The 116,082-nt window shown below is 40.1% G+C and overlaps 11 protein-coding genes across 16 annotated transcripts; 8 read left to right on the top strand and 3 right to left on the bottom strand.

The window, feature by feature from the left end:
- Positions 1-7,806: 7,806 nt before the first annotated feature.
- si:ch1073-15f19.2 (nectin-2) lies at positions 7,807-13,045 on the top strand. Its single transcript, XM_054626196.1, has 7 exons — positions 7,807-7,943; positions 8,183-8,521; positions 8,991-9,100; positions 9,258-9,414; positions 10,974-11,279; positions 11,959-12,067; positions 12,268-13,045. Exons 1-7 carry the CDS (start codon positions 7,883-7,885, stop codon positions 12,419-12,421), a joined length of 1,236 nt encoding a protein of 411 aa, XP_054482171.1. The 5' UTR covers positions 7,807-7,882; the 3' UTR covers positions 12,422-13,045.
- Positions 13,046-14,188: 1,143 nt separating this feature from the next.
- Positions 14,189-19,051, top strand: LOC129113848 (uncharacterized). 3 transcript variants are annotated; one of them, XM_054626324.1, is made up of 6 exons: positions 14,189-14,288; positions 14,996-15,097; positions 15,213-15,255; positions 15,441-15,565; positions 15,962-16,014; positions 16,943-19,051. In XM_054626324.1, exons 1-6 carry the CDS (start codon positions 14,279-14,281, stop codon positions 17,447-17,449), a joined length of 840 nt encoding a protein of 279 aa, XP_054482299.1. In that variant the 5' UTR covers positions 14,189-14,278; the 3' UTR covers positions 17,450-19,051. The 3 variants fall into 3 exon arrangements, with proteins under 3 accessions (XP_054482299.1, XP_054482300.1, XP_054482298.1); XM_054626325.1 differs by having other exon boundaries at positions 14,993-15,097; positions 16,946-19,051; XM_054626323.1 differs by having other exon boundaries at positions 14,993-15,097.
- Positions 19,052-21,653: 2,602 nt separating this feature from the next.
- On the top strand, positions 21,654-24,447 carry timm10b (translocase of inner mitochondrial membrane 10 homolog B (yeast)). Its single transcript, XM_054626322.1, has 3 exons — positions 21,654-21,922; positions 22,021-22,116; positions 23,043-24,447. Exons 1-3 carry the CDS (start codon positions 21,893-21,895, stop codon positions 23,691-23,693), a joined length of 777 nt encoding a protein of 258 aa, XP_054482297.1. The 5' UTR covers positions 21,654-21,892; the 3' UTR covers positions 23,694-24,447.
- A 1,464-nt stretch (positions 24,448-25,911) lies between these two features.
- On the top strand, positions 25,912-33,263 carry ilk (integrin-linked kinase). The gene is made up of 13 exons (XM_054625719.1): positions 25,912-26,042; positions 26,673-26,831; positions 29,047-29,212; positions 29,326-29,421; positions 29,685-29,781; positions 29,914-29,997; positions 30,082-30,167; positions 30,258-30,367; positions 31,615-31,742; positions 31,882-32,003; positions 32,128-32,227; positions 32,471-32,601; positions 32,744-33,263. Exons 2-13 carry the CDS (start codon positions 26,743-26,745, stop codon positions 32,891-32,893), a joined length of 1,359 nt encoding a protein of 452 aa, XP_054481694.1. The 5' UTR covers positions 25,912-26,042; positions 26,673-26,742; the 3' UTR covers positions 32,894-33,263.
- A 917-nt stretch (positions 33,264-34,180) lies between these two features.
- Positions 34,181-40,964, top strand: smpd1 (sphingomyelin phosphodiesterase 1). Its single transcript, XM_054625445.1, has 9 exons — positions 34,181-34,392; positions 34,575-34,831; positions 35,545-35,865; positions 36,217-36,497; positions 37,629-37,802; positions 38,101-38,272; positions 38,557-38,633; positions 39,231-39,376; positions 39,463-40,964. Exons 2-9 carry the CDS (start codon positions 34,610-34,612, stop codon positions 39,879-39,881), a joined length of 1,812 nt encoding a protein of 603 aa, XP_054481420.1. The 5' UTR covers positions 34,181-34,392; positions 34,575-34,609; the 3' UTR covers positions 39,882-40,964.
- A 1,805-nt stretch (positions 40,965-42,769) lies between these two features.
- On the bottom strand, positions 42,770-48,993 carry tpte (transmembrane phosphatase with tensin homology). 3 transcript variants are annotated; one of them, XM_054625827.1, is made up of 19 exons: positions 48,850-48,993; positions 48,224-48,316; positions 48,028-48,108; positions 47,883-47,930; positions 47,614-47,775; positions 47,056-47,175; positions 45,937-46,036; positions 45,711-45,774; positions 45,515-45,579; positions 45,257-45,317; positions 45,086-45,167; positions 44,695-44,783; positions 44,508-44,569; positions 44,327-44,407; positions 43,810-43,915; positions 43,618-43,715; positions 43,437-43,532; positions 43,269-43,339; positions 42,770-43,158 (listed from the first exon to the last, which is right to left on the bottom strand). In XM_054625827.1, exons 2-19 carry the CDS (start codon positions 48,268-48,270, stop codon positions 43,056-43,058), a joined length of 1,536 nt encoding a protein of 511 aa, XP_054481802.1. In that variant the 5' UTR covers positions 48,271-48,316; positions 48,850-48,993; the 3' UTR covers positions 42,770-43,055. The 3 variants fall into 3 exon arrangements, with proteins under 3 accessions (XP_054481802.1, XP_054481804.1, XP_054481803.1); XM_054625829.1 differs by lacking the exon at positions 48,850-48,993 and adding an exon at positions 48,730-48,828; XM_054625828.1 differs by lacking the exon at positions 48,850-48,993 and adding an exon at positions 48,684-48,809.
- Positions 48,994-50,300: 1,307 nt separating this feature from the next.
- On the top strand, positions 50,301-52,590 carry fgl1b (fibrinogen like 1B). The gene is made up of 9 exons (XM_054626536.1): positions 50,301-50,321; positions 50,404-50,502; positions 50,762-51,029; positions 51,234-51,393; positions 51,549-51,646; positions 51,784-51,872; positions 51,961-52,086; positions 52,182-52,246; positions 52,410-52,590. The coding sequence occupies exons 1-9, from the start codon at positions 50,316-50,318 to the stop codon at positions 52,588-52,590; spliced, it is 1,092 nt and encodes a 363-aa protein (XP_054482511.1). The 5' UTR covers positions 50,301-50,315.
- Positions 52,591-52,655: 65 nt separating this feature from the next.
- LOC129113593 (thrombospondin type-1 domain-containing protein 1) lies at positions 52,656-59,842 on the bottom strand. The gene is made up of 8 exons (XM_054625983.1): positions 59,671-59,842; positions 58,728-58,844; positions 57,476-57,870; positions 56,715-57,375; positions 55,351-55,512; positions 54,835-55,255; positions 54,198-54,732; positions 52,656-54,088 (listed from the first exon to the last, which is right to left on the bottom strand). The coding sequence occupies exons 2-8, from the start codon at positions 58,777-58,779 to the stop codon at positions 53,456-53,458; spliced, it is 2,859 nt and encodes a 952-aa protein (XP_054481958.1). The 5' UTR covers positions 58,780-58,844; positions 59,671-59,842; the 3' UTR covers positions 52,656-53,455.
- Positions 59,843-61,304: 1,462 nt separating this feature from the next.
- vps36 (vacuolar protein sorting 36 homolog) lies at positions 61,305-66,717 on the bottom strand. The gene is made up of 14 exons (XM_054625971.1): positions 66,556-66,717; positions 66,289-66,357; positions 66,106-66,176; positions 65,836-65,950; positions 65,625-65,714; positions 65,025-65,111; positions 64,501-64,533; positions 64,214-64,291; positions 63,839-63,973; positions 63,652-63,717; positions 63,412-63,476; positions 62,951-63,035; positions 62,701-62,777; positions 61,305-62,585 (listed from the first exon to the last, which is right to left on the bottom strand). The coding sequence occupies exons 1-14, from the start codon at positions 66,649-66,651 to the stop codon at positions 62,504-62,506; spliced, it is 1,149 nt and encodes a 382-aa protein (XP_054481946.1). The 5' UTR covers positions 66,652-66,717; the 3' UTR covers positions 61,305-62,503.
- Positions 66,718-66,990: 273 nt separating this feature from the next.
- proser1 (proline and serine rich 1) lies at positions 66,991-77,071 on the top strand. 2 transcript variants are annotated; one of them, XM_054625737.1, is made up of 12 exons: positions 66,991-67,622; positions 67,714-67,779; positions 67,971-68,039; positions 68,222-68,316; positions 68,443-68,536; positions 68,873-68,983; positions 69,667-69,768; positions 70,332-70,410; positions 70,743-70,835; positions 71,776-73,126; positions 74,848-74,992; positions 75,814-77,071. In XM_054625737.1, the coding sequence occupies exons 1-12, from the start codon at positions 67,578-67,580 to the stop codon at positions 75,937-75,939; spliced, it is 2,376 nt and encodes a 791-aa protein (XP_054481712.1). In that variant the 5' UTR covers positions 66,991-67,577; the 3' UTR covers positions 75,940-77,071. The 2 variants fall into 2 exon arrangements, with proteins under 2 accessions (XP_054481712.1, XP_054481713.1); XM_054625738.1 differs by lacking the exon at positions 70,743-70,835.
- Positions 77,072-78,047: 976 nt separating this feature from the next.
- On the top strand, positions 78,048-81,768 carry stoml3b (stomatin (EPB72)-like 3b). Its single transcript, XM_054625798.1, has 7 exons — positions 78,048-78,190; positions 80,053-80,156; positions 80,249-80,321; positions 80,480-80,562; positions 80,651-80,854; positions 80,995-81,129; positions 81,220-81,768. The coding sequence occupies exons 1-7, from the start codon at positions 78,127-78,129 to the stop codon at positions 81,406-81,408; spliced, it is 852 nt and encodes a 283-aa protein (XP_054481773.1). The 5' UTR covers positions 78,048-78,126; the 3' UTR covers positions 81,409-81,768.
- The last annotated feature ends 34,314 nt before the right edge of the window (positions 81,769-116,082 follow it).

The raw sequence follows: 116,082 nt of genomic DNA, 5'->3' as shown, positions 1-116,082 counted from the left end.
CAGTCACACTATGAATCTAACTTCTTTGAAATCTCTTGAACTTTTCTATTTGTGAAAGCTTTTGTAAATGTTTCATTTCTTTTTTTATTTATGCTGTTGTCATTCCTATTCATCTAATATTTATTTTATTGTATTTACTTAATGAATTATCATGTCCTTTGGCCTTATTCTCATTGTATCTGCCTTGTGTGGTTTTATTTCCTTTTGTAAAACACTTTGTAACATTGTTAAGAAAAGATCTAGGTAGATACGTTTATCTTCTTCATCATCATCATTACTATTGTTATTATTATTATTGTTATTATTATTATTGTGAATATAATTTGCACGTTTGCAGAGATTTAACCAGCCACAAATTATTACATTTTTCTTTCTTCACTATTATAATTTTCAGCCACCTCTTAACATTAAAACCGACATCTTGATATTTTATGTCCATCTTAATAGAATCCGAGCTCATCAGGGAATATAAATTGGTACTCTTAAAGCTGCTCAAGGGTTGTGAAGAAATATATAACAAGGGTCGATCTGTCAGTCAGAGGCAGCTGGAGTGGAGATAATCATGATGATTAATAGGGAGGGGGTAGTTGAAGTGAAATTAGCCACAAGGATAATGAATCATGTCTCAATGTGACTCTGTCACGCCGTGCAAGTACAGCAGCACCTTATGTCACTCCAAACACTGCTGCCTGGTTGGCTCTCTGCTGACTTCCCATAAGAGTGGACCACAGAAAACCTCAAAGTGCTTTGTTTGCAGTTTTTCTTATAACAAGGAAAGTATGAGTTGTCTTTTGTATTCATATTAACAGATCTCCATTACTGTCAGGAAGTCGACATGGATTCTACTATGCTTTTCTGACACTGAAAACATCCTACAATTATTTTGATGATGATGAGTGGTATAAGCTTGAAACACAGCTGCTAACCTACTGTCATGTGAACCATGTGATCTGAACCAAATCTGGTAACATTGTATTTTATCGTACAAGATTTACATTGTAGCCCAATTTCGTGGTATGATTCAGGTACCGATGGTAGGTAAAAACAAATTAGAATTTAACAATTTTTGTAAATACTGATTACTTACGGGGTTCATCACTGGAAAACAAAAGTTAATAATAAATAAAGGATCATTTATTTTCCCTTTCCTCTAAAAGGGTAACATTGTTTTGTATTTGTCTTGTTTTCTTCTCTGTACCTTCATTTAAGTACGAGTAGAAACCGGAAAGAATTGGTATGATTTAAATAATTTATCATAAGACAAGACAGTTTTTAAATGTCTATAATATTAATATTGAAGGATAACCTGCTTTATAAAACATCTTACTTTGGTAGAATATATACTGAAATGGACAGGGGCCGTAATGTGACAAATACTTATGTCGACAAACAACACTGTTTTCTGTGCTTACATTACTCACAGTGTTTACAAGAGTGTGTCACATGTCTGTGTGCTTATGTGCATGTATAGTAGCAAAGAAATGGCTTAAAAGAAGAATTCCATCACAGAGTACTCTTCTCTGCCCAAAAGGAGAAAGTGTTATTACAGAAAGGTTTGTAAATAACAGAGTTTTGTTATGTTGCTGTTATTTTCTCTGGATAAGAAGTGCCACCATTCTCCTCCCCTCAATTATGCAGTGCTTCACTAAAACACTTGCTGCTGCTAATGATACTACACACTGAATACCAACGGGAGCACATCAAGAGACAATAAAACTAGACCACAGTGGGAGCCAACTTGGTCGCACAAAACTGCCTCTATGATTGCTTTGAATTGGACTTCACTGGAAGGAATAAGCTGGAGGGGAGCTGTTTACTTGTCCCCTGCCCCAAAAACCCATGGAGGTATCCAGATACACACATAAGCCCACAAACGTGCCGATTACACACATTTCTCAGATAGATTAGAATAAAATTTCTTTGTCACCATTCCAGGGAAATGATGAGCATAAATGTACCGTCCTCCGCAAATCTTGTCCCACAGTGCACCGTCTAAGGGTCTCTAGACACCTTGTCAAAATCCTAAATCCTCTCAAATGTAAACTGTCAGACACAAGCTGTGTGTGTGTGTGTGTGTGTATTGAATCCATGCGGAATCAGGCTTGGTATTAGCTTGATAGACTGAGCTGGGGGATTTTTTACAAGACGTTATCTGTAACTTTGCTGAGGAAACCTCTTGTTACATGAGTCCCTGCGTTCCATGATAAAGGTCCTGTTTTTTTTTTGGACATATTTCCTCACAGAAAAAGGGCAGATGTTTGAACATCTGCACATACTGTTGCGATGAATTTGTGACACTGATCCACATTGCATCAAAAATGTGGAACTACCTGACAGACAGAGCTACCTTTATACAGAGCATGTTTATACCTACCAGTCATTGATTCTGACAGGTGTCAACTATAAACTAACTTATGTTTAAAGTTATTAAGGCTAACATTTAGAGAAGGAAGTTACTTTTTACACATCCATCAGACACAGTGTGACATAAACATTCCTTTGGAGTTGTTATTCTGAGCATTATGATGTAAGACCAATAGTCACTCTCCTTTTAGCTCAAAAATCACCAGGGGTATCTACCATTGTATATATCGTAGGACAAAATGTTAAAATCTCTTAAGCTTGTGTTAACCACAGATATTTGCCCATCTGTTGTCTTGTGCTAGACAGGTAGCAAACAGCGTGTTCTTAGAGTTTCTTGTTAGTTGAAAACAGCTGCCTTTTGCTGTTGGAAATGAGGTTGATAAGAATGTGGCAATTAAACTGTACATTTTCTGAGCGTAAAACAGAAACAATGAGCTAAAAGAGGCTAGCTCCGTAGAGTTTCAGAGTGGGTCAATGAGTCTCTGTGGATGTGACACTTAGAGTCTCTCATTTAACATAACACATATTAATCCGTTTGATCCAATCTCACTAGATTACTTTACCTAAAAGTAGTTGTATTCCACTGCTAGCTCCTTCTGATGGAGCAAGCTCAAAGGGTCAGAACGTAGGCTTAGGTTTAATGTCGTTGAATTACGGCAACTAAGGAATTCCAAGTGTGTGAACACTTTCTCATGAGAATTAAGGTAGAATCAGTGAATGTTGAGCGATAGCAAGACTGCTGATGGGAAAGAACACGATGAGGGGGTTGAACACAGGATGGAGCTGCGTTTATCACTATAGGAACGAGCTAACAGTTGGAGCCTAAGGTTCTCATCTGTTGGGTTAGTTCTTCCTCAATGCACTGACTTCCCACAGGACTTACATTGAAGAAAGAAGCCTTAGGATATCACAGTAATGGTTCTGTACAACAGCAAAAATGAACAAACTCCAGTACTTTGAGTTTTCTGGCTTATTACTTGCCCGATTGTTGAGGCACTGTAAAATAAATTGTAGACTATTAATAACTAAAAGTACAAGTCAACAACAAATTTGTGAAAACTATTTATGCTGTCAGACAGATCAGTGTAAATGCATGAGACAGTAAAAAGAGCAGCATGTCTTTCCCACCGGAAGGAGTGAACGGAAAAAAAGGGATTTAAGATAAACAAGAGAATTTAACGGTTTCAAAAGGAGGAAATCTGACTTGAAGCTCTTATTTGTTTAGCTTCAAAAGATCAAAAAACAATTTTAGATATACCACAAATAAACTCCTCTTCACCACTTGGGGAAAAGTGGCTGGATGCCATTCCTTTTGTTGTGCAGAATAGCAAGGGGGAACGGGGGAACATTTCTGCATTTAAAATCCTTCATTGCCAACACATTCACTTTTATTCACCCTCTGTGCTTTGTTTTATAGATATATTATATTCATGTCCAGGGGATAATTGAGGATTATTCTTCTCTAAGCTGACATTTTGATGGCTTTTAAAGAACACCAATTTTCTCTGAGACAACCAATAGTGCGTTTCTAAGTATAGTTTTGACATGAGCGGATCTGTAAGAGAGGGAGCCGTTGTGAAAACGGAGAAGTAAAAAGGAAGTAACATCAAACTAAAATGAAGTTCCCCACATAATTAAATCCATCTCTTTCTGTTGTGTAAACTATTTAATTAGGCATTGTCTTAAAGTTGCATGAGATATTGCTGCATTTTTGGCAGTTTTAGTTTGTCTATTGTGAATGAAAGGTCTAGAGGGGACTTACTACATGTATAGTTACTCATCCTGAAGGGGGCAGAGGAGCTCATATGATTGGCACTAATTGGTTACATTCTGGAACAATCCCACTGATGATGTTTTATAATGTATAATAATGTATTCCCTTTTATCTCACCCTGCTTTTATGTGTGGTGCACACTGGGTTCTCAGCGACAATTCATGCACACTGTATATTACATGTCTACACTTCATCTGTTCACTGTTCAGTTCACGACATTTTCTGATGTTGCTTCTCGTTGTCATTTCCTTCTTTTTTTCTACAAGGTGGGAGAGTGATGAATAAATTGTTACATTTCTGTTTTTTCTATCCCACCTTACACCCCCAAACACTATTCACCATCCTAAACCAATAATTCAGTGGCCCATTGTGTACAGTCCTGACAAGTTATAAAACATTCTTTTTATCAAGCACAATGGGTCTCTCTCCTTTTTTTCCTCTCCCTCATTCACTCTTGCTCCCACTTCTGACGGTCTCCAGAAATGTAGCATTTTCAGAAAGTTTGATGTTGTTCACAGTTATGGGTTTCACTGCTGTGCTTGTTGTTTGTACCCATCTATTTATTCTTCAAAAGAAACACTGAACTTTTTCCCAAATACCTGGGGTGAGGACGAAAAAAGGAGACGCACTTAAAAGGAACAATTGGTGAAAAAAGGTGAAAGTAAACACAATCATTGTAAATGTGTGCTTTTCTGGATGGGTTAAGCCTTCCCCCAAAATAAGGGAGGTATTAAAAGACTGTGTGTGTCCCCACACCATCATATGCCCTCTTGTTGGCATATGTTGGTTTTACTGGCTCTTTATCACATTGGTTCTAGATACTAGCTAAACATTCAGGCCTACGGAAGGTGGTATGGGTATTATGGTTTCCACAACATGACTTTGCTAACGTCTAACGAATGTTAGCATGCTAACTTGTTAAATTGAGGTGGTGAACCTTTACCTGCTAAAAATCATCATATTAGCATTGTCATTATAAGAATGTTAGCATAATTATATTAGCATTTAACTCAAAGCACGTTGTGCCAAGCTGTTCTACAGCCACAAAAAGCCTCTAGCAAGGCGGTATTAAAAAGTGTTGTTCAATAATGGCCTGACAATGAATGACACAATTACAATATCCTACATACCATCATTTTTACAAACTTATTCCGAGTCTAACGTTGATTTACATGCATGATATAAATAGCAGATATTCAAACTATTAAGTCATTGTAGTGTGCCTGCTCCTCGTAGTGTTTGTTTATCAGTGGATATATACTAATAGGCGACAGGGGCAGTCATGGTTAAAAAACAAATAGAAACTAAAAAATACGCTGTGAGGAACAATCTTGGTAGAAAAAAGGATTGAAGAAAAGATTTGTGCTGTGTTGGAAATGGTTCAAGGTCATCCACCCCATTAGAATTTACCATCCGGCATTAAAACTTACACAGGTGCCTATAATTACACAGTTTTCCTAGTAAGAACCATATATCAACTTGCTCACTCAGCCATAAGTCCAGATTCAGATCGAGATCACTTGTGCACCATAATCAATACTCTGATGTGATCGTTAAAATAGATTAAATGCATGCACTTCCTGTAAGTCGCTTTGGATAAAAGCGTCTGCTAAATGACTGTAATGTAATGTTCATTATCTTTTGGCAGAAGGTTTAGAATGTGAAAGTAGTATAAGTTACACTCTTTTTTTTTATATTTTGCACCAGTAGTCTCTCAGGGAGCTGACTGGTTTGTAGTCAGACAATCTGTCCAACATGCCCGGATTTGAATAATTCATTGCCTCTAAAAATCACACTCATTCAGAGAGATACCACTGTGCTCGTGGCAAAACAGAGCAGTGAATGTGGATAAATGAGCAGAGCAGAATATGTGAATGTGTGGTCACACACTCCCTTAAGGTCAGCGAACACCAAAACGTTCACATCACACACACAAACACACATGAAAATATCTACACACAGAATTGACAATTCTTTTTTGTGTGTGTTCTGGTGCAATATGCTGCAAAAAGTGCAATTCGGTGCAGGTCACAGGGTAGGAGCCCTCAAGCCCTCAGTTTGGATCTATTAGTGTGTGCAGGAGGTGCAGGGTGCACCAGCAGGTCACCGCACTCTTTCCTTTTCACAATACCAGAGAAAGCAGAAAGCAGAGTCTACCTGGAGCAGCAATTCATTTTGTTCATTATTATTTAATTGTGAATGAGAATAGTTCCCATTTACAAGCTGAAATATACTTATCGTCCTAATTGCCTTACATTTTGCTCCCAACATTATTTGTGGGCCACTGAATGAAGTAGTCACAGCGATGTTACATCCTGTCAGAAATCCTTGAGATTTCCACAACTCCCCGGGGAAGTGATGTTGCCCTTTTCAAATGGAGCAACACTGCAAGGTCCCATTACACTTTGATAAAACACTGACAGAATATTGATTGAAATCTCCCTTTGGAAAGCAGTCACCCATCTAAGCCCTAATATAAGTTGTAAAAGTCATACACAGAATATTACTGTAAAGTTATCAATCATCTAAATGCATAGTGGGGTCTACAGGGAATATTCATAATATATGATGGGGAGAGCTCATAATATGTGAATAAGATATAAGGAATGAAAGATGGACAAGCTGATTGGATAAAAGAATTCTGTGATACTAATACCAGTTAATATAGCTTTATTTTCGATTGATTGATTAATGAAATCATGTATCCCTAAAGAACATTTATACAAAAAATGTTTTGTATAAATAATTATAAGCATTTTCTGTGCTAATTTGATAAAGTTATATGAAGCCATCTCTTTTCCAAGCTGCAGACAAATAAGTCCATTCTCTAAGAATTAATTCATGCATTAGAAGTTCAGTGTTGAGACCTGTCTTACAGGAACAATTTTGCTTATCTCTAAATAATAATGTGAAGAGATTTGTAAACGTTCTGCTCTGAGACATCAATCATGAACGAGCACAGAGGACAAAACAAGGCTGAAGGCCAGATGATATCAAGCAATCAATGTATCACATTATTCAAATATATCATCTTTATTATTATTTTATGCAAGTTAGTGGTTCACCTTAAAAAGAAGATAAACCAAATGAGGGGAGGAGGAGATGAGAGGATAACCAGATTTAATTGTCTCATGAGCATGTATTGACCAACAGATGGAGCTAAAAGAAAGAGACATGTGCATCATTGATACAAAACTGCAGGTGTGTACTGTTTGTCTCTTTGTATTACATTTCTTTAACATTTTATCATGAAGACATTGTACTAAATCAAACTTTGAGTTAAATACAAAAATACAGTTCAAATAATGAAATAAATTAAAAACTCTTATTTAATTTTCAACCTGCACATGTTGAAAATAAAATGAATTCAATAAAGCATTCATCTTCCAGTCATGCCTGTGTAAGTGTGTTCCCTCGGTATCTTTCTTCATGGATGTTTTAGATCGTCAGTGATGTAATGTAACTTAAAATGAGTCAATTATCTGCATCCTGTTGGTTAGTCTCAAATAAAAGAGCAAACATTGACAAGCACTGCGGAGATTTACTTCTATTGCAAGTATTTGCTTTGCACAGGAGGTTTTCACCGCAACGCTATACATATGGCTTCCTGTGAAGATAGGTCACCCTGCTTTCAGTCTCTGCCTCACTCTTTAACCTCAGTTGACAGTTTACTCTTTTCTGTCTTTTCTAAATCCGTCGATGGCTTCAGCCTGATTGGTCGTATAAGTCTGGGGAGCTCAGAACATGGCTGGAGAAGTCCTGGGAACGGCCTTCTCTCTCTTGCTTCTTGCCTCAATTATACAAGGTAATCCTGGACCACATGTGCAGTTCTAATGTCATGTAATACACCAGCAACGATGGGATATTCACAATGGGTTGGCAATGTGTATTGGCTTATGGTGTGACATTCTGCCTCGGTATAATGCTATGATTGTATCTGCCTGCATCCCAGCGGACTGCAGTCTGTAATACCAACTTCAAAGTGTAAGTGATTTTGTATCCTCACTTTTTCTTGCTTACAATGCTATCTGATGTGCTCAACAGGGCTCCAGGATGTTGAGGTGTTCCAAAATAAAAGGATGGAAGCAGTAGTGGGCCAGAATGTTACCTTACCCTGCACTGTAAAAAAGAGTCCTGGTCTGCATATTAGCAGTATTGAATGGAGCAAGAACAATCCTGAAAACACAAAGCTGGCTGTGTACGTCCCGACCATGGGACTCAATATGGTTTGGCCTAACATCACCATGCAGATTGAGAACGTGTCGATGGGCTACAATCTTCAACTTTACCGGGTGACAACACAGGACAGTGGTCTCTATACTTGTTCCATTACAAGTTTTCCTCTGGGCATACTCAGGAGAGAAATACTGCTAGAGATCAAAGGTAAGATGAAGTGAAGTACATGCAAAGCCATACCTACATATCACAACCGCAGGATAAAGATGTGCAGTAACTTTCTATCCTAATGTCCAATGCATATATTTCATGTTACTCCTGATTGCATCAGAGCTCCGTTCCTCTGCCAATCTCAGCACTTATTTGCTTCTGAGCAAATGTATGTAATAATTGCAAGAACACATCTAAAGGATTTGTTTGCCGTGCATTTTCATCCCACTTTTTTATTTGCCTGATCACTCATTTAGTTGTCCAATGATGTAGGCACAATACACCCTCACCTTCTATTGAGCTGTAACGGAACTAAAGGGGTGTTATGAACAAAATAGGTATTGTGTATTGAATCTGACTAATCTTTTGCCAATTGTCATTTGCTGTATACTATTTACAGCAGATGTTTTACATAAGAATTATTGTGTTGTCATTCCAAATTAATCTTACATTTTCTCTCTATTAGATGATATTAATATAATATGTGATGTGGAAAGCGCAGTCAAGGTCCATTCCAGAGAAAATGTGACCATTAAATGCAGACTGTTCCCTGATGCAAAGTACAAGTGGACCAAGGTAAACTGTTAATCAGCCCATTTCTGCCCTTACATGAATTTCATTTCATTCATTACACGTCAAGATGATTTGATTACCTCTGACATCAAAACCAACAACACACAAAAAACCTTTGCATGAAAAAGGTATTTATATACATAATCTTGTTTTGCCCCAGAACAAGACGCTGGTGTCAGAGAATGAATCTCTGGAGCTCTCGTGTGTGTCTGATGCTCACACAGGGGTTTATACACTGACTGTCAACACAGGGAACAAAAGTCTGCATAAAGAGTTCATCATCACGGTGCTAACAGCAACCACCAGTTTAAGGACAGGTGAGACTCTCCATTTCTTTGCCTTTATTTCTCTCTTTGTGTCAAACTCAATCTCAGCATTTCCTCAGGGCTGGATTAACAATCTAGAGGGCCCAAGAGACTGAATGACTTAATAAACTGCACTGGACCAAAGAGCTGATACTTGACTTTTGTTATTATACTGGAACTCACTCAATTAAAATTTTTAACTAGCTGAAAGGAAGGAGAGAGAATTCAAAGGATTTAGAAGCTGCAAGCCATGTTATGAGGATGCACCAGTTACTGTGATTAAATTGGGAGTAACAAAATTTTAAGAGTGAAATCAATTGCCTCGTGGGATCCGATGAATACAGAACCAAGCAGTATTCACAGTTTTAAATTGTAAAACAACCAAGCTGCATGTCGTCTGCCCCCACTTGTGATTTAGTTTGGTCTAGTGCTGGCAGGTGGCTATGCTTAAGCAGAAAAAAGAATCCTCCGGTGTCTTCTTTCTCTTCCTGTGTTCATGTTTCTCATGAGAATTTCAAACTGTAACAAAAGAAAAAAACATAAGCCACATAGAAGTCAGAAGTCACTTCCTGCTTTCAAACCACAATAACAAACACAGCAGAGTCTCAACACAGTCTCTGAATTATGACATGGGGTGAGAGCACATTCTGTTGGACATATAGGAGAAGTACATCCCCAATGAAGGCATGAAAATATTGAATTTACATGCTTGAACCACATATTAGATCACAATGCATCGCATCATTGGATTGTATTTAATGCTTTTCTAGGTTACATCTCATGGGATATGTGAGCTGAAATTAAGGATGGATTTCTCCTGATTAAATTTGGGGGTATGCAGGGGAAAAAAATTACTGACACACTACAAATTATTTAATGTACTCATTAAGAATACATTTACACCATAATGTTGAATTTGCAATTCATGCCCACACCTTTGCCTCTCCAATCTGTGCCCATTGTTTAAAAGATGTACAACTGTGCACTGGGTGTTTTAAAGTTTTTGTAGTGCATCACTTAAAGTTCCGACTCCACATTAAACTTTCCAATGTGAAGCTTGTTAAAGGAATCAACGTTCAACATTTCGGAAAACATGTACAACAACCAAGATCACATTTTACTGGAGGTTAAGTGTAAAGTTATTTATTAGGTAGCAGTTCCCAGGCATCCAGCATAGACTCCAGAAAGTTGCTGCACCTGCTGAAGAAATAGTTCCAGCAGATGATTTGACTCCTTTTTAACTTCACCTTTAGAGGTGCTGGTAGGCAGATTATCAATAAACAGTTTCCAGTCATTATGCTTCAGCTAAGCAGCTACATTTTTAATTGGCTTTTAACTCTTGGCAAGAAAGCTATCCCTAATACGCCAATTACTTGAATGCCGCTAACATGTACAGTTTCTTGGCTACAGTTTGTGAATCCGTGTGCAGTTTTCCATTTCAGGTATTTCTTTTTTAACAAGTAAGAACTGTGGAGCTTCAAGGAAGTAGGTATTGGATTCAGGGCCAACATCAAAACAGTGCAGTATGATGTTGCTGACAGCATATTTAATCCATGTTTTGCTTCTTTCAGATCTTGCGACTATGCCACCACAGTCTAATGTAACTGAGGAGGGTTTGATCGAACCAGAAGACAGCGGATTTACCACATCACCAACTACTGGGCCTTCAACAACTGACTCCAGTGTAACTTGGACCACGAATATGAGCACTGATGTAACAGATGATAATCTGAACTCCAGAAATGTCACAGTTGAAGAGCATGGTAGTAAGACTTCCAGAACAACATATGAGACGAGGAATGAGTCCACAGGAGGCCATACTGGGACAGCCCCAACTCTGAGCCCTGCAAACACAACAGTAGTCATTGAGGATGAAGGTAATAATTACTTAATATTTCATTATTTGATTCAGGCTGGTAAATTTGTAACATTTCCCTCCCATGAATGAAAAATTCCAAGGATAGAATCTGTGACTATTATCAACCATACCACGACCCGGTCTTTGTCTGAGAATCATAAATCCTTGTTCGCCTGAAATGGCTTTTTATTGAAGCGCTCAGATTGTTTTGGGAATATTATTTGCTCTGGGGTCTGCGAGCAGCAGCAGTGCCGGAAAGAAAACAATAAAAAAACATTTCAAAGCAGTAAATAACAACAGACAACAGCGCTAAATGCTCAAAGGCAAGACCCTCTTAAGACAAATACAAATTATTATCAGCCGAAGTTTCTTTGATTTCACAATCCGTGTCTTCATCACATATGAAGGCTTTGCAGATTCCAGTTCTATAAGCCTCAGGCTAGATGCATTTTAAATTGTAGGAATCTTGTTAAAAAGTGTGTCAACTTCTGAGTGCGACCTACTGAGGGGGAGGACGGCGAGACACAGTTTTCTGCCTCAAGGCAAAAAGGTTTTATGGCTTAACACTTATTATCAATATTTGTTGGAGGCTGCAGAGATTCATCAGAGGTAGCTGATCGATATCTTAGAAACATATCTTTTGCTGTTGCCGTCCCCTGAAATTACACTATTTCCCCTTCACTGAATTTGCTTCTCAGGTACTGGTGGTGCACAGAGTCATCTGTTGTTGTTGCCAATCACCGTCCTGATCCTGGTATTGATCGCTGCGGCTGGCTTTCTCTACTTCAGAAAAATAATGAAGGAGAGGTAAAACTCTCAATAACTATCCATGGAACTATTCTTTATACCTGCTTGCATTTATTCAGGGTCATGCACTGGGTGAACCTCATATCTTTCTTTTTTACTGATAGAAACACATGATCTATAAAACTGCATACTTTTTGGATACAACTAACTTTCTAGCAATGGCAAGAGTCAATATTTATGCTCTCTCTCTCTCTCTGCAGGATGGATCTACCGCCTACGTTCAAACCCCCTCCTCCTCCAGTCAAGTATACAGCTGCAAGACACCATGAGATTTCAACACAGCCTTTCCCCACTGCAAGATGTAACTCTGTGACAGAACTTAAAGATATGAAACAAATGTTTATTAATGTATAATGCCTAATGTATTGCATTAATTACATTTAATTACATTGCAAGTCATTGTGGGGACATAGTGTTTGCGCTGTATCCTATTTTGGTTACATTCAGAGTCACAAAGTGTATCACTTGCAGTTATGGTCAGTTAAAACTGCAGTTACAACACAGACAATTGTACAAATACCGGCTTTTTGTAGAACCCGGGTGGGCTCTATGCTTTTGTATATAAAAGTTGTGTAAAAATTCCCCTTCATGTTTCTATCATTTGAAAATGAGAGCTGGTTTAATTTGACTCTGGGCCACTGTGGCTCAGAGGTATAGCGGGCGTCTTTAAATCAGAAGATTGGCAGCAGGACATTCCCGAAGGCTGTGCCTACGGAGAATGAATGGGTGTGAATGGTTTGTTAAACCTGATGGGCAGCTGGCACATTGCATGGTAGCCCCTGCCATCAGTGTTTAAATGGATGTGAAGAGGTGAAGTCCACTTACCATTTAAATTGACCTTGAGCATTTACACTGCAGGTGCTTGTGTTATTGTCTTTTATGGTATTCTTGCAATATTATATATTCACTGTGTCTTTCTTATAAAGTCCAAGCCATTGTATCCTATGCAGCAATGAATAAACATTGTCATACAAACAACCCTGTTTGAACTATATGGCTGATTTACTTCACAATTCTGTCTTTCATCGCTTATAGCTGCGATTGAGATTTTCTTGCCCAGATGTCCAATGACTTGCTCTAACTTTTTGCAGTTGTTTAAGGCTCATGCAGCAAATTGACCGACATATTTATATAAAACACCACTGATGTCCACATGTACCAATAAGTGCCACTGGAGACTTAAACCACAAACCACATGAGAAATGAAATGTCTAGCACATAACAACCACCACATAACTACCTTCGCACATAGAGGAAGTGGGTGTTGGAAATGTTAAAATAGCTTTTCATATTTTTTTGTATTTACAGGTTTTATTTATTTTTTATACTTGTGGGTTGATTATTTTTATGAGACTGAAATTTTTGTTTGTAGACCACACTGAGTAGACCGTGCTTAATTTGGTCTCAGTAGATGTTTGTTTTTTTCCCCCACACACACACTATACACACACACATTCACAAACACTTTTGCATTTAGCCGTCCTGAGAAACTTTTCAAAATGGCATTTTTCCTCTTCTGATTTTATGACCACAGTAGCAAAACCACAATGCACTCTGTGTAAGGCAATATACATTCTTGATATACATAGCTCTGAAGCCACAGACAACCCGTATAATACATAAAGCTCAATTGTACTGTATTCAAACCAAGTTCACATGTGTGCACAAGATTCGCTCGCCTTAAGAGAACTGATAAAGAAGGTCACTAAAAGTGTTACTATTTATTTGAGGTTTAAGTTCAGAATTAGGTTCAGTAAATAAGGGCTACATCTAGCAGTTGAATCTCCATTTCCAAAACATTTTAAAATTCTTAGCTCACAATTAAATATAATGAAAAGGTTTTGTTTGTAGGGTGCAAAGTCATTTTTGCTTGTTTGTTTATGTGCTGACATTTTTTTACAGCAATAAATACTATTTAACTTGCTATCGAGATATTTATAATACCATTGTCATATTCAGATAGTCATCTATTTGAGATTGTATTGTACTGCACAATGGAATTGAGACTGGGTGCCTCAAAATGAGGTTACATTGCTTCCTGTTTGTAACTGAAGAGCAGCAAGTTTTCAAAGCACTGTGACGAGAGAGACTAAGGCAAAGTAAAAATAGACTACAGTGTAGTTCACCTCACGGACTAAACACGGTGATGCCCTTTAGTCTGAGAGCAATCGTGGCAGGCAGACAACCAGTTTTGTTCAAGACAGCTGGAACATGACGCTAGGTAAGATCTTCTAAAATAAGATTTAGATGTACAAACTTGTATATGATATTGCTACATTGCATTGGTCTTAATGTTGTATCCCTTAGTATACTGCTTATACCACAAAAACAGGAAAAGCTAAATACTTTCAGAAGCCTATGTCACAGAATATGGCAGAACAAACTGTGAAACAACGCAATGAGATAATAATCATAATGCTCTTTTTACTGAAGTATAGTATCCACACGTTACCTTATTCTGTCGATGTCACAGTGGGCCCTACGTAGTGTTATCATACCATGTGGCAAACATCTGACGCTTTATCATCAAATTACTTTTTTAACTTATATATAAAAAAGGATAAAAGTGTCTGCTAAATGACTGTAATGTAATGTAATGTAACTTAAAAATTAAGATAGATTTACAATAAAACTGCTTGGAGTTTAAATCATTTACAATAAAACTGTGGCTTCAGTTGACATAATGAAATTTGTCAGTATTGTTTAGCTAAAATTGGTACAGTGCACATTTCTATAACAGTGCGTAGAATGAATAACATTCTATAATGGCTACTTTCTTTGTTTTCCTCCAGTTTCTCATCTTAAAAGTCAGGGATTGGAATTGTCCAGAATTGTAGAAGCTTTTACCTTCATCTTTGTTTGTCATAAAAAAGAACAAAAAAACAATAATAATAATAATAATAGCCGTCTGTGTTTGTCTTTCAGAAGACCTTAAAGTCATAGGTCTGGTGGTATTATCTCTGGCCTTGTTCATCTCTTTGTGTATCAATATCATCATATGCATCAGACGAAGCAAACAATTGTGCAGAGGTACTGTATGGTTACACGTAAAGTCATTGTTTTTTTAAATTTGGTCACCATTGATTCTAAACCTCTCCGCTTTTACAAGTTATTCTACAAATTGTTAAATATTTTGTTCATACAGACACAGACGTGTGCTGCTTAATACACATTTGTACAGCAAAAAGGTATGCTTTTTATCTATTTATTTAATGAAGCTTAAACATGTGTGCATGTCTGTCATTTATTTAGTCCTATTCATCTTAATTTGTAATAATTAATAACAAAATTCAGTGTTTTTTTCTTTGTAGTGTGCAAATTATATCTTGTTATCGAAAAATATTTAGAAATTGTTTTCCATATCTTGTTGAAGCCCGTCACAAGATGAAGGGCATTATTTTCATAACATCAATGATGATGAGCAGCAGGAAAATCCTCTAAATCATCATGAGCAACAGGAAAATCCAATCTACGGCAACATCAGCTCAGACAGAAGTGGTGAGCACGGCACGCATTCTGTCAGATTTACAAGAAATCAATTAGTTTTTCTTAGAATGCCAGTCAAACACAAATGTATTTTTTGTACAATTTGTCTACTCAGTTATTTTTTTAATAATAATTAAAATATGATTGTTTTCTTTTTTGTGTTTGAAGACATTATATTATTGCAAATGCCGTGTGGCCAAGTTAACACGGATCAATTCCATGCAGAAATAAATGCATTTGGATAAAAGCTGTATTTCATTTTGAGCCACTGTTTAAAGTCACTTTCAAAGTTAAGCTGTGTTGTTTAGCTAGATAGATATTTCTATTTTCTCATTCTTGATGTATATGTGTGCCTATTGTGATTAGTAGAATGTCAAACATGACCAATCCTGTGTTTTACTTGTTCAGACTTTGTAGAAATTTGCTATGAATCCATGGAACACTCGAGAGAACAAATGAAGGTAACGGCTTTGACTATATGTTCAGACTACTGTCTTAAATGATATTATGTACTTTATTATAACCTTTATGATGTATCATTCTATCATACATTAGATAGCCTGTGAAGGGACTGACCGCATTATTGCAGAGTGGAAAAAGGAAATACATTTCGCATGCTTCTGTGCGCTGGGTTTCATTTTAACCTGCCCGATGTTATTCATTTTCACTGATTATACTTACACAATGATAATTCAATTTTTAAACCCATGCTCTGCTAGTCCATGTCGATGTGTCCTTGGACAAGTCACTTAACCCTGAATTGCTGTATGAATGGGTATGAATGATTAGTTGGAGTCCTGATGGGCAGGTGGCACCTTGCATGGTAGCCCCTGCCATCAGTGTATGAATGTGTGCGAGTGGATGAATGATGACATGTAGTGTAAAAGTGTTTTGAGTGCTCAGAAGAATAGAAAAGCGCAAAACATGTACAAATCCATTTACCATCTCCAATATGGAAGATGAAATGTAGTTAATATGATATGCACTAAACAAACAGCTGGTTTTTAGTGTTGTTTACAAAGTGTAATCATGTTTTAGAAAAGTAATTTGACTAAAGTTTGTAAATGCTGGTAATAGTGCATTTGTTTTTATATTCACACTGAAACTACAATATAATGGGTTGTATTTGGTGTATAAATACACATGCAGAGTGCAGACCAGTTTATACCCATGCTGACAGATTTGCTTCAATACGGAAGGCAGCAACACAAACATTGTGGTTAATGAAACGGAACAATGAACAAAATTAAGCACATATGTACCAAAAATAGACTAGGGCTTACAGAAATACATGAGAACCTACAGCCACAAGACTAGAATATATCATTTAAAGTGCTGCAGCTTTTTTTTGTTTCTTAATGTAAACATTTTGTCTCCATTGTTTGACAGAAGTCTTTGCAGCCTGACCTGAATTATGCCTCGCTGGATCTAAAGATGGCAAAGAAACGCATGAAAAAGAATCGCCACCAGCAAGGCCAGGCTCAGGGACGGAACAAACTTCAAGACGAGCTGCCGGTCCACCTCACACCCCCTCTGAATGCTTTCTTGGAGGTGGAAGCAGACATGGATGCTCACCTCCCCTCCAGAGACACAAGCACCATGGTTTCGCACAGTAGCATCTACCTGAACAGTCAACAGATAGCCCAAGAGGCAGAGGAGACAGAAAGAGAAAGGGGCATAAACATGGAGTGGGAGGATGGGGGTTGGGAAGGAATAAGAAGGAAGGATGATGGGCGAAGTACAAAGTGGAAAAGAGAGCAAAGAAGTGAGGAAAGAAAAGATAGACAAGACAATAATGGCAGTGTATGCACACAGCTTACAGAGGTAGGGGCTATTCAGAGTGGAATGGATTGTTTTACCAGAAGCTTTAGCCATGACAGTGAGCCACAAGATTAGAAAGACATCTTATTAAGATGTTCAGAAGTGAATTAGACACCTGAAAAAGCAAAAGTAACTTTCCATGACCGTGTCTGTCACCTTCAATAATCAACGAGCTTTGCGCAATTTCCTTTCTGATTCGAACAAACCACCCCTTGAACTCTTCACACAGAGCATTTACAGAACAAAAGGTGTACCTTTCTGTGCCGAACGAAGGAATACATGTAGAGGATATGAAGAGAATAGGAAACTGGGTGACATTTAGAGGTCAAGGGCCACATGGAAATGTTCTGTTTATCAACAAAAACATCAGGACAGAAAGATCTTTCATTGTTTTGATGTCTCATTATCGTACATCAACAGATGTCTCAGAAAGGCGTGAAGAGGGGGAAAAAATCACACATTTGTTTTCCATGCTGTAGGCGATAGCCAAGCTTTGACTTTCTTAAATATATGTTAAATAAATGTTGCCTAAGCATATGTAAAAAAAAATGTAAGTGGGATATATTAGTTATCATTTTATTTTTCCTGTGGTCATATTGTCATGTAAATGTCACCCACAGAAAATGTTCCAAGTCAAAGTTACGATAATGTTCATTAGTTCCATGATCAATTGCACATGCGAGCTACAGCGCCGTCTGTCAAAATGGTTATTTCCTCTCTGTGATCCCCACTTGGGGGGGGATAATTTACTGCCTTGTTGTCTGCTGAGGGAGCTGAGCTCTGAAGTGAACTCAGCAGTCAGAGGTCTGCAGTACACCAACTGGTTGATTTGTTTTTATTAGCCAACCATGGCCTCCTTCCCCTCTATGGGTTACACAAATAACCAGGCAGTATTAGTAACTGTCATCTTGGTATGAAAAAATACTATAAATATATCCCTTGTCTTCCATAGCAAAGCACTTCATCTTTGCACATTTAAGTTGTAATAAGTAACATTTTGTCCTATGTAAATTATTATCAGCTAGATTTTAATGAATACATTTTAACTAACAATAATTGATTGGGATGAAAGACAATCAAATATTGCTAAGACTTTTCTAATAAATGTGGTTTGAATATGATATGCATTTTGTTTAAAACAGTGTGTGTAATCAGCTATCACTCATTATAAATTACACAAATACAACTCCCATATTTTTCCCCCTTTGTTTTAGATGCGATCTAGAAGAGGGAACTTTTTTACGTTCCACTTGGCAGTGCCCTAAACTAAAGAGATTTTGTCAGGGAGTGAGCAACACCCTATCCAGTATTCATGGTGTTGAGTTTCTATTGGACCCAGAGATTTGTTTATTGGGTAACTTTTCCAAATCCATCATCAAAAATAGCCATGCGATAAAACTCACAGAGATCTTGCTGGCCATTGCTAAAAATTGTATTTCCCATTAAGCCAAATAGATAGTGTCTTTTGTTAATCTTGTATTGGGGTTGTGATTGAATACCTGATCCGTGGTACGAGATGCTGCCCTGTGTCTCTCAATGTTTGTTTAGTTATATAATTTTATTGTCATTTTTGTTGTTTTTTTACCTTAAGTTTGAGTTGTTCGTTGTCTTGTTGGCTTTGTACTGTAATTTATTATTTAATGGCTACGTGCCATGTGTCAATGGGTTTGTCCTTGAAAAAGCAAAATAAAATATATTTTAAAAAAAGAAAAAAGGTGTGTGTTTACATTTAGACAGCCTAATCGGGCATTCATCATTAGTGCGTACACATTATTTAAGCTGAATTCAAAATTTGTTCACAGAATAAAGGTAAATTCAGATAAAATATTGATGGTTAAATGTTTGTACGCACGGTTTGTGACCTCTGCATTACACGTCATAGGGACTTTAATAATAATCCCACGGAAAGATGGAGACTCTACAGTTGATATTGGCAGCATCTTCCCCACCACGTAACCAGCTACAAGCTTGTTCATTTTTAACAAAAGACCATTATTCATATAATCACTCTTTCTCAATGTGCCAGCACCCATCAGGGCTGTGGAGCTGTGAGTATGCGGATGTTTTTTCAAAATGTGAACAGTTCTTTACAGCTGACAGACAGTAATCTCCCAGGCCCCATTGCATTTCACTTTGATGCTCTTGTACCGGATTGCATATTTGAAAACGTAACTAAAATAACCAAAATACAATCTTGATACTCTAAATAAAGTGGAGATGAACTAAGAGCTATCACAGAGTTGGGGCAACCAAAAAGAACAGAGAGGTACCACATACTGGTTACTAATTTAGTTAGAAAGAGGACAACCAGATATATGTAGCCTATATCTGTCCACTAAATATTGGGCCACTTGCCAATGTATCCTACCACTCAATTATGGCAAGTGGATCTGTAAAGTCAATTTTTTTCCTGTTACATTCGATATCATTGTTGGTGAAGTTATGGGCCTGCTGTGCCTTTCCCTCATTTCTAGTGTTTTCTGCTTTAGCCCTGTGTTTTTGTGTGGTCCCCTGTTTGTTCTCTCTCTGACTATGTGTACGTTTGTCTATGCATGTCACTCAATCCCACTCCTGCTATCGATCAACCTGCACACCTGTGAACTATCCACTAATCAAGCTCCTGCAGTATATATTTTCCCCGGCCCTACGTTCCCATTTTCGCCACATCATTCATGTTGCCAATATGGTACAAAAGCTACAGCCAGTTTCAAGTTTTTCAGTTTCATCCTCCTGTTTGTCTGTACCCTGTATAATCCTGTGTATCCATGTGCTTCAAGTCCTTTCTCTGCCTGTTTCGTCCATCACCTTGCCAGTCTGCTTTCCAGCCTTAAGTTGAGCTCACTCTGTCTGCCCCGCTCCACCGTTATCACCGGATCCACTCTCACCACCCATTTCCTCAAATAAAGCTGTGTGTGATCTTTCTCAAACATCTGTAAAGCTTTGGGGCCAGTTATTTCCCTTGTATAGCATTACAAACTATTGCACTCTCCCGTCATTTCATTGTCAAACTGCATGTGCACACTTTGGTATGTCATTTACAAACTGTAAAAGTGTCTACACCTTTGAAGTAATTTGCAAAGAACTTTATCACAATCTAATAAATGTGAAAGTTGTGAGAGTTTGCATGAGAGGGGGTTTATATTCAGAAATGAGCAATCTATTGAAATTACAACCTTGACATGAGCATTTTTATGGCAATAGGTCAACTGTGGCTCAGAAAGTAGAGCCGGTAGTCTAATGATCAGCAGTTGGATCCCAGGCTGCTTTAGTCCGCTATGAAGTGTCCTTGGGCAAGAAACTGAACCTGACATTTCTCCTGAAGGCTGTGCCATCGGTGTGTGGATGAATGATTATATTTAAATGTGATGAGCAGGTGTTACCTTGCGTGGCAGACCTTGCCATCAGTGTATGAATGGGTTAATGTTTGCATGCAGAGGAGAGCGCTTTGGGTGGTCTGAAGATTGGAAAGGATATGCAGGTCCACTTACCACTATCAAATGTAAATGATGATAAAGGATTTTCTAAGGGCTATTTTACAAACTAGCTATTGTGATGAACAGGTGGTTATGTTGATATATTCATAAATGAGCAAACTATGAAAATACTAAATTTAGGCAATAGGTGATAAGATGTCAAAGACACATGAGTAGTGTTTTGATGTCAACATATTCAGAACCGAGCAAGCTAATTTTCCTGAAAGTATTAAAGTCATTTGAACTATTGGTGCAACTGCAGAACATAAGAAAAATAGGAAAATATATAAAATATCAAATAGTCATTAGAACATGGGAATATCTAAGGTCGGATTCTAATTGTATAATACTTTACAGGCAATGCATGCCATTACAGTTTGTATTGCCCTTTTGTTGGTTCAGCCTTTAGTGGATTGTATGTACTGCTAAAAATAACCAATAATCAATATAATTATGATGTGGAAATGACCAAACTTTATCCGAGAGGATTTATTATGATATGTAATAAGATAAGTCTCTGTGACAACTTCACATTGAAACAGAGAGCAACCAGTTCTGTTATTATTCACACAGGATGTTGTGAAACATTGTTTCCACAAAGGGTTTCTACAGTATTAACCAAAGAAACATCCGCTTTAAAAAAAAAAAAAAAAAAAAAAAAAAAAAGTCGTAGAACAGTTAGGACCATTCCGGTACATCAAACAAGTATCACTTGTGAAACGCTAGGGTTCGAAGTGGAAATGCTTTCTGTTGCCACTTTAATTATGACCGAGTGAAGCATCTTCTGGTTCGTAGACGATCTTTGTTAACAAAATGGCAGCGCGCATGTGAATGTCATGCGATTTTAAACTATTCCCTGAAGCTCAGTTCGTGTTTAGGTGCTGTTAGTGATACGTTAAAGCTGATATATAAATCAAACCTTGCAGAATTGTGTTGTCATTCAGCTAAAGCTCAGGGAATCCATAACCTGCTCGAGTCAAGCTTTAGACGTTAGCATTTTAGCTAACTAACTACAACACTACGGTAGTCCACTTAAGACGGAATCATGATGGAGCCTGACCAGCAGCTAAGAAATGTAAGTGTCATTCAGATACAGTGGCGGATACATTGGGTTTATATGTAAATGAACAGTCTGATAGTGAGTGTGTTTTTGTGTGTGTGTGTCTCTTACAGCTGAGGGATTTCCTTCTGGTTTACAACCGCATGACTGAAATCTGCTTCCAGCGATGCAGCAGCAACTTCAACTACAGAAACCTCACCATGGACGAGGTGCGAGAGCTTGAAATCATAGGACATACCTCAACACACCTCATTTTACACTACCTGCCATTTGTGTGCATTTAACCTTACAAAACATGGCCAAAAGTATATAGATAGACAAACGTTACACACCCATATATCCCAAAACCATGGGCATTATTAATAAGCTGCTGTAGTACACTCAGCTCTATGGCCTTGCTTTTAGTCTATTCATCCCCAAAAAAAGGTTATGATGTTGAGGTCAGGGCTCTGAGCAAGTGACCTTGCTTTGTGCATAGGGGTCATTAATGATGACATGTTTAAAAGGGAAAGGGACATCACTACACCGCTGCTGTAAAGGTGAAGGCATTCTGTTGTCTAGAGCAGTGGTTCTCAACCTTTTTTCAGTGATGTACCCCCTGTGAAATACTTTTTTAGCCAAGTACCCCCTAACCAGCGCAAAGCATTTTTGGTTGAAAAAAAAGATGTAATACACAGCGCTGTGCCATCAGTGTCTGATTTATTAAACTGTCAACACTGAAGATTGCATTGTTGCATTGAATTCAGTTTATGAACTTACACTTATATTTTATTGAATATTTATTAAATAACAATTTTTAAAGGATTTTTGAATGGATGCTAATTTTAAATATATTTTAAAAAAATCTCACGTACCCCCTGGAGTGCCTTCACGTACCCCCAGGGGTACACGTACCCCCATTTGAGAACCACTGGTCTAGAGTATTACAGTATGCTCTATTTTTAAGATTCTCATGTATTGAAGAAAGGGAACCTAATACAAACCATGAGATACAGAGTCTGAGGACTCTGTTCACATACGTTTGGCCATATAGTGTACTATGAACACGTTAGGCTTTATGTATACAGCCCTTTTATAAACCTGTGCTTACTTAAAGTCATCCATTCATCATCACTTATTGTTGTTGTCCGTCCAGGAGCGCTGTGTGGACAGCTGTGCGGGGAAGCTGATTCGCTCCAACCACCGCCTGATGAGCACCTACGTGCAGCTGATGCCTCGGATGGTACAGCGCAGGATGGACGAGATGGAGGCCAAGGCAGCAGAAAACGCCAAGGCAGCAGAGGCTGCGGCATCTGCATACGTGGAGCCTCCTGCCACAGAGGCCTCACCAGCATCTCAAACCCCCATCACCTCATCTCAACCCCCACAAGTGTTGGATCAAACTTTTGCTTCAATGACGATTGATGATGCTGGACCAGATGCCCATGTCTCAGTCTTTAAGCCAGTAGAATTAAATGTTCCAGTTGAGCTTGACGCTGCCAGGTCCACTTCCACGACCGCATCAGAAGTCAAATTATCAGCTGCCTCAACTCTCACACCTGTGATTGAAACAGCAAATTTCTCTGTGCTTAGAGAACCTGGAAATGGACCATCTTATACTGCAGGCTTACCTCCGCCGCCCATAGCTGGTGCCCAAATTGAGTCTGCGTTCTCAGCGCCTGTGTTTACGCCATCTAAACCAGATGTGCCGGTGTCAACAGTAGCTGCACCTACAATTTCTAAATCCATTGAGAGCTTGTCAGGCCAACAGAGAGCCCCAGAGGTTACGCCGCCGTCAGGCGAGTAATGATGGACGGACTGGGTGTCTCCAGTGGTTAAACTGTAGTGATATGGCCAATACTCCCTCCACAAACAACCCAAATGTGACATTTTCTGTATTGTTGAAAATAATTGCTGATTAACAGATTGATATGAATTATAAAATAAGATATCAACTTTGCAACAACTATTATTATCTCTTCATGTCATATAATATCTGAGCTTATTATTTCAAATGTGAACATTTGATGCTTTTCTGTTTTCATATTTCAATTTAAAAAATCTTAAAAAATGTATAGACTGTTGACTAATGAAAATAATCTAAGATTACAGCATTAGTGCCCTGTGATCAGACAGAAAGATAAAAATGAACCTTTATGGTGACCAATCATAGTCAAGCCTGTCTCTCTTAATAAGAATATATAGTTATTTCTGACAATATTGCAAAGTGCCAGAAATGTTAACAAAAACAAATATGCAGACATTACAATTGTAGGTGTAAATGTTTTGTAATAAGAGGCAAAACAAAAAGGAAGTTCTTGTAACAGTATGTGAGTGTATGTTTGTGTAATGTCAGTTGAAATATGATGATTTAGTGATGGCAGTGTTATTGCCCTCAAAGCTCCACAAGGATCATCCCGGAGCTGCCTCCTTGATTGTGGCCGCTTGACCACATTTGGACTTCAGTCTGGATTTACAGCAGGGGCTCAATCTGTTGACACCCTGAGAACACTCATTCCTGATAACTGTTTGAGAGGTGATCATCTTCAATAATAAATATTAGAGTGTCTATTGCTTTTGTCATGTATTTTATTTAAATGTTCCATTGGTATCCTCTTGTAAGGTCCTATTTCAGCTGGATGTCCTAACGCGGAAGTGGTCGGGGCGTATCGTGCCACACTCACTGTTGTGGGTGTGAGTCCAGTTAATGACCTCAGTCACATATCATCACCTCCCTCTCCTCCCATAATTTCCTGTCTTTGCACTAAACATGTTATGTCCCCTTCAAAACTATAAAATGCGATTTTTGACTGTGACTGATGGCTGGATTTCCTCTACTGGATGGTAGAAGAAATGCTTAGAATTAGGATAAGAATGAAAATAGTTCAAGACACAGATGTTCGAGTTTGAATTTTATTGTCATGCCATAATGGAACTAACTGTAATACAAACATAAATGCTATATTTTTTATTAGCATATTGTTGATACAACAAAGAGGCCAACCACCATCATCTTTTACCTGTAAAAAGTCCCGATGAGTAGGCTCCATATCTTCGTCCTATTTATTTAATAACCAAATTAAAGGTGTTCTTATCTGAGTCAAATACAGATACATCCTTTTTGGATTTGTAAACTCTCAAACTTGAGCCTCAAAAGTCCACGATCTGTCGGGCCCCAACACAACATGAGCTGGCCTTTATCACAGCAGATATTCTTCTCCTACTAAGAAAAGTACAGGTGTCGCTTATAACATTAACAACGGCTGTTCTATTCAAAAGTCCCAATAAGTTATGACAAGCGTTTCAGTCAGTCAGTATGCACAGTACCAGCTCCCTGAGATGAGCTTTTCTTTCTAGCGTGTTACAATGGCTTCTATCTTGTTTTAATCAACATTTATTAGTAATAAAAACATAAACCCAACAATAAATCATCCATGCTGATATATAGGACCTATTAGCTCAGACAGATAGGCTGCATGTTGGATAATTAGCAGCAAGAAACACCAAACATTTTTTTTTTTCACCATTATATAGTTTAGCCACCAGGGAGAACTCAAAAGATCATTTTTCAACCCTAAAATACCATAATCAGCACAGTTAGGCCTTTTTAAAGTCATTTTCCCCAGGTGTAAATGTTACAATTAATGATGACTGAGCGCTTGAATTGAACAATTTCTTTTTTTTACAAGTGACACCTGTAGTTTTGCCAAAATATTATAGAAAGAAAATGATTAAATTAGCCTTTTTTTTTTTTTTTTTTTCATGTCCATGCATTTGGAACACAAACATGTAGTTCGTGTAGGAAATTGACAAATGACAGATGAAAGATGAGATGACGACATACACATCCGTCCGCCACCACCACACACCTGAGCTCGGTATTTTCGGCCCCTTGCAGTTGCGCCTGCCTCTGCATGCACTCGTGACTGCCTTTCCCCTCCCCAGCAGGGGGCGCTGTTGCGGCGCTGTTAGTTGTCAGTGTCCCGGGACGTGCGCTGCCAGTAGCAGAGCTCCTCCAACTTCTCACCAGTAGCCAACATCAACTCGTAGGAGCGGGGCGTGGACTCCGACCGACTATTCCCTGCTCTTACATTTTCAGGAGACGACCGACTTTCGGGATATACAACAAAAAAAGAAACCGATCTATCCGCAGCTGGTAAGAGTTTTGAGAACGTTTTTGTATGTGAACTAGTTTTCTTTTCCTATTGCGGCTGCTTGAAGTGTTGTTATGGGTGTCCGAATTGACTTTGACTTTTTTAACAATAGATTTTCAAAGTGATCTCAAAAGGCCAGCCCACCCTGTTTTAAACGGGGGTGGATAGAGCCAAGGGGAAATGTGGCAATGTACAGCTTTTTTTTTTCTTCCTCATAATTTCATTTCTATGGACTCTGTCTGGCTTTTTATGCGTCTTTGCGCATCAGATGGTGTAAATGTTGCATTTAACAACCATGAGGCTATGACTTAAAGTTTGGTTTACTGTTAATGATTTTTAAGGAATGTGCTGTTACCATATGACTAAAAGACAAAACATAAAGTACAGACGTGAGACATATGTCAACACCTTGGGGAATGAATACGTTCATTTGATATTATGGACAATGACTTAATATAATAAGTGACATTAGACATCAATCACTGTCTCTGTTTGCCTGCCAAAAAGCAGCCCTGGAAGATGTACAGTGCATAAGAAAATCATTTGAACATATGTATTTGCCATAGTTATTCAGGAGGGGAAAACACAAACTCTCTTATTCAAGGAGTCTTTGTTTTTACCAACTTTTGCAGGCTACATGTTCCTGATCTCAAAAGAGATTGAAAGAGCAAACGTTCCAGAGAGGCAACCCACAGCATAAGCATGGATGACATCTTCACTCAGTGTCGAGAAGGGAATTCTGTTGCTGTCCGTCTGTGGTTGGACAACACAGAGAATGACCTCAACTTGGGGTAAGCGGATTATTATCTGCACACACTTCAGTCATATTCACGAAGCTTTGAAGACGACCGACTTTATCATCTCGATCTCGCTGTGAAGTCTGCGCAATAACAAATTGAGTACAGTCCTCTAATGAATGGGGCTGACTTAATAGCAAACGTACCACATTTGGTATGGCTGGTAAGTGAGTCTGTGCTTGTGTGTGTGTGTGTGTGTGTGTGTGTGTGTGTGTGTGTGTGTGTGTGTGTGTGTGTGTGTGTGTGTGTGTGTGTGTGTGTGTGTGTGTGTGTGTGTGCATACAAAGCAGTCCTTGGCACATTAGAGGTGGTCAAATAGTTTCCATATTGTGCTCTCCCTGCACTGCTGAACATCACTCAGCTTTGGTAATTCCAGTCCAGTCGTTTTTCCCTCTTCTCCTTGGATTTCTCTCCTTATGATGTCATCCCCAAAAACTGTGAGCGTCTAAAAGCAGTGGGTGATTTGTGGAGGTTGTGCAATGACGTAATTTCGTGATTCAGGCAGCAGAATATAACCCTAAAAACTCATCTGGAAAATCACACAGACACTTTTGATTATAGTGCTGAAATGACTTAGTAGAACTTTAGGAGTTTGGAGTTTTATACTGTTGGAGAGGCAAAACAACCAGTTTGAAGATGTCTGACTGTTGTCTAGGAACAAGTTAGGGCTTTTTTTCTATTTCAATTCGATTTAATTTATTATGTATAGCCCAAAATCACAAATCACAAGTTGGCCTCAGAGGGCTTTATCATCTGTACACATACAACATCCTCCGTCCCGGACACTCACATTGGCACAGGAAAAACTTCCCTACAAAAACCCTTTAATAGGGGAGAAAAAAAATGTAATAATAATTAATTAATTAGTGATACTTGAACTTATAATGGACATGAGTTGCAGCCTTTTTAAAGCAATGTTTAGACTAATCAGAGCACTTCTGCCTGTTAACACAATTTCCTTGCCAGAAGGGAGCTACAAGATCTCATTGCTAAAGACCTCATTCTTAGGCCAGGCCATATATGTGCAGTTTGTTGACGTTGACTTTGAGGGCTGCAGAGCTGCTAGCCAACCACGCAACAGCCAAGGCCATTTCCTCTGTTCAGCTCCATACAGGGCCAGGCCCTCGCTGACAGAGCTTCTCAGGCAGCTAGCTGCAGTCCCACATAAACATCTGAGAGACCAGTCATTATGCTGGAGGCCTGCTTTAGCTGTTGAGACTAAACTGTGTCCGTGTCTTTCTTTTCTTCAGGGTATCCAATAATTTGTACTTAGTGTTGTGTTGGTGAGAAAATGTGCTTTTTCTCCCATTTTTGATGCTGATAGTAGGAACTGGAAAAGGAATCCAGTGGGACAATTATTAAATACCATTCAGATCTCCCCTGGGAGCTGTTTGTGCGTGGGTGTGTGGGTGTGTGTGTGTGTGTGTGCTGGAGTGAGTTACACAGGAAGACACAGTGAAGAAGAGAGAAGGAGACTCTCAGAGAATGTGTTGCAGAGAATTCCACTGTGTATTTTCCGCTCTGTTGTTCCTGAGTTTTTTTCCCCCCATGGTACTTTTTATAGCACACAGGGTTGGTCCGACTATTAACTGTCTGTCCACAGAGCTGGATCAGAATTGACAGAGAATGTGACTAACTGCTATTTCACTTCAGTGCGAGCTAGTAGTGCAGCTATTTCCTATTAAACAAAGTGTAGAGCTTGTGGCTTTGCAGGGACTTGTGAGAAGCCCTAAGCAGCTGCTCCGGGGTCAGCTAATGCAAAAAGGAGTCACTTGGGTGAAGGCTTCAGTAACACAGAGGTGATAGCTTGGCTCCTTGTAGACTGCAGCAGTGCTATGTACGCTGTCTGCGTCTTTGCATTTGTTAGCAGGCATTCCGGCTTGCACGGACATATTTATCACCAGGCCCGTCGTCAGATGGGTAAAGGCTGCCGGCAGCACGAGGAAATGTGCTAAATAAAGATTAGTAGGTAGTGGTTGTGAGAACCTGTGAGAACATGTGTGGCTGTGTGGCGAAGAGCAAACCACACAGTTTTGTATTGCGACAGCTTGTATATGCTCAGAGTTGTTAAAAGAGCACCCTATGCATTTTTCCCAAGTATTGTCATTTTATAAAAAACATTCTTATTAGACCTTAAAGTGTTTATAAAGCAGGTTCATCATAGCGTCCTCCTTTGCTCTTCATTCTCACCGTGTGTCTTGTGTTCTAGTGATGACCATGGCTTCAGCCCCCTCCACTGGGCTTGCAGGGAAGGGAGGAGCGGAGTTGTCGACATGCTCATCATGCGAGGTGCTCGTATTAATGTGATGAACCGGGGAGATGATACTCCATTACATTTGGCTGCCAGTCACGGACATAGAGACATTGTGGCAAAGGTAAATCCACGATATGGTTACAACTGGACCGTTCAATATTTGTTTACATTGTCTGAGGGGAGAAAACTTGCTTTGTTACTTATTTTTCTCACTCTGTGACCTGTGAATGCCAGCTGATTCAGTGCAAAGCCGACCCCAATACAGTCAACGAGCATGGAAACACGCCACTTCACTACGCCTGCTTCTGGGGCCAAGACGAAGTGGCAGAGGTGCAGTACAACACACACACACACACACACACACACACACACACACACACACACACACACACACACACACACACACACACACACACACACACACACACACACACACACACACACACACACACAGACACTCCTGTTCTTTAAGCAGAATCTGTTGTGCTGAAAATGCCCTCTTCTGGGGAGGAACTGACACTACAGTGCACTTTTTTGTCAGTGTCTTTGCTTTTAATCCAAAACCTAACCTACCCATAACCCCTCTTTATTAGGACTTGGTGACCAGTGGTGCCCAGGTGTGTGTATGTAACAGGTATGGACAGACACCTCTGGACAAGGGCAAGCCTCACCTGAGACAGCTGCTTCAAGGTCAGAGGTCATTTATGGGCTTTTAACATCCCTACAGGTTTATTCCTTAGGAAAAGTAAATAATTATACTGGAAAAATAATATTATATATATATATAAAAAATATTTTTGTATCGTTATTTCTTTTATGTAGAAAAGGCAGAGAAAATGGGCCAGAGTATGATCAAAGTACCCTATAAGGAAACGTTCTGGAAGGGAACCATGCGAACACGACCTCGTGAGTAAAAAATTCACTCCATGAAAGGTACAAATCATCAAATCCACTCAGGATGTTTGATTATTCCCGTTTTGGCTCTTCCAGGTAATGGTACCCTCAACAAGCAGGCTGGTATTGATTATAAGCAGCTTTCGCTCCTGGCAAAGATCAATGAAAATCAATCTGGAGAGGTCAGTTGCACTCCTTTACTGCTGTTGCAGTCTTTTTCAATTTATTTTTAGTTCCCCAGTTGTTTACCCGCCCATGTGTTCTGTCTGCAGTTATGGCAGGGTCGGTGGCAAGGGGATGAGATTATAGTGAAGGTGCTTCAGGTGAGAGACTGGACCACCAGGAAGAGCAGAGACTTCAACGAGGAGCATCCGAAACTCAGGTAATTTACACATCGTTTTTTTTTAACAATGTAAAGGTAAAGGTGGTGGTTTTGGTTGACCCTTAAGGGTATTTCTTGAGATGTCTGGACTTCATGTGATCACGTGCCGTCAATCTGTTTTTCTTGTATAAACTAAGGCTAATGCATTTGGTTCTGCTGTCTGGTTCTTCAGAGCCTGTTTGTATGAACCATACGCAGTCTATGAGCATTTGGAATGACTATCACATCCTGGTAAACAAAGTCCTAATGTGAGGAAGGATGTGATCGAGTGTCTGTGGTCAAAGATAATTTATGATCTGGTGCCGGATTCTTGTGCAACAAGGAGAAGGTTTTTCATATTGTTAGAGGTCAAGGAGTGGGTTATGGATGGTTTTGTGATATTACAGTTCTTGGCAGCTGTCTAATGTGGGATGTGCTCTACTCTACAATGTGAAAAACAAATTCCACAAACCTCCATCCATCACAGCAAACATTAAGTTTCAGTGTGCCCCCACACAGACCTCTGAATTTAGTGAATCATTATTGACACATTTATGGCTGTGTTTTGTTGCTCATTTTAAAGAAGCAACTCACAAGCAAGTGTGACGTGTATTCACACAGAAATAGCCTAATTCATCAAAACAAATCACAACATAAAATGATGTTATATCTAACAGTGTAAATCAAACACAACATAAAGGGAAGCATTTTAACATATACCTAAATTGGCCCGTGTTTAATCACTCCAACCAACTTCAGACCAACTTTTAAGTGACAGAAAATAAAACTCTCAACAAAACCTTAATAGGACAAAAATGAAGAATCCTTTGAGCAGGACAATTCAAAGAATGACCCCGCAGCAGGAAGGCTGAGTGTGGAATTGGGAGAACTTGGCAGTGTGCTTTCATGTTGGCTTCAGTTCTCTTAAGAATTGTAGCACACATGAAAGTACTTGGGGTGAGTATGTGCTGAAAAATTCAAAGGATACATATAATCTGACATGTACTGCAAACATAAAAGAGCTTCAGTTTAACGTTAAAGGGCAAAAAGATGATACAATTGTGGTGCATGGGTTCTTGAAGACTTTTCTTCATTCAGTTCAACTTTTTATGACATTTCTTGTCTTAATTGGTTTTCTCTAATGCGGTTTCCTCCCCACAGCACAGTTGTTTATTCTTAATCATCTGAGAAAGGCCTCCATGTTTTAAGAATATATGACTGTGTACTTTTTAACATTTACATTCTCTGTTTCTATCATGTCTCCATAGGATTTTTTCTCATCCAAACATTCTGCCTGTCCTTGGGGCCTGTCAGTCACCTCCATCCCCTCACCCCATCATCATTACCCACTACATGCCATACGGATCCCTCTTCAACATACTGCACCAGGGCACTAGTAAGTACTTTGCATTTATATACAAAGTGGAAAACACTATTGCTGAGGATTGCTACTGTAGATGGATGGCACCACACACCCATCCTCACCCCATCATACTTTTAACTTTTCTCCCCTCCTCCTGCGTCTTCCTCCTCAGCTCTGGTGGTCGACCAAAGCCAAGCGGTGAAGTTTGCATTGGACATTGCCAGTGGCATGGCTTTCCTTCACACCTTAGAGCCAATGGTTTCACGGCTTTACCTCAACAGTAAGCATGTCATGGTAAGACACTACTTTACTGTCCACAAATACTAGCAATAAGATTTTAGTTTATTACTGCCTCTACGCCAACTCACAATAAAGGTGATCCCGTGACTCGTTGACTAGCCGGGCATTTGATTTGCAGATTGATGAGGACATGACAGCCAGAGTAAGCATGGCAGATGCTAAGTTCTCCTTCCAGTGTCCTGGTCGTATGTACTCCCCAGCATGGATGGCCCCTGAAGGTATATATATTCCTTCTTTTTTTCCTTCTTTGTTCTCCTGCCATCCGCCTACTTCCACCTCTCATAAAGCCTTCTTCTCAGACTTTATGAGTCATGTAGTAAGGAACATGCTGTACTGTATAATTTAGTTCCCAGTTAAGTGGTAGTCATCTGGTGTGTTGCTGTGTTACAGAATGAAAACAAACCAAGAAATAAGTTATCCTATCGTGTTTGTAAATGTGTCTTTGTCTTTCTTGTTTGCAGCCCTGCAAAAGAGGCCTGAAGACATCAACAGAAGATCTGCTGACATGTGGAGTTTTGCTGTGTTACTGTGGGAGCTGGTTACCAGAGAGGTCCCCTTTGCGGACCTCTCACAAATGGAGATAGGCATGAAGGTGAGTGGGTGTGGTATTTATCGACCCACTGGCTTGTTTGTATTCTCAGGTGTCTGTATCCCTCATAAATACAGCTCCATACCTTCAACATATAGAGTTTATTACAGGTTTTTAACTTTGTATCCCCCTCCCCATTCCTCAGGTGGCTCTCGAAGGTCTTCGGCCAACCATTCCACCAGGGATTTCCCCTCATATCTGTAAGCTGATGAGGCTCTGCATGAACGAAGACCCAGCCAAGAGACCCAAGTTCGACATGATCGTCCCCATTCTGGAGAAGATGCAAGACAAGTGAAAGCCTTCACAGAAACCTGTACACTCTTGTTACAATGTTTGTTTTATCATCAAACCACTTCACTTCAATAATGTATCTGCTAAGCCACTGTAAATAATGTCTGAGACCACTTTCGCTACACAACTTAAACAAAAGTATTATTTTGCTGTTTTTTGTATAAATTAAATTTGAGGTATACATGTTCTTTAGCCTATGTGCTCATTTATTATGGCTGAAATATGTTCACTGATATATTGGCAAACTTTTGAATCCAATGTGGATTATATGAGTGAGTCAGACAGAAACAGATCCAAAGAAAAGTGTATAGAAACAATGCTTTTATACACGTAAGCTAATACCAATACAATAAATGTTTTATATTTATGACAAATCCTTGTTCTTTATTTTTTATTTTTTTTATTATGCGCCAATCAGTTTATACAAAAATAATTCATAGCACAAGGTCCGATTGCTGGAAAGTTTTCAGCCAAATCTTGTTGCTTTCTTCAGTGGATAGAGTTTGATATTGAGATGATTTATTTTGTAGTTCAGTTGTTCATTGAGCATACTCACTCCACCAATGAAGGCCACAAGATGGGGCTGAAAGCTTCAAGGACACTTACAGTTAGTGGATCATGTGGTTAAAATTGACTGTCAAATCACTTGTTCTAATGTCAATAATTAACCTTCAAACTCAGCTCACAGGCTGTGGATGCAGATTTCTCAAAGAAAACAATAATATAATTGAATAGCTTTGTATGATCCGTTAGTGACATATTCAAATCAAATAAATAATAATAATAATAATAATACATTTTTATTTTATTTATAGAGCGCTTTTCAGAGTACTCAAAGACGCTTTACAGACATTTAAAATCAGCATTAAAAGCTACACACTTAAAAACTTAAAACTTAAAACACACAGCATTAGTCAGACATTAAAGGTGAGTTTCTGATTTCTGATTTGAACATTGAAAGATCATTGCAGTCTCGGATGTGTTTGGGGAGAGAGTTCCAGCTATGGAGAAGGCTCTGTTGGTTATGTTGAGATGGTTATGTTGAGATGATGTATATTGGTATGGGTATGTGGTATAATCTGGGTTCATAGTTAGATAAACTGTCTTCAGATCAAGCAACTGTGTATCTGGTGCACCAACCAAACTAATGACTGCAGCTGTGAAAGCTTGTAAAGCTCAATGCATTCTCTCCTGAAGTGATCTACCAGCTGCAGCGTGTTACAATCTGCTCTGCATGAAAGGAGGTGAAAAAAAAAAAAAAAAAAAAAAAAAAAAAAAAGTGTGGCACGTGATAAATCAGCTGACTTTCCGTGACTTATACAAGAGCGAGCAGAGAGCTTCTCACGTTCAAAACAAGCAGCGTGGAAGTCGATTGACAGTTTTCGGAAGTGGGAACAACGGGACTGTGTTCAATCTCCTGACCGTGTTTGTGCCCCCTCACTCGGGTCAGACGACGAGGACCGTCCGGGGTCCGGTCCGGTCCGGTCTGCACTTTATTCGCAGGTAACGTGACGCGTCAGCTGCAAAAAAAAAAAGACTCGCTAACTTGTTTTAAAAATGTGTTTGAGTCATCTCTTCTCACATTTGAAGTGTGAAACTGCACCTCTGGGTGTTACTTCCTTGACGCTTTGTCGCCCTTTTGTCTGCTTTGTCCCCCTTTTGTCTGCTTTGTCCCCCTCACACAGGCTGCTCACACACATTTCTCGGAGGACTCAGCACGATGAAGCTGCTGCCGCTGCTGCTGCCTTGCTTTGGGCTGATCACCTGCACTGTGCTTGTACTGCTGCCGGGTTTGGGCTCTTGTCATCCTGCACCGACCTCAGACCAGCCCAAGCTGGTGTTCATGGAGCAGCTAAGCCGTCGAAGTGTGGGCTTTAACTGGAGGAATGTCTCCTGTCAGCTGTGCAAAGGAATCTTCACCATCCTCGACGTCGCCCTCCTGGTAGTGTTTTGAGCATTTGTCTCTTTACTCGGGTTAATAAAGAGGATGTTGAGAATGTGTATTTATAAACGCAGTTACACTTCACTTCACTTGCAAGGTGGTTTTGATACATCTTGTTCTCTTCATGTAGTCTAAGTTGCTGGTTAAGTAGGTACAAATAATGTAGTTTAATAAAAAACAACCTTGCTATCTTTAAAAAGGGTATATTGTTTAATTTGAAATGCAACTGCTAAAAAAAAAAAAAAGGTGTTTATTTAACTTTAAGGATCACTCTGTATTTTTGTTGGATTGTATTGATTTATCATGTCTACCACTGAATTTTTGGGCCAAATGTGGATGTGACACTCACCCACATATGGGGAAAGTCCAGTTCTGTGTGTGTGTGTCTGTCTGTCTGTCAATGGCTTACAGAGGTTGACCTAAAAAATATGCCTTGTTAATGAACAGATTTTTTTTTTTTATATTCAAATAAAAAGTGAAAGAACTATAATTGAGTGCTGCACTTATCCAACATTGTTAATTGTATATAATGTCAAGCATTACACTGTGGTCTGGTAAATTGAAACTGTAGGTGCAAACTGATTTCAGCGTGACTTGTTTTTCAGGAAGTTTGTAAGCATCATGTCTAAGGACTTTTTTTAACGTAATCTTATTTAATTGTATTTGCACACCTTCTCTCATCCTGCTCTGCCTTTTTGTTACCTCTCTCCTAGAGTGACATAAATGAAGAGCGAGTGGCACGCGCCGTAAGGGCGGCATGTATCCTTCTCCATCTGGCCGAAGAGCAGGTGTGTCGAGACATAACGGAGTTGTTCAGGGATGACTTCATCCGGGCTCTGCAGGAGTCCTTGCTGTGGCCCACAGAAGCGTGCGCCCTGCTTGTTGGCTCTTCCTGTGGCAAATTTGACATCTATGCCCCATGGAACATCACCCTGCCAAAGGCCCCAAAGCCCCCTGTTACGCCACCCTCCCTTCCCAAACCTGGCTCTCCACAGAGCAGGGTCCTGTTCCTAACTGACATCCACTGGGACCAGGTGAGTGTCACTGAGAGATTAACCAAAGCAGAATTTAAAGGAAATAAGTGCTGGTTATCTGTTTGATACTGGCAAATTTGGTTAAACCCCCCCTTCTTTACTTGTGTGATTTTAATAATATGCAATTTTATTTGTAGTGCCTCAATGTTAATCTATCACAACATGTGTGCATTAAATGCAGTTTCAGGGACCACAATCTACCCTCCGAAAACAAAAGGGGAAGTTACTGATTTAACTTGAAAGTAAAGTTGTTTTCCCAGGGAATTTGGAATGACTAACAAGAAATCGATTGGAGTTTTTTTGGTCACCTGACTTTGCTTTGGATCAAGCCCTGCTTTTCTCCACTGACAGGAGTATTCAGCCGGCAGCGCTGGAGACTGCAAGGACCCTCTGTGTTGTCGTAACGACTCGGGCTCTCCCAGCTGGCGAAAGATGGAGGCTGGGTACTGGGGTACCTACAGTAAGTGTGACCTGCCTCTACGGACAGTGGAGAACCTCATGGAAAATGCAGCCAGAGACGGACCCTGGGACTGGGTCTACTGGACCGGAGACATACCAGCGCACAACGTTTGGTCTCAGACCAGGAATCAGCAGCTGTCAGAGCTTACAGGCATCTCCAGGCTCATCCACAAGTAATTTTCCTAACATTCCTTGACATAAGATAAATGTAATTGCTCCTTTTACACATAACATAGTGGATGTGTACTCTAGCCATTACTGCTGATGACTGTACCACTGAGCTAGTATTTAATAGAATATCCATGTTATTGGTAATGCTATTGGAATTTCTGGATAAAGCAGTTGTGTGAATTGAATCTGGGGGGGGGGCCTTGTACTCTGACTAAAAACACACTGATTACATATGGGCTGGTATTTGCTGCTGCGTTATGTCTGGTGTTTGTCATGTGTTACTTGAGGGCTGTACTACGAAGCAAGTTTACATACCTAGGATATCTCTTTGATAAATCTGGCTTCACCAACGGTAACAACCGCTGTGGAGTTAAGCGGTTGATAACCAACTGTGGTTATCAACCCTGTAAGTCAACCCAGGTTTCAAAATGTTGCCCTGAACTTATTCACATAACATGGGCGGTGTTTGCAGTGTATGATCATTCAAAAACATAAACAAGACTACTATCAGCAGAGCAACACATTTTTCAAACTAAGGGCAAACAAAAATCCTAGACCAGTACAAAGAAGTTAAACGCATAATTCAGGCTAAAAGACCGGGTTAGGGCTAACCCTATTCTGACGCACAGTCCTCTGCACAGCAGGTATATGAGCACGAGGGTTGAAGTTCAGGGTGCAATGTAAAGCCAAAGTAGGATGTCCCAATTGAATGCATACTGCATGCAACAGTACTTGATTTGTAAGAGCAGCTGCAGTACGTAATAAGAAGTGTGATATTTGTGTAGAACTCTCGCATAAAAATAGTGGCTTGGGAAAGCCAAAAAGCACACTCTTGTCCTCCCAAGACCCTCTGATGATCCCTGCACAGAGCTTTGATTGGTCAGTAAGTGGTGCTTTTATACACTTTGATCTGTTATCTTGAACATAACCTACTTTTGAAGCAGGTCAGGTGTGCAGCATAAGTTACCACGGCGATGTACCCTGGTAAGAAGTGAACAAACCAGCGCGGTAACCCTAAAACCCAGTGTTGAACCATAAGTTGCCTCGCTGACCCTGAATCATGCTTCATAGTACAGGCCTCTAGAATAGATCCAAACAGCTATTGACTCTCTTTCCCACTATCTTCTGTCCAGACACCTGGGGCCTAAGGTGATAGTTTACCCTGCTATAGGGAACCATGAGAGTACACCAGTGAACAGCTTCCCCCCACCATTCGTTCATGGCAACAGATCCTGCGCCTGGCTCTACAATACAATGGCGGAGGAATGGGCACCATGGTTACCAGAGCAGGCTTTGAAGACTTTAAGGTGCATATTTTTATCATAACAAATGTATTGTGTGACAGTGCTTTGCAGGTCATGCCACCCTGTAGATCAGGTGTAGGTAACAAAGCAAAGGGTTTATTTTAGATCAGGAAGTTGTTTTTGTCAGATGTTTGTTTTACCTTTTGTTATAGTTTTCATACACATTTTTTTTTTGCAATCAGAATTAGTCACATTTCTCAGAATATTGTTCCCTATAAAGAGGATTTTCAATTTTGATGGGCCATCCAATGCTGAAATTATCTTTGAGTCCTTCAACTAAGTCTCCTGATTTGAATTTCAGATATGGAGGATTCTACACGGTGGAGATTCAGCCTGGCCTGAGGGTGGTCTCTCTCAACATGAACTTTTGTGCTCGAGAAAACTTCTGGCTGATGGTGAACTCCACTGATCCTGCTAACCAGCTGCAGTGGCTGGTCCACATTCTCCAGGAGAGTGAGGACAAGGGAGAGAAGGTGAGTAGAGAAGCAAAAGGATGACTGGAGACATTGGGCCTGTTTGGTCACTTAACAATGTGAAGCCAATCCAACTCTTAATGTGGTCCATGTTCCACCGAAGTTACGTGCTGCATTCTAGATGTGGGTAAAGTCTCTATGGCTTTTCTATTTCACTTCCCTATAGTTGCTGGTATTGAGCATGAGATTGCAATAAAACATTTCTTTTTGTTTTTATTGGTGCAATACATGTCTTCTATGTGCTGTCATATGCTTTTTTTTAATTTTTATTTTTTTATTTTTAGGTGCATATAATTGGTCACATTCCACCTGGCCTGTGTCTTGGCAGCTGGAGCTGGAACTACTATCACATTGTCAACAGGTAGCTACATTGATCATTTAAACTTGAAGATGCCTCAGAACAGTGTGACATTGCTGTAGTGCAGTAAAGACAATTGGAGGAGCAGTGCATCTTTTTTGTGCCTTGTTTACTTGCTGTTGTCACTGAGGACTTGAAGTTCTGAGCACTCAGCAGTGGTATCCTGTTAATATACGATGTGAGTGTCCAATAGATGTTTCAAACCGTTGAATGTAATGTGGAACATTCATTTCCCCACTGTCGGTTTCATAACTTCTGCATCAATATTCTAGCTGCCATCTACTTTCAGTATAATGCCAGTATATTATATATCAATCCATAGTGTTAATAGTCTGGGGCTCTTTGGATAATTTGCACAGGTTTTAGTCAAATAAAAATGTGACTTATTACTAGCAACGCTTATGTCACTTCCTCATCGTTTGCATGGCTAGATCTGATTTCTTTTTTTGTGGTTATGTGTGTCAGCTTTAGTTTATTTTTATTTATTTTCAAAGTTCAGTGACCTACTGTGGTTGAAGTTGCTGAATGTGACAGAAGGGAGAAGTTGTGAAGGTGTCACTTGTTTAACATCCTCTTTTTTTTTTTTCTTTTTTTCCCCAGATATGAAAGCACAGTGACTGCACAGTTTTTTGGCCATACACACATGGATGAGTTCCAAATGTTTTATGACGAGGCGACCATGACCCGCCCATTGGGAGTGGCATTCATCGCGCCCAGTGTCACTACCTACATTAATCTTAACCCAGGTGACTTCATAAACTGGTTCAATGACCTCCCAACATTTCAGAAGCAACACACAGCTAAATAATGTCATTATTTTTTCTCTTTCCAGGTTTCCGTGTCTACTACGTGGATGGGAATTACAAAGGCAGTTCCAGGCTGGTGCTTGACCATGAAACTTACATCCTCAACCTCACAGAGGTCAACCACGGTCCAGGAGCGGCAGGTAGCCCCAAACAGAACCCCAAATGGACACTGCTGTACCGCGCCACCGAGGCATACGGTCTGAAAAGTCTGTTCCCTTCTGACTGGGACGGGTTGTTGCGGGCCTTTATCAATGACGACCGGGTTTTTCAGAAGTTCTGGTACTTAAGACATAAAGGACATGTGTCGGCGCCCTGCAAGGAGACATGCAAAACCACAATGCTCTGCTTTCTGCAAAGCGGGCGATACGATGAGCTGGAGCAATGCGACTACATCAATGGTTATGGAGGAAACTTGGCACGGGCTGCTAGAAAAACCCTCTGTTGACCAGAGGAAGTTTGGAATGATTGTCTGGGTGACACAAAAAGTATGACCAAATCTGAAAATTGTGCCGAAAAGTGTATTATTTCCTTCTGCTATTTGTTCAACAAGGATTGTATTTGTTTAATAGCAAAGTCACAAGAGTTACTGATCATCTCTGAAAGTTTATGGATTTTGTGAGCCTGACATGTCTGAAGAACTCTTAGTTATGCCTTGTGTTATCAGTAATGTTTTTACAAAGACATCTAACTGATTGTGATTGTAACAGGCCTTGGGTTTGTCAACTGCTGTTTTGCAAATGCCAATTTGGTAATGGCTGCTCGAAATTGTCCTGAAAGGTGGTGTGCTTACTTGAAATGCACAGAATTGCAGGAGTCATGATTTTTGCAATTTCATTGTATTTTGTGCCTTGTATCAGGAAAAATGATGTTAAACATATCTATCCTTAAAAAAATCTTGTGACTCTAAAATGATCTACTAGAGAATAGCTTGAACTAAATCTCAAAATGATTCGTCCTTTAGGATTATCAAGATGAGCTTTATAACATCCTAAAGCAGAATTCAAACTAGAATGAGAATTTCTTGTAAATTGTGACGGTACTTTCTGTTCCACAATGCGTTGTAAAGCCTATCAGTATGTCACTTGGTTTATTGAATGTGGTGGATTAATCACTTCTCAGGTTTGAGCTTTGCGGAGTTTATTAAGCAGCAAAGGTATCTTTGCACAGTCATTTTGACTTCATCAGTTTTTTTTTTTTTTTTTTTTTTTTTGTGTAGATTTTTTTCCAGTAAAGTATTTGCTTTAAATCGGAGCACCATCTGCCTCAGAAGAGACTTCTTTAAAGCTAAATTCAAACAGTTTTTTGGTTGGTTTTTTTCATTGCGGTTTAATGCTGTCTGCACTTTTATTGTTCGGCTTGTTAACTTTCAGGTTTGATAGAATCCAAAGTGTGACAAGCATGGGAAGGTTATCAGCTCTTAGTCAAGGTGACCTGTGGTGTAACATGAGCATGACAAGGAATGCAACTTGTAAAATGAGCAACAATTTATGAGATTGTATAAATTATGAATAAAAGATGTTATCTGATACCGTTTGTCTACTTGTTTTTTTTTTTGCTTTGAGGTTACAAACATTGAATACAAATTAAAAAGTACTATACATTTGTTTAATTTTTCCTGCCTCTTTCTTGTGTCTCACACAGGACACTAATGTGCTGAAATGTTAAGATTAATGTTATCCATTAATATATTATGCATATAGGTACATGTATATCTACATAGCTCTGTCTGTGTCATGATAACAATGTCTGTCTATGTTGTGTAATTGTTTAATTAATTCTGTCTTTAATTGATCAGGTTTTAGGACAGCTCTGTCCATCTGCAGGCTCAAAGGCCTTTGTGAGCAGAGACCTCTCCACAGGCTGAGAGGACCTCAAGCCGATATGAGATGCAAGAACCTGAAGAAGTGCCTTCCTCCACCTGGTTTCTGAAATACTACAAATATGATTGATTGACTTTGAATCCTGCACACCAGATCTTCCTTGTGGTTCTGCCTCTTCTCTGGTATTCCGTTCCTGGTCCAACTACAGCCCTCCTGTGTCATCCAATGTGCCATGCAGCTCCGACCTGCGATGCACCAACGTGCTGAAGATTGATTCCAGCAAATATTGAGAGCAACCGACTCTTAAACTGGCCAAGATGCCCTAATGACCCCTGCTGCTACAAAGGGGGGTGAAGAGACGACTCATCCTCGTGCCCAGAGAGAGAGATGAAGACGAGGAAGAACGGTTCAAGCCGAACCTCAACGAAGAAGACGACCAGGTTACGAAGATATCAGAAAAAGACGAATTAACTGCCACGGAGCGAGAGATGAAAGAGTAAATTTAAAATGAATAAAAATAATCTTAGATATAAATATCTTAGACCAAAAGATCTAAATTAGTTTTAAATTAAACTAATATAAAGATGCTTCACAATCTTCCCTTCCCTTCTCAAACTCTCAGCTGCTGAAAGGTTCCTAAATCATTTGAACAAAATGTTATGTAACACGTCAATCGACAAAGTTGATTAATCAGTCAATGATATGAGTCACTGATTCTACCTGGTCACATTCAATCCTTTTCATTAGTTGTGGTTCATTATTCTGTTTACTCTTCATTCTATTTGTTATTCTTTCCCTTTATTCTGTGTATTTTATGTTTAGTAGTTTAGAAACATAGTTTGTCTCATAAATATTTCATTTATAAAGAACTTGATCATTTGATTGTGTGTATATGAAATAATAGGTCAATGTACGCCTCGAGAAGACCTCCGTAGCAACCCTGAGATTAAGATTAGATTGATTAATATCACATTTTGAAGATTTCACTATTTTTCCAAAATAGGGTGGCGTCCAACTTTAGTCCAGAGATACTCATTTAAGGGTTTCTAAATCCTAATTGAGCTATTTAAACTAGTTACATATCCTGATATTAATTACTTAATATATATTAAAACTGCTACCAGCAAAAACGCTACATGTAAAATGAATTAACAGTTTATCTGCTTCCTAGCCTTTTTCTGAAATGGCAAATACAAGTCACATACAGATAACCGACGTACCTTTCTTGAGGAAACTGAAAGTGTTGTAAACTGGTATGTGGTTTGCACTGTTGCCTCAGTGAGCACACTTCCGTCTGATTCTCTTTGCTAAGAAGCCACTGTGCATTTAGTAGACATGGTGCATTAGAAAAATATTTTTGAATCTACTAAATAATTCAGAGGGGATTAATAACACTGGGGAGTAGTTCAAGACTCAAACAGCCCAGCCTCTTAGCATTATGATTTCATCAGTTGCAAATACATTTTAGATTTTTGGACACCCAGAATAGTCACAACACACACATATCAACTGATTCTCTGGAAAACATAACATTTAATGGTAGTTCTTCCACATATCCTTTCATCATACATTTCAGTTTAAGTGCCACGATTCATCAGAACAACGCTGCAGTCTACAAGATTTGATTTAGTGGAGGACTCTGCAACCCTCAAGATCAAACAACATTTGAACATAACTAAGTTTAGGCCTCTCATTCATTCCTTTAGTGTTCAATCTACCACTTTATGCTCACCATCCATTATTTAAATTGCAACAGTAACAAGCCATTTAATCCTTTTCATCTTTCTAAAGGGCTTTTATTATGGTTCTGAGAAGAACATAGTTACACCAAAGTCCTCTTTGTACAGGTCCCACATCTTCGGTTTGTGTGGGTTGTCCAGCTCTTCCCTGGGAAGAAACAGCCTGTGGAGAGTTTGGAGGGAATGAAGAGTTCACAGTCAGCACTAATGTCAAAAAAGTTTTGAAAAACTATCGAGTCAAGAGCTAAATAAATCATTGCATCATTGACATACCTGTTGTCCTCTATGAAAGACGTATTGAACCAGAAGTAGAACGGAACATCTTCGTATCCTTTTGGGAGACCCTAATGGGGATGATGAACACAAAAGGAGAATCATAAGACACTTAAGCTAAACACCTACTTACATATGTAGTTTGTCGATGTAAATGAAAGCACTCACAGCACTGGATTCAAACATGACCTTCACATCCCCTTCAACCACAGGCCCATTCTGTAGGCTGATGACTGCTGCATTACTGCCCACATCAGGAAATACCTAAAAAAAAAAAAAACATTCACACATTCAACAAATAATTGGTCAGTATGACCTGATGAATGCATGTGCTGAGTGAGTGACTTACTTTGCAGTTTTCCTGTTTGGCACAAACACATTGAAATACCAGCTCTTTCTTCACAATTATCTTAACCTTGAGATCACTGCCATCACCTTTACCCACACCTGGTTAAAAGCAAAAAAAAAAAAAAAAAAAAGATATTAGCAGAGGAACAAAGAGATATGTTAAGGATAAAGTTAGGTGGTTTGCAGGGTTTACCTGCTATCGAGTGGATGCGGATGCTCTTGATCATGAGGCTTTTAGGTGGAGGCAGCTGTCTGTTGAACTTGGTCTTCATGATCTCGTAGTACCCGACGTACCGGCTCTGTGGTTCACACAGACACAACACAGAAAACACATCTTTAAACAGAGTGGTTTTATGACAAAAACTAATTAATTTGCTCTTCTGACAGTCCATTCAAACTGTCTTAAACTGTCAAGATTGATGAGCTTATAGCTAAATGTATGATTCATACTGTATGTACATTATACAAATACATATTATACACAGTATGTAATGTAAATTATGTTACTGCTAGGGATTGTAGTATCTTTCAAACTATTTTGATGGCAAAAGTAATTTCTATTTGTTGCTTTCACCCCTTCTGTCAGCCACAGTTGAATAGTACTGGGAGGCACCAGTGGCGCCTTTTTTTTTTTTTCTTTTTTTAAATTCTACACAAAGACCTTAAGAAGTTCTAGATAAATGCTTCCATACTATGTATCTCGCTCTAACCTGAGAGGGCGTCTCCACTCCCTGAAATTTGGAGCTCTGACTCTTGTCCGTCCTCCTCTCCCCAAAATAGTCCAGACTGTCCTGGTGGACAAACAGAAATGAATATCAGGAAGGGTGAGAAAAAACATTTGCTGATTCATTTACCCTTGCTCGAATAAATCTCAAACTACAAGAGACGTACCTTTGCACTCTCAAACTGGTCACTGTCAATAAACCAGGTGCACACCATAGTACCTGTGCGACCTGTGAAAGAGAGCAGTAGCGGGTAAACTAAGAGTGAAATGTGCACATTTAAAGCACCGGTATCCAAAATTAAAGTATTTTATTCACAAAATGATATTGAAACAAGTCGGGATCTTTGGCATCACCTTTCCCTCCTTTACAGTGAATAGCGATGATGTTTTGGGGATCAGCAGACATCCACTCCCTCACATTCGCCGTGTATTTCAACATGTCCCTGAGACAGATACAGTAGCAGACAACAAATTAAGAAATTGAGATAAGATGGCAAACTATTGTGCAACATTTAATGGCAGGTTATTGATACATCCTGTTTCTGTATGTATTCAGTCTACTAAGGCAGTAAACATGCCTATAATAGGATGAGATAAGCTTTATTGTCACCACCAGCCATAGTGGTCAATAATGTCACATCAATATCTTAACTTTAATCCGCTGAATTGCAGATCTGTAATCTAAATTACTTCAGTATAATTACAAACAAAAGGGACAGGAATCACAACAGAAAATGTTACTCACTCCAATGAGGGGACGTTGTGGTCATCAATGAACACCCGTTCAACCTTGTAGTGGAAGAACTGGGGGTCATAGCCTTTCTCACCTGGAAACAAAGTATGAGAATAACACGTTTGTTGTAGTTCTACACTAAGGGGAATGCAGTACATGTGATTGGAGGAGGTGCCAACTTACTGCATAGGTTGTAAACTTTATAGTGGCCTTCATGTTTAGTGTCTAGGAACCTCGCCACCTCCTACATAGAAAGAGAGCAGGAATAGGTTAAGACTCTTGTGGAGGTGTGCGTGTGAATACTTAGATGTCTATGGGTCAACTTTATGTTGGAAGGGTTAACTTTGTAACAATGTTGCATATGAATTAATACATTTTTAAATTGCTGAGTGTTACTAGATTGAAGCTATCTAAAGTGTACACTGGCTGTGTCAGATTTACCTTGATTGGATTCCTGTAGAATGACTGCTTCCCAGAGGAGGGGAAAGACATGGCAATGACGCGGTCTGAAGAAGTGGGTAAAGATGCAAACAGATGTTCCATTTCTTTAAGGCTGAAATTTTTTGACATCTATATGTATTTTCTGACATGCATTTATGTTTGTTTTTTTCGGCATTACACAGCATTTAACATCTACCTGTGACATAGGTAAGGTCAAGGTCAAATCCATCCTTTTGATAACGTCGCTTGTTCTCAGAAACCTGAGAAAAATAACAAGGCAATGATCAGGAAGTAGTAGACATCTTTCTTCTCTTTTCATGCAAACTCTAATTGTACACAGCTGGGATCCTCCTGAAGACTCCATTTAACTTTACTACTTTAGGGAATCACAGTTTTCAATGCATCAATGGTGACGATCTTACCATCCTCCTGGTGACCTTCTCCAGCTCTTTCCTCTGAGCGGCCAGTCTGAAAACCCTCACCAGGATTAATATTCTCAGGAAACGGAGAAAATTCACCACCCTGATAAAGAATGAAAAAATATATATACTTATGAATCATTAAAACAAACATTAAAGTTTTAATGGCAGTGAGTATAATGTACGCTACATTATTTTAAGGTATTTAAAAAAACGAATTAAAAAAATATGGTCAATTATATTTGTAAGTACTGTAGTGTGATGTTGGAGTTAGGTAATCTGGTGAAAAAAATATTACATTCCTATTTTAAGATATCGGTATAATCAAAATGCTAAATATATTTTTTTATGATTTGAGAGTAAACCAAATTTTGAGAATTGTGTTTCACAATCTCATAAAATCATTTTAAATAAAAAAGAATCCACTGAAGCATAGCATTATTATAGCTTTTACCCTTGCATTAATTTACAGTAAACAGGTAAAGGATTTTTTTTAATTATTATTATTGTTCCGAAAGGGTCCCCACAATTTGGTAGTACTACTGTACAGCAGGATGCTCCATATAGGCTTTTTTAAATTAAATAATAGTCCTGCAAACCCACACCGGTGTTTTCTATTAACCTGGCTGTCAGATGGAATCTGGGAATTACGTGATGTCCAAAACTCTTTGGACAAAGGCGTAAATGGTCACACACTACCTTGTGCAACAAAACCATCAGGAGACTGAGGGAGATGTTGAGTGAGCACAGTTTGCACACAGTTCTGAGAAGAGGTCTAATCAAACAGCATAAGTGACACCTGTGTGGATGGACTATGCTTGTGCGGGGGCTTTAAATCAGCAGAACATCAATCTGAGGATCATTATCAATGAATCTCCAGGTACTAAACCTAAACCTTTATACCCAAATCCAAGTATTCTTCCAGACCACACAGAGCTTCCAAATTCTTTTCGAATTTTATAATTCTTTATCCACAACAAATGCACCGAAGTCTAACACACACACACACACACACACACACACACACACACACACACACACACACACACACACACACACACACACACACACACACACACACACGTGTGGGCCATTTCTAGTAATAGCTGGGAATGCAGGTACCTGGGGATGAGGTGGGTTCCTGACATGTCAGTGAAGGTGTAGATCATGGTGACCACCAGCGTGATGACCACAACACAAGCATCTATGATGTTCAGTTTGAAGCTGAAGTAAACTTTGAACCTATAAAGACACAACATGAGTCAATTAACACGCTACTTATAGTATGTGTGTGAAACTAAAATGACTGTAGTAGAAAGTATTTAGTAAGAGATACTCAATACGTCCCCCAAGGAACAGCCCCAGTACATGCTACACATTTCCTGTCCAGCTTCCTCTTCAGAACTTCCTGTTTAACAGCTAATCACACTGGATTTCTGCTGACAGGGGACTCCGGGAATGTTTGAGTCACTTTTTTAAAAACATTTCTTGAACTCACATTCACTAGCAAGCAACTGTGCAGAGATAACTGAAGGCATGGATAAACTAAATGTGAATATTCTAATACAGCCACACCACGAACTAGTGACTGAATTATCCCCCTTCTAACAAGGTGTCAAAAAAATAATTAACATAATCTTCACAAAAAGGTAAGATTTAGAAGTGGCTATACTCACTCACCCCTCCACATAGACCCGCAGGAGAACGTCAGCGAGAAAGAAGAAGGAGATGGTGAGGGACACGGCCTCTAAGGCATTTCCAACCTCTCTGCTCTTGGCTGGCAGGGATATGTCCACAATCACCAGCACAAAGTCCACTAGGATCAGGATCACGCCAAATATACTGGACGAATAGACGGAAAAACTTAATGATCATCAAACACTACCAGGCAAGGAAATAATCATCATTGGCTAAATATAATCCCAAAAGTGTTCCAAAAACAGACTTACCGAAATCCAAAGGACGTAACAAACGGTGCTATCTTCTTCCGGATATTGCTGCAAAGGATAAAAGAAAGTTTGCCACTAAATGTTCTCCTTCTGAATATAAGTGTTAATTAAAAAACTGTCCGCAGTCCAAGCCGTATACACTTACTGATACATTGTGTCTGGGACCACAATTTCATCCTTTCCATCGTCAATCTTAACTTTAGCATCCTCCATCTTTGCAACGTTCCTAATAGATAATTAGATGACACAAACATGATCAAATCCTCACAAATAGCAGACCGAAAAAGACACCATCACCACATCCACATACAGAGCTAGCCAGCATACACGGCATTCCTCACCCATTCACACCTGAATCCGACCCTGGACTGAAATGGACAGAGGACATGATGCGTGTGTGTCTTCCTTCTTGCTTTGTTCTGAATGTGTAGTTTCTGCATTTGAAAACAAAGAGTGCAGAAGGATTAAACTCCTCTTGTTCAGCATGTTGCTACAAAGTTACAGTGTAATAAAAAAAAATAAAAAGAGAGAGAGAGAGAGAGAGAGAGAGAGAGAGAGAGAGAGAGAGAGAGATACATCCAGAGGACAAAACCTTCTGTGTGCTTTCCTGATATAAAATACTGCATCTTTCACATGAATCTGAACTTTAATCAAACCTTTAAAAACAGCATCAAGGGTGCATAAGTGCTTCCTAGAACTAACCTAGCAACCAGTGTGTTAATGAAGTTAGTAGATGATGCACAAAAAAACACACAAGAAAATACTGCTAAACAAAACGAGTCACCCACAATTCATTATTACCTCTGAGAGAAATGAAAACAAACCAAGATTTAAGCACACAAAGCACCTGGATCAGCTGCTCTGAGCTCCCTGCCTCAGTGCCTTCCTCTCCCTGGACTGTTTGTTTATCCGTTCAATCCCCCCAAAAAAACCAAAAAACCAAGCGAAACTGCCGCAGCTTGCTTACCGTTTGGACTGTCATTCGTGAAATTATACAGGAGTTTGTCTTGTGACTTCTTCTTGTGAGGACAAAGGAAGACGGTTCAAAGGTTAACCGGGTAGATTTTTTTTTTTTCTCTCTCTCTCTCTCTCTCTCTCTCTCCATCCACTATTCCTCTTGGGTTTTTTTTTTTATGCAAACGTAGCGGTTTCAGACTTCCTGGAGCTCAGTGAAAATCAGCCCTGTTTTTGTTTTTTTTGTTTCCTCTTTACTCATCTGTGCTCTGGTTTGACACGAAACAGCTGACTGACTCTTAACATAAGCATACCTGTCCAGAGCTTTTGTAACAGAAAGTAAAAAAAAAAAAAAAAAAAAAGGAAGATAAAGCCGATTCACACCTCCCTCCCTAACATCTGGTTTCCATTAAACGCGCGTTCAAAGTCTGGCTGCAAACGTGTAAAATGTTAAAGGAATGATCAACATTGACAACGTTGTGTTGGAGGAGTGCTTTTTATTTGCAAATACGTGGGAAAAGTTTGCATAAGTTAGAAATGTTTTTTTTCCAGTTAGAGGTGAACTATAAACAAAAAGTTCAACTTTGGCAAAAACCCAGAGAAATCCTAAATTAAAGGTAAAAGAAACTGCAGTCTGAGGCAAAACAATAACCAGTAGACTACAAAACCAGTATTTAACTGTACTCTTTTATACTTTTAATTGCTCTTTTAAAACCAGGATTTCTAAGTGCTTAAAACTAAATGGCTAACTTTTATATATATATATATATATATATATATATATATATATATATATATATAAATGTGATTTTATATGGGGGAGCCATATCTACAGCCTATCCAGACAGCAAGTACTATGCTTCATTTCATACTGAACTGAAGAATTCCTTTGGATCTTTTGACTGTGGGTTGGGTATACAAATATATAGGCTATATATATTTTTAGGCTCTGCGAAGTTGGCAGATTCTAATCAACATCTCCCCCTAAATCCCTTTTTATTTGTACGTGGTTGCTGAACCCTGTATTGTTTTGCATATGCACTCTTTTTTTCTATTCTGTAGAACTAGCATATACTAGTTTTATTGTACACGTACAACAACGTCCACTTTCAGTCATCGTTTTTTTTTATTGAACTTGTATTTGATACACATTTTAGAATGATTTTGTTTACCAAAATCTGAAAGGGAAGAAAATACTGGTTAGAAAAAATACAAAGGGCAGTACTTCTGGTATTTAAAAATTTGGAGTCCTCTCAACAATTTCTCTCCATGAGGGCATTTTCAGGTCTGGGATCAGCTACTCTTCCCAAATACCATAAATGTTGACGGAGAAGGAAAACGTCAAACTGGCTGGTTTGGCAAGGTTGGATCCTCTAATGTGGACCATGCAGAACCAGCCCAGCCTATAAATAATATACTGACACATTTTTAGAGGAAAAGAACACTGAACCTGAAGCAAACAAGGGGAGGCTTCGTGAAATGAAGGTAGGCTTGTGGTGCATATATTTTTGAAGAAAGTTTGAAGAATTGTAGTATTTGGTGTATCTTATCGTGTTTAAAATTTCAGACTGTTATAGCAACAAAGGACTTTTTCCCAGAAGTCATGGCAGTGCTGCTGTTGTTGGCTCTGGTGTGCCCAACCATGGCCTCTTCTACACCGTTGTCAGTAAGTAGCTTATTCTAAACTCGTTAAGGGCTTCAGTATCTTCAGTATTTTTGTATTGATGTTGAAAATGGAAAACATTTGGTTCAAAAAGAATAAATTGCGGGCAGTGCTGTATAATAACTATAATTCCTAGAAAGACCAGAGAGTCCAAATAAGTCAAATCTGTTTCATAGATGCCTGCTGTAGGTGTGGCCTCTCTTGTATTAAAACAACAGTAGAAATGTCATGTTTAACTTGAAATTGGTTTTCATCATTGAAGGCAGTGGAATCATGCGGACCAGAGGCAGCAGCTCTCATGCGCAGCATAAGGAAACTGGAGAATAAACTATTGATTGGGGATTGGCAGGTTGAGCACTTGCAGATGCACAAATACTTCCGGCCAGTTCAACCTGTGTTGGCAAATACTAAACCTGAATCTGACACAGCCCCTGGTGTAAACCACAACAGCAGTGGGACATTAGACAGCTCTGATATGACATGGATTAAACCACTTCCACCAGCAGGCAATTTGATTGTCTATGACAAAGGTAAGCAAAGCTCACATCATTTCATATGAGTGTTTGGGTGTTTATTTTAAGTAAGAGTTTGAAACATCAAATATACATAGCCTACATTTCATGAAATAATGATGAATGTACCTAATATTCAACATGAAGTAAGTGTATTATGAGTAACAGTGATAAGTATGATAATCAGGTATCTTTAAAGCCCTTTCAATGCTATCTTCCTAGACTGCTCTGAGCTGTTTGACAGACTGAGACCACCAAGCGGATTCTACCGCATCAGACCCAAATTACACCAGGAACCTTTTTTGGCTTACTGTGACATGGAGGATGGAGGAGGGTGGACTGTGTTTCAGAGACGTCGGCATGGAAAAGTTGACTTCAACAGGTATTTAAGCAAAGAAACTAGCCTACGTACAGTATATGGAAGTATTATACATCTTAAAATCCATGCAAAGCATCAGATTACAGTGTAGGAGTTGTGTAGGTGAACCTCACAGCTGTTTCCTGTTAGCTCATATATTTGCCTAATTCTCATTCCAGAGACTGGGTAGACTACAAAGATGGCTTTGGAGACTTCAAACTGTGGAATGATGAGTTTTGGTTGGGGAATGAGCGCATGTATTCGCTACTCTCAGAGGGTCAGAAATTATTTAAATTCCAGAATATATTTTTATAAGCAGTATTTTATTTTGAAATATTTTTTTCTTCAATGTTCTGCCTGGTTTGCTGTTTTTTTCTTCTTCTCATTTCTTGCCTATATTTCTGTGCCCTGAAGGTAAGAACCTGGTGAAGATTGATCTAATGGACTGGGATGGACAGAAAAGTTACGCATTTTATGAGAACTTCAAGATCACCGATGAGGCCGTAAGATAAACAGTTGTTTACAGTTCTATTGGTCTCACAAGTAACTGTGATTTCCAACAAACATCCCTTCCCTTAATGCCTATTCCAGGATAAGTATCGTCTCCAGTATGGAGTGTATAGCGGTAAAGCTGGAGATGCTCTTACTAGTGGTGGGGGGATGGTGGAGCAGTGGTCTGCTTGCCTCAGCGGCATGCAGTTCAGCACCAGAGATCAGGTTAGTCATCTATCCCTTTTTTTTACCAATATATCATGTTATACTTACAATGTGCAAATAATGACTGTGATAACACTGATGACGGTCATTGACAGGACAATGACCGCTACCTTCAGGGCCACTGTGCTGAGGAGAATAGTGCAGGTTGGTGGTTCAACAGGTGAGACCTTTCAAGTGTGTATCACTACTTGTCAGTTCTCAGTTTTGTTCTGCCTTGATTTTTTTTTTTTAACAGTTTAAAATACACTAAGGTTGAATTGCTTCAATTTGTCTTCAGGATAATGTAACATCCTTGACATTGTGTACTTACCTTTTATCCATAGATGTCATGCTGCAAACTTAAATGGGAAGTTCTACCGCAGAGGGAAGTACAAGGGCCCGAATGACAATGGTGTGGTGTGGGGGACCTGGAGAGGCCTTTGGTATTCCCTCAGACACACCACCATGAAGGTGCGGCCTCTGGTTTTCTTGGATGTCACAGGCAGTGGAGCAGGGGAAATGTAAAAATGACAGGCTTCATATTCCCTTGTGTGATTCAGAATGAAAAAAAATGAGGGGACTGATGTGTTTCAATTCTTTGTATTTTAACTTTAACCTTTGTTTCATCATTTGAAATCATAATCAAATGTTTATAGTACAGTATTTTCCATTTTCCAGTAGGCACTGCTTTCTGTGAAGTGTATACAATTACTCAAACAATAAAACAAACAGCATCTCAGCAAAAATGCCTCACTGATGTTCATATTTGACTGTCCTCAAACTGCATAGTGCTGTTCTGACTTCTGTAAAATGCTTGACATTGCTTACGTCACACATAGAAAATTGTCATTTAGCAGTAAACATCACAGTGAGAGTGACTTTCACAACAGCACTATTTTGCACAGTGGGACTTCACAGCATGATCAAATAAGCACATACAGCAATGTAGAACAAGACTAAACTCTTCTGTACTGTTCTGTACTGATACTCACTTTGTACAGTGGACACAGATACAAGGCAACATGACTTATAAAGGTAAATGCTTTACCAGTAGTTCATACACAAAGAAAACTACTGAGACACTCTGAAGACATTATATGTTAAATTATAATGCATATCAAATTTTGAAAATTAAACAATTCCAATAAAAAAACAAAAACATTTTGAAATGGAAACTTAAATAGCTTTTTTCAAAAAGAAAATTGTGTTGTTGTTTTTTTGCTCTCCCTCTCATATAAGCGAACTTCCAAAATCTCAAACATACAATACAATCTTCACCGATATGTGTGTCTGCGTGAGGATTAAGTCACAGATATGGCAGAGAGGATTTAGGTTAGGAATACATGTAACTAGCAATGGGAATTCCTCCCTGGTGCATTACTACAGACCTCTAATCCTCCTCCCCTACATATGCCGAGGACAGATCTAGGTCCAACATCCTCTGCTCTGCCTCACTCAGCCTGTAGGGCGAGCCACCACTGCTGCTGCTGTAGCCTCCAGACATTGGCAGAGAGTGGCAGCGACCTTTCCTCTGCTCCGAAGACGATACACTAAAGGTGGAGCTGCGCTGCCGCCCCTTGACCCCAGAGCACGACTGAGCCTCCTTTAATTTCCGCGCCAGGATGTTTCTCTGGATAGGCGATGGGCCGCGACGGTTCCAGTTCTGCTCAGCACGATCCACACTGAGGCTGGCAAGCCCCGCGAATGGACCCCCGATCCCTGAGATTCCCTCTCCACCTCCTGCCTCGCCACTTCTTTGCCTATCCTGAGCAGCACTGACTTCTGCTTTAGCATATTTCTCAGATGCTGAAATGCCGTTTGTGTTGGTTCCTGTGTGTTTGAGTTCATTGCTCTGACAGGGAGCAGCTGTCTCTATCCAGGGCTTCCTCTGGTCATTCCTCTGGGGTCTGGATTTAGCCCACTCTGGGACCCCGTGCTCTGGAATGGGGTAAGAGCTATATGGCTGCCTCTCCCGTCCTCCTTTATTCCAACAACTTCCTTCAGGAAGGGTCCGAGATCCCACCTGAAAAGGACAATGAATTATCTCTGTTAATTAAAAAGGCTCAATCAAAAAATAATACCAATATATAAATAAATATATATGAACACATAAATGAAGCTGGATAGTTGACCTGGGTCATGCTCCTTTCTCTGAACTGTCTGGAGTGTACAGAGGATAGAAGTTGGGGTTTGGTGTCATTAAAACTGGAAGTCCGGCGAAAATGTGGATTCTTATTATAGGAGTTTCCTATCGATGCCTCTCCTCCGCCTCTGATACCTACTAACCCACTCCTCTCTACCATCTCCACCCAGTCTGCAGTGCGGTCACGCCATTTTGAGCTGCCCCCACTTGCATGAGCAGAAGGACCTAAGACCAGCTCCACTCTGGGACTCGATCTGTCCGGCGTGATCCTGGAAGTCTGCGATGGCAGCTCAGAAAAGTTATCTGCAATCCGAAATTGATCGTGGTTTTCGTCGTCCTGGAGGCCCAAAGGGAGTGTGGGATGAGCCAGTCCACTTGGTGTAGAAATGGGGGAGTTTGTGGGTAAAGCAGATGTCCCTACAAGGGTGTCATGGACTGGGCTTGAAGAGACATGGTACAGCAGTGTTGCCTCCTTTAACCCCTTCTTCTTCATTTCTTTCAACTGCTGCTGAGCCAATCGGTACCTAGAGAGACAATATTGTTATTTTTTAAGACTGGGGGAGTGACAGAAAAGGTTTGACTATAACGTTCTCAGGTGATGAAAGTGAAGAAGATCCTTAACTTACCCAAATATTGGTGGCAGCATCTTCTGACCCGTGGGGGACAGCCTTTCTGGGTCCTGTGAGAGAGGTATCACCAGGGACTGTGAGAGAGGCTGACTGCCCAGGGAAGGCCTGTCTTTCTGGGCTAAACCCAAACCCATTCCCCCCGGTTGGCCGTGGCAGTCAGACAGGCTTGGTCTTTGAAGGCTGTGGCCGCAAATGGACGCCTCATCGGAGAGCTTGCGTCCTCCAGGGGAATGCATGGAGCCTCTGCGGACAGAGGTGCACTGAGGGGTCTTGCAAAGCTTTCTCCACAACGTCACCACAACGGTAGCCAGAATCACAACCAGGCAAATGGAGATACCAGCCACCACAACCATGTTACCACCTAGGGGGGCGACTCCGACAGCCACAGGGGGGAGGGATGGAGAAGGAACGGGCAAGACTGGGAACAAGAAAGGGAGATTATTATGTTAAAAAAGTGTGGTGTGCTGATTTTTTTAAAGGAGAAAAAAGGAGATAACGGGTGAAAAGACTGACCGACACAGTCCTCCAGCGAGCAGAGGGACTGTTCCTTCACCATGCCAGTGCACTGCATCCCTCCCACACCTGAGGGCAGCAAACACTCACGCACTCGTTCCCTCACCCCCTCTCCACAGCTCACACTGCAGGCGCTCCACGGCAGCCATGGGCCCCATGACTCTGCAGAAAAACACATTATCAAATCATTTAAAATTGCAGTTAAATTAGTAAGTGTGCAAGCCTTACTTATGTGCTGTTAATGTCAATGTTGGGATCATTTTGAGGGAATTATAAGCCAGTCGAGGTATAACAAATAAGAACCTTCTACATGGAGCTGAAAAATACGCAAACATCATATCACATGACATCGATCAGTTAATGCTTCATCCCAAAGATGACAGAGGGAGGACACAGCTCCAAAAGCATCTGACCATATCGAAAATGCGACAGTTCAATGGTTTATTATCTAATTTGGTAAATGGCCTTAACTTTAGTGCTGTCTATGTATATATATTTGTTGGGGTTAAACAATTTCATTTCTTAGGGATGACTCAGTTGTGTATCTGCATACAAAATAACAGAATAATTAGTTATGTACTAAGGCTGACATTTCAGGATAATGTGACATCATGCACTGTGATATTAGTGACACTAGGATGCAAGGGAATGTACAAGAGTTCATATAGTGGCATGGCCAGTCAGCTGTAGGTTACTATGCCTATTTTCTGCATTTTGGGGATATGCTTTGTTGGCACTGATTTCATGGTTTTATATTATGATGTTTATATTATGATTTTTAGCTCTACATCTGAATACAAAGATACTGTGTGATCTTTTTATTCTGTTGAGACATATAAGGTCGCCCTTCACCTCGAGAAAAAAAAGAAAAAAAAGATGACTATTTCAATCATGCCTTAAAATAGCAATAAGTGATGTGGTCTTTATGTTCGCTTCTAAAGATTGGACTTTAATGCAAAACAATCTCATGAGGCTGTCTACTTCTTTTATGATGCAATGTTCAATCTCGACAGGATATTGCTATTTATAAATATTGAATGACAGTGTGACAATGAGCAAGCAGACACAACATCAGGATTCAGAAATGGAAGCAGCTAAATGGAATTCAGCCATCATTCATTTGAATTTTAACACCTGTGCTTCTCTTGTTTTGCCGGTCAAACATGTCTTACATGAAAAGGGCACTTTGCCTACTCCTTAATGAAGCCTTTCCTTAAGATTGACAGGGAGTAAGTAACTCTTTCCTTCCAGAGTTTAGGAAATTCACAGTGTAAATGTATTTTTTAAGCAGGTTATGGAAATGAATGAATGAATGTATTCTTGGCAGCAGCCAAATGTAAATGTTTCGATCGATTTAATCTCACCTGCGCTCCTGTGAACCACCAAACAGGTCTGTGCAGGACTAGGGGAGCGACTGAAGTTGAAAACGAAACGAAAGCAGTACTTATTCCTTCCAGTGTAAAACACAGAACAGTTGAATTCTGTCTCGTTCTCTCCCTGGGTCAGCCAGTTAAAGGCCAGCAGAGGTGAAGAGGGCTCCTCTGGTCCAAACCCCATCAGTGCTGTTTCACCTGCTTCCATCCCAGAGGAAACAGCAATCCCTCTCCCAACACCTGCGTCCTTATACAGCAATACTTTCCCATTGATGTGAGCACACGGTGGGGTTATCAGTTTGACAGTCATCGTCCCTTCACAACCACTCCTGTAAGCGTTGGTATTTTCCACCAGCAGCTTGTAGGAGAAGATGCGGGACAGGTAGAGAGGTCCAGAGCTCTTCACATCTTGTGCTGCATGTGGAGACCGTAAAGCCACTCGAATGAAGTCTCTTTCGGTGAAGGGGAAGGCGCAGGACAGCTCAACACTCTGGGAACGGAGGGGTTTGATCGGGTGTCTTGTGCGGGCTTGGACCTTGTCGATGCTGATTCGCCCTATCTGGTTGTACTCCAAGTAGCTGACTTCTAAGAAGAGAGCCGAGTCAATGCCGCTGGAGCAAGCCTGAAAGTGTTCATTAGTGGAAATCCCAACCTGGAGAGAGAGAGAGAGAAGAAGAGACGTATGAATCACTCTGATACTCGTTGTGCAGCATAATAAACCTTAATGTTTTTTGAGATCTTGCTTGTCTTGCCTGAAATGATCCTGAGTGGTTCCCGGCCCTGTCCACAGCGATGTGAAAGGTGGGCCACTGAACCTGCAGTTCAGAACTCCACCACCAGGTAGTGCTCTCTGCAATACTGTGGTGAGTGCCATTAGAAGGAGATACAGCAGTGATGCTGGTCTGCCTCAGCAAGAACCGGAAAGTTCCCGCATACAGGAAACAAGAACAGTTGAACTCCACCCTACCGTCCGATTGGTTGTTGGGGATAGTCCTGGTCAGAAGGGTGGTGTTGGTGTCCGTGTTGACCAGAGAAAGGCTCGTGTTGCGGATGGTGCTGCTGTTGGATTTTGTGCTGAAGTCCACAAAAACACTGGCGTTGCTAAGGGCAACGTGGAAGGAGGGCCAGATATTGAGCCCTGCAAAAGCTACAGGAAAGGATGCACAGAAGTCACATAAGGCAAAAAGAAAGACCATTTTAATTATTGTTTATGCATCCTTGCACAAACATTTCCAAGTACATACATAGTGGATAATATGTGATCTCACCCATTGTTTTGTCATCGTGTCTTTTTGTATTTATATCTGCTGCTTTTTGTACATTTGCTTTTTCATTGTTCTTGTTTTTATTGATGTGACTTTGCAACCTGTTGGCTACTGTGGCCACAGGGAGTGTTTCTGTCTCAGTTAACTGCAGTGACTCAATAACATGACATGTTCTATAATTTATATATCCTAATATCTGTTTAGATGCGGAAAACAGCATCCTGTTTTGACTGTATAACAGAAAAACTGTCATTTTTGGTTGATTTTAGAAATCAATCTGGGAGAAATATGCTATGTAGTGTCTCTTTTGACAACATAATACATGTTCATCAGGATTTATGATACCAAAATCTGATGCACAATTATCTAACAACTAATAATGTATAGGCCTATTTATATACAGTATTTCCTAGGTGACATCCAGTTAAATTGCAATTGGCCTATCAGTATTCAGGGAAAAAGTAAAAATGTTGCCGCACAGTTGCATATTATTTTAAGAGCTATTGTTCTGTGTAGTGCGTAGATCCTGTTGTGAAAACCTTACATCCTCACAAAACAAAGAGGGTGTGGGAAGAGGAAGAGGCTGACAATCCATTGCACCCTCCATTCCTCTGCCTTGGCCTCCAGGGTGGTAGAGCACAGTTAAGTTAACATGTGTTTGCTTGATTAAGTGATTTAAAAACCAATGATCCTGCCAGCCTTTTCAATTGTGTTATTAAGGTTGTTTGGCGACACTCACCATATCCCATGAGCGCCAGCAGAAAGGGCAGCAGTGAGACAGCCTGTGGCATTCCGATGTCTGTGCCTCGGTTTTCTCCTTCACCACATGAGCGCCCTCTTCCACCATCCCTGACCTCTACAAATCAGAGGAAAAATCCACAAAATAAACAACAAACGAAAGAATCCACAAGAAGGCAGCAGGCAACAACTAATAGTGCTTGTGGGCGTCATCAGACAGAATCAGGCATGGGAGATGTGTAGTACACGTCTCTGAGGTAAACAGGAAGACTAAAACATGAAGCTGTGACCATGAGGTGTTTTTTTGGGGGGGGGATTAACAGTGGCGTCTCTTCCTTCAATCTTCACAATGGGAGAGCAGACAAGCAGTCCATAACAAATACTTATGAAGTAGAGCCAAATCCTTGTATTTTGGTTTCTTGCAAAGTTTGCACTTATTGTTTCTCTACTGTTTCCGTAGACAAACAATAGACTTTTTTAAGAAACGTTGTTTCTGGCACCATGCTGCTGCCTGTATTTGACACTCCCATACATATCCTACTATTGGGCTTTGCTTTGCACTAGCCTGGACCAGAAGTCTGTATATAAGAAGCATGGACTAATCACATAAGGTTGCATGAACTTAAATTACACTACTTGAATTCACCATAGTTTGGTCCCAAAAAAAATCCCTAATATTTATTCTTGGTTGAAGAGTTTAATTGTCAACTTCTAACCAAATAGTAAGCATCTCCTTTATACTCATCTCAAATGTATCTGTGTTTAGCCACAAAGAAAGCTGAATATATAATGTTACTTCTTTTGAATACATAATTAAAACATATCCATGATTCTAAACCTGGGTTTTGTATGTTGTATGTATTACTTAGACCTAAAGTTTAAGATCTCGATCACATTCATAACCGTCATCGCTTTCAGCTGGAAAATAAAGCTTTAATACTCACATTTATTGTCGACTCAGCACTGCATAATTCCACTGAAATGTCCCAACACATCAGCTGACAACAGCAGTTCCTCCATGTACTGCTAAAACATTTTTTTTTTCCCCGACTGAAACTACAGATGATTACAATGGGACAGTAGAGACGAGGGTCAAAGACACAACCGAGATCTCCAAAAGGCGCGCGCCGGTGTTCAGTGCGCGTGAGAGATCTCGCTCACAGCAGGGCGTTCTGAACACATCACCCGCAACTCACTATTTGCACAGTAAAGACAACGTAGGCTTCTGTTTAGCGGTAAACAAACCAATAGACTATATATTTTTTCCCCCAGAAAGCATTCAGAGATAAATATGATTGAGTAAATGTTTTAACCAAATATTACTTTTGTAATCCAACAAGCACCTTTAATAAGATCAGTGGTGTACAGTAACGAAGTAGAAATACTTCGTTACTGTACTTAAGTCGTTTTTTTGGATATCTGTACTTTACTTTACTATTTATATTTCTGTTGACTTTCACTTTTACTTCACTACATTTTGCAAAGAAAACTGATACTTTGACTCCGATACATTTCCCCTGAAACCTTCGTTATTCGCTACAAAATCAAATCTATCTTTAGAAAAAAATGAAACTTGTTATGCATCTTATTATAAGATGCATAACAAGTTTCTTTTAAACTGTGTTTTCACGGGGACACTATGCAAAAAGAAGTTAAAGTGGGTTTTGCAGTTGCTCTAACAATTCTGTTCTGAACTAAAATAAAATAAAATTGTTAAGATAGTACATTTCCAAAAATATTGGTTCTCAAGTAGCATACGGAAAAACCCATGCAGCATGTTCACAAGGAGATTCATTTATACAAAATGAATTTTGCTACAGGCAATAGCCAAAATAAACAAATGAAAGACCCTTTTCTTTCCTGGCAGTTTACAAATTGCATTATACTGTATAAAAGCAATAAAGAGATTGTTAATGCAGCAGGCACCTGGGTCATCAGAAAAACTGAGGAAAGTGACTACATGGAGTAATATGTAAGATCCAACAGATGGATCGATAATTCACTCCTTCAATAGGCATTCACAGATATATTTGTTTTGTATGAAGATGTTGTAAAAGATAGTCTTAAAATAATCTAATGATAGTCATATGGAAAACCAGACAGGATAGCAATGTGTATCATAACTTGAACAGGAGGCAGGGTAACAAAATAGATCATTTTATACAATGCAGTCATGACAAGTAAACAGAAGAACTATTCATCACAAACATCAGATGACCTTCCCCCCACATAAAAATACTGACAAATGTATTCCTCTATTATCCATTGATGAAAGATAACCTTACTGAGATTTGAGCAGATGACACTCAGCTCAATGGATTAACTTAAAATGCACCATTGAGCAAATTCATCGCAGCATGCAAGAACAGGACCTAGTTTCAGCAAAAGTTCAATGTCATGCATGAATCCCAAATCATTATGATCAGACCTGCCTCAGTTCAGCTCTTGAAACAAGTAATTATATGAGTGAACAAAACAAGGCAGGGTAATCTAATCAGCTGGAGTGCTCTACAGACATTCAAATTTCCTCAAGAGAGAGAGAGACAGCTGAAAACAGGAAGCTGGTCTGAAAATAAAACACCCTTTACTGTTCAGTTCAGTTCACAATAGGAACAAAGAACTGTTTATTCTGTGTGTAAGAAGCTCCACAGGGACACTCAGAGGTTATAAATTAAAGTGGTAACAATCTTAGCAGAAAGCAGAATTTTTAGACATAAGGCTAGTTAGACCAGATGGGATTTATTACAATATGCCTATATCACACATTATACATTATTACTTATGCAGTTATACTCTTCCTTTGATTTACTGTGAGTATACATGGTAATGTGATTTTACAAGTGCACTTTAACAGGGTGCTTACCTTCCAGTTTGGCTTCAAAACTGTCACAACTGACCTTCCTACAACATAACTTCTGTAATGAAAGGATTAATTGTCTGAATAGTGATTTGGCCACATGCCCTATTGTTTTTCACTGGGAACCAAATTGACAGCAGATCAGGCATTTTATTTTATTTATCATTTTCTTGAATGTATTGTAGACAAAAGTTATTAAATGCAAAAACAGTTTGACTGGAGAACAAAGGGACATGAATCGTGGTTTAATAGACAAGATTGAGAGACCAAAGCAATATGAAAGGTGAAGTAGGGTTTTAAAATTCATTGTAAGCTGGACATCTGGGCATGTTCACTCCCTCCTCAGAAGATGAGACAGCATGACAAAGCTTCACTCCTTGTTCATTTATTACAGAAATGTATATTTTACTTTGGAAAACATGTAATCAAAACGCTATGGGCCTTTCATACCAATCCATACTCGTAAAAAAGAAAGTATACGCTCTGCGACAAAAGAATGTGTGAAGAAAATGTACACTGGATATCTTATTATATACATTTTCCCAAACTTATTTATTACTAAATGCACATGATGATCACTCCATCAAGCAGAGCAAATCTGGGAACACTTTGCTGCATGTAAAGTATTTGAGCAGTTTCTGGAAAAGTTTCTCTTTGCTAACTTTTAAGACAGAGTTTGCTCTTGGATTTAAAAAAAAAAGAAACATAGCTGGTATTGCCTACAGTGGATTTGTAAAGATCTACCACTAACAGAACACCAACTGTTTAAAAAATCATGTCTAGACTGAATAGGTATATTAACGCTCAAAGTACAGCAGACACCGGTACGCTCTTGTAGTGGCAATGCATTAGTCTATTAGCAGAGACAGTGCAGCCCAGTTGAAAAGTATTTTTTCCCTTTTTACAAAATAATGCACAGGTCAAAAGAGGTTTGGGTAGAATCTCAAACCCTCAACAGAGTCATCTCTACACAGGTGGCCCATCTTCTCAGCTAGCAACAACCTGGAGATGAGGAAGGAATAAAGAAGAGGACTTGTGTGACTGAATGCAGCAATAATCTTACAACAAAATGGTGTAGTAAAACAGATCGCCTGTATCAATGAGATTCACAACTTACCGTTCTTTAGAGAGAAGAACGGAGAGACCCAAGAACTTTGCAAACTCCTCTGCTGTCAAAGAGCCTTTGTCTGTCACCTGTAGAAGAAGAACATGAGGAAACAGGACGTGAAATTAAAACTTTGAACTTAAAGGTTTGCGACTGTGAATTATCACGATATCTTTCAAAGATATATATCCAAGACGGCATGCTGTTTGATCAGTCTTAAGCGTGTCAGTGTCAGTATAATGTTTGGAATGGTAACGCTTACATTGTCCAGTGCTGAGGCTATCATTTCCTCTTCGCTGTGAGACTGCAGCTGGACCACCATCACACCACTGTCAAACACACGCAGCCTACAAAGAGGACAAGATGGATGAAGGAAACAGTGTGTGTGTGTTTGTGAGAGATCATGATGTTTTATATAGCTAAAATAGGGTGCTGACTGAAGAACAGCAACCAGTTTGCGGGTACTAGGACTAAGGTGGTGTAGAAAAAGGCCAGTTTGTCTTTTGTAACACTGGGAAGTGACAGGAAATGACAGCCGCAGAGGTCTTGACAATACCTCAAACAACAGGAAGTCAGACAGGAAGAGTCTGGCCTCTGGGATACAGCGCAGGCGTCAACTTTCCACTATATCTATCTTATAAACACAAAGCCTGATCTATACATAAATGAATGTATGAAGGTGGGCAAAGATAAATTAAACAATAAAATACAAACAAAACTCACCTCAACGGGAGCTTCAACGACTCAAACATCTTGCAGGCGTTTACCAAATCTTCTGGAGATAGAAGCTGTGGAAAGGGAAAGAAAAGTGACCTTTTGACACCAAAGACCTTTGTGTGCAGTTTGAATGTAAAGATAGCAAAGGTGTGTATAATTAGCTCAGCTAGAGTGAAAATACATGGATATGCCAACTCAAGTACAATTTAATTTTTTTTTTTTTTCCTGTGCATCTGTGAGCATTACCTCCATCCCTCTAGCACGGTTGACGAGACAGTACACCTCAGTGAGAGCCATCATACCGCCACGCTCCTGAGAGGGTAGGCAGAAAATAGCAAGAGCAAAATGGAATATAAAATAAGTAGATGACTAAAATTAGAGTTTGATCCAGGGCTGTGTAAAAATAAAACACATGACATTAATTCAAACTTACCTCCAGAGGAGCCTGTAGCATATCTCCCAGCTGCTTAGCTAGCTGCATATGGTAATGTGTACCTGATCCATGCGTTTCCCTGGTAACAGGGTCAGCAATACCCATGCTCAGCAGGTAGGACTTAAACCGAATTGTCTATAAAGCAGAACATAAGTGTTGATAAAAAGCAAAACTATTTGAAAAAAAATTGTGGGCAATTAAGACTAAAAACTGATATGGTGTAGCAGCATTAAGTAATCACAATATAAGTTGTGTGCATAATGGTCCAGTGAGGTTAGGGAGTACTTTATGATTATTTATTGCTGTATGTACAGTAGTTTGAAACCACGCCCATTGTCTTCATGTTATCGTGTGTGATTATGCTGAAGTTCATACCTCATCTTCTGTAATGTTTCCCTGCTTGTCTTTGATCTTGTTGGCTATAGATCTGGACAGCTCCACCATCTCCTTGGCCTGTTAGTTAAAGTAGACAATCATTCAGCAAATCCCACAGCATAGCCGTATATGAGCTTAACACAGGTTTGATATCTATGGTTATGATGTTGGAACAATCATACAGCAAAATGGATAACATATAAGAAGATTTTAAAAAAGGTAAATAATTCTGTATTAAATCAACAACTACAGTAAAATATGAACATACAAAGGAAATCATTCTTTACCTTCACCATCAGCTTACTGAGATCCTCAAAGGCCTTAAAAAAAAGAGATCTAATGGGTAACAGGGCTCATTCACAATTTTCACAATTAAATAGACCACAAAAATTTCATGGCTACATATTTAATTTAAACATCATTCCACAGAAACCCCACCCATCCTTTGGCTGGAGGATAAAACTGCTAGCTCACACCCTCAACATTCTTTTAATTAAGTTAAATATATGTCATTTTTATATTTATTCATATTCAAAAAATACCAACAGAGGTTGCATAAACACATAAATTCATGGATGGCTAATGACAGCTGTGGTCAGCTTGAATTAATGTCAGTAACAATAAATTCCGATGGTGAGTTTTTGGCAGAAAAAAAAAATAACATTCAGAGGAACCTCTTAAACTAAACCACTCTGTATTCTCAACTATCCTCACAGTCATTTCAGTAGTAATATAGCTAAATACAAAACTTCAGCTGGGAGCTTTGAGGAGACACATTTCTTGTTATTTCAATACTTTTGCTTTACAGTACCTCAGAAATATTTTTATCGGTTTCTTTCCTCTTCTCCTCTATCTTCCTCTCTATGCCAACAATCCCCACGGCACGTGTTCTTCCTGCCTGCATGACCACAAAGGAAAGAAAAACACACGTTCTGAAATACACATGCCCTTTGAAAGAAGACTGAGAGGGCAAGGAAAGACAAACAGTGAGGAGGGAACAAATTGTGCTGTTACAGTCCATAAAAATTTTTTAGTGACTATGATTTCATAGTGTTTGTCAAAAATTGAATTTAACTCATTTAGAAACACATGAGCTAATGCAAAAGAAAGGACAGCGTGTACACAGAGAGCCAGAACAGAAATGTATTTTGACTTTGGTGTGAGTTCTGCTGTGGATTACTATTCCTAAATGGATGTCAATGTCAATTTCAAGTAATAGAGCAGTACGTGTCACAGAAGTTCTGACTGGCCCAATAATATAGTCACAACACTGCCATCCTGTGGTACATAAATTGAATTGATAGGCATGTCATTATGTTGTACATCACCTATTTAAATGCTGAAAGGCAGTTTTTGCTGGTACAGCTAAGATTCTAGTCGGATGAGAAGGAGCATCTGTTCAGCTTCTAACCTGAGAGCCGGTTCCTGTGGGGATGGGTTGTGAGGCTGGTGTATTCTCCCATCTCTTCTGGGTCATCTCTTCTGTTAGCCTCCTGTGAAACTGTGAGCAAATGACACCACGTAGTAAAGAATCAAACATAGAGTCTAACTTAAGAATGCTCATTAAGAGATGAAAAGACAAAGCTAAATGCTCTTTTAACTACTTTTATAAGTGGCACTACCTCAATCTGCCCATGTTCTTTGAAGGACAGCTTGATGAAGGAGTACTTGCTTTGTTGGTAGGGACCTGGCTCCTTGTTGGCAGGCGCTGCATGCAGGTGGATAACTATTTTTGCACTACAGAATAAGATAAGTCAATAGTTAATTTACCATGTACTTCTTGTGAATTAAAATGATTATCAACATCGTTTCTCAACGTAATTCTGAAAGCCTGCTTCTAATTTATGTTCATATTTCTGTGCCCAACACAAGATTTATTTTCTGACACTCACCTCTTTCCTATTCCTGCAGCCTGCTCCTCAAATAAGACGATCTGTGACAGGGGCATGGCTATGCAGCATTCCTACAAGCGACAAGAGAAATACAGGAGTCGTCGTGAGAGTCAGCACACAACATATGAAAAGACAAACACGTGAACAATGGCACCATGTCTCACACAATCACTGCTGTCTTACATGGTTTTTCACGTCCCTCCAGATCAACCGATGGGTGCTCAACAGGGCAACCCCAACATCAAGTTTAGCCTAATCCAATGACAGGAGAGTACATGACGTTAATATTGTCTCATATTTATTTACCAACCACCATAATTATGCACCTGAACGTCAATAGTGTTGCCTCATTCAGCTGACGTTATCTTATTGACATTGTTGCATGAACGTTGTAGCTGCTGTATTGTTGTGTCAGGCCACACACTAAGCAATCAGAAAGCAATAGTATACCTTATCATCACCGTCATACAGTCTGACACCTCGTTGCTGAATCACTAAAGTTTCGTTTATTTCCAGGAGCCCATTTGACCAAGAAAAGCGGTCCATTTTTACCACTACAAGACAGATTGTTGACTATTCTGCTCTGCTGCCGAAACCCATTTTTATGTTTACTTCCGGTACGCTGTTCAGAAGTGCCCTGTCTGTGCCTGCTAAGAAACACGAAAATAAAAAAATGAAAAATATATATATAAATTATAATCAATTGAATTAATACTTGTGTTGCCAATAAATCAATTCTTAGCAATAATGATGCCACCAAACCAACTGTCATTATTTTTTTATATCTTAATACTTCGCTGCACGGTGTCTTTTCTGACAGGCAGGCTTGTCCTGTGTAGGGGTCCTTTCCACTGTTGACGTTACTAGCGCCAGCTGTCAGAGGAAGCTAGCAAGACTGCTATCTCTCCTAGCGCGTTATTTTTAAATTTGTAATGATTTACTTTCTACATTTTCCACTCTGTATCGTCATTATCGCTTGCACTGGATTCAAACTAAACTTGAATGAATAGATGTCCTAGAAAATCCGCGTTTCCCAGAGTCCTTTTTGTTGAGCTGTGCACAGCATTGAGGATAGCCGTAGCTGGCTAGCTTGTTGTTAGCTGCGGACAAATCTGGTGCAGGCAGGTTTTTGCACTGCGGACACTGCTTCTCTTGTTTGGAAGTCATTGTTCATCGGTGGTTGTATTTAAAGTTGTATTTTAAATAAGGACTGTAAAGAGCATGCAGCTTTATTACGGAACTGAAGGATAACGATTTAGTGAAAACATGCAATGCTCTGAATAATGCTTTTGGCAGCATTATGAATTTAAATCAGCAACGTTGGATGACAAGCATGGCATTTAGACTTTAAGTCATCCGAATGCATTTCATCTCAAATAATAATCTCATCTGCTGCAGTGTAAAACGTGTGTTTAGAAGTTGCGTGTTATAATAACTATTTATTGACCAACCTGTGTTTTAAACCGACAATAATGGATAAGAAATCATTTGATATAGTGTTGGATGAGATAAGAAAGGTAAGGACGTCTAATCCCAAATCTTCTGACCGATTGAGATTTGAAATGGTTAGATTTAGAAAGTTTGATCATTCTTCATTCTGTGTTTCAGTGTGTCCTGACCGATCAACGGATCAGAGCCATAGAGCAGGTGCATGGGTATTTCTCCAGTGAGCAGGTAACTGTCCACAAAGTTGTTGATCAATGCATACTCAGGATATGTATTTTCAATATTTGTTTTTCATGCAAAGCACATGCATAGTTACAACAGAGGACAATTCAAATATGGTTTTGGTCAAAATGTAATTTTTTATAAATAATAATCGGTCATGTTGATGTAAGTTGTAATACTGTCTTGAACACCCCCAGGTGACGGAGATACTGAAATATTTCTCATGGGCAGAACCACAGATCAAAGCAGTAAGAGCTCTGCAGCATGTGAGTAGGAAGTGCTTTAGGTGACCATTAAAGTTCATGGTTTGCATTGCTAAATATTTTTAGAAATGGTTAGAATTGTTTAAAAACATCAATAATAGCGAAAGGTATTATTTTGTGTGGCATTACCCCCTCTCGGTGTCATTGGTATGTTTTAACACCTTTCTCCTTCTGTTGCCTTTTAGAAAATGGTTGCAATCCCTACAACCAAAGTGGCAAATATCCTGAATTGCTTCACCTTCTCAAAAGACAGACTGGCTGTCCTGGAACTAATAGCTTTGTGAGTACATTTTGAAAACGCCTTTAAGCACCCTGAATAGACTTTAAAAAACGTAGGTCAAACTTTGTAATATCAGCCGATCGGCTAATTAGCTACTTGTTTAATATGAGATTTGTTCCCATACAGGAACATTTCAGATGCTCAAAATTATCGTCCTGTAGAGGATCTGTTTCGCATACACTTGTCTGAGAAGAAGCGAGCTCGCAGGATACTGGAGCAAGTAAGTTCACCTGAACAAGTTTTATTTCATGGTGTTTGTGTTCAAGGTAGGTTTGCATAGAAACCCTATTTACTCATTTTATTTTTTGGTGTCAAAAGACCCTGTGGAATCCCTGTGGTAGCAATATCCCCAGGGAACAATTGTCTTCTAGTAAGATGTGTGGGAACAATCAAATGGTGCATTTTAAAATAAAATGAAATGATGCTTTTTAAAGAGGGTTGTGCATATGTTAATGCATTATCTTGACATCCCTAAAAAATGTAATGTTTAAATGCATGCTGTAAATACAACCAAACCCACAGTTTCTAAAATAATACTACACTTCTGTGTCACTAGGTATGTAAGGTTGGCTGCAAGGCTCCGGTAGCCATGATCTCGTCCTGTGGTATGATACCAGGGAATCCGTACCCTAAAGGTAGACCCAGCCTGGTCAGTGGAACATTCCCTGTAAGTATAAGCAGAGCCCTCCATTGAGCTTTCCTGAAGCACTAACAACTTGTACTGTCTTGAGGCAAAAATATAGAAGTGCCACAATCTAAAATGTGGATATTTTACTTTGAATGCTGTTCACTTTGTTTTTGTAAAAACTTGTGGCATCCCAGGGGACTTGGAGGCAAGATTTACAATAAAACAGGAGACTCAGAGGCAGTTGGTATGAAACAAACAGTGTCCTTTTTAATAAAGAGGTTGGGGTAAAGGGGATGGGGTCAAACTTAAATAAAGATTCAGTTCCACTGTACTGTGTGGGTAGAGAGAGAGAGAGAGAGAGAGAGAGAGAGAGAGAGATGACGCTGCTTGTTTGTAGTGGTTTGGGAGATCCTTCTGCCCAGCTGGTTTGCAGCTGCTGCTTATAAACTGGGTAAACATATGCCTGCTCTAATGACCTGATAGGCTGCAGGTGTGACCAATGCCATGTGCCCGGTGGCTGCAGCACCTGAACTGGATAGAACACTCCCCCCCCTGGTTTGCCACAAACTGTGTTGCATACAAATAATAATAGTTATACTGAGTTCATTTATTTGTCTTGTGATTTCAATTGAAGTGCCAGCAAAAATGTAGCACACCTGACACATTTTGTCTGCTCAAAATAAGCCTGACCGTGTAAACATTTATTTTGTTTTTGATCACAGGGAATTCCTCCAGTAAAGAAAGAAGCAGATAAGAAAGAGGACACCTCTAACAATCTTGAGGGGAAAGGAATTTCGGCTCGTATCATTGGACCTTTCAAACCTGTAAGCACGTGAATGGGAATCATCACAGACTGGGATGATGTAACAGTACCAGGATGCCCCAGAGAAACCTAACAAAAGCTAGCAATAGCAATGGACTAGAGTAAAGGCTGTAAGCTGAATAATAACACGTACAGAAAACTTTTTGAAATATTTTAGTCAGAACACATTAACAAACTCTTCACATTTGGATGTAAAGCATGGAAATTCACTTTGCACACTGAACTCCCCACATTATTAAATAGTGTTAATGTTGTGGTGACGGATAAGGCTATAAAACGTTTTTGACTTCTGATATCCATTAGAGATAATTATCTTGGAATGCGGGGACATTATATTAAAACGACCAACACATGCTGCATAAAAGTGCCTCATTGTTGGGCTTTTATAAGTTTGATCTTCCACATCTTTCTCTTTGGTTTTCACTCAGTGTTTTATCAATGTTATCAATGTGTTACTTATCTTATTTCACTTCCGAACACTTGCATTAGAGATTCACAGAATTACACAGAACTGTATCAGTGAAGAGTTTTATGCCTTTTATTTTTTTCTATCCTTTTTTCTAGTTTCCATCAACCTACAACCCTCATCGGCCTGTGCCCTACCCTATACCACCGTGCCGACCCCATGCCACCATAGCACCAAGTAAGAAACGACCCTCATACACACACGTAGCCATGCCTTCCCCCTCCCTGACCTGTAATCCAACAGTGTATACACAACTTGTTGATGATAAGAAAAACAGATATGTATGATGAAGGCTCTCAGACAATTGTGGATTTAATAAAGCTGCTTTGAGTTGTTTTAGTTACAATGAGACATGTTTTTATTTTTTACTGCATTCTAGGATTGTTTGAGGTATAGATATCAGTGGAGTACGTTGTGTGCGTGAATCCCACATTTGTATGTATGTGTGTGTGTCTATATAAGAATGTGTGGTGGACGCTATTAATATTTGCAACTACTACTACTCGTAGGTGCGTACAACAACGCAGGCCTTGTTTCTGTGGGAGGGGTTATAACAACGAGCGTGCCCCCTCCCCCCTACAACTCCACCCACAAAGTAGCAGGTATGATTCGTTGGAATCGCGTGTGTGTGTGTGTGAGCGCAAATAGACATTCCTTGAAGCTTGCTGCCTAACTCTCTGGCATGCTGCTTACCTGCGCTTCTCAAGTTTAATGCCTCTTATCAGGTGAAGAATGCGCCTCTTATTTCTGGAGTACACTGAGTGACCAGAAAAATACACCCCATCGTACTTTTTAAATTCAACCCGACACAGAGCTGTGTACTGGACCACATTTCTGATATTTTACACAATCCAGTATTTGTTCTCCTCCAAATATGTAGGTGTAGCAAGGCTGTTGTATTGTATTGCAGTACAACATGAAGGTACTTCTGTTTTCTGGTCAGTCGGTGTAGAAGTATGCTTTGATGAATTGTGAGGATGGGTCTGTTGTGGCTTGGACCCAGGAATAGCTTTAAACTAATCTTTTTCTTTCTGGAATCATGCTGTGTGCTGGCGTTTTTAACATGCATTGCTTCGGACAACTTGTGTTTTTTGAACGCACTTTCTCATCGGCTTTCACCGTTGAAATACATCTTTAAGGGCCTTTGGGGAGACATGTGGTAATACGCACAAAGATATCTCAAGCAGTATTAAATTAACAATTTCCCCCAAAGGTAAGAAGAAGACATATTCCAATCTTGAAAATTGTTAGTATTTGCATATAATAAGTTGCACGCAGGGATGCTCTCTGGCTATTCCTCTTTGCTGTGTCTCTCCTCATTGTTTAGATGTGAGTGCATCGCTTCTTCTACTATAGTTTGTCGGGTTTTAACCTTTTCTGTCTTTGTTCTGGAATGAAATATGTTTTGAAAAAAAAAGCAAAAAGGTATTATTAAAGTATTTTATTTTAATTTTTCCTAGTTGATTCTAACACCATGACGGATCAATATCATTATTTGAGGTGATCTTTTTCACCAACTTTGATTTTTGTTTCCCCCTCCAGGTTACGCCAAACCAGGCAATCCACAGCACACCACCCCTGGAGTCAAGAGCGGGCCCCTCCTCATCCCTCATGGGTCCACGCCTTCAACCCCTGTCCCACCTCAAGCTTCTCCTGCTCAGCCACCTCCCACAACCCCCATCACACCAGTTTTCCCTGGCATGGTGCCCTCTCACAACCCTAATGCCCCCTCTCCCTCCCCTGTTCCGTCCCCGTCTGTCATCAAAGCAGGCCCACAGACCCCCAGTGGCCATGTTCCACCTACACCCTCATCCGTCATTAAAGCCCACACACCTTCAGGTACCCCTTGTGGAACTCCTGTCCCCGGCAACGGTGGCTTCTCCCCTTCTCCCTTCCATGCCGTTTCCCGACCAGGCACCCCTGCTTCCTCCCGTAGCGGCCCAGACCCTTTATCTCAGACCAACTCCATGGGCTCAAACCAGCAGAGGGTTTTTTCTCAGTCCACGGACCACCAGTCAGGACACACTCACCATGGCATACACCCACAAGCAGGTAACCCCTCTGGGTCAGTGATCCGAAGTTACACCCCCTCTGGACAATCCACTCCGGTTATTCCGGGCTGTTCCACCCCAGGTCTCAGTCCCAAACCCTCCCCATCTCACTCTGCACAGATTCAGGCTGCCATGGCCGCGGCTGGAGTCCTGAACAGACACACTGGGGGTGGTAACAGTGGCAGTAACAGCCCTGTGCACTCTGCTTTCAAGGGCACCTCTCGCTCTGGAACACCATCCCAGCTCAGCTCTCTTGTGGTGCAAGGTTCTGCCCAGGCTGCCCTGGCACGTTCCTTGGGTCTGTCACACCCCTCGGGTTCTCCTCAAGTCTCTCTCTCTAGTCCTGTTGGTATGGCCGGCTTCCAAGCTCTGTCCTCCAGCCCAGCACCCTCTCATTATCCTGGCCTGTCCCCCTTTCCCTCCCTTGCATCCTCTCTCCCTCCTTCCTCCATGCCTTCATCCATGTCCACAATGGCTCCCACTACCAACATGTCTAACCATCCACAAACCTCCATCTACTCTGGCCTGGCCCATAATGCTGCCCCCGGTTCAGCCTCCCCTTACGGTCTGGGCCTCACCTCTGCCTCCTCTTTATTCTCAGGCCTTCCGCCTGGTGCTAACCCCGCTGCTTTCCCAGGGTTAGGGGTTTCAGGAGGGCATGGTGCTGGGAGCCCTGTGTTGTCTTCATTCATGGGCCTGCCAGGGGCCTCTTCATCATCAGTAGCATCGGTGTCACCGCTGCAGGCAGCAGCGGCGGCAGCAGCAGCCGCAGCTGGAGTTCCATCATCATCGCCAGTTTTACCGGGCTTCGCGTCTGCTTTCAGCTCCAACTTTCAGCCTGGGTATGTGAGCTTTGAACATTTTTACTGTCCAGTATTCAGGAGCCATGTTACATAATTACATAGTTACATAATCTAAAATAAACCTAATGGTTTTATATTGATTCTAAATATTATTTAATTTAGTCTGACATGAAAGAAATACCGTAGCCACTACTACATTTAAATGCGGGTCTGTGCAAGTTAAAGTTCTCATCTTCCTCTGTGCCGCAAAGCGAATTTACGGAAAAATGCCTAAAACTAAAAAAACTAGAATTATTCCTTTAAGTCTGTTTTCAATGTATTGGCATACAAAATAATCTACCAATGTTTGTTTACATTTTAAATTAATATACAAATGTATCTATGAGAGTGGATCATTTTTCTTATGCCTTTAAAACAGTAGTAGTAAAAAGATGTGTATATGGTTGGATATATAATTATCTTAAGTGCACACTATTTTGTCTCTCCATTTCCAGTAAACACAGTAGTAAGATCTCAGAATTAGCTCTGGGTTCATTTGAACACATGTCATTGCTTTCCTCTTACATGTTTAACTATGAACAAAAATGAAATAAACTCATGAAATTTATATTTTTTTTTAAAGAAAAAGAGAGATGTCTTAGAAAAATGGCAGGTAAAAGGGCATCACAAATGACATGCATCAATTTTCCACTCTGGGTTTTATAAGTGGAAACACTGCACCCAAGTGCAAGGTCCACTTGTGCTTCTACTCGAAGGGGGTCAGGCCACGCCTTTGGTTTGTGTTGTCTCAGAGATTTCTTTGATTGTTGGATACCAGGTGATGATTGTCAACTATATAATTATCACGTTATCTTGTCAATGAACAAGTGTTGCACAAACAGCTTTTGTCCAGAGTTCATACACTCAATAGGCGGGTGGTGTCCTACTTGCAAGAGCTTATAAATGAGCAAGAATGTTTTACATCGTAATCATGGAAATGGTAAATAGTTTAGTAAAGTAGGCAAAAATATAATAGATTTTACACTGAATATAAATTACATATCCAACCATATACCACCTTTATTCTACGTTATATTGTATAAGAAAAGGTATCCACTCTCATTCACAAATGTGTATATTTATTTAAAATATAAACACAAACATTGGTACATTATTCTGTATATTCATATAATGCACACAGACTTTAAGGTAAAAGTAAATGAACATATTCGCATATTTGGAGTTTGATGGGTGCAGAAACGTCTTGGTGTCTCCACTAATTGCCTGGCAACGGATTAGATATTTTCTTCACATTAACTCTTGTAAAACAGCCAATTGACTATTACACTTAGTTTTTTGTATGGATTATACAAACGAGATATAACGTGTTAACTAGTGAGCTTTAGTGGTACTGCATTATTTTACCTTTGAAAATAGCCTGGCTAGCAACTGTTTCCCCGTTTCCAGTCTTTATGCTAAGCTACGCTAACAGGATGCCGGCTCGAGCCTTGTATTTAAATGAAAGATTGCACATTTGTCCCAATGGGTTGAACAATTCCTTTAAAGAACAACAAAAATGATACTCATTCTAGTCATATAGTCACCTCAATATGTTCCAAATTTGTGTTGTATTTTACCACATTTAAATAAAAAATGAGGATTATAAACACTGTAGCATTTTGTTGTAAAACCCAGTAAATATAGAATAATGTGGCAAAGAATACTATAAAAATTAGGATCACTATGTAAAGTGTTGACAGTAACTATTCTGCATGTTCCAGGTTGAGCAGTGGACTCCAGCCTCCAGGAAGCAGCGGGTTCCCCGGCTTGCTATCCTTCCCGGGGATGCCGGGCTTCTCTCCCTCTGCCTCTCCTGCTACCCTCGGTGGCCTCCACAACCAAGCCATGCAGTCTGCCCTGCTGCAGGTACACACACACACACACACACACTATACTCTGGCATTCATTCAGGGAGGGGAAGTGGAGAGGGTTGAGTCCTACAAGTACCTTGGGGTGCAGATAAACAATAAACTGGACTGGACACACAACACTGATGCCCTATACAAGAAAGGACAGAGCAGGCTGTTCTTCCTGAGGAGGCTGAGGTCCTTCAATGTGTGCAATAAACTGCTCAAGGCATTCTACCAGTCTGTGGTAGCCAGCGCCCTCTTCTTCGCTGTAGCGTGCTGGGGTGGTGGCATCAGGACTGGAGATGCCAACAAACTTAATAAGCTGGTGAGGAAAGCCAGCTCTGTGGTGGGTCTGGAGCTGGACAGTCTGGAGTCAGTGGGTGAGAGGAGGATGAAGGCCAAACTCGGAGCCATCCTGGACAATCCCTCTCACCCTCTCCATGAGGAACTGTGGCAGCTGGGCAGCTCTTTCAGCCATCGGCTGATTCTGCCAAAGAGCAGGACGGAGCGCTTCAGACGCTCATTTGTGCCCACTGCCATCAGACTGTACAACAACAGCGGAGACCACAGTCTGTCATCATGCTGACCAGCCCCCCCCCATGTGGATATACTGTACATTTTTTATTTGTATTCTTATTTTTTATTTTATTCTATTTTTATTTTTATTTTATTGTATAATATGTGTATTTATTATCTGTTTCTGTGTAGTTGAGCTGCTGCAACACTTGAATTTCCCCCATGGGGATCAATAAAGGAATATAATAATAACATTTTTGAATTTCAGTTTGATAAAGCCCTGATGCTACAACAACACAGCTTCTCTTTGTCTTGTTCCAGGCTCATTCCACATCTGGGTTGGAGAACTTCCCTCCTCAGGCCAACAGTTACACCAACTATCCCCCAGGCCCAGGAAACCCCTTTCCCCTCCAACCAGGCCTGCACCCCCAGTTGGGTTGGCAGTGAAACCCACAAAGAAACATTGAGTACCCGTCGCTCCCTGTTGTACACCCGGCCCAACCCCTCAGCAGTTGACATGTCTTGAACCCTGAAGAACACAAGACAGATTGAAGAGTTTCAATAATGAGTATGTCACAGCCAGAGTGACTCTACTACTACAAAATACACTATGGTGAAAACAGTTGAAATAGTGTGTTGGGGAAATGGCATATTTCCTATTTTATTCATCCTGAACAGTTGTAAATATCAGATGTCAAAGTTGATAGGTTTTACAAGTAGACCATGACTGGTTTAAATGTTAGCTGGACTTGGCTGTTTTTAATCAAGTTTATCAACATTTATTAGTGAATAATGAATTATAGAAATGAAATTGAAAAAAATGTACATGATATCATGTAATGAATTGACAGTATCTTCATGTAGTATTTCATGCAGTCACAGTGGAGAGGACATGCGTATGATTCCGATTGATTATTGTGTTATGACATGAATTATTTTGCTGTTTGTTTTATGTTATATTGTACTGTATGGCGCAGTCATATTTTGATGAGGGACCATCATTTCTTTGATCCTAGTGCTTTGTCAGGGACGGGAGCGTTGTACACAAAAACTTGCATTTGGCAGTTCCACTCATGTCTGTGTTAAATTTCAGTGAACACACACACACACACTTGTGGCTGTCGGCAGTCTACTGTGATTCACATTGCATATGTTTACACATTTGTTTTGACAGACGTCACCGTGCTAGTGCTATTATTACAGTATTGACCAGATATACTGTATGCAGATGTTTCTGAGAACAAGCAGATGTTGATTAATATATGGACTTGAGATACAAAATGTCTATATTCTTCAGTAATGCTTTGCAACATAGTGAAAACTGTAATTTTACCTCATTAACTGTAAACCCCAGTACACTCGGAGACGGTTACAAGTGATAGACAAGCTGTTTAATGCCCTGTGTTTTTATTTTTGTCCTTTTTGTATTTGCACCTGTTTTCTTATTTTGTCAGTAAACTGCTGGTCGCTGTAGCTGTTGCTGTATCTCTTTTCTGTGCCATGGCTATCAGGGAAGCCAATGCTTTTAAAGAGGTGTAACAATCAACACCTGTTTATGTGACTTTTTAATAAAATATCAAATAAGTCCTATAAGTCTGATTAATTGAAATTGCACAAGGCTTAAAAAAAAAAGTGAATTGCTGTGTCAGAGGGACATCTATACGTACTCTTAGCAGTATAGTTGTTAAATATTACAAAATGCTGCCTCAAAAGTGTCCAAATAATGACCAGCACTGAAGGTTGTGGTAAACATATGTGTTAATTGATAAGCAATGGTCAGTATTTTAACAGTTTTACAGCCTACTTACAGTTAATTTATGGCTTTACACAGTGCTTATCATGAGCATCTGTAAAATTGCTCAACACAGAGGTGATGCCATCAGTCATGTGATAATTAGTCATGGAAATCCAACCCCCAGTCATGGGATCTCACTGGAGCATTTTCCATTATTCAATTTTTTTCCCATTCTAGCCCTACTTTATCAACTGTTATATCACTGTATATAATTATATTAGATATGATACATTTATATATATAACAATAACAAACAAGTCTCCATGTACTACAACAAGTGTAGCAGACATTTTGTTCATTCCAATCATCAAATTATGTCTTCTCTGAAGCCTGTCTATTTAAAAGAAATGTTGAATATCCCCTAACCTCCTTGTTTGGTTTTTATTTTATTTTATTCTTTCTATGGATTTGAAATGGGTCTTGTATGTATTGAATCAGAGCCCTGATTCTCTTCAAAAAGAAAGTCAAATTGAATAATCTTAGGGTTGGGAATACTTCCTCATTCTAGTAGGAAGTGAAAGAAGTGGAAAGTAGGAAATTGCATTATTTACTTCTGCGTCAGAGAAATTACAATACTATACATAAACATTAGTTTTCTATGCTTATTTGGCTTGGTATTGTAAGATTCACTATGCAACAGCACTGAGATTATCAAGTTATGCATTAAAATGATGGTAATTGTACTTTGTTGATGATCTACTGAGGGGTAGAAGCCACACCTTCTCTGAGCTACGTTAGATTACAGCTTTACAGCTTTAAAAGGCTGGGTGGCTCCCTCCTATTCAGATACACTTCAACAAACTCTCACCCCATTTCCCCTCTCAGTTTCTAACCAGCACATGGAAATGGAGGACCAAATGGAAAGCCAGAAGAGAAGAGGAGCGAGCAAAGACGATTTAATATGTAAGATCAACCATATTTCTATTTTAATGTCTTTTCTTCTGAGCTTTAATGTTACATAACTGGTTGTGTTAAACAGGAAACTATTACCAACAGCAGACTTTCAGGCTTACGGTTTAATGCTTAAAGTGTATATCAACAAAGGAGATGTTTACTTTTCCATCAAGCACGAGTACCGTGTTGACTGTACGTTACGTTACATTGTTATGTGAGCAGGAGGGCATTATGTGTGATGTATACGTAGGAGCAAAGTAGAACTCTGCCGTCATGGAGACAGAAACCACATGCCACTGAGATAACAGTCCCAAAAGCATGTGACTCAGGGTGTTTGTGTGTGTTTTCCCTTATTTGAGTGTGTGTGTGTGTGTGTGTGTGTGTGTGTGTGTGTGTGTGTGTGTGTGTGTGTGTGTGTGTGTGTGTGTGTGTCCGTATTCGTGTTGTGTGAAGTCAAGGGAACAAGGTGCTCTCATGTCACACAGTTGGCTTGGGTGCAATTGTCCCTTTATTTGGTTGCTGATAATGGCTCGCTTTCATACGTTGTCATTTTTCAACATAATCATTTTTACCTGTCCTTGTATTCACCACCAACCTGTTGGACAGGATCAGACAGTGTACACATCATTTACATGCATCCTTTTTCTTTCACTCAGGTGTTTGTTGGTGAGGCAGAGCAATAACATGAATTGGGTGCACAGATTATGTTGACATAATTTGTATATTCTTCCAATTACAATTTCTTCCAACCAAATAGGTTTTAGTGCTATTTTTTTTAAAAACCTATTTAGATGAACAAAATATACAAATATAAAGATGATTGAAATGTAAGCTATGTTTATAATATTGTAGCAGTCCTCACAAATAATGCATGGCTTTTTCCCATCAAATACCACATGAAATAAGATACAATAATTAGCAAGGCTCTCTAATGTGCACAAATGCTCCTTTGCAGTGAAGTGCATCATAACAATTTCCAGTTCAAAAACAGGAAACCGCATTGTGGCTTGACCTAGAAATAGAGAATAATGGTGGTTACGATGATTCTAAGACAAAGTAAATCATAGCACAAGCTGTACAAAAACCCAAGTAATTGAACCTTTTTGCAAATTAAAATATAATCAGCATCCTATGACTGTAATACTGCAAGATGTGAGGTATCAACCTTAAAGTCATATGTGCCATTTATATTTGAATGCTTTTTTTCCGACAGTATAAACACAAGGTTAAACGTGTGACCACAGGGGGATTAAGTGCGACATGTAAAGGCTTTATTGCCAAACATACACTGATAGAGACTCAAATACAGCTGGAAACTATCACCTGATACGACACGCAAACCTTTCCCTCACTTAGTCTTATATGACCAAGTATTTATATGACATTGCAGTACTCATGAGATCGTGTTGCATGGGTCAACATTTTACTGTTTGCACTCTTTATTTGAGAGGCTCTCCGTGTGTAAACTCCCATTGATAGAGCTAAACTTGAAACCTGATTCATTACTATAAGTTCAAACCAATGTTCTATTATGACTTCCAGGACAATATTAATTATATACTGTATAATATGTTGGCATTTTCAGCAAAATATGAAAACCTCCTCATATAATAAAATAAAAAAGACATCACCTCCACTTTAAAAGTAATTTCAAACTGGTTTCTGATCAGTGACCTTCTGGGATTTTATAGCAGATGTTCATATTCCCCCCTAATTTTGCCCCAGTGAATGAGATTGTTTTTCTTCTTGATGCAAACTTGTTCACATCTCTTTTATTCACAGTATGATTTCACAGTTTGTTAAACAGACACTGTTGTCTCTCTCTCTCTCTCTCTCTCTCTCTCTCTCTCTCTCTCTCTCTCTCTCTCTAGCTGAACGGACAGGGTCTTTGGGATGCATTGGTTGGTTCATATTCATAATGTCTTGCATCTTCACAATTTGCCTCTTCCCCATCACCATCTGGTTTTGTCTGAAGGTGAGTGAACCACAGAAAAATAAGCACAGAGGGTTGAAAAGCAGAAACCGCTATTTCCTTTGTTGCAAGTTTGTGCTGTGGTCTTTCTGCAGATTGTGCAGGAGTATGAGCGCGCTGTCATCTTTAGACTGGGACGCATTACAGACAGAAAGGCCAAAGGACCAGGTACAAACACTAACAGTTTCTATGTCTTTTTTTAATGAAATGCTAAAAAAATCCTGGATTGGGTTATCATTTGTGGTAAAAGAAAGAGGTTATTTCAAGACTGACACAATGTGAGTAATGTAAAGTTTTCTTTTTTTTTAACTTTTGTCTGTCCACAGGAATTTTCTTTGTTTTGCCGTGCACTGACTCCTTTGTGAAAGTGGATTTGAGAACAGTTTCATTTGATATCCCACCACAAGAGGTAGGGTTGTCACAAAGAGAGAGACAAATTGATTTCAGTTCTTATCAGTGGACACTCACAAACAAACTGTCATGTATTACTGCTCTAGATCCTGACCAAGGACTCAGTTACAGTTTCGGTGGACGGAGTGGTGTACTTCCGGGTCAGTGACCCCATTGCCTCTGTGGCCAACGTGTCTAATGCTGACCACTCCACCCGTCTGCTGGCTCAAACCAACCTCAGAAATGTCCTGGGGACTAAGAACCTGGCTGAGCTCTTGTCTGACCGCGAGGGCATCGCTCACAGCATGCAGGTACAGCAAAGTCTCAGTGCTACACATCATTTTCAAAAATTTGAAAGGACATTTGGATGTATTGGTTTGGTTGGTTAATCAATGAACCACTTCCCTTGTAAACCACAGATGTAAGCTCTTCCTCTTCCTGTCTTTTTCAGACCAACCTGGATGAAGCCACAGACAACTGGGGCATCAAGGTGGAGCGTGTTGAGATTAAAGATGTGAAGCTGCCACATCAGCTTCAGAGAGCCATGGCTGCCGAAGCAGAGGCTTCACGAGAGGCCAGAGCCAAGGTAAGGACATGATGATACATACAGTGTAATACCATATTTATGCTAGTTATTGTGTTCCATCCTAATATCTCTTTCTTGACCTATATATAGGTGATTGCAGCAGAGGGTGAGATGAATGCATCTCGCGCCCTGAAGGAGGCGTCCCTTGTGATCGCAGAGTCTCCATCAGCCTTGCAACTGCGCTACCTGCAGACTCTCAGCACCATCGCGGCAGAGAAGAACTCCACCATCATCTTCCCCGTGCCCATGGATATCATATCTCACTTCATGAAGAAGTGATGCCTCAGTTTGTTCATCCTCTAAATTCGCTGGCAGATTAAACATGAATGGGAGGGGATCAGGTTATATTTCTAATACATACTCTCATGATGCATGATGATGATATCGTTTTATGGTCGACATTTATTTAGACTGATCATAGAAAAACTGTTATGGTTTACATATATTCAAGATGTGATCAGGCCCTGCTAACAACGTGATGTAAATTAGCATGGCTTCCATGTCTTCAACAGCATTTATTATGAAACTGATATCATATGTTGTTAAAACTATATAAATGTGTATCATTCCTATTATATGATGTAATGTTGATCAGTTGCATATTTTGATACTGAAATAAATATTAAATGTTTAAAACTATCAATATAACAAGCTTCTGTTGCCTTGACTCTTGAATGTATGAAATATTAATTTATGTTGTTTTGTCACTGTCGTGGTGGTGGTTGTATCTCATCACCACTCATCATAAGGTCCTAACAAATCAGTGTTTTTGCTGGATATGAGTGAAAGACAAGAGAAAACAAACAGGATATCTGATCAAACAAACTCTGCCAAATTATAATTTGACCTATTGTCACGAGTATTGTCATGGCCAGGCCGAGCCTCATGTTTTTCTTCTGTGTCTCTTGCTTTGTTCCCTGTCTGTCTCTGTGTGTAGTGTGGGCGAGGCTCCTCCCTGATTACATTACATTACATTACAGCTCATTCACTTCACCTGTCCAGTCTGTCCAGCTGGCTTCCATCTTCTCATCAACTCAGCAGTATATCTACCCCGGCTTTCCATGCACTCATGGCCAGATTGTTGTTGCAACCATACTTACTGTATTCGTAGCAGTTCGCTGCACTTATTGAATTCGTATTCGTTTACTGCACTTATCCTATTCGTAGTAGTTTGTTGCACTTATTGTATTCGTTTACTGCACTTATCCTATTCGTAGTAGTTTGTAGCACTTATTATATTCGTATTAGTCTGTTGCAATTATTGTTTTCGTAGTATTTTGCCTCTGCACTATACTTTTGCTCTGGTTTATGCTTTAAGATGCTTGTTTAAGAAAGGAGATGCACTTATGACTTCTGGTGACTAGTAGTTCTCTTGAATACCTATGTTGAATACACTTCCTGTAAGTCGCTTTGGATAAAAGAGTCTGCTAAATGACTGTAATGTAATGTAATGTAGTTGAGCACCGCTCAGGTTACCCAGCCTCCCAAGCTCACACTCCGCTCTGTCTGTGGTGCCTTGCTCGGCTCAGTCATCCGCCATTGCCCTTTTAGCCCCGGTCTCCACTGCTCTATCTCAACCTCTTGCCATTCTCACCACCCATTATCCCTGAAATAAACCTTTCACTTATGTAACTCCCCTTGTCTGTGTCTGCTATGGGTCCAAACCTTCAGCCTGTCACAAATTTGATATTAACTAGGACAAGCCCTTGTATCCAGAATACATGTAGCAGATACAAACACACTCTTGAATGGAGAGCAAGACTTGTCAGTAAATCACACATGGACAATACACAACTTTTCTTGTATATTTTTTAATACTGTGTTCTCCCCAAAAAGTACAAATAAAAGCATGAACATACTTTGTATACATTACATGTCGAATTATCTCGTTCCTCATCCTCTAGGCCTCCTATGCTACGGTTACTATTTGACCATCACAGATGCAGAGAGGTAAAAGAAGAGAAAAGGGAGAGCGAGAAACAGCAAAGACAGGAAAAACATGCTTCTATTACTTTGTTGATGCACTAAGACACAACCCATGTTGTAAATGTATTTACATTCAAACCTACAATCAGTGCCAGAAGAGACATATTCAGTGAACTTTATCTCTGGACCAAATCCACAAGGGGTAATCGTATAGCTTACCTCCACAAATTCAAATTCTGGTGCTAGAACCATTCACTACAACAGCATTTAAACATGAACTTGGGCGTTTCAATCCCTAATGGATTGGATCAATTACCCATGTTTCTTGTGGGGAGGCTCAACCAAGTGCTACATATTAAATGGCTGCTACATAGCGGTCAGACGAGATGTCCTTCTATATCAAACAAAAATCACATGAATGACTTGTATAAAATGCAGTCATTACATTTTTTGACATTCAGCGCATATTGAGTCACAGATGTCCACAGGACACATTGAAGGGTCATTACCAGTTCATTGTTTAGAAATTATAGTCCATTCAAAAGTGAAATATTAATTTAAGAGGAAATCTTTGACTTTACGCTGTCATTTGTAAACAATGGTTTTTGTTGCATCCTTGTAGATTTGTTTGTTTTTTTGCACCTGAAGTGACCTTTAGGAGGACCCTGAAGAGTCATTTAATGACGCACAGTAGGTGAACTGCAACCCCAAAACATTCAAAAAACACAGTGACTCTCTGACTAGTATATTCTTACAATTGATCGTTATGCAAAGACATTCTCAAAAAGCATTAGTGTAGGTATAAAATAAGTGGGAATTGAGATACATTTCTCAAATCCTATGCTGTATTTAACATTCTTTCGTTTAAGAGCGTTTAACCCTCTGTGTATGTGTCATACAAAAAAACTTGAAGATCCATGAAAAGATTTTTACTTTATCACGGCCATCAAAAGTGCTGGTATGGCAATTAAAGATTGACTTAAAAGTCTATTATTGTACTGAAAAACCAGCAACCCATAAAAACGTCATCTTTTACATGCTGGTTAAACATTACATTTACTTAACCTGTAACTTAACAGAGATACATCTGACTAACCCTAAGCTATGCTCCTGTTAGCAATGTCGCTGTGACTGCCAGCCAACACAGACTTACCCTCATCCTCTCTCACTGGTAATACTGGTTTATGTACAGCAGCTCCTTTACGTGTGTAGTCTGAACAGCTTTGTCTGTTCATGTGCGGGTAGATCACTGAGATTACACTGTGCAATACTGTAGGTTTCATTGAAAACGCCAGTTGAAAGATTAGGACCCTGAGGGTAAGTTTGTCAGTAGAGTACAGTACAGGATGCAGCAATGACAAACCGTATGCTAAAAAATAATTCTCATTTCTATATACCAAAGGTTGGTTTCTCTATTGTATTACATATAAGGGAAAATGATCTCAGGAAATATCTTGAGTGTTAAATGCTCTGTAGAGAAGCTATACAAAAGGAAAAAAAAAAGTATTTCTAATCTAAATTTAGAAAAGAATTCCCTGAACGATATATTCGTGCACACTGAGAATTAAGTTTAGCTTGCAAAAGTTTTGATCGTTGTATTGGAAGGATAAAAAGTGTCTATCGGATAAAGAAACCAGAAGCATCAAAAGAGGTTATGAAGAGGTTCAAAAAGGGCAAATATGTATCTTTGTAACACAGTCAGAAAGAGGCAAAAACAAAGGTTAACCTGTAATTTGTTCAACCTACATAGCTTATATACCATATCATAGCACACTCCCCGAAAACCACCTATGTATGTGTGATGACAACGAGTTCCTATATCTCCTCTCTCCTGTGGTACATCACATATTCAACCATTCCTTTCCTTTCCACCTCAAACTTGATAAATAGACAGACCACATCGATAATAAATTTCATATTAAGACTGGAAGACTTTTTACAGTACATGCTTGCTTAAGTAGCAAAATACATGTAAATTATAATAAATAGAAACATCACATAAAAAAAAACAAAAAAAATCACAATAACAGTTAAAAAGAGCGATTCCTGTGAAAGGTTTCCCTCTTAGCTTTGAGCTCCCTGCTAGCTGTGTGTTTCTGTTGTTGTTGCAGCTGTTGAGCCACGGACACAACACACTGCACATTCCCGCTGAGGTAAATACAAAATGGCAGACATAGTTGACCTGAGGGATCCCAAAAGTAAAGAGTAGCTCATCATGTGTTGAGATGTTGTAGGAAGACCTGGCAAAGGATTGAACATTAAGTCCTCTGGATTTTGCAGGAAAAACGGATTGGGATTCCAGGTTGGGTTCCTCCAAGACAAGTACGACTATCAGCGTTGAACTGATTACAAAATGTTAAATACACCTTGGAGTGACTGAAAAACGGGATTCACGGGACTAATTCTTTATCCAAAGTCCTTTATGAAATCAAATGTTGGTTTGTTCTCTGCTGGTGAGAGGGCAGGACTAGTGTAAGGCGCTTTGTTGGGCTTTTGAATTGATTATGAGAAACTAACGAGAGAGAGTGTATAGCTTATTTCCTCGAGGACATGAATGTGTTCTGAACACAACAGAGTATTGTGTTCTGGTAACAAGAGTGTGCTACTTTCCATCTGTATTGTTTCTGTCTGTGTGGGGCTCATGACTACTCATGCAGGGAGCTTTCACTACAAGTCGTAACTATCTGTGTCTGAGTCACTATCATACAGTATGTACAGTCTGCGTTATACAAGTAGGGATTGGGGAGAGACAACTCAGCTGCAGTCATCTGCATCCCTTTTACATAACAATATTTAGCTGTGCGTACAAAGCTATGTTTCACATGATGGACACCACCAGCTGTAGAGGCCTCAAGATTAACCTCGGTGCTTTAACACTGACTGTCCTGAGCCTACAGCCCTCGTTCTTCTCCAACATGTATTTCAATGCCATTCACATTCAAAAAGGGACGAGGAGAATTATGAAAATAAACGAGAATGAGCCAGATAAGAAAATAAAAGAGATAAGAGAGCTTATCTCTGCAAAGAGCAGAATCCAGCGGTTGAGTTGCAACGATTGGCTGAGACTCTGTGTGTGGGCGTGGCCGGGCCAGGGGAGTAATTCTGATTGCTTGTTGCCCTGTGAGTCGGTGTGGCTGGTCCAGGGGAGAGATTTTGATTGGTGGTGGCTCTGTGGGAGGGGGAGCAGTATTGGGCCTGCTGGGGATAGCCGTAGCAGTGGGTGGGGGAGTCACACCCTGCCACAGGTGAGGAGGAGAAGAATGGGGATGAGGGGACGGGGGAGGTGGAGAAGGAGCGGTGCAGTGGGGAGGAGGCGGGGGACATGAGGGGGCTGGTCTGGAGACGCCACAGGAGCTCCTCGTTGTTCCGACTCAGCCGCTTCTTCTCGGTGCTCTCCTTCTCCACCGAATCGTGGAGGTTGGCGTTCTCCTCCGACAGTTGCCTGCGGGGAAAACAGCGAAGAGGAGGTTAACTTTAGCATATAGCATCATGTACAGTTTAAATCAGGGGGTTAAAAGGTAGAGTTTGACTGAATGATGACTTGTCTTACCTTGACAGGACTAGGTTATTATCAATACGAGCCCTCAGATCTTCATTCTGCTGCTGAAGAACCTGGACCTTCTCCTCAAGGAACACGTTCTTTTGGGCCTGCTCGAAGGTGAAATACAAACACAGTGTAATCTTCAATCACACTGACCATCATGTGTATCCAGACCAGTGTGCGTGTGTGTGTGTGTTTTGTTAGCTATTTTGAGCTTACCACTTTCTCCAGATCAGAGATCTTCTTTTCTTGCTGGTGTATCTGCTGGTTTTTCATTTCCACAACCTCCTTCAAGCTCTTCAGATCTTGTTCAATGTGCTGGTATGGAGCCAAAGCATCCTGTTACACACACATGTGCAGAAACAAAGTTAGGGAGTGGTCGGTGGGGCTTAGAAGGATCGCAGTGTTTGTGTATTTATGTTTTAGAGTCTGTGAACTTACGACTATCTGTTCATCTGTACTCCTCCTCAAAGCCTCCTCAAATCGTTTGGCTTTGTCCCTCAGACTCTGGTTTTGAAATGTGAGGATATCTACTTGATCCTGAACAAGCAGCCACAAAAACAAACACAGTCACATACATTGCCTCAGTACATATCAGTGTGCATCAAGAAAAAAATAAACCATTAAGTATCATTTTTTATGGCAAAATACCTGAAGAGAAACCCTGAGTTTCTCAAAATCTTCCTCTAGGAGCATCTTCTGTTGCTCATGAGCTTTCCTTAAGTCTACACACAGATACAGAAGCACAATAGTAAAAGAGAGTTTATCTTGTTTCTAGCAGTGCTGGGGTCAAAACGTGTTTTTTTAAATGAGGTTTAAAATCACACCTCTCATTGTACGGGCGTGCTCCTCATGCAGTGTTGCCATGGTAATGTTATGCATGTCTCTGAGCTCCTGAATGGCTGACTGGTGGTTGACTGTCATCTCCTCCATCTAAAACACACACACACACACACATAAACACTTTAATGGCTGCTAAGAGTTGATGTGAAAAAAGATCAGATCTTATCAAAGCGAGCGGAATTTCACACATCTCCCATGATTCCTTTTGTTTGTTTCACCTGTTCCTGTTGCTGAGTCCTCAGCTCCTCCATCTCTGACCGATGCTCCTCCTTCAGGTGTTCTGCTTCTGCTGAGTGACACTTCCTGAGTCCCTCCTCCACAGCAGACAGCTCTGCCTCCTGCTGCTGCTGCAGCTCCTGCAGCTCTCGCTCAAAGGCCTCCTCCAGCGCCGTCTTCTCCCGATGGAGTCTCTCCCAGCACGCTGAATTGTATGCTGTGTATGAAGCAGAGTGTATCTTAGTAGGTTATTTTAGAGAGTGAACACGTTTTACCGTACATTCATGACTATTCAAACTTGGGTTAGGGTTTAAATCATTTTCATTTTACCAGGGTAGAATTTAAAAAAATGAACCCTTCATTTGGGTGTCAATAATATGGAATTCATTTTATGTATTTTATGCAGAGTATGATTAATTAATCCCTTTAAAAATAAACAAAGCAGAAGGTTCTCCCTCATACCTTAAAACATCTTACTTATTAAAATCCCTAACCAGCCATCGCTGGTGTTGGTGTAATCCCCCATGGGGATCAATAAAGGAATATGATTAATTAATTAATCATATTCCTAGGTGCTACTATTAATTAATTAATTAATAGTAGCACCTTTGCTGTTGCTTGATGGGATTGATCAGGTGTTTAATTTCTCAGGACAAATTTTTTTTCTCACTCACCCATTTCCTCTCTGATCTTTTGCATTTCCAACAACAATTTCCTTTGATTTTCTTTTGTAGTTTTATTCTGAAAATTAGAAATTGGAAATGAACAACATTTTATTATAATGCAGGTTCCAAGTAGCATATATGAAATACAACAGTGCAACACCTCATGTTAATGTAACAAGACCACAAACCATGTTAGCAGCTCTGTGAGCTCCACACTTAGACACAGTGGTGCTTTGAGCTAAATGCTATTGTCAGTATGCTAACATGCCCACATGCTCACAACTTCAACCACAGGCCTGAGCCTAACTCCACCCACTGCATCATTTTGAACTTTCTCACTGACATCCTCTGGCCTGATTTGTTAACATTCTTTTTCAAACATAAATTTCATGCACCTCCTTAACCAATAGTCGATTGGACAAACTTTTAGAACCATATTCTAGCATGGCTTAGAAATTTCAGCTAGAAAAATATATATTTCATCATGCTCAATGATTACATTAATTCATTTTTTATAAAATATATTTATATATAACTATGAAAAATAAGTAAGAAAAGATAAGAAATAAGAGATTTTTGATATATGGAGACATGGGCTACTCTTTAGACAAGGAGGTTGAACTGAACCTGCATGACCTCCTTGAGAAAAACACTATTGTCGATGTTGCTTATTGATATGAATAAACTCATGTGCATGGACTATATACTGCATTATTTTGTCCACAGCTACACAGTAACTGTTATGCCAGCAGAGGGAGCTCAAACCTACTCCAACAGGCAGACACTTAAAGCACTCTTGTCTTAAAGCTTGCTATATCTGCACTCTGGCCTTGTGAGTGTAGCACTCAGACAGTGACCATAAAGAAGTCAGACAGTCTGGCGGCAGTATTAAAGCTATCACACCTTAGAGGCTAAATCGTTTTATCAGACACTGAGAGCTGGATGAAATCAACACAGCGACACACTGAACTCTGGACCCTTCCCACAGCAGCAATCACACTTGCTCATCGTACTGCTCGAGGACCACGAGGTGAAGCTCATCTGCCCTCACAGTGTTTAATATGGTATGTTCTTGAGTTCATAGGCATGAGAGCATGTCTTCTACAGTCCAGGCTCTAAGCTAATGGAAAGGTTGAAGCACTGTTGTTTATCTCAATAGGATCATAGATTAAACTTCATACCGTTCCTGATCGTAGGAGGTTGGATTGTGGGGGAAATAGACATAAATAATCATGATAGCCTTATTATGGTATATGACATATTCCTTTGTATGCATTGTATTATTCAAGCTGGCTACCTTGAGGCAGTAATGCTGAGTGGTGATAATAAAGGCTTCCAGACCCAAGGAAGTCTTCCTCAGTTCTTCTCTTAGAGCTCCCAGCTGCCTCTCCTGCTGCTCACAGCGTCCCTGCAGCCTCTGAACCTAAGTGACAAAGAATAAAATAGAATGCAAAAGTGCCAACTCCAAGTGGGGCTGCAGATTTTTTTTCTCAACTCACCTCCACCCTTTGCTCTTCTTTTTCTTTTTCCTCTGCTTGCCTCTCTCTCTCTTTCTGTTGAGCCTCCTCTTTCTCCCTCTGCAGGCTCTCCTGCTGTTCCTGCTGCTGCCTCAGGGGGGCCACGCGGCGGGGGGACCCCAGGGGAGCTGACCCTCGCACTGCTGCTGCGGGCCGCTGACCAGACTGGACTGTAGGGAGAGAAAAAACAAACACAGAAAATTAAATTGAGTTAGAAACGTTTGTTAGCTTGTTTTTTGTTTTTTTTCTAGGAAAAACATTATAATTACATTTAATATAGAAATACAGTACCAGTCAAAAGTTTGGACACACCTTCTCATTCAACTACTTTGAAGAATCTAAAATATAAAACATATTCTGGTTTGTTGAGCATTTGTTTGTTTACCACATAATTCCATATGTGTTCCTTCATAGTTTGGATGTCTTCAATATTAATCTACAATGTAGAAAAAGAAAAAAATTTAAATAAAGAAAAAACATTGAATGAGAAGTTGTGTCCAAACTTTTGACTGGTACTGTATTCAAATTATACATACAGAAAATGATATTTCCCACATGCCATTAATTAGACATTTACTAATTAATATATCTAACTATGACACATCTATTAAATAGATGGGTATGGAATCAGAGGAGATGTGACCTGACCTATTGCTAATGACTGTGCTCACATGATAAATGATAGTAAATGAATTTAATCTCCTCAAAGGAGGAAGCCTTTGGGGTAATCCCTAGTCCGGTGTTCCTCATAGACCATCAAATCTCATGATGAATGTCATCATTTTCAAGAAATGATTGAGCTGCAGTATCCAATAATATACAGACACTGTTGCATTATGCTTGTATGAGTTTATCATGGATATTGTGTTTGTGGGAAACGTTAGACACATTAAGTAAAGGCCATTAATGATTGAGGTAATTTAAAGGCTAGTCAAACACAAACATGTTGAAGCCATTTTCCCTTGGAGGGGGCACAACCATTAAGCTGCAGTTGACATACAGGCGGGCCGATTAACCTCTGTGTGAGTCACCTTGGCATGTAGTGTGAGCAGATAGCAGCCTACGGAGGTACACAGCATCTAGGCCCAGCATCACCCTGATAGAAGGCATTCTTTTAAAATGTACCGTCCATGTATGTTCACACTGACTGACAAGCAAGCATGTGTGTGTCTGCAACAAAATCACTGCAGCTCCACATCACCTGCTTAAACCATATCATTCAGGCCTACTGATGCATGAAGTATGGTTTCCATGACTACGAGAGGCTGGGCTTGGGGTGCAGGATCCCAGGTAATGAGTGAAAGATAGGTTATAGGGAGGTGGGGGGATAAAATGAGGGGAGCGCTATGGGCCACTGGTAAACGAAAGAAGAGAGTGGGGAGACAAAGAATTCAGTAAGATGGGGGAAGGTACCTGAAGGAGTGATTTATCTGTAATTATAGGCGTTTTAGACACATATGTCTTCTTGCAAGGGTATGTGTGCGAGTAAAACCTAAAATGGTGGAATTTTTTTTCTTTGAAAATGTAAGAACAAAACATCAAAAGGCAAAAAAAATATGTCTTTTCCTGGAATATAATAACCCAGGCTCTGCTTTGCAAATATCAGCAAATGTTTCAATACTACATCTTCATCAGTGTATTTGCCTTGAAGGCACATTAGGCTTCCCCCGCCTTTGAAAAAGACTTCTAGAAGTCTTATGCAAATTATCTTTCCTTCTATCGCAGCAACACACACACACACACACACACACACACACACACACACACACACACACACACACACACACACACACACACACACACACACACACACACACACACACACACACACACACACACACACACTTAGATATCTGTAGGTTCTACCTGAAAGGTTACAGAGAGTTGAGTGAATACTAAATGAGTTTACGTGACTGAGTATGAAGACAGAATGCAGATGATAGAGGAGCGGTTGATGGAGGAGGAATAATGATGCGAGAAACAATGAGGAAAAGGTGATGTCAGACCATGTGGGGATCAGACCTTGTGTGTGTGTGATTGTGTGTGTGTAAGTATTACCTTCCTGTCCAACAGTGGACTTTGGTATTGTCACTCGTTCACCAAGAGGGGACATATTGGAAGTCCCCTGTTGACCATGCTTTAAATCATGCCAAATCATGTCCAAAACCCTCTGGGGATTTTTATTACTATTAATCTTTAACCAAGAGGGGACTTGCAGGTGTGGGAATGTTTAAGCCTTTGGTTTAAGTACATGCTCAGCACAGCTCTTGCTGGCTGGAGTAGGGATTTTAATGACTCACAAACACAAAAACATTTTTAACACTCCTCCATAATGTGAATGGCTTGCAGTCCCAGGCAAGTCTTTCAGACTGTAGAGGGGTTATACAGGCTACTTAGTGAATAAACCAGTATCTTGAAACATGATTTGTTTCAAAAAAAAAAATGCTCAAATTTAGTTGATATCATAAGTTCCAAACTCAGCACAGAAGGCAGGAGAGTAATAAGTATTTTATAATCTAAAAATGGGAGGAAAAACAGAAAAACAACCAGGATAAAATAAGGGATAAAAATGGTCAGCAGTAAGATCCTTTCTTTTCAGTTGTAAATCATCACACAAATCTTTGTTAATTCACATTTCAGAAAAAGGGTCCACACTTGGTTGGTGTGGCGTGGTAGTCCACTATTGGTAATGTAGAATTGTATTTGGGGGTTCCCTGCCAGGGTGTGGTTAATTTAAGAGGTAAATTTAATTTTCATTTCAACACACAGGACATTTTGCTGTCAGACTGTTCAGAGCAGCTTGAAATGGGATCAGCCAACGTGTAATATCTGTAAATCCTCTTAAGCAACAGAAAAGCTACATTAGTGAGAATAAGAGAAAGAATTTTTTTTTTATTTTGTGACTGTGTGGGAGGAGAAAATGTCCAGCAAAAGATGCAGCAAAGAGAACAGTAACACCAGCACTCAGTGAAGTGAGCAAAGAGAGAGGTGTAGCCTGAGGAGATGTGTGTCATCTCTGCAAGGAAAGATGGGTAGGCCCTCTGCAATCCTGTGAGAAAATGATTTTAGCTCTGTAAAGCCAAGTCGAAGAAAGGTACAGACTGCATGGAGAAAATCAAAGAAATTTAAAAGCTGCTTCTTGGTGTGGGTGGATTTAGAAGAGGTTATCAATTTAATGAAACTTTTTCAAAAAAGTTTGGAAAGGTAGACGATCGGGTGGGCTGGTAGAGTAGGATTACGAGCCACTGTTTACATATATACATTTTGTATGATATGTTTCGATAACCAGAGGAAAGACTCACCCGGGGACTGAGGTTTGGGAGGAACCACCGCCAGCCTCTTTGGGGAGGACGGGAGGGAATGTGTGACCTCTGAACTCCGCTGAAACTCCTTCCTGCCAACTGTCAAAGAACATGGATACAACCAATCAGTGGGGCTTACTTTAAAGATAAAACAGTAATGATGACAACGTAAATGTAACAGGAACATGTTAAAAAGATACCTGATATTTATATCTGATTATGTCAATCAAACTTCCACTTATATACACATACAAGCACCAAACCAACCACCCTTCCCCGCCAACTTCTCACTTTATTTTCCATTTCTTTGCGTATTTTTCCCCTCTCCTAACTTTTTCAATCTTTCTGTTACTCTACTGCTTTCATCTCCAGCTATCTCACCCCCTGCTGCGTTGTATAACTATGTCCCGCGGGATTCAAAGAGAAGCACAGCATACTGGTGAGATGTGCCCATCACCTTCCTGCTCTCTGCCACATTACACACTTTGCAGACAAGTCAATCAGGAACTCTGTCGCAGAGTAGGTGGAGTGTGTGGGAGTAGAGAAAGTAGCTGGATTCAAAACAATAAATGTGAGATGCCTTACCCAGGAGAAAAAATAAATATGCGATGAAAAAAACAGATGATAGTGAATAAGGAAATAGTTGTCAGGAGGTTGTCTGTTGTGAAGCAGAGAGGAGAGAAGGAGAGGGGGCCTTGAAAAGAAACTAATTAGACCTGTAATGGGAGAGAAGCCTATGATCCTGAACAAATCCCCCAAATAACCCTGGAGAGATACTTCAGGCCTGCAGAGACAGTGTGTGTGTTCACTGTGCATGTGTTGGTGTGGTCATGCAAATGGGGCTCTCAGAGTGACTCATTACTGCCAAGTGAACCCCAAACTTGCTCACACACACACACACACACACACACACACACACACACACACACACACACACACACACACACACACACACACACACACTGTCATGGCACTGTACTGTTACTAAAACCCAGCATGGCTGTCTTGAACTTGTACTTGAACATTTAACAAGCACTTTAAACCCCTAATATATTTTGGCAGGAAGTAGCTGGGAGGTGTTTAGATTAGCTGAACACAAAGACTATAAAGCAGCGGTAAACAGATATAAGAATTCAAAAAATAAATTAACATGCCCTTCAGCAACTCCAAAATAATCTTGCTCATAGTTATTGGGCTACAGTTGCAAGATGCGATAAACAATATTTTCACATTCGCATTCCAAGCACCAATTATGCATTAAGTCTGCAGTATGGATGGAAACATACTGTATAATGTAGTTAGACTAATAGTCTACAAGCATGGAAGTGGTTATATGAGGATGTACAGTGTTTTGGGCTTATCCTTCAAGCTAACATCAGCATGCTAACATGCTCACAATGATGATATATTAGCTTAAATATTCACCATCTTGGTTTAGCATGTTAGCCTGCAAACATCATATAATTTGTCTAGTGGCTTGTTTTGGGCTCTGGGCAAAGAAGGTTTTTTGTTTGAAGCTTTCAGGGGCTCAACATGGCAGATGTGTTTGTCGACTGATGCAAGACGTATGTGCAGATGTCTGAAAAAATGTGGGAGTCCGCGTTAAACTGAGATAGACAGACAAAAATGTGTTTTATGGTACAGATAAAAGTAGTGTCTGTGCACAACTTGCAGGTTGACAGGGACTCATCAGGTATTTCTTCATCAATAATTGACAGCGCACTTAAAATCAGCAGGGGTCTACAGAAACACAAGGTGAGACATTTTTTCTCACAGTTGCTTTTTGACTGAGGGGGGAGGGGGCTGTTGGCAACAACACAAGGAAGATCTCTACTTTAAAATGTGTTTTGTCCTGGAAAATGTGTTTGTGATATTCTGCTAACACTACAGCAAAGACAGCTTATTTTTTTTTTTATCTTTTATTCAATCAGCTATACTGTAAAAGTTTAAAGACATTAGATTAGTGTGAGTGAGAGAAGTGTGATACTACAGGCCTTCTCGGTTTAATTTCCATGTGTGAAAAGCATCACTGCTTGTGCGCCTCCTCGCCTCTGAACAGATCGTACTGGCACCGTCAACGAGGACAGTTGTGACCCTACAAGCTCAGTAACACTTTTTAGCAGCAGAACATGTTAAATGTGTGTTGTTTCATGATACCTAACGATAGCTTTAAAAGCTGGAAGTGTATTTTAAGTTTATAAACCTTGTTATTTGAACGTTTTCCAGGACATGACAAAGTGCTGTCATCTCGAACAGGAGTACACTGGAATAAATGGCCGAAACGAACACGTGAAAGGCAATTCCACCCTTGGTTATCTCTAATGCAGTTCAACACATTCTGTGAGTGATCTAGTAAGTGAAGTGTCCAAGTGTTAAGTTAATGTGTTTCAGCGTTTACCCAAATGACTTTCAACAACCCCTGAGAGGTTTGTGCAACACAGTATTGTATATGGAGGCAGAGAAAAGTTGAAAAATGAAATTTGGGGCCTTTATGCAGGGGGAACATTGTATGCCTCTTCTACCATGGATTTCTCTAAATACAAATATTTAACATTGTTTCTAGAACATAAGTGCTCGCTCTTTGATTTCCAAGTACTGACAATAAAACATGTTGTTTACAATTGACGCTGAATTTCCTTCTGCTTCTGAACCCCAGAACATACATAATACATTGTGTATGGTTTGTTGCTTATTAAATTGTTTACCACATGTGACAACAGCATGTGACAACAGGACACAATCTGTTGCTGGTGGAAAATTGCTTCTCTCTCTCTCACATACATGAAGCTCAGATTGTATTTGCATCTAGGGGTGAGTTCCCTGCCTGTTTCGTATATGAAAACAAACTAAAATACACTTTTTGAATTAATTTAGACAATGTTAAAATAAGTCCGAGACAAATTACAGAAAATCCTCACAAAATCTTTATAGTAGACTAAAGATTGTTTCTAAAAAACAAATTGTTTCTGTAGTTGAACCAAGAAATGCGCTCTGTTCAACAATAAAAACGTTGACTGACCTCCAGGAGAACTTCTTGGCTGGGCAGGCAGGTAGCGCCGTTGAAGGGCTGGGGTGGAGGGCGGCTGGAGGCTGTGGCTGCGACAATGTGGCCCTCTCTGGTGATCTGTCGACGGAGGGCCGGTGGTCACTCTGTGAAGAGGAGGATCCTCACTCACACTCAGACCTGGAAAACACAGAATTATTGTATTTTTTAATTTACAGTATATTAGGATATGTCTTCAGAGTTCCCTTTCTGCGTTGCTATATCTCAATTGCTCCTTCCTCCTTTTGATTATGATATAATGGTTTTTTTTTCAACAGTCTGGCAGGGCTGTGTTATGTCTGAATTGAGGTTCACCAGACTGAGAAATGGTTTGTAACCTCTGGGTCTCGCTGCTGCTGCTCTCAATCTTCCTTTTGTTAACCTGCAGCAGCGCACTTATCCTGCACACACACATGCCTCACACACATGTTTTACACAGGGACACTTCAACACTTACACATGAGCACATACAGCACATACACAGGAAAATACAATGCACACTTGCACAAAGGTGCACTGATCATCGCTCATTCTGGCATTTTCTGCAGCTATAATCTATTAAACGACCAGCAGATAGTTTACACACTTGCAAGCACACATGCACTCTCACACACTGCTTATATCCTGTTCATCTCCCCGATCAATAATGATAAAACAGATTACCTGCACTTCTCCCCCTTCATCTCGTGACAAGCGGGGATGAACAATTCAATGTAAGCTGCTTGTAAGAAGCAATGAGATTGGTGATTAAGACATGTAGCACAATCTCTCCGCATCCTCAGAAATCAGTGCTTGTTGGACAATGTGATGGGGAAAAAATTCCCAAGCTGCTGGGAAAATTTAGATTGCAATAGTTGCTTTTGGTCTGCATTTTCTTTTGTTTCAAGCCAAGTCCCTCAGGCACTCAGGATTATAATAGAACACCACCTCATCTATTCAAACGAGAAGCTTTGGGATGGGTGAGGTTTGTTTTAGTGACCAAAGTGTAGACACACTGAGCTACTTATAACCACTCTTTTATTTGCTACCGCCAACATTTGCTGCATTGTACCAATATTGTGATAAATAGTGAGTAGGAACTTGACTCATTAGGTCGCTTACAAATAATATCTGCAGCGACTGCATATCTGAGCAGACCATGACTTTTATGATATTATCATTATCATTTTTATTGTAAGCAAACACACACCGGTAAACATATTTAAAAGAGATAAGAAAGAAAAAGCAAGGGGAAATGATTGGAACATATAATGTAACCAGGCAAGCAGCGCTGGTGCACATATTATTAAAATAGTGGATTCCAAAAAATCCCGCATCCAGTAAACCACAGTTTTAACGGGGTTGATGACATGCAAACCAAAATAATAGGCTACTGATCAAAAGTCAACTAAGGGAATAACAAAGATTTTGTCCACATATTTAACTAGGCATGTTTATTTACTGCTTTATATAAATAATTTTACTTTCATAGACTACTTTCTCAGCCTTTTCTCAAATGTACCTTAGCTCATAGTTCATTATGGTGCCAGCAAATTGTAAGATCCCATATTTTCCACTAATTCTAAAAAAGCACAGCAGTTTTGTTGCATGCAAGATAAATATATATGCATGTAAAACCCTTTGGAGACCAGGGATTATGCTAGGCATTACTGTCTATCATTCATTTGATCTAGTTAGCACACACACACACACACACACACACACACACACACACACACACACACACACACACACACACACACACACACACACACACACACACACACACACACACACACTCTCACACACAGATGGTAACAAGCTACTATGCAATGCACTGTGGACATGGGGGGGCAGGTATCGAACCATCAAGCCTGCAATCAGTGGAGTATGTCCTCCACCCACTAAGCCACAAGAAAGTTTTGATGATGAGTACCTTTGAAGTGAACGAGTGCCTGAAGCAACTGATGATGCAAATTACATGTCTGTGCCAAATGAATAACAAGATATTTCAGAAATGGAGCTATAGTATGACAATGCTAACTCAGAGCAAAATACCAGACCACTGTGCATAACAGGCCCTACAATGCTGCAATAACAACAGGACAATGATTATTATTTGTGACAAAATTGTGTTTGGTCGATGCCAGTCATGCGCAGTTACAGCAGTGTGTACCACAATACAATACTGTATGTGATAAAAAAATACCTTCATATTTTTAAAGATGCCAATAAGTACTGAAAATGTTTGTTTTGGTGCTTGTAAGTGAAAAAAAAAAAGGCCAAAAATGTGTTTTGGAATCATATTGTGATGAAATGTCATGGTATGCCTCTCCCTAATTTCAAGAGTTTTCTGTTTAACGCCTTCCTTGTGTTTCTTGTTTGGTCCCCTGTTTGTTCTCTCTCTGAGTATGTGTGTGTTTGTCTGGGCGTGCCACTCAATCTCACTCCTGCTTCCAATCCACTTTCACACCTGTGAACCATCCACTCATCAAGCTCCTGCAGTATGTATACTGGGCTCTACCCTCCGATCTCTGCCAGATCATTCAAGATGCCAATATGGTACAAATGCGCAACCAGTTTGTAGTTTCGCTCTCTTAAGTTTTATCCTAACCCTATATAATCCTGAGTACCCTTGTGCCATAAATCCATTCTCTGTCTGCCTCATCCGTCTGCTTTCTAGCCCACTCTTCCTGTCCAACTCCACCCCAATCTGCGGATCCACTTCCACCCATTTTCTCTGATAGAGCTGCTAATGAACTTTTCCATACCTCTGTACGAGTTCTACTCTGGGGTCCTCAATACACTTCACACAACAAGAAAAACATTGAGATATATTGCATGTATTGCACCAAGTTCTTAATTAAATGAGAAAATACTCAAGTATTTCATTCACACGAGAACACAAAACCATGTGGTTATTTCATATAGACTATGAATAACCAGAAAACATGTTATATTGTGATATATAAGGCTGTCCTGCTCAGGTTGCTGCTTCACCATATATTAGTGATGCATGTTGCATTCGTCAACCCAGAGCAATCCAGGAGCTGATTAGTGAGGCTGTTTGCAATATTTCCTCCTCATGAACCAGTCAAGGGCTAAAAAAGTATCTAAAAAATAAAAATAACAAAAAAAAATATTCGGCATTGAACTTAAATGCTTTGACTGGTGCTCTGTTTTCTGAGTTGCCAAAATTAATTAAGTAGCTGGTTGATATTAACTGAGATGTGCTTATTAGTCATAGGTCAAATATGTACTAAACAAATTCCCAGAGCACAGAGAGGAAGAGTAAATGATGGCGCCTGGTTGCCAGACAAAGAATGCTGTGAATGATAAAAAGGTGGGTACCATTCAGGGGCTTAGAGAAAAAAAGGATGTGTTTCATTAACGGTAAATGCTAGCGGATATGCATCACTGATTGGCCAAATGCCAGCCGACAACAGATAAAAGAGCGTGATGGAGATAGGAAGAGGCTCTCTGTATGGGATTAGGAAAAAGCAAACAAAAGAATATAAAAAGTGCTACAAAAAGGAGCCAATGGCAAGCTTAGCGTTTCATGAAGACGGATGAAAAATACCAAAGATATTAAAAAGGAATTATGAGCACGGTGAAAGAGTTGAGAACAAAAGGCACAAGGTTTTTCAAGCTCAGTGGGAGGCCACTTTATTGGAGCAGATTGCAGCTCACAGCAAAAATAATGCCAGTAAAATAATGCTGACTCTTGTATCTGAGTCCTGTATACCCAAACCAATAAGTCTGAGGTTTGTATTTGTATCCTCAGAGTTTCCCCTTGGTGTATAAGGAAAATAGCAATGTAGCTGCATGTCACCTGCACTAGTTTAATTTGATTGTGAAATGTCTAAATGAATGCATTGGAGGTTTTTCACTTGACTGAAGCTTGCCAGCTAAATCAGCACATTCACGTTCTGCAAAAGAAACAGTTTAATGTCCTAAAGGAATTGATCTTGGTTCAGTCCATCCATGTTGCATACACACAAACACAACCACTGTGAACTGGGGCAGCTGGGAAGACGGCTGTGCTGACATGCCAAAGAAATGGCTATTCTACAAAAACGTACAGCCCCTGGGAAATAAATACTTTAAACTGTACTGTATGCTTAGACAAACAGTAGCATCTGGGACATATGGACACATTGGGATATTTAGGGGATAGCTGATAACCTGGTGGTGGGTTTGAAGTGGGGGACAAAGACTTTTTATACAAGAAAAACACGTCATGTGGGAGAATCTAAACAATTTTTTATTTTTGTCCTTGAGCAATGTCTTTTTTGGCCACTCTTCAATAAAGCCAAACTCTATCGAGTGTACGGCTTAAAGTGGTCCTATGAACAGATTCTCCAATCTCCTCTGTGGAGCTTTCCAGCTCCTTCAGGGTTATCTTTGGCTCTTTGTTGCCTCTCTGATTAATGGCCTCCTGGCCTGGTCCCTGAGTATTGGTTCTCACATCACAGGTTTGGTGTGTGTGCTATATTCTTTCTCTTTAGTAACAATGGATTTATTGGTGCTCCATTACATCATGCAACACTTAGATTGCACACAGGTGGATTTTTATTGATGTGACTTCTGAAGGTAATTGTTAACCCCAGATCTTCACGCACCACTTTTCAGTTTTTTTATTTTTTAGAATAATTTAAAATGATTTTTGTTTTCCATTTATCTTCTGCAAATTTCACTTTTGTGTGGGTCCATTACCTAAAATCCAAATAAAAATTCCAGGTTGTCATGCAACCATATAGGAAAAATGCCAAGGAGGGTGAAAACCTTTTGCAAGTCACTGTAGTTCATAACTGATTTAATTGAATGTTTTATGACGATAACTATGTTTAATACAGTGGTGGAAGAGGTACTTACGTCATTTTTACTTAAGAAAAGAAGCAATTCCACATTGTTAAAAAATAAAAAATATTACATAATGTGTTGTCAATGTCTATTCATCAAAGTAATTTTAATGAGTGATGTATAAGGTTAGCCAGAAATTTACACAAAGTGTGAATGGATACAACTAGCGATCTAAACTGTGTTGTTGAGTTAGCCATGTTTTCCAACCGGTGGCAGGGGATCGTTAGGCCCAAGCGGGAACACCTGGGTCCAATGTCATCAGTCTATAAAGCCCTGGTTTTTACTAGCAATCACTTTCTCTCTGTGTGCTGTGCTGCTGCAGTTTGCACTCTTCATGCTCTCCTTCCAGGCACCTATTTAATTCAGTAGATTGCTTTAGTTTATCATCATGCCTTGTTTTTGCACCTAAAAAAATGTATACTTACACCATTAATCATCCCAACATCCACATTTTAACAAGTCATATTTGGCATCTTCATGTGGTTTAGGTAAAGCTCCTTTCCTAAATGTGCATATGGTGTAAATCCCTTTTTTAGTTATGGCCACCTGAGCAAGGTCACAACAGTATAAACAACTGAAATAATCTAATCCCACACATTTTTTAATTGTTTTGAAGAGAGATATAGTGCTTATACTCTGTTATCATTTTAGTGGATTTTTGAAGTCTAACCTTGAGTGTGCCTGGTGTATTAGACTACATGTTCTCACAGACAGATGTCAGCTTCATTCAGCGCTGTTCAATACAGGACACATTGTGTGTAATTAAATTTGAAGTTTTGTCAAACAGAGCCTACAATTTGTCCTGCTCACTAATCTTAGCTTCCTGTCACTGATTTGAAGCTGCTTTTAACTGTCTAGCTGTCACTATTTATCATAAAGCACAGGACACTCTATCGCCCATTTATCCTGTGATCTTTCATATTTTTTCTTTGCTTACAGTATATGCCACACTTCATCTGAATAAAATGTCATCCTGTCTTGAGAGAAGTCTGGAAATCGTCTAAACGCTGAAGCAATATGTTGCTTAAATTTTGCCAGATTCATATCTCCAAGCAGATCAGTGTCAGTGTACTTTTTAAGTGCCAGTACATCTGCCATAATGCATGATTCACTCAAGTTTTGCACAATTATAAAATGATATATTATGCTTGAGTGTGAAATTAGCTTTAATTACATGCCAATCAGTGTCAAGATGTGGTTGTCAAGTAAATTAGATCCATGGATATGGAGTCCAAGTTTAAGATTTTTTTTTCTAAACAATATCTTCACTCGAAACACTTCATAACACCTTTCAAACTGTGTGCCTTGAATGATAAACTCCTCCTGGCAACAATAAAGGTCTGCAAATGCAAAGTACAACATTGTGCCTCTAAAGGTGTGTGTGTGTGAGAAAGTCAAGGTTAAAGCTGCATAAATAAAGCACCAAGTAATGGTCATGCAGAGACTAGACCTGGGCTACAGACTGTGAGATAGATTAGATAACACTAGAGCTGACGGAAGCATCCACAGGACTCCTGTCTTCTGCCAGGACCCAGAGAGGTCAGGAGATTAAAGATTCAGCTCAACCAAAGGAAATGTGGTGGATCTTATGGTCAACAAGAGGGTGACGCTCCTTTGTAGTAGACCAGTAAATTGATCAAGTGACATTATATGTATGACATTCAAATAAATCACACACTTTTACCATTTAAAGGTCTATTTTAGGACTCATAGGCCATAAAATCTCAAAAGCATGCCTAGAGAAAAAGATTTTATTTTTAATGAAAGACTGAAATATTTTTATTTTAATGAATGACAAGATCCACTAGTGCTGTCCCAAATCTGCTGGGAACAATAGTAGATTATAAATATATAATATATAAAAATGAAATGACCACGGCTCTCTTTTCAGTAGAATGCAGAATTAGTATCTCTTACATGATGATCTGATTTTGATGATCCTGTTTTCACAATTTTCAATGTTTTTGTCAGTCTGGACCATAAATTAAGCTCATAAACAGGGGATAAGATGGAGCAAGATAAAATACTGGGAGTTTATCAGTTAGCAACCACTGTCTTCACTGTCACAGCTCTGCTGCTTCAATAAGCCTCTGCCATGTTAGTTTTTCTTTCCTCAGCTGCAGAATGGCAGCCATATCTAATTGGCCCATCTAATTTTCTGCTGTGTGTGTGTGTGTGTGTGTGTGTGTGTGTGTGTGTGTGTGTGTGTGTGTGTGTGTGTGTGTGTGTGTGTGTGTGTGTGTGTGTGTGTGTGTGTGTGTGTTCATGTTTGTGCATATCTGTGTGCGAGAATGCACCACAGAAACCATCTGTTCACAGTGAGCTAGCATGAGTCACAGACCAGATCCGAGCCATGGCATCTGGGGGTACAGCATCCACTCTCCTCCCTGAGCCAATCCCTCCATGCATCTCTCTTTCCGCTCTTTTTTTTCCTCTTCCACATTCTCTCTTCCTCTCCCCCCTCAGCTCATTTCGCTCATTGAATTTCCTTTTATCACTGCATCTCCCTTCAGCACATCTTCTCCCGTCAGCTGTCTGCTCAGTTTTCCATTCCGTTTATTTGATTTTCACCGAAAGAGAAGAGTGATGGAGGTGATAATCCTCTAATAATACAAAGTTTGTTTTGGCTATTGAGTTTCCATCATGGAGTCAGCATGGCTCAAAGGCACAGGCTTCATCAGCTTCTTTCTGCTGGATTCTCCCCTCAGCTATGTAATGGAGTCCGTCAATCACAGTGGAATTAACAATGGATCCCCATAGGTTTCTTACAAGCATGGATGCTCTCTCTCTAATGCACATGCACATTTACACATCCCTAAAACACCATAGGGGACGTCAGCGTTTGAACATAAGGGAGGATTGTGTTAATGGCTAATCAATGTCATATAGAGTAACCTGTAGCGCCCCCAGATGTTAGATAAACACACACATAATTGCATGCATATTTATATGTACACAGGCAATAAGAATCAATCAAGGCCAGACTACTTCAGCCCAAAGTCACCTTGGTTACTTGAGTGTTGGGGTTTGTAAGTAATTTCCATTTAAATCTCATGTATCTAATTTGTTTCACTTTAAATAATCTACAGTGTGTCTTGAAGGCTAGTAGTTTATAGCCTACAATAAAACACTCCCAAAATACAGAAAGAAGTATATTTCAACATACATATAGTGGTATCAAGTCATGTATATAGTTTTGTTTTTATTTCACAACCTTTTCTTTAAGATACAAATCTTTAAATTTTGTACCCTCATCAGAGTGGTTGACTGGGATTACGTTTTTCGTGTCCTGAGCATTGGAAATCAACAGAAGCTGTCAACTTTTATTGGAACTACTTTCTACCAGAGAAATAGTCCCAATGAAAACTGTGTGAAAAAGTGTGTTATTTAAAATAACCGGGATATTGTGTCTGGGAAGAGATTATTCAGCTTTTTTAATGTTATTTTTTTCAATGCTGTGAGCACAACATTTCCATTTAACATCACGTTATTAGTGTGGAGGCAGAAACTGTGTGTAATTTTGGCAACCCCAACCCTTTAACATTGTGGTACCGAACTGATGTCTGTGCAAATTACATCACATTCTTCCAATCCAAGTAGTTTCCCTCTGCTTCGCCACAGAAACATAATTTCACCTGCACAGATACACATGCATACATACATCTGCATGTTACCCATTGATCAGAGCAGCTTGACAAGCTACGACAGTGGGGAGTTTTAACACAAGAGATCCTTCCCCTAACCTACTTTACTGGAGCCTGGCAATCCTTTCCTCCCACTGCTCTATTCCTTAATGATTTATCCTATCATCCAGAGCCCTAATGGAGTCTGTTTTGCTTGCTGATCAATGGGGAAAACGAGAAACTGAGCCTAGCCTTTCTTCTCTCTGTCATAGGGAGGCACTGGGTATCTGCGGCTCTCTCAGCATCCTTAATGGAAGCATGTGAGAGAACTCATCTGTCAATCCTTATGTTCTTTGATCTGAGTAAGAGCGCAGTAAGATCCCAGAGTGGTCGAGGAAAATCGTAGTATTTTAAACAATCACCACATGTATACATCACGTACTTCCATACTGCATGCACAGGTAAACACAGATTAAAGAAAAACAGAGCCTATGGAAATCATAAACGGAAGATTGTTTACCAATCTGTACACATCGGTTCTCACCATCTTGCTTCAAATCACAACATCAGTCTGCAAATTGGTTTGTGCAGTGACTCAGAAACATGCCCCAATATTTCACACATTGCCTTGGGCACACAATTATTTTTGCATAAATTTGACAATGTCTAAAATTCAAATCAGGGAATAGCTTAACTTTGAATGAAATGTCACCCCTATTTTTTTTCAGCTTTCCTTAATTCCCCAAAGGGCAAAAAACAAAATCTCAGCATTTAATCATCATGCAGTACTCAAACTTTTAGGGTATATATTTCTTACATCCCACCCGTTTCAAACACAGAAATCATTTTGCGGGGAACATTATGAACAGTCAAAGAACAGGTCCAGAAAAGAGTGGAGATAGCTTAAAATGTTTTAAAGCTTTGAAAAAAAAAAAAAAAATTCAAATGTTCCCTCAATTTCCCAAAGAAAGGTTAACCAAAAAGACATCAGACAACCCCCTGGTTAAAGCTCCACAAATGCTCGCACACAGGGAGAGACAGAGCAGGATCCACAGCCCAGTTTAGTTTGGAAGGTTCAAGTAGAGTGAGAGTTCAAATGCCTCACAGCTAAAGGTCAAAAGCACCACACAGAGTCAAAAGGGGAAGTTAATATACCTGCTCTCCCCTCCTGCCCAAAACACAACACACACACACACACACACACACACACACACACACACACACACACACACACACACACACACACACACACACACACACACACACACACACACACACACACACACACACACAGAAATGAACATCAAAGGTCTTTAATGTTTTGCCTTTCATGTCTATCACCCTTGACTAAACTTTGGTCTTGCAAAGCTCCAACAGCAGCAGTCCAACAGCAGGAAGAGGAACATTGTGCTGCAGGCTCTACTTTTACAACTTCTAGTCTTCTGCATTCTGCTGGCAGGTGTCCCCATGTGTGTGTTTCTGTGTACAGATGTAATATTTATAAAGTGGTCAAAATGCCTATAAAGTTTTGGACTACAAGTGACACTGGACTAAATCTGGACATTAATATTGGCAGCTGCTTAAATAGACAATATGCTAACAAGCAAGAGTTAAGGTCACTGTTATATTTTGTATGTTTATCTTAAGGGTTTAGTGAATGCACTTGTTCCAATAACATAAAAGTTTGATGTATGTTGCTGAGAGTTCATTTTTGATTTAGCCAGAAATGTACAGCATAATCTAATTTCATTGATACAGGATATTGTCATTTGTATGGTGATTTATTTATAAAAGTACTTGGCTAAAATCTCCAACCAAAAACTTAAACTGAAATACAAAAATCTAAAGATCAAGATGCAAGCGTCAGTTGGTGGCATAAAAGCAACCAAGTTTTCATACAATTGAGTTTGAGAAAAGGGTTTAAAATCTAGGAGGAGATTTAGAAATATATTATCTAGAAAATTCAGGTTGGTGGGAAATCCAGTGTGGAGGAAATTCATGATGCAACAGATTCAGTTCATGTATGAGAATATAGGGATCAAATAACAAACTGAAAAAGAATGAGAACATGAGAGAGAAGAGAAGTGTTTACTATTGCTGCAGCTAATGATTGTTTTCTTAATCAATTGGTTAATTGTTTGGTCAGAATAGATGAGGAAGCTGAAACTGGTAAATGTTGGCATTTTTTGCCAAAATAATTAATTAAACAAATAATTATTTCAGCCCTATTGAACGTACATAAGCCAACACTCGTGGTCAATACTTACAATGCAACCAGAGCACCAGTCATTGATTTACGCCTTGCATCTATATTGGTTTAACCCAAACATGCAGAAACAGTTGCTACAAATTGTAAAATCAATGCGTAGGCCTGTATGAAACATATTAATTGCTTTTCAAAAAATCTAATCTCCACATTTATGCCACCTTTTTAAAAACTAAAAATAAAACACTGCTGTGGAAACCCAAGGGAGTCCTTTTTTTCCCCTGTTCCACAGTAGCTGAAACCTCCCACATTACCGCACAGTTTGTATTAATTTCCAACCAATGAGGGAGAGAAAAAGAGAAGGAAAAAAGTGTGTACAAAAGGGGGGGAAGGAGGGAAAGGAGTGATGACATAACAGGGGGCCTGGCGTGCGTGAGAATGGAGGTGCTTACGTCAACTGTAACTGGGAGAGGAAGAGCAAGCCTTCCCTATGTAGGTCACATTAAAAACACATGCAGCTACAAATTCAGCCAACTAACCAACCAACCAGCCTGCCAAGCTGCATTGAAATCCCAACTGTAAGTACAGCTCCAGTTCTACACGACTATGAAAATGAACACTATCCATTCTACACTGTTATCTCTGCTAATGCTGACTGAATCTGCAGCAGAGACCTACTATAGAGCCTGTTAAATTATTGATGAGAATACTGAATGACATGTGTTTTGTTATCTTTTCATAGATTTAAGACAAAAAAGCTTAGCTGTCAAATGGGTGAAGTGTTGTGCCTTTTTCCAGTATACGTATCAATGAATTATTACAGTTGAGGGAAATTATATTTTCTACTTTTATAAAGTAAAGGGTTATGCCTTCTTGTCTGTAAATCACATCAACTTCCCAACATGTCATCACCCTTTACTCATGAATCTTAACTATCATCCTGGAGCAAATTTAGCAATTACGTCACGATGTTCCACACCTTTAGCTTTAATGATAATTACTTGAATTACCGAATATTAGTGCCATCTATTTGGGTCAATTATGTGTGATACATGCACAACACACTGCAGCTCTACAGTTGTTATTGACCTGATGCTTGTGTATGAAAATACAGAGTGAAGAATAAATTGTAATCAGGGTGGAGCACGGGAAAATAAGGCAAACTGTAACATAATGAATGTGGGAGGGGCTGTTTATGCAAACTATATTCATAATGGGATAGAAGAAGGCAATGAAAACAGTATGGTGATGCTTACAGTGTACTTGTGAAAGTACCATAGGGATTAAAAAAAGAGAAAGCAGCACATTCTCACAAATGGTAGCACTGGTGTCAACATATTTTGTAATGAGTGGACTCACGGTGAGCTGTCCTGCAGGTGTCACTCTGTGTGCTGTCAGCGGAGTGGGCCGAGGAGGCGGATGAGACGCTGGAGCTCCTGACGAAGCCGAAGGCTGCCAGGCGGCCTGCAGGGAGGCGGCTGGAGCAGAAGCCTGGGGGGCGCAGTCCTGACTGGCTCGCTTTGGGAAGCAGAGACCTGGATGCCATCGCCTGGGGCTGAGGTGCTGCTGTCGCTGGAGCAGGAGGCGGAGCATGATGGGTGAAAACCTGGTCATCTTTTTACAATGAAGAAAAAGCACAGTAAAGAATCATGTTGTCATCCATTATTCAAAAAAACACTGAAAACTATATATATATATATATATAGTATACTATATACTGTAAAATCTACATTGGGTGTCCTTAGATGACCTGATATTACATCAGCAGCCAGACAGTAAGCAGACAATGGAATGAAAAGATAAAAACAGAAGCTAAAGCCTACAGATCACAGTGTAAAAGTGAACCGTCACATCACCTGGCTTTGGAGACAGAAGACAATGAGATTAGGGAACAACAAGGTTCACTTTATCATTAAAAAGCAAAAGCAGCATGTGTTTTCATTCAGTGAACCTTGTGTTGTAGAGGCGTGCTATCTCTAGTTAATGATGTGCTAACACACTCTGCTAATGTTTGCTCCACAGATTAGCATGTAGAAACGTAATGTTTTAGAAATGTATATCTCTTTCTCACCTCTCTGTGTAATCTGAAACGGTTGCACAATACTTTTTTAGCAAAACCGGATAGTTGTTGGACCCTGTTTGGAGCTATGATTGGCTAGTCCGTCTTTGAGGGGCGGGACTTTGCAAAGGGTCAATTACCTGCATGTTGCTCACTTTGTTTGAGCTGCGGTCTGTGGTGCTGAACGGACAGCGCCACAAGAGTAGGAAGTACAATTGTGTGTGTGTGTGTGTGTGTGTGTGTGTGTGACTACTGTAAACTCATTAACCACCACTTACATACCAACAATACGCAGGGCTTTCAGCACAGCCTTTATGTTTATTTCCCCTGTGAATCATTCATCATCCTGTGTTGACTAAGCTCTCGGTGGGCACCGGGAAGTTTTCTGTGTTATGACTCTGAATGCTACAGCAAGCAAATATGATAAAAATGTACACAACAACCTGGTAACAGCTGCTTTTGGCTCTGGCCGTGTTTGCAGACTGGGCTGGTGGCCAACATCGTCTATAATGCCACCACTGTTATGCCGTTCGATATGACACCCACAATTTAGGACACAGACGATATATCTTTCTAATACATACATACACTGTGTTTGCCTGTGTTTATAGTTCATTACACGATCAGTAATGCCTCGTGTTCATGGGTATTACATTGATTCTGCAGTTACTCAAATGCATAAAAGCTGTTCCTCTACCGTTCAGGACTTAAAACCCATAAAAAAATCGAAATAAAGGTTGCTTTAAAAGAGACAGGAAGATGTAGCAGAGAGAAAACATATTTATAGTGAAAGAGAAAGAAAAGACAGGGAATCAAAGAGAGAAAGGGAGGATAAAAACGTAATCACAGCTCCATAGTGGCAGCTATTCTCAGTGAGCAATGGGGCTCTCGGTAATCTATGGTTTCCGACAGCCAAACAGATGAAATGTGCAGGCATGAACAACCAAGGCTGAGCACATTAACACACAGTGGGCAGTGGGCAAATCCTCAGGCCTGGGATAGAAAACCCCAGCCTGCAGTACAAGGTTTAGATCCTAGACAGAGGAGAAGCATTATCCCCTGCTGGCTGCAGAGATAAGGAAGGCGGGCCTACTTTCCACAACTATTTTGGCACAGCTGTGGGCTCCACATGCTACAGGGAAGCCACGGCAACAATACAAGAAAAGGGAGGAGATAGAGAATCCAAGCTCTGTTGGTAGAGAAAGACAAAGTGGGACAATAAGAGGGAGAATAGTCTCCCGTGTATCTCCCCACCAGCTTCATCAGTGCCGCTGTTCTCACTTATCACCTCTTTCCTCCTTCCTCAATATCTGCCTGTGTGCCACGTGGTCTGTTTATTAGATTGGAGCTCGCTCCTCTTGAGTGAGAAGGTCAGGATCATTAAAGATAAATGTCCTCATTTCCCTCCTGCCCCCCACCACTCCATTCATCCCCCTCTGAGAGACGACTGAGGAGAGTGAGCCTGACAAACACCTTCAGCCTAGATATCCCAGGCCTAAGCCCCCGTTAAATGAAGATGCACATTATTCATAACAATCTAAAAAAGAAATAGGAAGGGAATGGAATTATTAATATGACTTTGACTGTCCTCTCTTTCTGTTCGGTCCTCTGGTTCTATTCTTTTACCCCCCCCCCCCCCCCCTGTTTTGGTCTTCCTAAGCCTTTCTCTTGCATTATTCACTTTCTTATTTGTCAAATTGCACCAAAAAATACACTGTACCTGATAAGGCTTCTCTCAAAAACTACACAAATAGGACAAAAAAATCATTTTGAATTTGAAAATGCATTACAAATCACAAAACCCTGGGTGTTTCCATGGGCTTGCAGTTCTATCCCTTCAGCCATTCCAAAGGTTTGAATAAAATCACTTTACTTTCCCCTTAGGTCTGAAACACCACCTTCAGTCTCTCAACGACCACTGAGAAATGAAAACATCTTCATTGGCTTTCTTCATTCAACCATTGGTTTTAACTGATAGAGAGAGCATCCCTACTTTAGATGGATAATGTAAATTGGGCTCTGAAAAGTCAATGGCACAGGCAGTTGGGATAAGCGCTATAACGAACAACCAATTTTAATTAAAGGCCAAGGTGAGTTGCGTCAACCTGCATAGATTTCCTCCACAAAGCGTTAAATTGCATATTATTAAATGCCATACTTGACTTCATTGCAATCTCTGCAGAACTACTCGAGCAAAGCACGGTGTGAAGACGGGAGGATGAGAGCCTGAATATGCAGAAGCTACAGTAGCTTTATCATAAACGTCCTGGAAGTGGATGGTCCTCATTATCATAACAATAGACAGTTTAAAACCTTACATGGTAATTATGTGCGTAGTTAGAGTACTTTGACTGCTATATACAGTATAATTACTATAATATGTGTACCCAAGGTGGAGAGATTTCCCTTCACAAAATCCTGAAAAGTTGTAATTCAAAACAGTGATGAAAAGAACAAAGGAAACATAAAGTGCTTATTGGCACATTTTTAAGGGTAACGGCTCCGATTTCTCCAGGAGATAGATGGAAAAAAACAAAAGCAACAGAGGTCCCTTAATTACATAGCCTACAAGAACAGACACTGATACACACAATGTTGACCCATGCTGTATATACAGTACATGTTTTAGCTGGTGTTTATCCACGCAGTCTGTGTAGGGCAGGGTTTAGCAGGGATGAGAGATGATTCCTGCAAGAAGATACTGGCGTTACTTAAACGTTAATTGCTTTGCACTTCAAAGCCTGTAGTTCCCAGAGGGCAGAGCAGCACTGGGACACCATACATATGTATTAATAGGAATCATGATAAGGAAGCCTGGCAAATCGTAACACTATGCTGATCAAATCAGTTGGTGCAGTTTTGGGTTATGTGTGTAGGTGAGTGCACGCATGCAAACATATATCTTTGCGTATTTTGACTGTGTGTCACCCTTAGTGAGAGACAGTGAGAGAGAGAGCAGATAAAATATGCATGGAACCGATAAATGACATAGCCTTCCAGCAGTGTGCAGGCTGATGAGCAAATTCAATACATTGGTATTCCAGCGACAGCCGAGCTGTAACGTAAATCTGACTTCAGCAGTCAGAGGTGGTTAGAATTCCGCTGTGTGGCGAGAAAGTGTGAGCAAGCTTTTATTTATTAATTTAGTTTTGTAGATGGCAGCAATCTGGAGCAGAAAATGCCCCCTCAGAGTATTTTCTTTCTTAAAACCCTCCAATCAGATCAGCCAAAAGGAATCTCACAGAATGTATTTAATGAGTTGCCTTCATCTCAGGCCAAAGTTGTTGCTCTGCTCGTTGCTGCAAAGGAGGTGGTGAAAAATGGGTTGCTGAAATAAATGTCGACACGTACTGGAGCTCAAAAGAGGCCATCTCCGTCTGGTATTCTTACTTCTCTAAAACCTAATTTTGGGAAATCTTCTTACCTGTGTTATCTTGGTTTTTCTGACTGGTCGCTGGGATGACAGGTTGGACTGGCTGGCTGAAGACCAGTGTTGACCTCTGACCTTGACTGGGTCCTCTGTCCTTGGCTGAGCCCGTGTTCGTCCTGTTTACAGCTCCCAGACCCAGACGCATACCTCTGCCCGCACGCAGGAGGCTGCCGCTCCCTCCGGCCTTAGTAACTGCCTGTGACTGCAACGCGTCCTCAGTTGTACTTCCTTTAAAACTTGCAGATCTTCCAACCTGAAGACCAAAATAATTCAATATTCTTAAAAGTACTATCATTGAAAAAAAACAATACTGTACCCCGGGCCCTAAGAATGAATTAACTCATTGAAGTAATTGAAGCAAAGGCTCATAGTTAATGTGAATAATCATATTGCTGGGAAGGTTCAACAAATTGTTACTCTTTTACTTTTTTGGCACATGCATGTGTTTGCTATGACTGTAAAAAATACCTTGAAGCCTTTTACATATTAATAGTGTGTGACATTAAAAGTCCACGACGTGTTTGCATACGTGCTAATGTGTTCACCAAGAAAGTCGGACTGCCATGACATGTTAATAATTTGACACTACCTTTCATTTTAATTGGTCAGCACCAAAATAAGACTTGACATCTATCATTGCATCCATATAGGGTTAAGATTGTTTCTCATTGAACATTCTGTATGAACAAAACAAATTATTAATATATGATGAGGTTGATCACGAGTAGAAAATAGTAATGGATAACAAGCATTCCTCCTCCATCTTCAAGTGTGTCCACTTAATATGGTTGATGCTGTGAGTAGAAGTCAAACACAGTCTGATGACATGCAGGGGATGTTAAATTGTTTAACACCAGCGGGGTAATTCAAGAGTAAGTGTTGTCTCTCAACAGCTTGTGTGCTGGACAAAATGCTAACGTGCATGCAGTGGCAAATAAAGCGTTAAGAATCCTCTTGTCCCTGTGGGCTTTGTACTTCAAAATGCATTAAATATTTATTTCCGCATGTTGGTGTTTGACACTGTATGAGTATGAATACCAAATTAAGCTATTTAATCAGAATCAATAAGGGATGATTTTAAAGTGATAATGAGCAGCTCTTGAGAGAGTGGGAATGAAATGCAGAAGATCTGTGATCAATTATACATGGTTTACTGTGGAATAGAAATGATGGACTTCAGCTAGTGAGTTTTGTTAAATTTTGTAAAATGTTGTACTAAATAAGTATAATATAATATCATAAAGCAATTATATTATGCTAATTCATATAGGAACTACAATAATTAAATTCTGTCATTTCACTGTTTGTGTGATTGTGTGTAATAGCATATTGTGCTGAATCTCAGCAGGATAGAAAGAGAATGAGCAAAATCTCAAACTATAATAGAAATATGATAGAAATATGAATGCAAGCTTCATTCTTCTCTACAATAAAAACTTTGAAATGAGATACTTATAGTAAAGAGTTCATAATACATACCTCAGATGGCGCTCCGTAGAAGGTGTCTGCTTTGCTGCCCAGTTTAGGGGGTGCTGAGTGGCTGTGTGTGTGTGCAGGGGGGACGGTGTGTGTATGTCCAGGGGGCTTGATACTCCTGCTCAGCATTCCTGATGGGAAGAGGTTTGGCTGCATCTCCTGGCGGTACTTGTCATAAAGCAGATTGGAGGCACTGAGCACTTGGGCTCCTCTGGTTTCTGCGTCGGGCTTTGATGGGTCTTTAGCGGTGTCTTTGAAGGAAGAAGGTGTTTGGCCGTGTGTGTATGCCGACAGCCTGGACGGTAGAGAGGATACCTGATAAGGGCCGTCAGCAGCCTGCGGCTTAAACTGAGGATTCTTTCGGACGGAAGTAATGATTTTGGGCCGAACTCCTTTAGGTTTAAGTTTAGGTGATGGGGAGCTCTCCTTTGGGCTGGAGTTGTAGTTATAGCTCTGCTGGTTGTTAAGAGGCGCTTTGGGGATTCCACTTGTGCTTATATTGGTTTTGACTGGTGCTCTAATGCAACTGTTGCCATAGCCCTGAGCTGATGTTGTCACAGCAGGGTTGCATCCTGAAGGGATCTGTCTAACCCCTCCAGGGATATTCCTGGAAACAAGGAACATGGAGGGTTGCCGGCGAGGTGAACCCTGGGGTGTCCTGAGAGGGGAGTGGGGAGGGGTAGATGACCTGGAATCAACCCCCGTCCTGTTGGGACTGGAACAATTCCTTCTGTATGTGAGCTGAGTTTGGGGTCTCCTTTCGAAAGTGGAAGGATTTGAAGGACTTGGATTACGCCATGCAATTGTGGCCGGCTGTTTTTCTGCAGTTGGAGCCTCCCTCTGGGCTGCCTGGTTGGGCTGCCTGAGCTGTGAACCTCCAGGTGTGCTGTACAGGTTGGAGAAATCAGAAGGTTCCCGTAAAGACGATTTCGTAAACTGTTTGTTGGACCCACTACTGTGTGAATCTGGAGAGGGGTTGGGGGAAAATGGTTGCCCTGTCTCAGCTTGATGAGTACTGGTCTCTGCCGAGCTCCTCGCTCTTCCCACTTCTGTCTGACAGAGGGGTCTGACGAGCTGTTGCCGTCGCGGTGGCATCACCCTTTCCTCAAATCCTGCCTTCCTCCTTTGGCCCAACACCCCGTCAGAGGTCAATCCAATTCTATGATGACTTCCCTCCTCCTGTCTCTGATCCTGGCTGTAGTATTGAGGACGGCCTTGTCTTTCTTGAGGATGCGATGGCGGGGAGTTCTGGTTGGCGTCTACAGCTGCTGCCCTTCCTCTGGTCTGGGCTGAGGTAGTGTTGTTTGTATTGGGATAAAGGTTGGTCTTAGAGTTGGACAGATAGACGAGAGACCTCGCTTCTCCGCTACTATCCAGAGCGCTCGACAAGCTCCCGCTGAGGGAAACAGCTGACAGACTGGAGACAAACACATTTGTTTCAGACTTGGACTCCTTCAGAGCTCCCTTCCGTCTCTCCCTGTCTCTGCCTGACCTGGTGTCCCTTTTCTCTATTGAGCCTGTCACACATGCGTCTAGCTCTTCAGTGCTATGACAGGCAATCCTTTTCTGCACCTCTCGGCCCCCCTGTATTCTGCTCTCCACTTTGTTGTTGTCATTGTCATTTCTCCTCACGCCGGTCGAAGCAGAGCTGGCAGTTGAGCTTGAGGATATGGACATGGGACCCTCATCCTTACCATCCCTCATACTTCCTCCATCGTCATCCTCTTCCTCCTGATCCCTGTTTCCCAAGAATGTATGTATCTCCTGACACTCCAAAAGATCAAACTTTCTGAGCTCAGGCTCCAAACATTGCTGCTCAGAGCCCCAGATCACTAGCTTGTTGGGGGATTCACTTTGTGAGACCAAAGGGGGGATGGAGCTTGTGCTATAACTTGTGTCCTCTATCAGTCCTCCACCTACTTGATCACCAATCGAAGACAATCGATTGGCATTATCATCCCCTGATTGGGGGAACTGGATCTGGGTTTTGTTCCCAATCTTATCTGCTCTGTCAACATTGACCCTCAGTCCTTGTAAACCAGTTGGGATGCTCATGACGGACCGATTCTTTTGGCGCGCTCAAAGACACCTGCAGTGTGCTGAGGCCATCTATGGAGTTACAAGTGTCTCTTTCTTCCCTGCCTCACCTCTTCAGGGTCTGTGCGATGATGGCCCTTCAGTTGATTATTCCAAGGGCACAATGTCATCTCATGGAATCTTTCTCGCTTCAACTCGCCACTTATCTCACATTTACTGTGAGTCAG

This window comes from Anoplopoma fimbria, chromosome 24 (assembly GCF_027596085.1).
Source record: "Anoplopoma fimbria isolate UVic2021 breed Golden Eagle Sablefish chromosome 24, Afim_UVic_2022, whole genome shotgun sequence".
NCBI lineage: Eukaryota > Metazoa > Chordata > Actinopteri > Perciformes > Anoplopomatidae > Anoplopoma > Anoplopoma fimbria.
Note: the sequence above shows the minus strand (reverse complement) of the source record. Positions and strands in the feature narration are given on the sequence as shown.

Bases quoted from the DNA above. Each gene is read 5' to 3' on its own strand.
- timm10b (XM_054626322.1), top strand. From the start codon at position 21,893: ATGATGGAGCCTGACCAGCAGCTAAGAAAT. The intron at 21,923-22,020 runs GTAAGTGTCATT...TGTCTCTTACAG, and splicing joins CTGACCAGCAGCTAAGAAAT to CTGAGGGATTTCCTTCTGGT. The intron at 22,117-23,042 runs GTGCGAGAGCTT...TTGTCCGTCCAG, and splicing joins GAAACCTCACCATGGACGAG to GAGCGCTGTGTGGACAGCTG.
- smpd1 (XM_054625445.1), top strand. From the start codon at position 34,610: ATGAAGCTGCTGCCGCTGCTGCTGCCTTGCTTTGGGCTGATCACCTGC. The intron at 38,273-38,556 runs GTGAGTAGAGAA...TTTTATTTTTAG, and splicing joins GTGAGGACAAGGGAGAGAAG to GTGCATATAATTGGTCACAT. The intron at 39,377-39,462 runs GTGACTTCATAA...TTCTCTTTCCAG, and splicing joins CTACATTAATCTTAACCCAG to GTTTCCGTGTCTACTACGTG.
- fgl1b (XM_054626536.1), top strand. The intron at 50,503-50,761 runs GTAAGTAGCTTA...TCATCATTGAAG, and splicing joins CCTCTTCTACACCGTTGTCA to GCAGTGGAATCATGCGGACC. The intron at 52,087-52,181 runs GTTAGTCATCTA...GGTCATTGACAG, and splicing joins AGTTCAGCACCAGAGATCAG to GACAATGACCGCTACCTTCA.
- proser1 (XM_054625737.1), top strand. From the start codon at position 67,578: ATGGATAAGAAATCATTTGATATAGTGTTGGATGAGATAAGAAAG. The intron at 67,623-67,713 runs GTAAGGACGTCT...TCTGTGTTTCAG, and splicing joins TGTTGGATGAGATAAGAAAG to TGTGTCCTGACCGATCAACG. The intron at 74,993-75,813 runs GTACACACACAC...GTCTTGTTCCAG, and splicing joins TGCAGTCTGCCCTGCTGCAG to GCTCATTCCACATCTGGGTT.
- LOC129113593 (XM_054625983.1), bottom strand. From the start codon at position 58,779: ATGCCACAGGCTGTCTCACTGCTGCCCTTTCTGCTGGCGCTCATGGGA. The intron at 57,871-58,727 runs GTGAGTGTCGCC...CCTTTCCTGTAG, and splicing joins GCTGGCGCTCATGGGATATG to CTTTTGCAGGGCTCAATATC. The intron at 57,376-57,475 runs GCAAGACAAGCA...CTCTCTCTCCAG, and splicing joins ACCACTCAGGATCATTTCAG to GTTGGGATTTCCACTAATGA.
- tpte (XM_054625827.1), bottom strand. From the start codon at position 48,270: ATGTCCTCTGTCCATTTCAGTCCAGGGTCGGATTCAGGTGTGAATGG. The intron at 45,775-45,936 runs GTAAGATCGTCA...TATTTTTCTCAG, and splicing joins AGAAGGTCACCAGGAGGATG to GTTTCTGAGAACAAGCGACG. The intron at 45,318-45,514 runs GTAAATCTGACA...CTTTCTATGTAG, and splicing joins TCTACAGGAATCCAATCAAG to GAGGTGGCGAGGTTCCTAGA.
- LOC129113848 (XM_054626323.1), top strand. The intron at 15,098-15,212 runs GTACTGTATGGT...TTGTTCATACAG, and splicing joins AAGCAAACAATTGTGCAGAG to ACACAGACGTGTGCTGCTTA. The intron at 15,566-15,961 runs GTGAGCACGGCA...TTACTTGTTCAG, and splicing joins CATCAGCTCAGACAGAAGTG to ACTTTGTAGAAATTTGCTAT.
- si:ch1073-15f19.2 (XM_054626196.1), top strand. From the start codon at position 7,883: ATGGCTGGAGAAGTCCTGGGAACGGCCTTCTCTCTCTTGCTTCTTGCC. The intron at 9,101-9,257 runs GTAAACTGTTAA...GTTTTGCCCCAG, and splicing joins CAAAGTACAAGTGGACCAAG to AACAAGACGCTGGTGTCAGA. The intron at 11,280-11,958 runs GTAATAATTACT...TTTGCTTCTCAG, and splicing joins AGTAGTCATTGAGGATGAAG to GTACTGGTGGTGCACAGAGT.
- stoml3b (XM_054625798.1), top strand. From the start codon at position 78,127: ATGGAAATGGAGGACCAAATGGAAAGCCAGAAGAGAAGAGGAGCGAGC. The intron at 80,157-80,248 runs GTGAGTGAACCA...GTCTTTCTGCAG, and splicing joins CCATCTGGTTTTGTCTGAAG to ATTGTGCAGGAGTATGAGCG. The intron at 81,130-81,219 runs GTAAGGACATGA...ACCTATATATAG, and splicing joins CACGAGAGGCCAGAGCCAAG to GTGATTGCAGCAGAGGGTGA.
- vps36 (XM_054625971.1), bottom strand. From the start codon at position 66,651: ATGGACCGCTTTTCTTGGTCAAATGGGCTCCTGGAAATAAACGAAACT. The intron at 65,112-65,624 runs GTTAGAAGCTGA...GTGGTCATGCAG, and splicing joins CCACAGGAACCGGCTCTCAG to GCAGGAAGAACACGTGCCGT. The intron at 62,778-62,950 runs GTAAGCGTTACC...CTTCTTCTACAG, and splicing joins TAGCCTCAGCACTGGACAAT to GTGACAGACAAAGGCTCTTT.
- ilk (XM_054625719.1), top strand. From the start codon at position 26,743: ATGGATGACATCTTCACTCAGTGTCGAGAAGGGAATTCTGTTGCTGTC. The intron at 29,998-30,081 runs GTGAGTAAAAAA...TGGCTCTTCCAG, and splicing joins AACCATGCGAACACGACCTC to GTAATGGTACCCTCAACAAG. The intron at 30,368-31,614 runs GTAATTTACACA...ATGTCTCCATAG, and splicing joins GAGGAGCATCCGAAACTCAG to GATTTTTTCTCATCCAAACA.